At 40.3% G+C, this 111722-nt stretch overlaps 5 protein-coding genes and 3 long non-coding RNA genes across 10 annotated transcripts; 2 read left to right on the top strand and 6 right to left on the bottom strand.

Moving 5' to 3' along the window:
• Positions 1-3346: 3346 nt before the first annotated feature.
• Positions 3347-37097, bottom strand: LOC145441299 (uncharacterized). The gene is made up of 13 exons (XM_080319122.1): positions 36939-37097; positions 29952-30183; positions 29652-29794; positions 23399-23582; positions 19471-19646; positions 19113-19218; positions 17931-18120; positions 17673-17848; positions 16235-16403; positions 15414-15487; positions 15006-15183; positions 3653-3772; positions 3347-3585 (listed from the first exon to the last, which is right to left on the bottom strand). The coding sequence occupies exons 1-13, from the start codon at positions 37003-37005 to the stop codon at positions 3466-3468; spliced, it is 1935 nt and encodes a 644-aa protein (XP_080175248.1). The 5' UTR covers positions 37006-37097; the 3' UTR covers positions 3347-3465.
• Positions 37098-42730: 5633 nt separating this feature from the next.
• Positions 42731-45258, bottom strand: LOC145441297 (neuronal pentraxin-2-like). The gene is made up of 3 exons (XM_080319121.1): positions 45078-45258; positions 44945-44999; positions 42731-43493 (listed from the first exon to the last, which is right to left on the bottom strand). Exons 1-3 carry the CDS (start codon positions 45156-45158, stop codon positions 42883-42885), a joined length of 747 nt encoding a protein of 248 aa, XP_080175247.1. The 5' UTR covers positions 45159-45258; the 3' UTR covers positions 42731-42882.
• A 12153-nt stretch (positions 45259-57411) lies between these two features.
• Positions 57412-63084, bottom strand: LOC145441313 (uncharacterized). The gene is made up of 3 exons (XR_013915795.1): positions 62956-63084; positions 62814-62889; positions 57412-61576 (listed from the first exon to the last, which is right to left on the bottom strand). It is a non-coding gene; the product is annotated as an uncharacterized LOC145441313 (long non-coding RNA).
• Positions 63085-63094: 10 nt separating this feature from the next.
• LOC145441312 (tubulinyl-Tyr carboxypeptidase 1-like) lies at positions 63095-68649 on the bottom strand. Of its 3 annotated transcripts, none has more exons than XM_080319143.1 (9): positions 68343-68645; positions 67309-67411; positions 67132-67249; positions 66902-67073; positions 66479-66524; positions 66343-66422; positions 65455-65582; positions 65295-65396; positions 63095-64433 (listed from the first exon to the last, which is right to left on the bottom strand). In XM_080319143.1, exons 1-9 carry the CDS (start codon positions 68541-68543, stop codon positions 64385-64387), a joined length of 999 nt encoding a protein of 332 aa, XP_080175269.1. In that variant the 5' UTR covers positions 68544-68645; the 3' UTR covers positions 63095-64384. The 3 variants fall into 3 exon arrangements, with proteins under 3 accessions (XP_080175269.1, XP_080175268.1, XP_080175270.1); XM_080319142.1 differs by lacking the exon at positions 63095-64433 and adding an exon at positions 64440-65237 and having other exon boundaries at positions 68343-68649; XM_080319144.1 differs by lacking the exon at positions 63095-64433 and having other exon boundaries at positions 65452-65582; positions 68343-68647.
• A 1563-nt stretch (positions 68650-70212) lies between these two features.
• LOC145441311 (STAGA complex 65 subunit gamma-like) lies at positions 70213-90257 on the top strand. The gene is made up of 7 exons (XM_080319141.1): positions 70213-75315; positions 75372-75491; positions 77345-77535; positions 78320-78528; positions 84553-84729; positions 86941-87007; positions 89726-90257. Exons 1-7 carry the CDS (start codon positions 75193-75195, stop codon positions 89952-89954), a joined length of 1116 nt encoding a protein of 371 aa, XP_080175267.1. The 5' UTR covers positions 70213-75192; the 3' UTR covers positions 89955-90257.
• Positions 79877-81785, bottom strand: LOC145441315 (uncharacterized). The gene is made up of 2 exons (XR_013915797.1): positions 80600-81785; positions 79877-80541 (listed from the first exon to the last, which is right to left on the bottom strand). It is a non-coding gene; the product is annotated as an uncharacterized LOC145441315 (long non-coding RNA).
• Positions 90258-92224: 1967 nt separating the features above from the next.
• LOC145441314 (uncharacterized) lies at positions 92225-94229 on the bottom strand. Its single transcript, XR_013915796.1, has 4 exons — positions 93926-94229; positions 93455-93597; positions 93258-93390; positions 92225-92843 (listed from the first exon to the last, which is right to left on the bottom strand). It is a non-coding gene; the product is annotated as an uncharacterized LOC145441314 (long non-coding RNA).
• A 1742-nt stretch (positions 94230-95971) lies between these two features.
• On the top strand, positions 95972-108697 carry LOC145441309 (protein KRI1 homolog). The gene is made up of 15 exons (XM_080319138.1): positions 95972-96139; positions 96995-97179; positions 97697-97788; positions 97847-98018; positions 98735-98943; positions 99683-99824; positions 99881-100030; positions 100088-100204; positions 100264-100375; positions 102660-102697; positions 103623-103782; positions 103836-103966; positions 105691-105851; positions 106851-106970; positions 107039-108697. Exons 1-15 carry the CDS (start codon positions 96061-96063, stop codon positions 107271-107273), a joined length of 2103 nt encoding a protein of 700 aa, XP_080175264.1. The 5' UTR covers positions 95972-96060; the 3' UTR covers positions 107274-108697.
• Positions 108698-111722: the final 3025 nt, after the last annotated feature.

The raw sequence follows: 111722 nt of genomic DNA, 5'->3' as shown, positions 1-111722 counted from the left end.
GAGAGAGTTTATTCGGTCCATGAACTGAACATTGATAATACACAGATAGATAAATACAAAGCAAAGTATATATAATTCAGAACCAGGCTGTAGCGAAAGGATCGGGAGATCATCAAGTCAGCTACAGCCTGAAAGGATGGTTGTAATATGAAACTTATAACATAATATGACACGTTCGCAAAGCAAAAAATGTAACATAGTATATTCGCAATGTATCAGAAACAGATGAAAAACTAAGTGGGATCATTCACAGTAGGTAACCTAAAGAATAGACGAGATAACACAATGGCACTGGCTACAGGAACACAAACTAGGCAAAGAGATGTTGATTGACAAATTTATGAAGAATGTTTATAATTTCCTACAAGATATTCGTGAAACATTTGTTTAAAGATATGGAGTGGTTTATCTTTAATATGGGGCGGAATGGAGTTCCATATACGAGGACCTTGGAAACTTATAGTCTTAGGATGTTCTCGGGGTAAGAAGAGCCTCGGGTATTGTGTGAATGGTGACTGGTGAGATGAGTGAAATTCAGATTATGAATAAAATAGTATTTACGGTGACCAATTCTTTAATTATTTATTATACTGGTGCCCACCGTAAATACTATTTTTTTTATATCCAAATTTTTCGACGGCAATAATTCCGCTTCCACTGGTTGGAATTGAACCAAATATGGTGGACATCTTTTCTATAGACAACCCGCAACACTTTCATGTGGTGAACAGAAAGTTTACAAATTTTTGTTATTTATTATATATAATAAATCGAAACTTTCTTCTCCTGTAGCAATGTGGCTACTAGCTAGAATTGAGCCAAATTTGGTGTGTAGGCTTAAATTAGGTAACCTAACCATTTTATCAAGTAGCCAGTACGATTTGAGAAAAAAAGTCATTTTTGAATACCCCTATAATAGGCACGTTAGAGCTCGCTACCTTATGATACGTTATTGCTCCAATTGAGTTCTGATTTTTTTCTTTCGATTTCCCATTTTCTGTCTCTCGAGTATATGATAAAAGAAAATAAACTTACGATATTTTCTGTGTGTTCTGCTCTTTAGCTCAGTAAAGCTCGGTAAAGTAGCTTTATAGACTATCACCAAAATCTGAGTTTTTGTGGCAACTCGGACCCGAGCCTTTCCCATGAAAATGAATTCATTTTTAATATTACTGTAGTATGCTACGATTGTACGGACATGTATGACATACAGAACGCGCACACCACATTTCTACCGAACACAGCTCTATAAAACATGTCTGACGCACGCGATTTCAAATTAGGGTGAATTAAATTCCTCTTCGTGTTGCAATTGTACTATACTGTCAACTCAGATTGCAAAAACGGGACTATTCCGTACCGACAACGAAGCTTATCCATACCGAAAGGTTTGGCCATCCGCAGCATCGGTCATTTTTTGGTTCAAAGTTTATTTCGCCGGTTACGTTTTGGCACCGCATTTTATCAGCGGTTTATTGGCCAAAACTTTACGTCTTCATGCGCCTTGATGCAGAAGGGGTTGGCCTCGAAATGAATGAGTCTCATAGGCCAGAACTCGCTCGTTGCACAACCCTACACTAGTTCATCCTAAAGGTCTTCGACCATGTTTTCCAGAAAAACCAGTCGAACAAATCTTACCATGAATTCTCATGATAACGCCCTATTTTCTGCGTGCCTCGTCTATTGCATGGCTACAGTATCCAACACAGCGACCTTGGATCTGTAAAGCTACCGCAGAATTTTTTGCAATAAATTAAACAAATATTACATCCGTATTAACAGATAGCTTTGGCCCCGTGTCGACTCAAAATTATACCCTTTGCGATCCATACTTTATTAACCCTTGAAGGGGTAAAATTTGCGTTACAGTAACTTGCTAATGTGAGTCTGTAATGATGGTATTTAGTTACTAGTATCCTCGTGCCTCGCACTAATCGAACAGTTATTACGAAAATAGGATGATTGTTTAGCGAAAAAAGCAGAAAGTCAATTTGACGTCATTTTTTCAGCCCAACGCAGGCTCAGACGGGCTGATATATTGTATGTCTGTCATTACACCAGCTTCCAAACCAGGCTTTTGGTTACGTAATAATCAAGTGCGAAAATATTTATTCACTACGGCTTGTCTGATCTACGATTAGTGGTGCGTCGTAAGTTAAACAAGTTTTTACAATTGCATCGCAACTACAAAGTTACACTGCCCTTGAATTTCCTATAAACTTTATTTGAATTATGTCACGTCAGAAAAATTAACAATTAGTCACAATTTTCATTCGCACTCTTCCAGATTTTCATTCGCACCATTCGCACCACCTTCGTCATTCGCACTGCAATTTTTTTGAATTAGCACAAGTGCGAACCGTCACACATGTTGTAAAGCACTGCGCTACACCCTGAAATGCTTGACTTGACACCTTTTGTGCATGCGAATTAGCCTATAAACACCTTATCGAATCCAATTTTAGGAACACAACTTACTGTATGCATTTCAAATGTAAACTTGATATTCGTGTCTATGACGTCACAAAATACGTGACTTTGGAATGTAAGAATTCCTATTCCCTATGATGTCATAATATGCAGATGTTCAAATTGAAAATCTTTCTGTGTTGCTCTTTTTGCGTTACTTTCGGAGCGGCGTTCCGAAAGCTCGTGTAACTAATAAAATTATATTCATTCGCAAGTGGACATTAAATAGGGTGTCAAAGCTACCAAGGTCTATCGTTTAGACTTTTCATGTAATTCATACCGATATGACGTCATGATTAGTGTTGCTCGAATATTCTAATATACTATCGAATCACTCAGGGACTCGCTTTTGCCCAGCCACGACGTCGACAATTTCTAGCGCAGGTCGTCCGAACGTTAATACTACGTGTTTTTAGATAATAATTATCATATAATTATGGAACTTTTGAAAAACGTTATTGTTTTTAATGGAATTTGCTTAAAACAAACATTGTTTATATCATGTTTTAAACAAAGTGTTTTACAAATGATCTGTTTTAAATGCATCTCTAGTTTGGATACCCTAGGCGCCGTGGTGCAAAAAGCCTTCGTTGGGAAAAACATCTCAAAATGACTTCATATATAATAATACCAAGATTACTAATCAGAATCAGAATCTACAGATGTCCCTGTCGTGACCATGGCCACCGCAGAGTATTAGGCTATATTCCTTTACAATCTATTTTCTGGTAGCGCCTCTCCTCCTTTCTTAATGCAGTGCAATATAAATATGATAAAGTTGTCTATTTTGCCAATAATTTAACAAAGAAGATGTAAAAGTCCTCAACCTGTCAAAGTATACATATACACTCGTCAATTCAAGACAAAACACACTGAAGAGATGCCAATGTTAAATATATTTGTACGAAACTATTAATCATACGGTATAATTTCGTTGTCATTGATATAGACTGTCATGCACCCATGTACACTAAAACAAATCGGTATTGTGAGATATCATTGCATGCATTTACGTTTTTCTTCGTCATACGTGTATCCTTGGTGACAGAAGCAACCAGGCTCACCGTAACTATCGCAACCGCATATTTGATCACAATCACATCTCTGTTTGTTTATCTTTCAGAGAGAGAGAGATAAAATTGATTATGATTAATTCCAATGTGTTGGATAAGCATAATCCCACCTCATCACACTCTCGAATCACAGGTTCCAAACTCAAGGCAATTGTAGCAGGCATATTTCGCCTACGTCGTATTTCATCAGAATCGCTGTCACTTGTGCCCACACTGGTTTGACCGCAAGTCTACATATATAAAACGACGCAAAATAGCTTATATTTACTTTCAATTTTTGTAAGGCGTTTTACGTTGCAACTTGACTTGCCATTCGGCAAACATCAACATAGCCAAGATTAAATTTTGGGTAGGGCAACAAAATTCAACAATGACGTGACGTCATACGGATTCATTGCGAATGGATATGTCATTACTGCGGCCAGCTATGGGTCTGTCTTGGATATTGTGAAGTCATCTGAGTTCACAACGCCACAACGGATCTGTTACACGCCACAACTTTGTTGAAGCATTTGAATAAAATATTCATTTTATTCCCGAAGCTTTTCGGCTGACCCTCGTCAGGGGAATATCGTCAGCAATAATGCGAGGATTCGAATAACTATGTTCAGCAACAATATATATCGTTAATTATGACGTCACACAGAAAATATACAAAGTTAGGAAAACGAGAGAATTGAAGCGTTGGCATAGAGATATATATATATATATATATATATATTTACCTATTAGACTACTTCGGTGGACATTCCTGTTTTGAAGCAGTTGGGCGACAATTATCGCCAACAGAAGGAGACAAGCTAGGCGGCTTGAAATAACTCGATTGGTTTTGGAATATCGATTCCGCGCTTTGTCACTGGTGATTTGCGGTTTATATCGCAGCGTTTAGAATATACACGAAATGTCCTCCAACTGCGGTCGCCCTAATTTTTCCCAACTTTTGCAATATCTAATAGACCACTTTAGTGGACATTTGTTACTTAGGGAGACAATTCGCCATTTTGAATTACCAGACCATGACCATTGCTGTTACTGAACTTAGGTGGACATTGACGTCGTATTATATGACAAGGTTCGGGAACCGGTTTCGTCAAAAGAGTCATTTACCAATGACAATCACTTATGACGTCACTATTTGAAATCCACGACGTCATCCTTGTACGATATCGATGATCGCGATATATAATTCGCCGTTTGTTAGTTTTTTATTCATGGTGTTTTGACTAATTTGATAGTTTTAGAGTATGCCTATATTCATTTTTTGATTCCGTATTCACCGACTTCTAGCACAGCCCACTCCTAGGCTTTTATAAATCACCGCTTACGCGGATCACATGACGACGAGGAGTCTAGATAAACCTCCAACACTTGGGTAGGAATTCTCGTGTCGTCCTCAGCCGGACTCGAACCAACAACCCATTGGTGTTGCAGCTGTGGATTATACCAATGACCACGCCATTTCACCACGCACATATTTGCGTTTGAAAACTGCAGTGAAAATACGGAACATGTGTCTTTATAAGAAGCTACAGTTGGCCATGCTGCAGATTAGATCACCAGTTCTCTACGGCTAGTATGCAAATAACTACGACATTCAATAGCTACCTTGCTGCGATAGCAGATCTCAGTTACCATAAAATAATAAATATATTCATTTATTATAATCGACCCTAATATCCATCGGAAGCTTCTTGTTTCATGGACTTGGAGTGTATTAGCAGGTATAAGGCGATTTTCGGCTTAACGTAAGGCACACTTTTTGATCAATTATTACTAGTGCTGCAAGACAGAAACCTTCGAATAAAGACCACTTTAACATGTCTCTACCTCCTATCTCAGACTCTCGTCATGTTAAAGCCGCTTCAAATCGTTACGGATTAGCTGGAAATTAGTCCACTTCATTAAAATAACTCCATTAAAGGGTGGTGGGATAATTTTTTGAAATTAAGGACGACGAAAATGAAATGAGCTGACAAGCAGGTAAAATACGGGTAAATATATTTCTCCAGTGATAGTAACATGTATTTTTGTCGGACCAATTTAGATTTCATGAAATCAATCCCAGTTATGCAGGGCACACCGATGTCTCTCTGCCTTGATTCGAAGTTTTTACTGATTGCAAAGTCGCCATTCCTAAAATCTCATCCACAGAGACATCAATTGCATTCCTCAGCAACTCAGCGTTCGAATATTTCTCTGCCACTTGACATTGACTGATCCAGGGCGTAAATGATGCCGATTGCAATTGAGAATGGGCTATGCCAATGAATGGTATTTATGAGTTGAAAAAGCATTTATGGTACTTCACTTAGGCGTTGATACTAGAGCTGTGTATGTGCTGGAAACTTTGCGAGCTTCAGGGAAACGAAATGGTAACCCACTGAGCTTATAAAGCACATTAGATATTTTCTGGTCTTTCAATATCACCAGAACCCCCTTCTTGTCATAAAGTAATAAAAAACATTGGTGATTTAACACGATATATGGATACAATTAGTTATTAGATGGTATTCACCGAATGTGGAGGATGACATGAAAAAAGGACGATGACTTTTGATAGGAATAAGATCCGTCACGATGCCAATTAGTCTTATAATCCGCCTGTAAGAGTACTATAGGAGTGCTGCAGAGCAAATGATAGAATATCATAAATATCAAATTGTAGCGTGAAGGAATCCACCTTGGACCGATGAAGAATATAGATATTGACTATCACTTGAAAAATATATTTACCCGTATTTTGCGTGCTTATTGTGGTCGTGAATTTCAGTGTGTAAACTACTCTATTGGAAAATTATCTCACCATCGTTTTAACGTGTCTATTTCAATGAAGTGGACTAATTTACAGCTAATATGTGTCATCAATTTCTTTCATTTACTGGCGATGTAGGCCCTTGTCAAGATCAAAACAAGTCTAAGGGACATCCCTGCCTCTTCAGGCATAAATGGAACACGATTTTTGGTCATGTCGGTGTGACGAAATTGGTCACCGTAAATACTATTATTTCAAAAATGACCGAAATTTGCATTTCACTGGCCTCGGCTTCTACGCAGCGGGAAATCCAGCAAACCTAACCGAACATTCGCCGCATTCATAGACACGCCTAGATCTCCAATTCAATCATGCTCGCTAGTGAGAGCGTGGCGAGATAGCGTATAGTGGAATAATCCACAACCGCAAGACCAGCTGGTTGCGGTTTCGGGTCCGACCGAGGTCGACTCCAGAATTTGTACTAAGGTAATAAAGGTTTATCTCGGCTTCTACGTAGCATCTCATTCGCGTAATCGTTGTCTTATGAAGGTAAATATGGCATAAAAAACATCGGCATGGTGTAAAATGTGAACAATGTAGTCGAGCACCGTGAATATCAAACAATAACGACCAAAATTGTTGCGGTACGCTATATTGCGGCGTGAGAATTGCTTTCATGAATCGCATCGATCTGATATCGTCTATGTTCACTGTTCATACTTTCGCAGTTGAAACACATTAACCTAGATTTACCGGCTCGGAGTCGAATGCATCTTCACTAATCTATACTAAAACAGTCAGAGTGGGTTTGTTGATGCAGCCATCCACCAGTAAAACCAGATTCGAAATAATGAAGTCATGTAATATTGACCTTGATACCGATAGATTTCATTCATGTGTAATTTCGTAACTAAAGCTATATTTGTCGCCAATACTCCTTTGAATACGCGTTTTGTAAGGTATCATAAATGTTACGGGTAATGACCCTGCCCGATCAATTATAATTACAATTATCAACATGGCCAAAGCGTCAAACCCTGTATAAACCAATCCCAACCTATCTTCATTTCGAATTGCGAACCTCCTTGATTACCTTGGCGCTTGATGGGGTCATCATCATTGTAACCGAGGTATTGCACGCGACGTAATATGATTTAATAGGCTCCAGGCTCCGCCCATGTCTGCAGGCCTGTGCTTCAAATCCCGCACTGATCATAAATGTCATAAAAAATAATTCCGGATTCCAGCCATTCACTTATTAAATTGTCAGCTTACTCTAAAAAAACACTGCACACCAAATTTGGTTCAATTCTAACAAGCATAGGACTCCGCAGATCAAATTAGAATTTTTAATTTATTAGGTAAAATTTTTAAAAAAATCAAATTTTTCTGCCAACCCCATGAAATTGTTGAGCTGTTTTCAAAGACGATGCAAAACAAATTTGACTCAATTCCGACTAGTAAAAGCGGAGTTATGTGAGTTTTTCGATTATAATCCTCGGATTATCCTGGATCGGTGGATCATCCGAGAAGTTCACGTTTTTCATAGGCGGGCTATCCGAGGTTCCGTCTCGGTCGTTCACACCACTGGGCCATACGAGGTACCGCTGCGTTCGTCTTCGGGCCCCGCGTAGACCGATACCCGATACGATCGTATCGGACTTTCAGCCGACTTGGGATCGGCCTTCAAAAAACAGTGTATAGCGCTTTTTTCACAGTTTTTTTAATCACCGATTTCTCGCCAACCGAATATCGTAGCCGGATAAATTTGGTACCGGCAGACGCGTAATTCGATTACGATTCCAACGATGCCCGGGAAATGGGGCTGGGACGCGTAGAAAAAGTTTTCTTCCAAAAACCCGTGATGGTACGCCAATACGGGTTACGCAATTGGTTTTTCGATCGGTCGGTATCAGAACAGACATCGAAATACCGATCGACAACCGCTGGTCCTAGGGGTTCGACAAAGTTATCCCCGTTTTCCTCTCGTCGAACTGAACGCGATGATATCCGATTCAACGGCTTGGGACCCGGGGTTGGCCCGGTATTGGCGTTTGAAAAGTCGGTTTTTGTCTCCCAAAGGCTACCGAATTCGCAGAATATACAGATCGATCAGTAGCTTATGAATAGCCTACTTTTATCACAAAAAATTTAACATGCCACCTTACTTACAGAGATAGGCGCAATTCACAATGTTGAATTAGGTCGATGACTTTAGTGTTGTATACGTACGTGCGACCAATTGCGTGCCATCAACTGGTAAGGTCTCATGTCCGCTGTCACCGAGTGACTGAAGGATTAGTTTCAGCGTTTTAGCACTTTAGCAGGTTATAGTAAATGGACGTTACTTTGGAAGATGTAATAGCAGATGATGTAGAATGATGAAGATGATGTTATTAGCAGCTCATGACCCCCAAGTTTCATGACAAGTATATTAGCATGAATCCTGTAAACACGAATCTCATAAGAAAAGTTTAAGATGCAAACATGCCATGCGTGATGGAGTTACTTCCCAATCAGTGTTTTCATCGAACGATCCGTTGTGCGTATTGAAGAGTATTCTACATAGCTGCTGAATTCTGCGTACAAATAGCGTGTAAAAATGGATCGCCACGCCGACTCCATTTCCATGACAAAAAGTGAGTATTGAGTAAAGAATGCATTTCTCTTCTGTTGTGTTATATTTCACGCTAACTTTATATTTCGCGTTAACTTTATATTGTTTCCCGATTAATTTCAAATAGTTCAACTAGATAGTTTCTAAATATTGATAAATCGTATTTAAACGCTGTTTGAGAGAGTATATAGTTACGATAACATCTGCATTTTCGTTTCATTGATTCTTTTTAAAATCCAGTGTGTGGCCTATGCCTGATCGATACGATTGTCTCGGTCGTGAGACGGACGCAATTGTTCACTAACACGCCTCCTTTGATCTAAGATATCTGGCGTTGTACCGATCATAGACGGTTACAGTCTTTTTGTAATGATAATTTTTATCAATACGCGTACATCAAGCTATATATCATATACGCGAGCAGCGTATAACCTGTTCAAATGCTGGTTGAATACAGAAAAACGAATTTTGCGCGTGTCGGTAAGACCAGACATGCAAAGTCTTCCCTGAACACGCTTCACCTAATCGGAGATATAATGCGTTATGATGGTCTTATGATGTTGCAGTACTGTGCTGTGGATGGCTTCTATCGACACACATGTACCCAGCCATTTATAAGCTATTTTATGATGATAAAACCTGTTAAAAGTGTAGGTTCTATACGGCAAAACATTACGCGGCTAACGATGTCGGCAGGCATGATTGAATTTTTACAAATGCCCGTCCGCCATGGCAACATATTTGCTTTTATGAGACTTTTAGGCACTTGCAAATTGTACAAGATAGCTGCAATTCAAAAGAATTCATTACTATCAATCTATTGGACACTGGCGTAGCAAAAAATTGCCAACGTGACTGGTGAGGCCGTACAAATGAGCCCGCAGACTTTGCCGTAATTTAGCTGACTGGTGTATATAATAACGCGCCATAAACAGCGATATCATAAGTTCTGGATAGGAAAGGACGTATGCCGATCATGACGCCAATAAATCGCACGTGGTGATGTGTATTGCCTTTCATATTGATATGAAAGAAACATCACTTATACTGCGTAGAAACGACGCCCGCGTGTCACCTATGTGAGACAATATACCCTGTATTATGATTGTCTTTCGAATTGGCAGATTTGCTAGATGTCTAATGCCATGGATAACAATACTTTATTCGTTATCATTAGTTATCATTGATCACAAAAACAATAGCTTAGTGACTGTGAAGTGGCTGCCGCGTTGTGTAATCGACACGCGGTGTGAGTCATCTTACGCAAACCGCAACACGCACGCTCAAATCGCATGTACGTCTGAGTTCATTACTTGATAACTGCATAAGGTAAACACGTCACTCAGGACTCTTTCGATAGATGATACAGCTGAGAATTCGGTCAAGCGATCACTATAACATAATAAGGATTAGAAATGGCGTCACGGCCAAATGAATACCAGTTTTCTCTTTTCTCAGATGAGAAATCGAGAACACTCGGGATAATTAAACTATGATATCCCATCGCAGTCGCCGTCAAATTAGCTCAGTTGGTTGAGCATTGAAACGCAGAATCTGGCGGTACGTTAGGCGTTGGTACAAGTCCCGGGGTTCGGATTTCATGATCAATTTTGTGAATCCACCCAAATTTTTGCATATAGGCCCGCCGTTCAGTAGCTCAATCTTGATGAAGCAACTTATCATGCTGCATTTTTGTTTTGAAATTTACTGAAGTTGTGTATCATCTCCAAACGCGAGTGTACTGTGCATGTAGTTACCAATTTGGCACTACATCGCTGCATTATTTTTCAGCCACTACAAACAATCGAGACGTCAAGATAGCTGGGAACTCACTCCAATGAATTTGCCGTCGAGCTGTTCAATGCGGACTGCGGAGGCTTCATATAATCAGACGCAAATGTGAATATCACTCCCTAGTCTGCCATAATGAGCAACGATGATGACGTTATACGCTCTGATCTCTTCAACATCAGTCAGTCAATATATGTAGTGTTGCCTTGCCTTGGCTTGAACTGACGGGGTCGTAATTGATACCCGAATCTGACTGCTTCTTACCGTGTTTTATAATAGGGAAACTAAAATATCTGTACTCGTGGAAATTATTAGTTAGTGCAACGTATACAATGTAGAATTGTGGGCTGTAAGCCTATACTGAGCGTTGTAACCGACGCATTGTGCGAATTCGATCCTCTGGTATTTAAAGCTGATACTAGGGATGGTGTGAACCCCTGAAAGGTTCAGGTTCGTGTGAACGCGAACCTTTTTAAAAGGTTCTGTGTGAACACGAACGTGAACCTCATGACGTCACGTGACGTCATATTGCTAATTCCAACCCTATCTTTCAATGAAGTTATAGCCTATATTAATGTACACAATACCTAGCGACGACTTGGGCCACATAATGCAACAATTCTGAAGTACATATTGGCGTTTTAAACGTCGCTATATGTATCAACTGAGGCAATCAAAGGATATTATACTACCATAAAATCAATATCTTTCGTCGCTTTGCCAACAATTTTGAAGAGGACTTACCAGGGAATATACGCTTATCCCTTATCGGTCTAGGCCAGACCGGACAATGTATTCGGTGTCTGAGTATTGCTACATTGATATTGATCAGAGTGTAAAATGGGTTTCTATATTTGCTACCGATATTACCTCATTAAGAAGTTATACAACAGTAGCCAACTCCTCAATCGCACAGATTTGGTTTTAATGATGCAGTAAAGATATGAAGTCCAAAGTGACCCCATACGCCTTCTCGAATTTTTACATCAGAAAACGATATCAATCTTAACGATTGGTTGAATAAGTATCCTTCGCTGACTACGTATTTCGCTCGTGATATTTTGTGTGATTGCGGGTCAAGCTCACAGCAGAAAGTCACTAAATATTCACAAACGGAAAACTGGATAATTCGCGCAAACTTTTGTAACAAAGCAAGTAAAACATATGAGATTGTCAAGGTGCATGCTCGTTTAGTGTTGATTTTGAATGCTGCCAGCGCCATGCATGGAGTGGCCCGCAGTTGAAATGCAATAGATTTGAACCAATGATGTTATAATGAAGTGAAAATTGCAATATATGAAAAAGGTTCACAGTGCAGAACCTACCAAGGTTCTGTTGTGAACGCGAACCTCTAAATTTCCGAAGTTCACACACAGAACGCGAACGTGAACCTCACGTTCACACCATCCCTAGCTGATACCATAATATGTTTGATAAGTGTTTGATTTGACGCTCTCCTGCCTCAGCATTGTGACGTTATGAAATGACAAAAACAAGTCAACTAATTTACTACTTGCACTTGGCTGCTTTTCAATCCTATGTTGCCACATTTCAGCCTGATCATAATTATTTGTTTATGTTAGCTTTTGCAGAGTCATTTTATCCGTGTATGTGATGACGAATAAACCAGCTCGATTTTTCTATCAACACTCCTGCATGGTATGAGCGGATGACATGAGCTACGTAGTTGAATTTAATGTAAAACGTATACGCTTGATTGATGTCAGGCGTTTTCGACTCAGATATGTGTTTCTGGTGACGATGATAGGGTGATTACAATAATTTATGGAATAAAACAAACTTACGAAAGTATGGAAAGCTGTTTGGGGTCACATAGTCCGTTGGACCTTGCGTATAATTCGAAAATTACGAGATATATTGTTATTTATTATGCTAGTTGGTGCTGTTCTCCTCTCTCTAGCAACGAAATTGTTGTGGATGTGGAGAGGGGATGATTACACCCGCGGCCATATTAGGTCACATTTTATATTCATCTGCTTTGACTACTGCGTTCTGAGCAATATATCATTCTTGTATAGGTATAAAAGCCATAAATCCAGGGACTGTTACATAGCATCTCGCCTCACATTGATACAATTAAGAATCCTATATCTATTCGGTGATCGCCACTTTGACCGAATGTAGCACTTTTGACCTATGCAGTCTCCATTTAGATGCGACCACGTGGACCTGGTAAAATGTTTGTATAATTAATGATTGATTAGGTCTATAAAATATTGATAATTGCGTGTATATTGCTATAAATTTTGTATCCTCTCAGTCCGACTTCCTGTGCGGTATGTAATCAAACGATATTGAACTCGCCTATACGCAGGCTACTAAACTAAAAGAAGCGCACGATTCAAAATTGGTATTTTTTCACTGTTCAATAATAATTCGGGATGGGATGTCAGTTGCCCTGTGGGGTCCAGATTGCCACGACATGAATATAATGTGCCAGCACTTTAGGCACCCGTACAAATACATTTTTATATCGAAGTTTACGGTCAACATAAGGGCAATCCCTTTCGACTAATGTGTTCTCGCTGACGATCTTTTTGGCACACTTCTATGAGACCCATGCTCGCCCAAACTTCATATATCTTCTTACATCTTGGCGTGGTAATGGTCAACGCTTAGATGCCTACTTTCATAAATGATGCGTATTTTTTGTGGAGGAAGGGTGCCTAATAATCAAAACATTTATCTACATGAAATCGCGTATAGTGCGAGCAGAATTAAAAAGATGCAAAAATTTTCAAATAATAATTGTTCATTCACGAAATAATATTTGGCACCCTTAATAAATACCGCGCTTCGTAGTTTCATCATTCTCCTCTTTGTTCAATATGTCGCAATGCATCTTTTGTACCGCACTGTTCATTGTCTGGCTTGAGCGGAAACAATAATTTGAGCTAAATTAGAAATAAAAGTCGGGTGTCCGCGGAGGCTCGAGACGGTCCAAAGGGGGTCCGCAAGGACATAAAAGGTTGAGAATAACTGACGTAAGGTATATTCCTTATGCTCGCAACTGACAGAGCATCTTCAAGCGGCCTTGACACAAGCAAATCAACGACCTATCAGCTCAATATATTGGGTGCGAGAAATACTACAGAATATTTATCATGCTATAACCAATACATATATTTGATGGAGCTGTATTAAGGTAAAGCAGTAATTCTTTTTCACAATGTGTATCACGAGTGTTGAACAACATGTAACAATGATGTAGTGCCTTTTCGCCTATGCTAAGAGCTAATAAGGGCCCAAATATTAGGAGTCGACGTTAAAATCGTACTACCCGCGGTGTCTACCAAAATCGCAACTAGAACTTATGTTGAGTCATCACAATGATTGTCAGCATTTTTTGTGTCGTCATTTTTTAACACAGTGTATAAATGCTTAAAATCCCTATATATACCGGAATGGTTCGAACTGAGTGAATCCTAAACAAAAACTATCATGTATGCAAAGCGGTGTCATTTTATACACGCGAAAAGTGGAAGAAAATCCCTCCTATTGGTTGTCGACTTAATGCCACTTTTCAAAATACGGGGTTTATACAGGGGTCAAAATGTCGCCATTGTAACTCTAAATTCCTGCTACTTCATGGCTTGATTTCTTTTGTAAGGGGCAAATGAGGGACTAATGAGCGTGGTCCCAAACGGATTTGCTTAACAGACGATAACAACTGAGGGAAAAATGTCGCCAAGAATTAGGGGGACACAAAATTGTCTCCCTATTTTTTTCGTCCCCCAACTGCTACAAAAATAAGTACGATTGTCTCCCAAAGTAGCCTAATAGGTAAATATATATATATATATATAGAGATATAGAGATAGAGATAGAGATAGAGATAGAGAAGCCGAAAAGCTTCGGGAATAAAATGAATATTTTATTCAAATGTGTCATGAAGTTCTGTACTCCTAAGCGTAACTTTGTTGAAATATTTTGACCCTGGTGATCCAACACGTCAATCAATCATACATACGTCTTGGGCCTGCTTGAAAATTATTTCTTGAACAGCCCAAGTTACCATTGATTCATCGCGCGGGGTTCTCCCGGGAATTGGAAATTTGGAATTGGAATTGGGAATTTTAGCGAATTTCAGAATATAATTGATATACAACTATATGAAGAAGATGGCTGTATCTCGACCACGAACAACTGGACTATACAGTCCTTGAATATACACTCAAACTGTATAGGTGAGTATTGGGTATGGCCGTATGGGTCTGGAAATGTGCGTTGTCGGCCAAGTGCGTATAGAAAATGGTCTCAAATATGAACCTGGAGTACTTACCCTAGAGTGGCAATGTGGAGGGGTTTCCTCGAATATTTGGAAGTCGCAATTGACGCTTAATGTGTTATCATCGAGGTAGAATGAATAAAACATAAACGACGCCACATTTGAAGAGCAAGTGGAAACATTAAAGGCCCCTTCGCGACTTCCCGTACCGTTGTTCTCCTTCTCTGGACATCTGTGAATATGAAGATGTCTCTGTGTTATATTCGGTGCTTTATCATATAGATGACGTATAGATAATAACCCCTTGGTTGAGTGCCAGACCGCTAATTCCACATCCACAATCCAGTCAATAATTTTAATAGTAATACGAGCTGTTGGACCACCGTTTCGTCGCCCGGTGACGAAATTATCCAATTATTCAATAGTTGATAATGTATTGGAAAAAAAGACGTGAATTTTTACCCATTGAATATGAGGAAAAGAGAGTTCGTGGTGAGAATTCCGGAACCAGGTAAATCTATCCAGCATGTTGGGATCTGAATAGAAAGTGAATTCCGGTAAATTAATCTGATCATTATCATAATATAGTCGCGTTTGATTCAACTTACACACTCAAATAACTATAGAGTTTTCATAAATCCCAATACGAAACGACTTGCAGTTGCAATGATACGGAACTATATATGGATTGGATACAAAATAAAAATTTAGTCGAGTCATTATAAACTAGTTCGAAGTTAAATTTGGACATTGTGTTCATCCGCCGTATGTCCGTAGCCATTATCCGTAAAGGATTAATCCAGGTTGCATCTACTGAAGATTTCTTACTTAATATAAATTGAAACCCATGTTATAAAATCTGATAATTTGGCTACAATGCACCCGGTTCCGGTCTGAAACGACGATGTGGATGTAGCCTATTTCGATGAATCAACGTCATTTCTTCGACGAAGTCTATGCAATTTGCTGAATATCATCTGCATAACTATATTTAGCTGGTAGCATATACTATTACTATAGGCATGTCGGGTAAAAATGTAAGGCTTCCATTCCAGGCATTGAGGGAACGTGAATATCCCTGCTTAATTTTATACTGTCCTGTCATCATGTCGTGGCTAGTGATCTCAGTCAACCCAAATGTGTGTACTGTATATAATACGGTAGAGGTACCGTTACGGTACGATTACGATATATAATAACTGGGGTTGAGCGCAACGATTCGACTAACCCAACCAGAATTGAGTATTCATCGTAAGAACTGATTCGCGAGGCATAGTACTTACATCAATGATATAGCCAGATCCACCGTTGTGAGAAACCTTGATCCATATAGGATCCGGAACAGTCACGTTAGCGTCATTCTGCAAAAAGGCACTCATAGAGTCTGCGTCCCTGTACGCGCTCATAGTGACGTCCAACTGTTCATCGTTTTCCAACGAGTACGAAATTGTCCTGTGAAACGATAAGACACGATCGATATTGTGCAACAGTAATTCGAATCTTAACCGTTGGTCAGAGGTGGTCAAAGTAGTCATCGTGTGTACTCGAGTAGAAATAGAAGTAACGACAAAAATTTATGCAATTTTTTCAATAAATTTATTGACTAGTATATTCATATTGAAATGAACCCGAATATTTTCGGCTGACACTCATCAGAGGTAATCGTCAGAAACTGGTAGAGCATTCAAAAGAACATCGTGTATCAACAATCGAATCACAAAATATGACGTCACCAGCAAAAATTTATATATGGTAGAAGTAGCGATTTACAAGGAGAAAAGTAAGTATTTTAGGCCTAGTTTTGCCAAAGAAACTGCAAGCTGTCAAGTAGAATTAGTGTAAAATCATAACCACTTAAGGAAGTAGCGTGAGAAGACAAAATCTACTTGAAGTACTTCGAAAAGTCGAGATATGTCAGCTATGTCATAGGTATCATTTCGCACCAAATCAGCGGATTGATGGTTTTCAACCAGACATGTGAGAGAAAACATCTATACATATAGCTGTAACTTCGTCAACATTACCACTTATTTACACAACGAATATCTCTTTCAACATGCATATCATTATGAACCACCACATTGTGATCTAGTCCGAAAAATGTATATGAACCGCATGGTCCGGGTTTTGGACTCACTTTCGCCCAATCGATGTTTGATATATTTGATGCGTCCATAAATGCCTAAAATGATCATCACCTTCGCCCAATCACTATTCTGATCTATGTACTTCCTAAACGCTACCCGATTAGTAAAAAAGGTCATCACTTTCGCCCAACCCTGATCATGGCCACATTACTAGTTAGGGTGCAGTTAGTGGAAAAGGGTCTAATGTAAAGACAGATCTTACAAGAACATTCTATATCTTCATGGTTTTTCTATATATATTTCATTGCCCATTCACTGACTACTTTTAAAACTACTCCGCGGGTCCCTAAGTGGTTCGGGGAACCCAGTTTGAGAACATCTGAGTTGACCACATAGCTAATAACTTTATCAGGACTTCATGGTGCGTCCCTAACGTCTCCCATTCTTGTTCTCGCCGCTAAATTCTCCATGGTCCACCACGCGGTGTCGATTTCGGTAACACCAATGCGATAGAGCTGCAAAGCGTATATTTAGTGTCGAATGAGAAACACTTACTTAAACCAGCATTTATAAATTATAGGCAACATGAATATAACTTATGCATAGTAATACAGCGAAGGAAATCACACGTTACCTTCGAAGTGTGGAGATTCCGAAGGGCAGCTGTGCAACACCTTGAGTCGGGTATGTGCACGTAAAACGAAAGTCTATGTAAACCCGGCGATCAATATCGGTATCACGCAAGAATGGATCGTCCTGTGGACGTCTATTCCTCAGGGCGTACGTGTACAGTTCGTGGGTCCCATTATTCTATAAATGATTTCAATTCCCATTCGATTGCGAGACAAATTAAGTATTTGTTATTTCATGTTTTTACTATAAATCAACTCACTGAAATGGTCGGTCCGCAATCTCCTTTGTCATAACGTATTACAGTGACTTGATTGTTGGTGCCCTTTTTGATTTTAGACACGCAGCCCTCATCCACTGTGTAAATGTCGGATACGGGCGAGTTGGGATCAGCTACAAAAACTTCATCGTCCCTCCGATACCCAAGCTGTACTAATCCGCACGACAACATGCTTTACGTGAAATAAAATGCGCTTGTTTTTACGCAATGCGAAACCACGGTAATAGGCATTAGGTACAGCATATATCTGAAATAGTTTGCATATATGCCAGTGTTGGGAGTCTTGGGACCAATTCACTACGTTCGAGTCACGAGTCCTTTCGAGTCAATGCACATTTTGACTCGAGTCAAGTCAAGTCACTCATTTTTTGGAGGTGACTCGAGTCAAGTCGAGTCAAGTCGAGTCTAGTTAAGTCAAGTCAAGTCACGATTCAAGTCATACTGAATTTTCGAAGTATGAGTGATGATGCAAAGTCATTGCAGTTTGCTGGGTGAAAGACAGATTAATTGGCCATTTATGTTGAATCAAATGACAAATATAAAGTTCAATATACATGCAAAAAGGCGTTATATCGCTCACGTATACGTATAACGGCCAAGAAAATACGTGAGTAACTGTATAGCTACATGCTACAGCAGGGGTGGCCAACCTATTCGGCCGAAGGGCCACATGCAATTGAAGAACCATCGCGCAGGTCACTAGCCGCGCAATGCGCGAAAATTTATAGGTCAATAATATTGTTACTTGAGTATATTGCGGCTCTGCTGTATATCGCTGGGCTCTGCAAGGACTTGACTAATCGGCGCCTGGACATAACGGTATCGAAAGCTTCCGCCAATCATTTTGTGCCTAGGTTTCATCGTCGACGGTCTTTCTGCGAGCTTGTTGTTGGCGTTGGGCGACGCTTTCTCTCGTAATTGCGAATACAGTTAGACTCGATCTGGTACATCCGGCGTTCTTTCATTTTCAGGAGGGGGTAACAATATTAAAAGCAAGAAATCGACAAGAAAACACCATTTTGCGGGAAGCGGAATGAAATTTTTTACTTTAGATCAATCTACCGCAGAATCTCCTGCTTTAATGCGTGGGAACTGATATTTTAGTTTTTGATATTTTATTTATCAGAGCCTGCGTGCTTAGGGAATGCATTTATAGTCTCTTACTCAATCTCAATTTCTTCAACTTCGCAGCTTACGTTGAGGCGAAGAAGATCTTCAACTACATAGTTAGTCATGAAGTGCTGATTGTAATCGACGGGGCAGTCGCTTTCTGAAGTAGAATATATACCAATGCACTTTGGTATTGTAATTTAACAATTAATTTAAAATTGAAAAAATTGGAGAGGTCAGGTATGTCTGTGACTATAAGATGTCGAATGCATTTGGAAAAATAGACTGATGTCACCACATTATATTTATAGCATTTGTCACTCATTTCAGAAAATAACCGTTAGGCCAAAGATTCTATTTGAGCAGAAGTGTGGGATGGCACTCGCGTATGAGACTATAATATTATACGCACTTGACGTGAACTCCCCGGTCTTGATCGTTATTTCAGATATTTCGTCCCAAAAATCCGAATCCTCTGACAGTTCTGTGGCGAATGCTGTATACCAACACGAGCCGCATGACTGCCCTTCGAGCTCGAATGATTCAAAGTATGCGTCGGTTCCTGCTAAATCATCGCAGGAACAATCTCTAAAACACCAAAGCCAGTGTTACAGTAGGTAAGCCCAGTGGTCACCATAGTTTGACTATACAGTATATATACCAGTGTTGGGATCAAGTCACTACCTTCGAGTCACGAGTTATCTCGAGTTATTGCAGATTTTGACTCGAGTCAAGTCAAGTCAATAGATTTTTGACGGTGACTCGAGTCAAATCAAGTCACTCGATTTTTGAAAACGGTTCGAGTCAAGCCGAGTCAAGTCAAGTCAAGTCACGAGTCAAGCCACAATTCAAGTCAGGTTCATTTTTTAGCAGTACGAGGCATAATTACGTCATTGCATTTTTATACCTGCTTGAAAGTTGCCATTTATTTTGAATGGAGGGACGAATATAGAGTCAAATAAACATGCAAAAGGGCGTCGTATCGCTGCAGCTATATACCCTCAGTCTATAATTATCAGCCAAAATAGAGAATAGAATAATGCAAAACCTCAGAAAATTGAAACGAATTTATATGATGCAGTGCACCAGCCATCTACACATCCGTGAGATACAATTTATACCTGCGCCGATGGTCGACGAGTAATATAAATCACACAAGAGGTTTGTTTTAGGTGGGTACCGACCACAATGAGCAACTGAGCATTCTATAGAACAGAGATACTTTGCCATTAGATTACTTCACTACTAGTTTACCACAACGTAAGCAGTGAGCTCCGATCACTTCGTTTGCGGTCAATTTGTGATAGAACAATGTAGGCTCAGTAAAACGCACAGTAATTGAGTGCTGATTGCTCACTCTCACAGGTCACACTAGCGCAGTGGTTCTCAACCGGGGGTCCGCGAAACCTCTTAATTTGTAAAGTGATTGATAACCTACTTTTATTTTTTTAATTAGGAAAAGCACGAGATGCTTTCGCTTCATAATTGCTAAAACTATATAGGACTCACATCATTAAAATGGTCGTATGAGATGATATATCCGACTGTGCAAAACTCGTTTTAATTATCAAATTACCAATAGCCTGCCGATGCAAATATTGCTGTTTAGAGATGTTTTGTTGGGGTTTGTGGACAAATGAAATGTTGCAGATAGCATTTTGCATTTGGAGTTGTCAGTCTCAACATATTAGTAAACAGTCGTTCGAAATATAAATTCCCGAATTTATTTTCTAATCTGTTCCTACAGGGCTGGCCAACCTTTTCAACCAACGGGCCACATTCGATTGACGAAATATTGTGCGGGCCACTAGCCGCGCGAAGCGCGAAATTTTTTTGAAGTTCATAGGTCAATAATATTGTTACTTGACTATATTGCGGGCCTGTTGTATATCACTGGGCCAAGTTTGCGAGGACTGGGCTATTCGGCACACGGACATATCGATATCGAAAGATGCGACCAACATGCCTCAATCATTTCGTGCCTATAGGTGTCATAGTCGACGGTCTTACTGCGAGCGCAAACGCAATGTCGCATATGTTGGACGACACTTTGTCTCGTAATCGCGAATATAGTTAGACTCAATCTGATATATTAGGTGTTCTTCCATTTTCACAAAAGGGCAACAATATTAAAAACAAGAAATCGAGTGACAACATGTTGCGCCAAGCTTGTAGAAAATTTTTACCTTTGATAAATCTATCGCTAATTATTCTGCTTTATTGTAGTGTACGAAGATATACCAATATGTGAATGGCTGATGGATCTGTCAATGCGTCGGAACTGATATTTTAGTCATCACATCTCAAGTGTTGCGGCCAGACTAATCAAATTTTTGGTTGGCCTTGCATGTTCACAATCCATGCAATCCCTTTTTGATGATATTAGAAATTTCGGAAATTATCCCGCGGGCCACTCAAAACCTTCTCGCGGGCCACATGTGGCCCGCGGGCCACGGGTTGGCCGGCCTTGCAATAAAGGAATTGTAACCTCGCCACGAAATCCATTTTCTTCTGTGATTTAACTAGGGCTGGGCAAAATCGAGTACCTGAGTGATTTGATTCTGAATCACGTATTACGCTTCGAGTCGAGTTTTCGAGTATCACTCATCATGACGTCACAACAGAATGTACTATATGTCAAAGTTCAAATATGTACATTTTATGCCACCACAAAGAACATAATGCCTGCTATCCATCACATTAAAGATATACTTTGATACTTTTTCGGCAATACCGATTTCATTGCACTTCTTGACAATGTTGCGGAATTATCACAGTATCACTTTTTCATCACACAGTATCACTTTTTCTTGCAGCGCCCCATTTCAAAAACTGCCTGGGTATGGTGCCCATTCGTCAATTGCATGTGGCCCTTTGGCCGAAAAGGTTTGCCACTCCCGTACTATATAATCATATGCCCATACTGCGCCCTCTGCTGCCACGCTATTTTTCTTCAGCGCCCCCCATATACCGCCCCCTGAGGCCAACGCCCTCCTATCGCCCCCTGAGCGTTTCCGCCCCCTGAGCGTTTCCAATCCCTTCAAGATCTAAATCACCCCTTGTAGGTTAAGATACACTGGGTTATCATGACTTCGGAAATGTGTTGTTTCCATTAACGTTCGTAGCTTTGTACTATGTCTCCTATGCTGTGACACGGCCAAGCAAGGTTTCAAGGCTTCCTCGGTTGAAAATAGTATAAAAACTATAATTCTCGTTTGTAAATGAACTTTCAGTTGCGAGGAGCGTAAAATTTCAGTACTCGGACAAATCGTATTTTGCTACTCGCCTCGAATCATTAAAATTAATACTCGATTCAGATTCGGGTACTCAAATCATTGTGCCCAGCCCTAGATATAACCTCTAAATAACTTCAAGATGAGGTGCTAGTGACTAGGTTGGACGTGATATGTTCATTAAAACACACATTAAAAGCTGTCGTCCGATGCGTTACGCGTAAATATTACATTAGCCACCAATATATCTTTGTGGAAATGGATTTAAGGCACACGTTCATATATTCAATCGAAGTCGCGGATTTTTAAGACAATAAATACAGATGCAAAATTCGTTTCGAAATATTTAGAATCTACCCAATTTCTACATATAGTGTTGTTATTTTCAAGAAAAGTCATTTTTGGCTGTTTATCACTATAGCCTACAATCAATATTTGCACGAGACAGATGACGTTTGCACGATAATTGAACTAATTTTCCACGAAAACTTGAGGCGTCCGCGGCGGTGCAAAAGGGTTCCGCGAAGACAAAAAGGTTGAGAAACACTGCACTAGCGTATCGCGAAGAATCTTAATATACACAAGATCAGCCATTTTTATCGACACTTTTAGTTGATGACTTTAAATTGACTCGTAAATTTTGCTCCGAGTCACGAGTCAATCCACATTTCAGAAACGCCGAGTCAAGTCAAGTCGAGTCATTTTTGCAAAGTGACTCAAGTCAAGTGAAGTCATACGAAAAAAGCGACTCGAGTCATCCCAACGTATATACACATCACATATACGATCTGTGCGGGGTCGGTAAACATTGGCAGGTCCGCAGTTTGCATATTATAAACCCTACGAAAATACAGCGGTGCGGGCAGTGCGACAATGCCTTTACTACGGATAGTAGTTAACCAAACGAAACCACCGGAGTCTCCAACCAGGATTTAATTTCCCTGTGTCCCAGTGTCTTCGGTTTATTTGGTCCTTAATGAGTCCAAACGATAACCCCCATTCATTGCTACTGTCAACCATGCATTTTTCTATTGCTACCTCGCCTCCTCTGCATTCCACGGGCTCATACTTTTTAGTGAACAGGTTAGTTGAATATTAGATACCTACGGACAGTACAAATCGTTTTGTGCGAATTCCAATACGTCGTCCAGATATTCCTCGGTGAATGCAACGTCATCATCACCCTCGGGTGTAAATCCGCCCAAATATGCGGTGAACTGCTGCTCATACGTACTCACGTCGACTGTCGTACAATTTGAACTGTCCTCGAAATCGGTACCGTTCGGAAATTCTAAGAATATGGACTGTATCAAAATATCAGAAACAAATGATAAACCAATATCCTAGGCCTAGGCCTAGGCTTGTCAGTCTGTTAATTACCCTATACTGCATTTAGCATTTCAGATTACGCAATGAAATAATGAACGTATAATATTGCATATATCTAAGTCTAAACTTGAGATGTGTGCTGATACGAATTCATTATGTTATTATAACATAAGAGAGAAGCCATGTTTTTTTTAGTAATTCACCTGGTACAATATACTGATTGGCCTAATTGATTTTTCAGATCTATTGCGATTATCTTCCTATACTTAAAAGATTATAATAGGCTACTCGCTGGTCGCTACTCGTCAAAAAAACGCAAGCGGTCAATAGCGCCACTCAAGCACTATAATAGAACGCGATCGTCACAAATTGTCGGACACAGACGCGGTCTTGCACGATTTAGATAGTGTTGCTGGTTCTTGCATTAAGGTTTACGTTCATTTTATACCAGGCCCATGCATATTAGTAGTTGCCGAATCCAGGTCGGACGACTTACCCGACTAACACCACCCACTTTCGCTAAAGGCTTGGGTGACAATTAGGAACTTATATTTAATCTCAAATACTTATATACAGGGATTCCAGGGTCGACTGTGGACGAAAAAAATATCGGAACGAGGGACTTTAAGTTTACCACTGCCATTATCAACACTGGAAACATGTATCCGAATCTACACTGAGCTATTGTTCGCCGAAATTATCTATTGCGAAAATTGGCATACGACGCTGTCTGAGCGATCGCCTCTTCAGGGTAACAATACAAGTCTGGTAACAACATCGTCTGGAGAGCGTTGCAAAGTAACAACGAGCTGCTCGTGCAACAATTACCCGCAACTATCGCCAACTGCGCCAACAAAAGCTATTGGAATATTCCTACGCTGCAATAACATCGCAGTTGTAACGAGCCTTGTGACAAAACGCCAAAGAGAACGGAGATCGGGTGTTGATATAATTTATAGCAGCAGACCGTGTGGTTGGTAGATGGATAGACCACACAATCGCACATGATTAGGCTTGCATTCAAAACAAACGGTGTTTTATAACACTTTGTTTAGAACATGTTTTAAACAGTGTTTGAAACGAAGGCCTTTTGAATTTTTTTTAAGTTGTAAAATCATGCCGTAAATATGTAAATACTTCCAAAAACATGTTGCATGAGTCTACAGACAATTAACACCCGATATATAGCCGACGTATACGATATGGGATGGTTGGATACCTCGGAATATAGTCGGTTCAACAGCTACAGTACGTAGATATTTCGTCAAAGGAGCTATATACCCTATATCAGAGGTCTCAAACACGCGGCCCGCGAGAGCCTTTTGTGCGGCCCGCGACGGAATTTTGGATTTCGAAGTATTCGTCAATATTTAACTACCATTTTTTTTAATTTGAGAACTTAAAATTCGCTCTAAAACAGGGGCGGGCAACATACGGCCCGCGGGCCGGATCCGGCCCGCGAAGGGATTTTGTCCGGCCCGCCGAGAGTTTTTACTCTGAAAGAGAAATTTCATTGTGAATGTATTGACAAATTTTATGCGTCACAGAATGAATACAAGTTTGCGAACCTGAGAAAGATGGACATTAAACTACTTGCTCGGTTCGGGTCTACGTACATTTTCTACCATGAACCAGTGTTGGGATGATTCGAGTCACCTTTTTAGTATGACTTGACTTGACTTGACTCGAGTCACCTTGGAAAAATGACTTGACTTGACTCGACGCTTCAGAAATGCAGATTGACTCGTGAGTCGTGCCTCGAAGCAAAAGTTACGAGTCAATTTAAAGTCATCAAGTAATTGATGTTGACTAAATCGCTGTATCTCGTTATGTTCGCCGAGCCTCCATTGTTATATCACAATAAATTGATCGCAAACGCAGTGTTCGGAGCTTATACAACTAGCTTACGTTGTCGTAAACTTGCTCACCACAACCAACCCTGTTGTATATAATTTAAATCAAACGAATATCGCTCATACGTTTATAATTGTATATCGTGGATAAGTAGGTGGGTAGGGTATTGAATTATATCATTTTTAAACTTTTTGAGGTTTCGTATGTTATCCTGTATTTTGGCTGATATTTAAAGACTGACGGTACACCGCTATACTTGCGTAGTTGAGCAGTTCTATGTGTGAGCGATACACCGTCTTTTGCGAGTAAAATCAACTCTTCATTCCATTACTCCTCGCCACTTAATCCGCGTAAGCGGTGTCTTACACAAAGCCTAGAAGTGGGCCGTGCTATAAGTCGGCAGTTGAGGAATAAATATGAAGTATATTGGCCTGATGTAAATGACCGTAGTAGTCGACAAACACCATGAATGTCTCAAAACAAACAAACAAACTGTTTATTCGTTCGTCGATTCCAAAATAAATGGGTACTCCATCTGTATTTAAAACAGTTAGCAAAATGTAATGACTTTGCATCATGTCTAGTACTTTGAAATTTCAACTTGACTTGACTAGTGACCTGACTCGTGACTTGACTTGACTTGACTTGACTTGACTAGAGTCACCTTCAAAAATCGAGTGACTTGACTTATTGACCCGAGTCACCTTTAAAAATCAAGTGACGTGACTTGACTTGACTCGAGTCAAAATGTGCAATGACGCGAGATTACTTGTGACTCGAAGGTAGTGACTTGATCCCAACACTGCCACGAACACTAACGAGGAAGGCTGCGTTCCAATATAACTGATGTTCACGTGCAGTCTTTTCTAAGGGTTTCCGCCAATGACATGTAACCAGAGTTCAAAAAAATAGTTGACAACATTGAACGACCACAGATGTCTGATTGACTTCAATAGCTGTTGTAAATAAATTCAATAAATACTGTTTTAGACTCTATGCTTCAAAATTGAAGTTTACATTGAATACAACGGATTCCTTGTATAGGTGGATAATTACCCGATTGACGTATACTGTATAATGTATATATCCAGTAATCCGGCCCGCCAAGTGCTTCATTTTCCCATATCCGGCCCGCCGACCGGAGAAGTTGCCCGCCCCTGCTCTAAAACAACTCCAGAAGCCTGAAACTACTCTACAAACTCCACTAATACATCACTTTCAAAAGTTACCACGCAGTGGAAGATCAACTATTACGTGAAATTACTTGTTTATGATGGTAAAACAAGACCCGTTGATGATTCGTGACTGAAAATTGTGATTTGATCTTTGGCGCGACCTTCTGTAAAATTACTCGTACTCGCCTCGTCGCGTCAAACGCTACAATCAGAGAAGGACTTTTGTGACTCGGAATGCCGTGACTTGGTACAACCACGCACGCAACAAATCATGGTGTCCTATATGGTGTGGACACAAGCAAATCTCACGGCTCAGTGAAATTGGTGTTCGTCACACTTTCCATGTGGTCAAAGGCAATTTGACGGTAATTTTTGACCGGCTTGCCTAGCATGAAATTTGATAAAACGGGTATCGATCGAAAGCTACCGCGGTACTGCTTGCGAGAATAAATATATTCTGCTCGTGGTACTGGAACTCCCCCAAATAAGCATAGAATGTTGCATTGTAAGTGAGTTTGGTATTGTGTCGCAGCAATAACGTCTGGGAGCAGGTGAGGACTACCACGAGCTGCAAGCGTATTGGCCATTGTTGCGCAAGCGATTGAGCATTCACACTCTCACTCTCGTGCGCATTTGCTCCTGAGCTGCTCAGACTATAGATAACTAACCTCCGTAGGTTAGTTATCTATACTCAGACGGCATGGTTGCATCACAATACCAAACTTACTTACAATGCAACATCCGAGGCTTATTTTGGCGAGTTCCAGGGCCACGAACAGAATAAAATTTATATTTTCGCAATCAGTACCGTGGTAGCTTTCCATTGATACCCGTTTTATCAAATTTAATGCTGGGCAAGCCGGTCGAAATTACCATCAAATTGCCTTTGACCAAATGCAAAGTGTGACGTAGACCAATTTCACTGAGCCGTGAGATTTGCTTGTCTCCACACCATATAGGACACTGTGAACAAACTATCAAACTGGTAGGAGAAATAATAAAATATCAAAAGGTCGTAGCTTGCGTTGCGTAGCTTATTTAGATACATAAGCAGGTATAGGTATGACAACTGCCATTGGCATTATGTTGCCCCTTTGACGTATAGTTGGTTACATCCTGTGCCATCTTGGGTATCTTTATATATGCTATTATCGCCAATTTAATGTGGCGAGTATTAACTAGTCGTAGCCTACGCTTCACAGCTGTAACACCAATGGATTCTTCGGCGATTGCACATTTCTATTGTTATGGCACAAATCCATTATGTTCAAGTTGTTATTGATCTGTTCCAACATTCGAAGGTAAAATCAAACGATGAATCTATTTGACTTCGGTCAAATCGGTCGATCAATATAGCATAGATATCAGGAGTATAGGCCTATGCTCGAAATCAGGAAATAAGACCTACTTTGAAATACATTGAATTCTCCTATTATTTATTGGTGCTGCGGCCCGCGGCGCCATCAAAAAGTGGGAAATTGGCCCGCGAGCACATTTGAGTTTGAGACCTCTGCCCTATATTTTCAATTGTCAATGTCAATGCAATATGACGTCACAATTGAATATTCGTGACGCCATGGCTTTAAAAAAGTTTCAAATTAGAGCCTTGTTTTAAACATGTTTGTTTTTAACTGATTTTTGTTTTAAATGCAACCCTACACATGATACTTTCGACAACCTCGTATTTACCCAGGGCTGGTCAAATAAGTAATCGACCGTACTCCAGTTGAAGCAGAAGTAACTCCACAAATATATGCTCAAGTAGAAGTAGAAGTAGCGATTTACACGTAAGTTCAAAAGTAAGCATTCTAAGCCTAGTATTCCCTAGAAAACTGAAAACTGTCAAGTAGAAGAAGAAACAGTCTAAAATTATAACCACTTGACCAAGTAGTGCAAAAAGGCAAAATCGTTACTGACCACCCTGCATGATTACGTCACATTGTGTCTTGCGAATCGCATTGTAAACCGTGAATTCTGAGTGGATGAAAAATATAGCTGCTCATTATATTGAATTGATAGCGTAACCGAACTGCTAGTGTATCACCTTGATTCACGCCATAGGCGTAGCCAGGTTGGATAATTGTGGGGTGCAAAAACGTTCAATAAAGACATTGTGTGTCACGAAAATCCATTGTGACCAAATCAAGAAGAATGAGGCCAAAGTGTCGAAAACTTTGTAATTTGAAAGACGAAAATCTCGAGTTGACATTGTCGCCTTTCGCCCTCTCTGGATATACGAGTATGGATGGACAGGACACGTCATCTTGGCAACATATACGAATAACTCGCGTCGTACCAGTACTTCATCAAATAGTAGTCCAATTAACAGTGGATTGAGTATGTTTGCAAACAACAGTCACAAAAAGGTTAATACTGTGATAGTTATTTCAAGCAGAGTTGGACAATTAAAAAATGTCCAGCTTTTCCAAGAACGTAAATTTGAATTAGAATTACAGCGACACAGTATTTTCCATATTAGGATTGCAAGAGTTAATGTTTAGTTCATTCTCATCAGATTGAGAATGGACAATGTATGTACATTTTCATTATCATTTTCAGGAAAACCAAAATTTAGATTAGAATTAAAATTAGAGCATAGAAATTTTTCAGAAATTAGATCAAAATTAGATTACCGGCATTTTGCTTTAATAGTCTAATTAGTTATTATACAACTTGAATTATCTGGTTGCAAAGGGTGTGTTGTAGCTGGTTTGAACCTCGGTGTTATTGCGCAGTTGCACATTGAGCAGTAATATGTGCGTATTGTATGACATAGCATTTATAAGTTATATTATTGGAATTGAGATATTATTTTATCCGTACATGGCACACTCTGTAATTGTAGTATAATTAAAGCTCTTTCAGAGCAAAATATTGTTTCGATCGTATCTTCATACCTCACAGCCTGTTTCGTATGTCCTTTACCCCCGAGGCTCTTGTCCCGGAACCGGTGGTGTATGGTTCTATCGTGAGAGAATTGGGCTATTTCGCAAATTCCTTACCTGTAATGACGTATTCCTCCAGTTCGTGATAAGCCTTATAGTACTCCACCACACAATCTTGGGCAGCTCGTAACGTGTGTGATTGCCCGCGCACTACATTCACCAGATTGTGTATCCAGCATTCAGCCGTATCGTTGGCTCCACTGAAACAAATTAGATGCCGCCGAGGTCGCCTTCTTGTTGAACTATTTTCTCGCATATTTGAATTTTCAAAAGTAGTCTATTTTACAACAGTGGACCAGATTCTCACGAAACTTTCCCAGGGATTTCCAGAACTGAACTTTCCCAGCAGCATATTACCTGCAAGTTTGGTTGACTTTTCGGTACCAACGACTATGATACACGATGTAGCTAACTGGACCTTTCCATGTTGTGTTGCCAGAATTATTGCCGGAATTCAATTGGTAATCGATACAGGGCGGAAAGAATGTGGTAACCGTAATATTTGGATTCGTCGTATTAGTGCTCCGTTTCTTTCTCGTTCCGTCAACGGCTGACCCGCCAGAAGAGTCATGACCATCATAATGGCAGCCTGTAAATCATCGTGGTAATTATCTTTGGCACCCGCATCAAGACCACCAAAAAGTAAGAGTAAGGTAACGCAACAGACTATACAAGATCGTGTCAACTAGATTTATTGCAACCAATGCTATAATGATATTCTTTGTTGTTGTAAGTTCCACTATATCATTTTGTTATTGGTTTATAGACTAACTAAACAATATGTAGGCTATATGTCGGACCAACCAACGAATGAATAAATTGGTTCGGATTCAAGTAATCGAGTCCTTTTGCCATACCCAACTACAGCCAATCTCACTGGAGCAATCTGTATAGCCTCCTCGGAGATAGCAGCAGGATGAGAAAATGAACATAAATTTCAAGGTATCCAATTTCGTTACGAGGAGAATATTACCTATAGAGATTAAGGGGCAATTACGGAAAAATGGTTGGAAATACAGACACGGATATGGATTTGAAACAAGATCACTGCTGTCACTGCCACATAATTTGTTTGGAGAAGAATGAAGTTGAGACCAAATCACTAATCCGACGAGTGACAAGCCATGCCGAGTCGATGCGAATTTTGACTCGATTCAAGTCTAGTCCAGTCAATTCGAAAATCGAGCGCCGAGTTGAGTCGTCTCAATTTCACGATGTCTAGTCAATTCCAATCGCGAAATGGTCACATTTGCCCCTATATATCTCTATTGCAAGGTTCCCAAACTAGGGGTCGTTTGCCTATTCTCTGGGGTCGCGGAGACAGTAATTAAAAGCCAATGACTATTACAAGAACGTCATTTAAGTCAGTGGTTCGAAGCCGCCGGTCCACCAGACATAATAAAATTATACCTTAATTGGAAAATGCAAGATGATGAATGTTTGTCCATTGATAAAAATAATTAAACATCTAGTTTTAGGTTTGGTGGTACTGGAAAATGACCAACATCCAACTCTGAAACGCTTCTTCTCTCGATATTGTCGAAGAGAAGAATACTGTTTGAGCTGTCATAGTCGTTTTATCCACGGCCGTCGGCATGGAATAGTGTAATCGAATCTTGAAGGCAGCTCGTTTATCTGTGCCAGGCAGGGTTGTAACCAAGTCACATGGTTCCGAGTCACGAGTCAATCTTACTTTTGGGGTATTGACTCGAGTCAAGTGGAGTCATTTTCAATTCATCACCGAGTCGAGTCCGAGTCCAAGTCACCGTTTAAAGGGTCAAGTCCGAGTCATAGTGTTATGACTCGAGTCGAGTCCAAGTCACTGCATTGAAGTCATGTTTAACTCATGTTTTCAATCCTCAATTAGCTTATAGCTTATAAATAATCAACGAATTCACGTCTACATACTATCCGATATAGAACCAACAAATTCACGTCTACATACCAGCTGATATAGAATTAACAGATGCATGTTTATGTAGGGGTACAGTTTTTCTTTCACATTATCAGGTGTTTGACTAAAAAAAAGGTCATCTTTCCTGCTCAGCTCCCGAAATAGCTCCGGAGCGTTACTACTATGAGAGAAAATTTTGGATTAATTACAAATAGAGATTTTCGAATTTTACCGGCTACCTCGTGATATTGTTATATTGTGTAAAAATATGATTCATAGCAAAATTGGCTCAATTCCAACTAGAAAAAGCGAATTTATTGGAGTAGAATATTTTGGATATGAGAAAATAGTCGGCTTATTAAGTATATTATATGAAATAATTTCTCACTAAAAACACTCCATTTATTTTCAAAAATAAAATTTTCTCCTCTCATATCATTGATTCAACTTTTTAAAATTGAGCCAGATTTAGTGTTCTTTTTATGCAACATAACAATTTTATCAAGTAGCCACCCAGCAAAATAAAAAAGAAGTTATTTTTGAACAGCCCTATTGTACAAACATCACACAACATTAGCCATTCATTATTACTCACGTGCACAATGCACATAGCCTACCTAACAAAACGTCAAATTGACGGAGGGCATATTGTGTGTTTTCACAGACAGCAGATCAAATCATTGAGTTACACTTCAAAAATACTAAAGTGAAAATGAGATCCTCATATATATTATATCGGCATGGCTTTGGAATAAATCCACATCTCCTGAATTCACGATCCACTGGGTGCACTAGATACAGGAATTGACAAGCATTTTTGAACCACATTGAAGAGCATTGGATATACTCATTTTTTCTAGTCGCCCAAAATGCAAAGAATCATCGCCTTCAAATCTGCACATGAGCCTATCAGTCTCATCCAAGTACTTGACCATCTGAGTCATCTGAGTCAATTAAACTTTGCTTCGATTGTTTGTATAATTGAAAAGTCTTGAGTACTTTGATTGCGGAGGATCTATTACCTCTTCATCGCAGGATGATTTTGTACAATGCATTGCTACTATATGTACCATTGTCTGTTGTTTTTACGGCGGCATATCTGATATCAGACGAGTGCAACGAAAGCAGTGGCGACAAATAGCGATGTCGGCAGAATTCGTCAGATGCGTTGATCTAGCCATTACGATTCGCAAATTTCTTCATCTTCAAGTCATAGATAATAAGCCGAGTCAATGACTTGGGTCGAGTCATGCGTAATGACTCGAGTACAAGTCGAGTCAATCCAAATATTGACTCGAGTCGAGTCGAGTCATTTTCCCATTTCACGAAAATGACTCGAGTCAAGTCGAGTCACAAAAAAATCGTGACTCGAGTCTGACTCGAGTCGAGTCATGACTCGAGTCATTACAACCCTGGTGCCAGGCAATTTTACCTCGATTCTAGAGGTGGACAAAATAGTTAAGAAAGCTACTCAAGTAGAAGTAGCGACAAAAAATCTACTCAAGTACGAGTAGTAGAAGTACTTATTCCATAAGCCACATAAAACCACTTGAAGTAGAAGTGGAATCGACTAACTTTAAATCTACTCAAGTAAGTAAGTAGTTTTGAAAACAGTCTTAATTCGTTCGCTGGACTGTCAAAAGTTGCAAATTGAGCTGTGCGGACGGTGCAGAGAGCTTGATTCGTATTGATGCATCCCATGAGGAATCAATTTTCGACAGAATAAGCATTCTTTCGCATCATGGGATGCAAATTATAGTATTGATATGAAAATGCGATACTAAACCTTTGTTTACTAGAAGACCACCTTTTAGAGAACATCATGGCATGGCGCCCTACCCCATATAAGGCCCCACGTTTAGGCGAAGAGCAATACGGAGAAGTTGTGTCGGATACGGTTTCGACACTTTGCGGGATTAGTATACGTTAATAACAAATATTGTGGATCGTAAAATTTATATTTAGTGCATATAGCTTTATTTTCGGAAAATAAAGGCATTGCTACAGTTGCTTTTATTCTTCAACATGTATATGTTCTGCAGACAAAAGAACTGAAAGTAATTAGAACTCAAAGTATGATACTCGGAATTGAAAGTGAAATACAAATACCACTTCTAAAAAGCGGAAAATATATTTTATGTCTTTTGTCCATAAAGATTCAAAGGTGATCTGCTAAAACAGGTGTAACGTTAAAAAAAGCCGAATTATCCAGATTAGCAGGACACGCCATGGGCTGCTATATTACGATATGATAGGTAATTGCGAAACGGTAGTTTCAAACGTTATGGTGGGCCCATATTTACTGTGATCAAATATTTGATATGGGAGACAATGCGGTGTGAGCGGAACCAAGCAATCCGGTACCTAACTAATATTCACTGATACTTTCGTGAAAACATATTTGTCACTCCATAACTACTGTGGGCGAAGCGCAACAAATTTCTGGGCTTCACTTCACTTTTATTAATATTAAATATTGGTACTCCGTGAAAACAGCCGCGAAATTTCTCAGGCTATCTGTCGTATTTGGGGATTAAACTACTCCTACTTTACAAACTGAAAATAGCGAAAAGTAAGTAAGTATATAACAAAATATTACGAAGTAGAAGTAGTAGTAGAGAAAATTAGATCAACTCGAGTAAGTACCAGAAGTGGAGGAAAACTACTTGAGTACTTCCAAAAAGTAGAAGTAGTCAGTTACTGACCACCTCTACTCTACCGTAAAATTACCCTTGTGTTCCTTATGCTGCGCCCCGGACACTTTTTCGCATTTACTAATGAGATGTCGTAGATTTGAATTTCATCACCGCTTTCTGATTGATCATTGTGCCGATGAAAACGTTGTTTTCTCTTTACAAAATCTATTGAACCTCCATTGCCTCAGTAATAGAATTTATTCTCTCCTGCGAATTATTTTTCTTGATTTATCTATTGCTTTTTCCGATCGTTTCATTGAATATATACTGAGCGTGGCGCAAATAACCATCATCAGTTGAAAACGCCACTTTTTTCCGTAATAATAATAATAATAATAATAACATGAAAAACATCATGGAGATATTTGATTACGAAGAAAAACCCTCAAAATGTCACTCACTTGTACCATACTTGAAAACCGACAGTTGCATACTATACATTTTGACTTGATTTAAATTTTGAAGATCCCCCGTTCCCCCAGATATTTTTTGAAATTTTACCGGTCTGCGAACCAGAGGTGGTCAAAGTAGTCAAGAAAGCTACTCAAGTAGAAGTAGAAGTAGCGACGCAAAAATCTACTCAAGTACAAGTAGAAGTACCTCTTACACAAGCAACCTAAAACTACTTGAAGTAGAAGTAGAATTTGCTGGCTTTAAATCTACTCAAGTAAGTAAGTAGCTTTGAAAACGGTCATAATACGTTTGCATGGACTTTCAAAAGCTGCAAATTGAGCTATGAGGAGGGTGCAGAGAGCTTCATGTACAATGCATATTGATGCATCCCAGAAGGTATCAATTTCCGATAGCATGAGCATTCGACTGAATCATGAGATCTAAATGATTGTTTTGCTATGGAAATGAGATACTAGCCTTTTGTTTACTAAAACATCCCGTTTTAGAAAATGCCATGGCATGTTCCCTCGCGCATATTACGGCCTTTAATTTAGTCGAAGAGCAATACGGAGAAGTTGCATGGATACGATGTTAACACTTTGCGCGATTCGTATACGATGATAAAAATATGGCATAATGTTAAAATGCCATATAGTGTAATTGTATCGTAGGAAAAGGACGGCGATGCTACACTTGCTTTTAAACGTAAACAAAACATATATGTTCTCCAGACAAAAGAACTGAAACTAATTAGAACTCAAAGTAATGATACTGCGAATTGCGAACGACAACTTCCAATACTACATCAGAAAAGCGGAAAATGAATTTTATGCCTTTTGTCGTGACAGTTTTAACGGTGGTCTGTTAAAACAGATCTAACGTTCAAAATGTCAGAGCCCACTTGTCCAGATTAGGACACGCCATGGGCCGCTAGATTACGATATGATGGGTAAATGCTAGATTGCGAAACGGTAGTTTCAAACGTCATGATGGGCCATATTTACTGTGACGAAATATGTCATATGGGCGACAATGTGGTGCAATGCAGCCTGCAACCTAAATAAGTTCACTTTGGTGAAAACATATTTGTAACTCAATATCTACTAGATGTGAAGCGCGACAGAAATTCTGGGTGTGACTTAAATTTTCTTAAAATTGAAAGTTAAAACTCCGTGAAAACAGCCCGAGAATTCCCCAGTTTCTCTTTCTAATTGGAGGGTTACACTACTTCTACTTGACAAACTGAAAATAGCGAAAAGTAAGTAAGTAGATCACTAAATATTATAAAGTAGAAGTAGAAGTAGCTAAGATTCTATCTACTTGAGTAACTACCAGAAGTAGTGGAAAACTACTTGAGTACTTCGAAAAAGTAGAAGTACTTCGTTACTGACCACCTTTGCTGCGAACTAAAAAAACGTTGAGAACCACTGATTTAAGTGGATGCTATCGGCGGCTCATTTCTGTATATAGTAATTCATTTTCAAGATAGAAGAAAAAACTACCTCTGAGCAATGCGAAACCGGTAAACCAGGTATCAGTTCAGTCGAAACGTCATTTCGAAGCGCCACCTATACTATGACGTAAGGTTGGTGTCTGGCCATTACAGTATGAAGATTAAAGTGTCGCGAGCATACAGACCAATAGGACGGTAAATTTTCCTTCATGGAAAATTACATGTGACAGGTAGTGCTATGCGTGAACATTACATACACAGGACACACGTGCACGAATAAGTTATAGTTCGTTATCTGTATTTCGCATGACGCAGAAATCCACGTAGCAATACTTGCCTATAGACTTCGATTGGATATAGACAGAAATCCTTTCAAAAGACCCAAATACGTTGCTATAGTCTTGATTGAGTTTCTTACTCTGAGGACGAGGGTGGAAGAGTTCTTAATAGCATAATTGCTCTTACTGCGCACATAGCCGCCAGCCTTCCCACATAGGCCGTGACCCGTGAGTAAGTTTGCGTGATGGTGCGGACCAGTTTTTAGTAACCAGCACGACGAATTCAGAGGTGGGTCGCGGAACATTTTCGAATCGAAATTTGGGGTCGCGATCATAAAAAGTTTGAGAACCCCTATACTACGGGATATCTGTATATAGCCCTATGCTAATATTAGGCCTATATTATATATTTATATATATATATACTAAAACTAAATGTAGTCGGCCAATATCCATGCAACACATATGCGGACCCATTCATTTTTTCTGGAAGGCTACGTAACTCAGTGGTTAACTTCAACCAAATACGCCACGGAAGTAATAGGCTATACCGGCATCTGATGAAGACGATGCAATTAGTCAACATGCACATAATATTTCGGTAACTGAATTTTTCATCATGCTATTCACCTGCTATAACGGCAATGCAAATGATGAAACTGAACGTCCCAATAATTATGCTTGTACATTTTGGCATAACTTAACTTTACGCGATGATAACAGTAGCTGCAACAACGGTACTGCTGTTGGTATATAATACCGATTCCTTTGTATCAGAGGATGTTATGACAAAGATTGTCTATAAATCGGCACATGATATTTCCTGCTTCCTAGACAGTCATATTGCGAGTAGGAATGAGAGACATATCAAAACGATATTTATTTTATGTATAGTCACTACACTGTATAGTGTATCCGCAATACACATCCCAAAGGCCCAAACGCAACTCAGAGTACATTCTAGCTATCCCCAAATATGAATAGTCCGTCCTCGTATCCAATGTTCGCACATGCCTGCCCATGCACATGCCCAAACCACCATCATCTTCAGCGTTCAGCGTTGGTGAAATTTTACAGCACGACCAAAAGATTATTCCGTTAGCAGAACTTGTAGTGGGGCCATATCGGATCCGGATAAAATTTCGTCCTTGATTCATCCTCTGAAGCTTGAATCAAATCAGGTAACTCTCTCTCTCTCTCTCTCTCTCTCTCACTCTCTCTCTCTCTCTCTCACTCTCTCTCTCTCTCACTCTCTCTCTCTCTCTCTCTCTCTCTCTCTCTCTCCTCTCTCTCTCTCTCTCTCTCTCTCTCTCTCTCTCTCTCTCTCTCTCTCTCTCCTCTCTCTCTCTCTCTCTCTCTCTCCTCTCTCTCTCTCTCTCTCTCTCTCTCTCCTCACTCTCTCTCTCTCTCTCTCTCTCTCTCTCTCTGTTCCTCACATGTAAACTACCAGGGGGTGAGGGGAAGCAGTTATTTTCCCGGTGGCCAAACCAGAAGCCGAGAATATGCCTGGTGGGCCTAAACCAGGGCCGGCGAGAACATGTGGGCCGCGAGAAGGTTTTGAGTGGCCCGAAAGGTTATTTTTCGAAATTTGTAATATTTATCAAAAATGGATTGCCCAGATTGTGAGCTTGTAAGGCCCAACCAAAAATTGGATTAGTCTGGCCGCAACACTTGGGATGTGACGACTGGAATATCAGTTCCGACGCATAAGCAGATCCATGGGCCAGTCACATTTTTGGTAGATCTTCGTTCATTACAATAAAGCAGAATATTCTGCGGCGGGTTTATCCAAAGTAAATTTTTTCTTCACGCTTCCCGCAATATGTTGTCACTCTCGATTTCTTGCTTATAATATTATTATTTGTTATAAACCCCCTCCGGACTATGAAAGAAAAGAACGCCTAATTTATCAGATTGAGTACGTCTATATTCGCGATTACGAGAGAAAGCGTCGCCCAACACGCGACCTTGCGTTTGCGCTCGCAGAAAGATCGTCGACGATGAAACCTCGGCACAAAATGATTGACGCATGTTGGCCAAAGCTTTCGATATCGATATGTCCAGGCGCCGAGTAGAGCAGTCCTTGCGAAGTGAGTCCAGCGATATACAGCAGGCCCGCAATATACTCAAGTAACAATATTATTGACCTATAAACTTTGAAGAATTTTCGCGCTTCGCGCGGTTAGTGGCCCGCACAATGGTTCGTCGCTTGCTTGTGGCTCTTCAGCCGAAAAGGTTGGTCAACCCTGGCCTAAACTATACTGTCAGTCGAATTATTTTTATTTCTAAATTGAAGTGAACCACATTGATAAAACAGGCTCTTAAGTGCAGTTCTGAGGATTAATTTACAAAAAATAACATATTTATTTTAGTGTCATTGTTCCAAGCATTGATAAACATGAAACAATTTTAACTCTTTTTAAATCACATTTTAACCCCCAGATACTTTTTGAAAACGTATGACGGAACAATTTAAAGAAGAGGTCTCAAACACGCGGACCGCGAGATCGTTTTGTGCGACCCACGTCGTCATTTTGAATTTTGAAGTATTCGACAATATTTAACTGCTATACATATATATTTTTGTAGCTTTGAGAACTTAAAATTCGCTTTAAAACTATACTCCAAAACCCTGAAACTACTCATCAGATTTCACCTTCACGTCACTTTCAAAAGCTACCATGCGGCAGTGTTGGGATCAAGTCACTACCTTCGAGTCACGAGTCATTCCGAGTCATTGCACATTTTGACTCGAGTCAAGTCAAGTCAATCGATTTCCGAAGGTGACTCGAGTCAAGTCAAGTCACTCGATTTTTGGAGGTGACTCGAGTCAAGTCGAGTCAAGTCAAGTCAAGTCACGAGTCAAGTCACAATTCAAGTCAAATTGCCTTTTCGAGGTATGAGGCGTGATCACGTCATTGTATTTTGCTAGCTGTCTGAAATACAGATTGAGTGGTCATTAATTTTGAACTGATGAAGGAATATAGAGTTAAATATACACGCAAGTCAGGCGCTGTATCGCTCACATATAAGTAGAACTAATAAACTACGTAAGTAATTGCACAGCCTCAGTTTATAGTAACCAGCCAAAATAGAGAATAGAGAAACAAATTAGTAAGATGCAATGCATTACCCTTTTGCAAATTGATATGATACAATTCGAGCCTGCGCCAATGGTTGAGGACTATATAAACTATTTTCGAATTCAATTTCAATAAAACACGAGGTTTGGTTAACACAGAACAGAAATGGACATTTTGCCATTACTACTTTACTAAAGTCTAGTTTACGACAACGTAGGCTGTAAGCTTCGATCACTTCGTTTGCGATCAATATATTTGTGAGAGAGAAATGGAGGCTCAGTAAAACGCACGATCATTGAATGATTGGTCGCTCTCACGGGTTACACCAGCGTTGCGCGAACAATCCGAACATATGCCAGATACAGTGATTTTCATCGACACTGATTACTTGATGACTTGAAATTGACTCGTGAATTTTGCTCCGAGTCACGAGTCAATCCACATTTTTGATACGCCAAGTCAAGTCAAGTCAAGTCATTTTAGCAAAGTGACTCGATTCAAGTCAAGTCATTCGAAAAAGTGACTCGAGTCTGACTCGAGTCAAGTCATGACTCGAGTCATCCCAACACTGCCATGCGGGGGAAGATCAGTTACCTATTTATGATGGTAGGCTACAACATGATGATTCGTGACTGAAAATTGTGATTTGGACTTGGGCTCGACCTTTCGTAGAAATACTCGAACTCGGACTGAATGGTCGATAAAATAAAAATGACTCGACTTTAGTCGGGTCAAACTTACAGTCCGACTTACTGTGACTTAACGCCGTGACTTGGTACGACCACGAACGCAACAAAACATCAGACTGTTATGGGGAATAATAATATGTCAAAAGGTCGTAGCCTGCGTTGCGTGCAAGTCGAAATGACAATGGCAGCACCGTAACTGCCGCACCCCAAACCCCCCAATTGGGGGGGCGAGCTCGATGGGGGGCCCAAAATTATTTCGTGAATTAGCATAAATCATAGATTATTTTTTGAAAATTGATGCAATCTTTTCAAAAAATTTTCGCGCTGCGCACTAATTCAAGAAACCATTTATATTTATTATTGGGTATTGGGCCATTACCGCGCCACGACCCACCAAGACATATACAATCAAGTTTTAGGCCATATAACATGCAACTCCAAGAAATGTGCCAGAACGATGGCAGCGAGAAAAGCTTGGCCGAAAAGGTCTATGCCCTTATGCAGACCAAAGACTTCGCTATATATACAAAATACATATAGGTTCAATTGTCCATAGGCGCCTAAATGACTGGCGCCGAATGTTCCTGTCTTTGCAATCTGAACCTCACAAGACAAATACCATCCCGCTGGGAAAAGTTTTATGCCAGTGAAGAAATACCAATTTGAAATCGTGTGCGTCTCTTAGTTTAGAAGCCTACGTTTGGGCGGTTCTATATTTTTTGATATAGCAGACTGGAAGTCACATTATTATTTACGGGCTCTCCCGTTTTCAGGACACTTCACTCAGCTCTACCGGTAAATCTAATTACGTGAGTATAGAGAGGACAATAAATTGATAGCATATTATATATCCAATCGCCGATCTGATTGACCGATTTTATCATAAATTATCGAAATTTTCGCGCTTGGCGCTGGCTCACAATACAGTACAGGTAATTTCGTGACAAACGCGAACAACGTGATGGGGGGGTCGTTTTATCACCCTATGGGAGCCCAAGACCCACGTTTTTGAGGGCCTGACGATGTGCTGTTTCGTTCCTGCCAACGGGTATACGCCCGAAGATGTTTAATTATTATTGAGTGGCCCTACCTTTTCAAACACACCTCACTCAGCTCTGCCGGCAAATCTGATTACGTGAGCTGAGAGAAGATAAAAATTGATAACAATGTATGCAATTCCCGATCATACTGACCGATGAAATCATGAATTCTAGAAATTTTGCGCGCTCGGCGCGCTTAGGCAACAAAAGCTAATTCAGTAAAGAAACTCCCAATGAATATGATGGATAGTGGTAAACAGTGTATCGCCGGAGAGGGTCTGGGGGCGAAGCGTTCGGTCTATAACCCTATGGGGGGCCCAAGACCAAAGTTTGGGGGGGGGGCTGACGAAATGCTGTTACGGCCCTGGACAATGGTAATCGTTGGCATTCTGTTTCACCCTTGACGTATAGTTAGTCACATCCTGCGCCATCTTGGGCCTGTTTATCCATGTTATTATCACCAATTAAAGGTGGCGAGGGAGGTAGTGGTACGCTTCGCCGCTGTAACAATGATGGATTCCTCGGCGATTGGACTGTTTTATTAGTATGGCACATGGATCATTATATTCAAGTTGTTATTGATCGGTTCCGATATTCGAAGGTAAACCTATCTCCGATGTATGCACGTCATGATGCATTTGTACACTAGCAAGGTGTCTATAACTAATTATTTTGACAAACTATGCCAAGTACCACATAAAATATATTTAAATATTTAAAATTGTGATTTTTTTTTCGTGCCAGGCGTGAATTCACAATAGTAACTCACATTTTCACGATGTTTGTGGAATGCCGGTCTGCAAGGTCCCGTCCAATAAGGCCTATACTTGGAAATACATGCGACGGGCGATAAGCGCCGTGACCACGGCACATAAATTAACAGGTTTCAAAATAAACGCATGCGCGCCCGGGTCAGTTTATACAGCCTATGGTTTTATTCCACCTCAACGTATTACGTTCAAAAGTTAGTTTTATATCTTAAATCCCAAGCAACTTTTAGCGGTTCGTATATGGACCGCGGGTCGTAAAATGATCAGGGATGCATTAATGGATAATCCTACTTGTGCGGAAAATTACCGAGACGACAGACTTCGCGTAGTTGGGACAGGCCATTGTTCTAATTATGTACCTTGGAGTCGACTTGTATCAACACCCGCCAACCTAGTTTGCGTCAACAAAAGGAGTTCGTGTATGATCTAAAATAGTACATCGAGCGCAATCTATTCACCTCGATTACTCGTGCCAATGTCGTCATATTTCGTGTTGCGATTATTGATATAGAACAATGCTCTTTACAATTCTCTAGTCTAGATGACGAGTGTCTCTCGACGAGTATCAGTCGAAAATATTCGGGTTTATTTCATTATTATCATCATTTTATTAGATATTTATATCAAATCAAAACACCACAAGATTGTGATATAATGAAAAGATAGAAGGGTGCCGAACCAAGCCCCGAACTACTGCCATCTCCGGCTAAGGCTATTTTTTTTTTAATTTCACATGGAGTTGCCATGCTAACACTATCTTTGAATTACTGTATAGCTGTTTCGTTAACGTTAATTTTTACATTACTTCCTGCCGAGAGTCAATGGAGCTTTAAAAGGAAGTGTTATTGCAGGGAATATATATTACTGCATGTTATATTAAAGTTTTGTAACACAACATATCTTCATTTAATATTATACGAATAAAATTAATAAGAATATACGGTATACATAAAATTGCGGTATTCGTGAGCTGATTTGGAGATTATTGCTACTTAGCACTCTCTAGTCATTTGAGTTGACACTCCTCCATTAATATCGACGTTATTAATTTCCGAAGACAGGATGCTTGCAGGAGGACAGATACACCTGTTTTGATACATTTGCACTATTTCACTGAGGTCGAGAAGTCTATCCCATATTGCAAGATTGGAGACTCTTCCTTGCAGTGATTGTGTCGCAGAGAAACCACCTCCGATAGCATCCTGCTCCTGGCCGATGATAAATACTCCACCGCCTTTTACGATTCCAGGTGCGTGATTTATCAGTTGATGCAGTTCTCCATTAACAAATACGTAATGCTTTCCAGTAGTCGATGAAGCCGAGGCGATGCACACATGGTAGTCAGTGCTAGTAGGGAAAGGAAATGGGATACTGATGCGTTGGCTATTTATCAATAAATCCAATGCATCTCCTCTCGTTTCCACTATCATAGCATTATTGCTTCGACCATTACTATACGATATCCACGGGTCGTAATTATTCGAGTATCTTTTCATCCAGAGACACGAGGTAAATTGTTTGAGATCTGGCACTGGAGTTTTGATCCTCAGATAACTGCGAGTTTGGTCGCCATTTGGAAAATGATATGTCGATTGCTGGCAATCTAGGACAATATATATAGAAAACGTTAAAATGGTGAGCAATACAGAATATATATAAATGTATGTGTTCCATCGAGTGGCCAGAGTGCAAGCAACACCGACACGACACTAATGATTGCCGGTTCGAGCCTCGGATATGTCCAATTTCTACGTGTCGGAGGTTTATTTGGGATTCTCATCGCCGACCTGACCGCGATTGCATTGCCTCAGACTGATATATCGAACCGGGCTAAAAGTCGGCAGCAAAGATCAGATGAAGGACAGATGAAAGACTGATTCGTGGAAGAGAGAGTGAAAAAAGACGCCGTCAATAAAAATGCATTGAACTGTTGAAATATTGTCGTTGTCATGGCTATAAGCACCACTGTTGTGTCTTCGCGTTCTGTGTGAGAACCTCAGAAATTTAGAGGTTCACGCTCACAAACGAACCTTGATAGGTTCCGCACTGTGAACCAGTTTCATATACTACAATTTTCACTTCGTTATAACATCTATGGTTGGAATTTATTGCATTTTACCTGTGGGCCACTCTATGCATGGCGCTAGCAGCATAAAAAAATCAGCACTAAACGAGCACGCACCTGGACAATCTCAAGAATTTTACTTGCTTTGTTACAAAAGTTTGCTGGAAATATCCAGCTTTCCGTTTGTGAACATTTAGTGACTCTCTGCTGTGAGCTTGACCCACAATCACACAACATCAAGAGAGAAATACACTACATGTAGTCAGCGAATGACGTTTATTCAACCTATCAATCGTTTTCTGATGTATAAAATCTAGCAAGATTCACATGTTTATTGTATCATAAAACCAAATCCGTGCGATTGGGGTTTTGGCTACTGCTGTATAACTTGCTAATTAGGTAATATCGGTAGCAAGTATATAGAAACCCGTTTTAGACTCTGCTCAATATCAACGTAGTAATACTCGGATGCCCAATACATTGTCCGGCCAAGCCTAGACCGTTAAGGCGTATGCTTATATTCCCTTGCAAGTCCTCGTCGAAGTTGTCGGAAGCGAAGCAAAGCGACGGAAGATATTGATTTATGGGATTATTATATCATTTGAATGCCCAGTTGATACATTATTATTATATCATTTGATTGCCCCAGTTGATACATTTGGCGACGTTTAAAACGCCAACATGTACTTCAGCGGTTTGGCATTATGTGGCTGAGTCGTCGCTAGGTATGGTGTATAGATTAATATCACTTCACTGAAATGTAGGGTTGAAATTAGCAATATGACGTCACGTGACGTCATGAGGTTCCCGTTCGCGTTCACACAGAACCTTTCAAAAAGGTTCGTGTTCACACGAACCTGAACCTTTCAGAGCTTCACACCATCCTTAGTTTCCAGCCACCCTTCGCTTTTGAAAGGTGAAGTGTTGATTCACAAAATATGCTCTATGCTCGGACTTATATAGGCCTACTCCTATATTTTCTCACGCACTTGTCAACGGTTTGACCATCGTCGTTTGCTTGCTCCCAGGATATTCTTCTAGTGTCTGCAATAAGGATAACTGAGCATTGAGCAATATTCAATCAGTACCCTAATTAGCTAATCAATCTCAACCAATACTCACCACTGCCAGATCATCCGTTGCCACAGCGATTGCAATGTGGGTGATGCACATGCAAAATGCCAGGATAATGCTGGAACTCATGCTTTATGTGATCGCGAAGAGTTGATGGTTAATATAGATACGAATGCAGTGCGATAATAATGACTAATTGACTATGTCGAAATATAATATAATGCATTGCCGAATAAAATACAGTGTATTTATTTACATAGTCTTTCGATGAGTGCAGAGCAATACGATTTAACATAAATACGCATTTTAAACGCAGTTTCACAATGCAGCCGCGTGGACTCCTAAAATCGGACTGCGAACGGAATGTTCGACCAATAATAATTTGGCTGAGAATTTGGTAACCAGCTATTATCGGACATCGCTAACAATATATTTATTTCTTGAACACAAATCTATGTTCCTATCGCTTTTTGTTTCTATAGAATGCCGAAGGCGGGTCCACGCATTCTGGATTAACAGTGCAACCTCACATAATTAAATTTTCCGGTTCTCCAACTAGCCAAACGTGTAATAATATGGAATACGTGCCGTACTTTATACTGAAAGTACTCGCTTTGAAAAGAAAGCGTTATTTAACAAATGCTCTTAATTTCAATTAACAATGAATCAGGAGATCTTATTAACAGAGCCAGGAATCTTCTCGGATGTCATCGAGTTCATTCCGCTAACTAGCACATCCATATAAGGGTAAATAACTATAATAAACATGGCGAACTAAACCATTGAGATAAAATCGCCTATCAAATCATGTCCTATTAAAGAAAATCTGATTCACTGATCTTCTGACGACGTTGTGTCGTCAGCTCAGCGCGCTGCGCTTTTAAAGTTAGGAATCGTAAATACTGATACGTATGACTGTTCGCTGCGTTGAGATGGACGCACGCAAAAATATCATTAATTTTGCTGTCTTCGTCAACAATATGTCATATTTTAATTAGTTCCTTATAATCCGTCCTTTATATTCCTAAAAAAGCTAGATAATGACCACGAAAAGGTCACAAATACTCAAGTGGTACGCGTAGTCATTCTTGAACCGCGTGTGGTCCTTAAGCCAAAACAATTGTACGTCCCCGTACTAGCCTTTTCATACCGACGGTCAATATATACTGGTTGTAATTGAATCGGTCACGAGTCGATACTTGACAGTGCCAACGAAGCAAACTTACCAACACGTGCCAGGCATTACGAGAAGATTCAAGCCAATATAGTAAAATTAGCAACTTCCAGTTGGTCTTCACTTGAAGAGAAAACTAATATTGATTAGACGCTGATAATTAACCCTAACTTTGAAGTGGGGCACAGAGCTACCTGATACTATCAAGTTATATTGAAAGATTAATTCGGCTCAATGTCTTACATTTCCAACAAATACATACCACTCTACCCGGTCCATTATACTAGACTCTATAGGCCGACTTTGATCAACAAACGTGGTGAATCAAATTTCGAAAGATTAAATAAATGAAAGAAAAAGAAATAATAAAATCAAATCAAATCAATGAGGACAATTAAATAGAACAGGGAATACCATATATATATGTCGACATGAAAATCCACGCCAAGGGTCACCCGACGAGATTCAATTATACAATAACTTAGAACAGTAGTATAGTATGCATATTGCATATAGTAGCAAAGTATCATTCGAGAGTGTGTCCAGTAATCCAGTAAACCCCGACGGAGGTAACTTGGCACGGAGCAAAACTCGAACTGAAGTATATTTGACGTAACTGAACATTAGCTCAGCAAAACACGTTCAAAAATTGGTAGAGGCTGTTCAGTATAACCCATCATATTACTGTGAAACCTTGCGGGGGGATGTGAATGCGATGATATGTAGTGTTCGGTAGAAATGCACTTTGATATCAAGGAAATTACACAGTCAATGACACTGTGATGCCGACCGACGAGCAGATTATCAAAACAGATGATCTGCTATTAATAAGTTGATAATTCATGCAATAGCTATTTTAAAACATGTCTTGAATAATGTTTTAAATAAACTCCCTTTAAATATGAACAAGATTGTCAAAATAGTTGATGTTTTCAAAATTTGTAAAACGTTTTCAGAATTTTTTAAATAGTTTAGAAGAAACAGCGAGCCTTGGAACGATGTTGTAATGTACTAACTTAAGACTTTATTCATGAGAACATGAAAGGTCCTGACGTGCAGGTCAACAGGAAACGAACGACTCTCGTTGTTTACTCGACGCACTACAACACAATTCAGTAATTGTAATCAAGTTATGATAATGTCCAAAAATGATACACATCATCTCCCCTCTTTCATCCGAAGCGTACTGAACATTGTACATTCACCCCGGGATATAACGTTCAGGGCATCGCCGATTGCGCGAACATCGACGTGGTTGATTGTGGTTAGCAGTGGCGGCTCGTCCTATAGGGCAACTGGGGCATTGCCAGAGGTGGTCAAAGTAGTCAAGAAAGCTACTCAAGTAGAAGTAGAAGTAGCGAAGAAAAAATCTACTCAAGTACAAGTAGAAGTACTTCTTCCGTAAGCAACCTAAAACTACTTGAAGTAGAAGTACTTTTTACCGACTTTAAATCTACTCAAGTAAGTAAGTAGTTTCAGAAAAGTCAAATATACGCTCTCGTTGACTGTCTATAAAACTAACTCTAAAGATGACGATTCTGTCACTCAAATGAGGTGTCATATCATTGATACACAACCACGCCAATGTTCAATGAATGCAACTTCTTTGTTTCGATTTGAAGATGTACTTATTTGAACAGCTTCCTGGAGGTACAGAACTTCAATACACAATTGAATAGTATATTCATATTTAAATGAACGCGAGTATTGTGCCTAGGAGTCGACTTTTATCTAATTACACCAGCCAAGGCTGTGTTAACAAGAGGAGTTCGTGTACTATCTAAAAATAGTACATTTAACGCTCTCATGTTCGAAATTTCATGCTGGTGACGTCATATTTTGTGATACGATTGTTGATAAACTATGTTCTTTTGAATTTTCTACTACAGTGGTTCTCAACCTATATGTCTTTGCGGACCACTTCTGGACCGTCATGGATCCGTGTGGACGTCCTCAAATTTAAGTTCAAATTTAGCTTAATTATTGTGCAGCGGTCATCTATCTTGTGCCATAATTAACTGTAGGCTAGTGATAAATAGCAGTAAATGACCAGTGGTTCCCGACCTTTTTCGACCCATCGCCCCATTTTCAAGGTCAACACCGATCATCGCCCCCCAAATTTTGTGCACCGATAATTGGGCATACAGACTGTAATGACCGGCGGGTTGACTAAAAAAAGGTCATCTTTCCTCCTCTCAGAGCTGAAAATAACGTTTTTCGCTCCGCATTGCTAGGTGGATGACTAAAAAAAAAAAAAAAAAAAGGTCAGCCGTGACTGCCTAATCGCGTCGAGCAAGTGCGACGGTGAAGATATTGTGCCATGTAACGGGTTAAGCAGCCGCGGCAGCTGGTCTTGAAGAAATTTCAATAAATTGCAGCTCCATTACGGTGGCGTTCTGAAGAAAATGGCCGCGGCAAAAAATTGTTCTTTTTTACCTTCAATTTGAGACCACATCATTTTTAAAGCGCAGTGCCCCTTTAAACAGTATAGCATATTTTTCACAGGATACCGGTAGTCAACTGCCTTGCGTGATTTGAAACAATACCGTACCATGCTGAGCAGGCCTGACAGAATATAGCTCCATACATTGGATTATCATTTTTAGACTTAATACATTTCTAGTCAACTCTCACAAATATGGTTAGAACGATCAATGAATGTGAAAGCGGACAGCTACTTTTATCCATCGCATACAGTGTAAGAACAATAAATGGGATGGGAAACCCTACACAAGAGTGCCCATTAAACATGACAGCCCGCGAACCCATGCTCCTAAACCAATGCGTGCCAAGTTATGCTTATCACTAGGGCCATTTTTATATGACCTTAAAAAATCAATTATATGACTTTATTTTTGGGAAAATATGACTTTATATGACTTTATGCGAAAATCGTGTATTTTTAGATGTAACCAACGTCACTCAGGTAACTGACGAGTAAAACATGAACAACATAACAGTAATACACATCCATTTTTATTTTAAACCACTTTTGTAGCACAGTTCCATGAATAGTGTGGAATGTTGGAGTCTTTAAAGGTACTATTTGGACGTAAAAATGACTTTAGTAAGGAAAATGAGCGCTTCACAGACGCAGATGTTTGTTGATACTTCTGCAGTTTTGCATACAGCGCTGGTGAAATGTCTTGTCTTTGTAGCTCCATAATTTGTTTCACGTCGTTTTTGTCCAATCGCTTCTTAATGTAATTTTTGAGCTCAAGCGAATCTTTTCCGAAATCAAGGCCATTTAGATCAGCATGAGCCTCTTTGATAGTGTATGTACAACTCCATTTTCAGTATCAAGTTTGAAATATTGTTGTAGTGGAAGCATATTTCTGTTAACTGACTCGTCAACTTTGGATCGTTCACTTAATCTTTGACGCTCTTTACAATAACTCCTTCAGCTTCCCGTGCGTTGACTATTTCTTTCACTTGTGGAAGTCTCTGAACTTCAAATTACGTCCCACTTCAGTGCACAGAAGTAAAACAGATTGTTTAGCAACACAATGCAATGTGTGACCTCATAGGTCTGCGACTGTAATGTTATGTACGCTAACCTTACAGTTTGCCTTTGTTCAATCAGAAATTGCCTTACTTTTTTAGTGCGTAATTGCTTCAATTGACACATTTTATTTAAAGTATACAACAATATGACTTTATAACTCAAATATGACCTAACCAGGAAAATATGACTTTATATGACTTTATAACTTTCTTAATATACCCCATATGGATGCGGTTTTTGCGTTAAAATTGATTTCACGACCTACTGATGCATAGAAAAAAATATGACTTTAATGACTTTAAATGGCCCTACTTATCACACTTAACTGTAAGTCAGCAGCAACTTTTCAAACCACACCTAGAAAGACCAATACCCCGCCAAAAAAACGACATGTGCGAAGCACAACAGCAGCGGAGTGGAGATAAGCTGAGTGTCACGATGGTTTGATACGTGGGTCTTTATTTCGTCATAATCGATATCAGGATGCTTAGTCAGGTGTGATGTATATTACGCAGCGCGTGCGCTGTCGTGTTCTGTGATGACAGGACGACCTCGACGTAACGAAAATGACCTTACCGTAGCATAATACTTCTACTTGACAAACTATAAATAGCGAAAAGTAAGTAAGTAAGTCACTGCATTTTGTGAAGTAGAAGTAGAAGTAGCGAAAATCAGATCTACTTGAGTAAGTAGTACAAGTAGAGCAAAACTACTTGAGTACTTCGAAAAAGTAGAAGTACTTCGTTACTGACCACCTCTGGGCATTGCCCCACCTAAAATTCTGTTCAATAACACTTCTTTACCATTTATAGACGCACAGCAATCTATTTGTACCGAAATCACAGCGAAAATCGTATTCTTCTTGTCATTTCGCTTGTAAATGCCCATATATAGCGAAAGTCTCTGCGAAAATCGAATTCTCTTCGTGTTGTCGCTTTGCGAATGCCTAGCCGGGGCATGCCCCGGTAGCACTCATAACAAGCTTTCACTGTCTATTCTCTCAAAGCCGCGCACAATAAAGAAACACTGATTTAGTCTCTCCTATTCATGAAATTACCGAGCAGGTGGGGCAACATAGGCTGGTCGCCCTTAAGGTGTGATGTAACAAACGTATCTATATCTGAACTCGGTTACCGTCATATGCGTTTAGTCGACCTTTGCTGGTATAGGTCGATTTTGATGGTGTTTCACACCATGATAATTCTTGAAACTTGGTATGTCATGTCGTGATGGTGGTATTTAACACTGTCATAAGTTTCAGGGTTTCTACTTAAAGTTTGAGTGTGTGCTGATCCGTTCTACCGCGGTAACTAGGCCTACTTGTTTCGCAATAGGTAATGGAGACGGATAATTTTCCGGAAGAATTCCCAGCTCCTTGCAAACATACCACGCAAGCATCGCTCCTTCGCAATCATTACAGACGAGAACTTCGAGAGTCACCTTTCTACCGCCGTATTCCATCTTCAAAACAACATATCCTATGCATTTCATCGGTTGTAAATTTGAAGCGAGGACATCGTCGCAAGGCGGCTTAGAATAATCAGCACGTTTCAATCCGATCGACATGATCCACTCTTCGCACGCGATTGAAATTCCCGCTCCACTGTCAGGTAACACGGCATGCCGTCCCAAATTACGATCTCGAACACCATACACAGTAATGAATACCGATGGTGGTGCTCTTCCAACGACACGCCCCGATAGATTGTAGCATGTTATCACCATATTCTTCGGCAAGCTTGTTGCTTGGCACATTCGAGAAAAATGTCCACTCTGTCTACAAGAGAAGCATATTGCCTCGATCTTCTGCTGGGCATCTAGCGGCTTCTGCATGAGGTAGCCCACAATTCCGACACGTGTTCGCCTCTTTGCTCTCTGGTTTCCTGCTCCTTATGACTTTGCTCACAGTATGCCCAGAACATTCTGAACTTGCAGTCGCCAATGCTTGGTCACCTATTGTTGCCGATTCCATACTCCGGCATATGTCCACAGCTTCCTTCAAACTGGGAAAGGATTTCGTTTGCATCAGACGTTTCCTCACTTCTCCTGATATGACGCCTGAAATACTGCGTGTTGTCAAACGCGTTTCAAAACAATGCTTGCAAAGTTCGGAATTACTGGCAATCTTCCTCAGATCCATATAAAATGAGTTGAAGCTTTCCCCATCTCGTTGTTTGCGTTATTCAAACTCCACTCTATCAAGAGCAACATTCCGCTGATCTGACAAGTATTTATAGATTCGTTCTAGAATATCTTTGACCGTTAGATCATTTTGTTCGGAGTATTGTGGATAAATTACGTGGATAAGTTTGTCCAGTAATTTTGGGGAAACGAATCCTTCAAGGTGGGATAGTTGCTCGCCGTTCCGTAAACTCGTCATTCTCATAACTGTTGCATAATCCGCCCATAATTGCCCCCACCCTCGAAAGTCTTTTATGTCAATATCTTCCTCAAGTCTTGGTGGTTTATTCGGAGACACGTGACTGGGTGTTTTCTCCGAACGTTCCGAGTTAAGCTTAAGTTGCCCCAAAAGAGATGCAATGACATCTTTGTGATCAGTTTCCATGCGCTGCAACACTTCTTTGTGATGATCTTCCAATCTCTTCAACTCATCTTCCCTTTGTTTTTCGCGTTTCTCTGATTCTCCAATCAAGTGTTCGAGCAGTTCCTCATTTGTTTTCCTCTCGTAGCCATATATGATACTTTGTGTGTCCTTTCTTTTAGATAGGTCCTGCCGACAACGCCATGTAATGTACTAACTTAAGACTTTATTCATGCGAACATAACAAAAGGTCCTGACGTGCAGGGCAACAGAAAACGAATGACTATCGTCGTTTACTCGACGCACTACAACACAATTCAGCAATTGTAATCAAGTAATAATAATGTCCAATCACGATACACATCAGATGTGCGCTAAAAATATTGGACGTTTGCGAAATGAAATGAATGGAACCCGTAACCTCGTCGTCAGTCATCAATCATATCACTTTAATTAACCGAATGGATGGTTTGATGATAAAGACAGCATGCCGTAAAAATGCTGTCTGGTAATTTTATCATGGTCGATTATTATAATTATGCATGCAAATGGCGCTTATCGCGCATTAAGTTATTTTTTTGCCCCACGAACAGGGATATGCGTTGTTTTTCTGTTTTTATTTTAATTTGACCGATATTCTTCTATTTTTTTTTTCGCTTAACTGCCGACTTATAGCACGGCCCACTGCTAGGCTTTTTTTAAGACACCCGCTTACGCGGATGAGGTGGCGAGGAGGAGCCAAGGTAAACCTCCAACACTTAGGTATCGGAATTCTGAAGTCGATCTCGGTTGGATAAGCGACGCCATCTCGGTGGTAGAAACGTCATCTCCTCTCTCCATCGGACGAGCGAGTTCACGTTGAGTTTACGTTGTGTTGTTGTATTTGCACCCAAGGGCGCATCATTGCCGTGTTCAAAACAATTCGTGATTGCTTTTTGTGTTAGTCTTTTTAGTTGGAGTTCTAAATTGAACATGAGCAATGACTTATGGTGTGTGCCTGTGAATTGCTATTCATTGCTGCGCAGTGCGCATACTAGTTACTTAACAGGACTTTTCAAACGTTGATCGGAGCTGCTTCAACTGTGCAGGGTGCAAAGTCGGGCGATGAACAACTTCAGCTTCCCAGCAGCAAAATTCTGATTTTATTCGATTCGTTTGGATGGGAATCTTCAATATTTCAATTAACATGTTTGCCGCTGGACAGATTGGTAACATATGCACCAATAATAAATTTCAATTAATTGACATCCGGAAAATATAGGATTTCTATTGATAAGGCCATACATTTCTTGCTTTTCTTGCTTCTTGTTTTAACCCAGTAGGCCTACATCAGGGTTGGCCAACCTGCGGCCGTGCAAGGAAATTTGTGCGTCCGTCGACACGTAATTCAATTAGTAGGTATTGGCGATCGATGTACAAATTGAATTTACGAATTGACTCCCGATTTTAATTAATCTTGAAATTTCCTTCGCGCTGTCCACGGTTCAATGCAGCTTCATTTTTCGATTTTAAAATAGTAGCGCTTGTTACTGCAGAGCCCAACAGTAGGCCTATTCCTGTGAACGGTAGAGAGATGGCGCAGTGGTACGTTCCGCAGCTTTAAACACGAATGGGTTGCGGGTTCGAGTGTGACCGGAGTCGACTTCAGAATTTATACCTAAGTGTCTAGTTTCTAGGCTCCTCCTCGCCATCTGATCCGCGAAAGTAGTGTCTTAAAAAGCCTAGAAGTAGGCTGCAGGTCAGTATATACCAGTGGTTCCCAACCTTTTTCGACTCATCGCCCCCTTTTGAAGCTCTACACCGATCATCGCCCCCCAAATATTGGGAACCGAAAAACAGCACTTCGTGACGCCCCCCCCCCCCCGAAAAAACGTTGGTCTTTGGCCCCATATGGAGATAAACCAAACACCAGTCCCCCTCAGCCAGTGGGCTTTTTGTCGCTACATATCAGCTATACCCTATTTCATGTACTGTTTGATGAATCACCGTATTTCGCCTAAACGCGCGAAAAGGTAGGACCCCTAAATAATAATTAAACATCTTCGGGCGGAATCGTTGTTATATTGACTTCTTTACATGATGCTATTTCGTGACCTCCTATATCTGCTATGTCAGAAGATATGAAAATCGTCAAAACGTACTAAAAGACGCACATGATTTCATTTTGGTATTTCTTTACTGGCAAATAATGTTTTCCTTGCGGGATGGCATTTGTCCTGTAGGGTTAAGGTCACCAGGACAGTAACATTCGACGCCAGCCATTGAGGCGCCTATGGACAATTAAACATATCTGTATATATATCGAAGTTTTCGGTCAATTTCTTCTCGCTGCTGATCGTTCTGGCACACTTCTCGGAGTCGCATGTTACATGGCCTCTAACTTCATATGTCTTGGTGCGTCGTGGCGCAGTAATGGCCGACACCGAAGTCTCCCATTTCCATAAATCATGCCTATTTTTGTTGGGTGACGGGGACCCCAACAACAAGATAGATGAAAAGATTATATCGCGCTCGGCTCATGAATTTCTAACAAATGACTCTATCATTCATGTTAATTCACGAAATAATTTTGGGCTTCCTTCGATTTCGACCCCCACAACTGGGGGGTTTGGGGTGCGATAGTTACGGTCCCGACTCCAATATAGCCGCTTTAACGCGCCATCACCCCTATCGCCCCATTCGTTGTTTTCGCCCCCTATCGCCCCCCTCGTCCGTTTTCGCCCCCCTATCGCCCCCTTCGTTATTTTCGCCCCCCTAGACCGCCAAATCGTGTTTATATAGCTCATTGGTGCCGAAACGACTTGGGGTAGCATTATATTATTCAATTTTAGACTATTTATTGCGCAAGTTTTACCACGGACCAAAACATAATTTTGTACACCCAAGTAGTATTATATGTGTTTATTGCCTCACCATGCCTTAATTCAGGGGTCGCCAACTCAAAACGGGTCGCGGGCCACTTTTCAAAATTTGTAGAGGCCGCGGGCCGCATGACTTTAATATCGAGATAAAAATAGGCAACGCAGTTTAACAGCCACGTTTTGATAACTCTAAGTCAGTACAACCCTGTGCTCTCTTACATCGGTGACGGGTATAGTTACCATAAACGAAATAATATTCTATCAAAGAAATAAAAATACAACAAAAAATCATGATTATCATTTTCATTCTATTTTGAACTATGAGCTGCGCGCGATACCTGACAACACTCTTCAGCAACTAAAGCAGGGGTGACCAACCTCTTCGCTATTCAAGGCCGCATTTCAATAACTTATGTAGACTACGGCCGCATTCCAGTGCATAGTCGTAATGAACTAAGTGGAGGCCAAATATCCACGCTAAACTATCCTCGTCCATTGCCGGTGAATTCCCGAGTAAACTATTTACTCATATTGGCTTACTGTGCGCACCGAAATCGTGCCATGTATAGACATATGGATCCGTTGTGTAGTCGCGCGAAGCGCGAAAATTTTTCATGTTTATAAGTGAATTTCGTCAATAATATTAGCATAGTTTCATGTATTATTATCAAATATTTATCCCTTCTCAGCCCATGTGATCAGATTCACCGGTATAGTTGATGCAAGGGTCGGGTGTCTTCGAAAATTTAGGGATATACTATTGTTGTACTGCAGTACATCTTTGGCTGGGCCAATCGTTAGTTCCCTTTTCCTTAGTCCCAATTGTTATTAGTCCCCTCTCAATTCGTAACTTCAATTTGCATATTGACGGTCGCCAACACATATTAATCGACGTAAGTGTCGGCGGCCGCATAATTTTACTTCTACAATGCCACAGATTGGCTAACCCTGGACTGACGAACCGATATCGGGGTTAGCTAGACACGGTAGGCTACTTGCTGGAAAACTATCCCCTCTTAAAGCTTGGTATTTTGGAGAGCCCGAAAGTTGTTTTCTAAGCGTCTCGGTCTTGGCAGCGGTGGGCCATAGCACGTCCACGTCCATGCAATAAATATAGCCTACCCATTCATATCAGCATATTCTTTCTCCATGGATTGATATTACCAACGCCGAAGCCGTATCAGCTAGTGAGGAGTAGTGAAATTAGGCACAGAAGAATAGCTTACTTTGAACATCAACAACATTATGATTAAACTGAATCAATTTCAGCATTTCCAAATGCTTTACTAAGCGTTCTTACAAAATTTCAAATCAGGTCGCGGGCCGCAAAATATGACCTCGCGGGCCGCGTGTTGGTGACCCCTGCCTTAATTGATACGTACGAACGTTGTACGTCGCTACGCTGGTGGAATATAAGCAGGGTTCAAAATTATCAAAGCGTCTTTTGTCATAACAAGAACAAAAGGAAAGGTTTCCAGGAGCTGGCCTAAATCAACAAACACTTCTTCGACACTAATGAATGATTGTTCCCAGTATACTTCCCCAGTATGCTCCCGATTTAGTTTTCAAAGCAGTAGTGTACCAAAGCATTAGTGAATCCGGACAATTGAGATCGCATGTATTTTATTCTGTGAAGAGAGGACGCTATAGATATAAGGAGTATGATGTTTAATATTGTAATAATATTCACCGTGTTGTAGAGACCTACTGCACAGAGACAGTGTATTACTCAGTTATCACTTATCAGTAGATTATCTCACGTGAATCGGTACAGAAGATCAACTCGCTTCGACAGCCCTACATTTTTATGAGTAGAGCAATATGTACGGGCCAGACATTGTCTGGTATTGTTAATAATGAACAGATCCAGTGACGCATTCAATATTCTATATTCGTCAGAATATATTTTCATCTTTGCAAGACATACATACAATGTACAACGCGATGATATACAAGACGAACAATGCGAGGCGTTGAACAGATACATTGAACAGATTGCTGCCGAACGACCATTTGCGGTCTCTTAGACTGGCACCCACCTCGGCCTACTGCACGATGCCACAGTCTTTCGATAGTAATATTTCTTTGATGTTATTCTTTCTTCGTCTCTATTTCTTTCTTTCTTCCTCGAGTCTTTTTTACTGGACTTTTTGTCTCCGTAAGAACAGCGACACGGGGGACGAGGAGCCCAGAATAACCTCCGACCGCGGGACGCGGCGACGCTCACCACTACGCCATCTCTCCTGACGCATATCACAGCTAAGGACCTTTCGTGCGACGGCTGCACAGGAGCTGAACGAATGGGGATTGAATAAATTTACATTCAAAATTAATTATCGGTATCAATTTAGTGATAATTTCATCAGATAAAACACCGCAAGATTGCAATACCAAGAATAACACTGTTTCTATCATAAAATCGCACAGAGCAGGTAATCTGTCTTCGTTGCTTCATTATGTAGATATAATTGTAGTCCAGTTTGGGTTGGAGTAACGTTAGCTCGCCAAAATTAGGGGGAGTGTTTTTCATCGTGTCTTCCAGCTCCGCGCGAGATGCAGTTTCTTCTATCGGAGGGATCCTATTATATTCAGGTGTAGCCAACTTCATTTATCTGGGCCTGTCGACCAGTTAAGTTTCAGCCTTCGCTGAAGACAGGAGTTTACTCCACCCCTCCGAAAAAGTAGCAAGCATATGGTTAGTCGACCAGAGGTGGTCCCTGTCAGTAACGAAGTACTTCCATTTCTACTTGAAGTAGATTTTACCTAGTTACACTAAATTCTTAAGTGGTTATGGTTTGGATATAGACTACTTCTACGTAAAAAAATCACGTAGAAATTTACGTCAATTCTACTTCTACTTGAGTACATGCGATGACCACTTTGACCCCCTCTGTACTCAATAACGTCGATGTATTCATCGAATGGATATATTTCATTTCTCCTGTGCGTGTAATGTTCTTGTCCTCATGTCATATTGTATCTTGAGAGAAAACTAAGATGTGACGGTGACGCCACACAGTTCTGCGAGCACAGACACGGGCTTGCCTTGCATCTACAAGCGATAAGTACATTGATAAAATCATTCTCTTTCTTTCAGATTTCATATTCATTTAAGATTACTACAGACTTTCTACGTAAACATATTTGGATCATGGCATTGAAGAGAATAACAAAAGAGCTGCAAGATATCCAGCGCGACCCGCCTTCATCGTGCAGCGCCGGTCCTGTAGGAGATGATGCATACTGTTGGCAAGCTTCCATTACGGGTCCTGAAGATTCCCCATATGAAGGAGGCGTGTTTTTCTTGAACATCATATTTCCTACCGACTATCCGTTTAAACCTCCAAAAGTATCGTTTAAAACGCGAATATTTCATCCCAATATTAATAGCAACGGTATAATTTGCTTAGACATATTGAGGGACCAATGGTCACCTGCGTTAACTATATCTAAAGTGCTACTTTCAATTAGCTCTTTGTTGGATATGCCTAATCCTGACGATCCACTAGTTCCTGAGGCTGCGCACCTCTATAAGGTAAATAGAGCAGAATATAACAGGACGGCGCAGCTATGGACTTCTAAGTTTGCTTCATAACGTATGTACTATATATTAATGTATGTTTGGTACTTCTCATGCCAGTATTATATGTAAAACTTAGTGAAGTCTGAAGTGACCTGATTCGTCAGTTTTTACCTCAATATTTTCGCATTACATTCTTATTGTACTCGGAGTGTGATCTTTATAGTGCGTATGCTTTATAGTAGCCTACGTAAAAGAACTGCCAGTTTTTATTTTAAATGCCTGCACTGCACTGTATTTATTGCCAGCGCCATTCGCAACAATGTGGCCATTTACTGTTTTGAACAACTGTTTTGTAATTATATTTGAAACTCAAGAACTTTTCGTGTGTCTCGTCAAGACTCAAGAGTTAACAGCATAGCCTACTGCTAAAAAATGCTTAAACCAATCTATAGTCTAGTACTGAGGTCTCAAACTCAGATGTGCTCGCGGGCCAGTTTTCCCGTTTTGACGACGCCGCGGGCCGCAGCATTTATAGGGGTATTCTATATCTTTCCAAGTAGGCCTTATTTGGCGGGAATGAATTATTGTCCTATTGAAAGTGAGCCGATCCAGCAGACCGACAGTATAAACACAGATCGTCAAAATGTGATTTACTCTTGTATCAATTTAGGCCTGACACGAAAAGAATCATCACATTTATAGCTATTTGAATAGAATTGTTGTTGTACTTGATATACATTAATTATAAGATATATACACTATATGGGCGGACAAATGTATGATGCCATCATAAAAGCTATCGGGTTATAATTTCGCAGCTACTATGAATATTTCGAATTTAGCAGATTGATAGGCTAATAGAGACTGATCTGATATCAAAATATTTTTAGGTTGAGCATTGTAAGTCAAATCCAGGATTCGGGTGTACTTCTGATATGAAGGCTATTAATCTCATGGCCAAATATCTTCAAATACAGGAGCAGGAAAAAAACATAAATATAATATAAATATATTATTGAATGTGTCTTAGTGATTGAAATGTTGGAACGCCGAACGGCCTATATTGTTGTTACATCGTTGGAGCGTACCACTACGGTACTCGGTACCTTGAAGTGGCCTTTATAATATGGTTTAGCGACCAAAGACGTAGCGAACGGATTGCCAATGGTTGCCCTAACTACTTGCTTAGTTGGCGAAATACCAAGCTGCGACCTTTCGATCTATTACTATTCCCCTGATACGCGATTAGTTTGTTGCGTCCATGGTTCTAACAAATTCACGGCATTCCGAGTCACTCCAAGTCCACTCAAGTCATTTTCATTTTGATATCGAGTTATAGCCCGAGTCTGAGTAATTCTAAGAAAGGTCGCGTCCACGTCCAACTCACACATTGCAGTCACAAATCGTCTAAGGGTCAGGTTTTGTTATCATGAATTGGAAATGTGGCGAAATAGTGAATCTTCCCCTGCATGGTAGCGTTTGCAATAGATGTGATAGTTAAGTTTGATGAATAGTTTCAGGCTTTCGCAGCAATTTAAGAGGGGATTTTGACTTTATAACCTGAAAAGATATATGTGTCACGTATATAGTGTCAAATTATTAAATCATCATCATCATCACCATTGGTTTATTAGCAATTTTATCAGTTCAATACACCACAAAAAATGCGATACAATGAAAAGACAGGAAGATGTCGAAGCGACAAGAAGTAGTCTATGGAATCGGACACCCACCTTGGCCTATAAAAATCTAAAATATTGTCGCGGACCGCGTGTTTGAGACCTCTGGTCTAGTATCACGTTACCATGTAATTTGAAAATGCATTACCAGAGATTCTGAATTGCAACGCTCACAACAATCCAAGATTGATCTTCGGTACAAAGATACAGCAGGCCAGTTCATGTTCCGACAACAACAACAAGACCATCGGAGATCAATTCAAGTAAATATAACGACAGATATACAAGTTTACTCAGATCAGGATTACTCACTTGAATAAAGGTCAATTCCAAGGTTGAAACCAACCTGTTATTAGAAATGACAGAGAACATATCATCATTATAGTATTAGGGGTTGGGCACAAACGCATTTGGCGCACAAATCTTGACATACAAAAGAAGTGTAAGCCACAATCATATAAATGCGTTTTTGTTACTCTGGCGAGTAAAGTCAGATCGGTCGGGGACACACAGACAAGACGCTGATCGAGATGTGCGTCCTTCGACTCATAGTGAAAATACATTCCTAAAGTATGCGTCTGCCACTTAATTTTCATCGTTTGTTCTTCATATAGTGTGCAATCGGTGTTAGCGTCTTATCTAGATGTTCTCCGGGTAAACCTGTGACTTTGGTTGAAAGACTACTCGAATTCGTTAAGACACGTTCCCTTCTTTTCATCGAATCGCAATCTTGAGGTGTATTGAAATGACAAAAATACTAATACAGTGGTTCCTAGCGAGGGGGAATTTTACAATTTTAGCGGGGAATTTTGCTTTAGAATTGTAACGGATTTATCGAATTTTTCATGTCCGAACTGTCTAGTTATAACTATAGTTATTTCCGAACGTATGTACCTTTTGGCTGTTTTTCTTTTGCTGGAAGTAGCTGGAATTAATGTTCAAATGCTATTTGAAAGCTGTCCTTCACATACAAATTCCCACTTATTCTTTAAACTAGTTCAGATGTGTCAAAAGTGCAGTTCGCGAGACAGTTTTGCTGGGGCCACGGCAGCCTCTCAACCAAATTTCTCCTAAGAGGGCAAGCGTCGTGTCGAATGTATCGCAACGAGGCGAGGGAGATAGTGTAGTGGCTACGATAAGCGCCTACCAATCTGACGGATCTAGCTCGATTCCCGTCGGCGGTTTATCTGCACGGGCTCCTCTTCCCCCGCCGTCGCCGTTCTTATGGCGATAAATAAGCCCAGATGTAGTGTCACTAGGAAACTAAAAATGAGAAAATAACGCATTAAATACGTTTTATTTACAGAATTGAGTCAAACTGTATTCGCAATAGGACTGTATTTTCTTAGTGTCCCTTGAGGCCGCAGAGATGTATCAGTCTACGAGTTGTGCAGTAGGGTCGTGCGGGGCCCTTATGCACATCCTTATATACATATCCGGACTAGGACATGTAACGACATATAAAAGTTTCACGAAACCTACGATTCCGCAAAGTGCGCTAATAAAAAGATCGACGGTGATAACACCCATAATCCAAAATGACCCACACATGTTTCCCGAAACCGTTGATATTGACATGACTGCGCGGCTCCGAAATGACGGCAACGAATAGTCCTGCCCTGGAAATCTGAGCACTGCGGTACAAATGTGGCACATCGCCCAGCCAAGAAACAAGAATTTGGAGCAGCTAAATTACGATTGATGCATGGTAAGCCGACAAACACAAACATAAATTAGGGTTACCATATTTTGGAAATCTAAAACGAAGACACTTTTTCAGAATTTTCAGACTTGAAAAACCGGATTTTTACCCACTTTGTGGTCGGTTGACTAAAAAAAGACCATTGTTGTCTCCAAGTATAGAGACTTATGAAGAATGTGATTGGAGTAGGCTGACTCTGGATGTCCTCTCTCAACTGGTACGAAACAAGGACTCCAAATGGACGAATATCTTATTAAAATACCGTTGAAAAATTGCTGGTAATATCCTGGTAAGACCAAATACTCCAGTAAATAAACAATAAATGAACAGACCAACAACAACAAAACAAACCTGGCTACTTTGACCACGTCGCTCACGAAATGAGTGCACGTGCGATCCAAAGCAGTCCAAGCGGCGAGTGAGCCATAAAGAAAATAATATCCACCGTGACAACTATCTTTCTCGCCTGGTGCCCAAAATACAGTTTTTACTTCACATTGTCGGGTGGATGACAAAAAAAGGTCAACTTCCCGCCCAGCTCCCGAAATACCCGCCGGAGCGTCACTTCGGTACTGCTTTACGGCATCTCAGTCGGATTTTGCTATAAATATGACCAAAATTCTAAAAAAAGAGGACAAAATCTCAAAAAAGAGAACAAAAGGGCGTCCCCCAAGGACACTTTCTAAAAAGAGGACAAATCCTCTTAAAAGAGGACGTATATGGTAACCCTACATAAATGAATAAGTTTCGCGTTCGCCGTTACCTAACACGGCCACATCTACGAATCCGGTAGCCTACCTATCAGGAATGCAATAATGAATCCAAAGCAGATCTTTAGGGCTAGCGAGGGTGTAGCTGATGGGTCGTCGATGGTCTAGAAATGAAATAACAGACATATTGAAAGTCAGCTTCAGTTTGTCACCTACTCAAAGCCGCTAACAGGAATGATATGAGTTCCAACAAGCGAAGAGAACAGCGATCTACAAGCGGATGAAGGATCGTAGCGCACAGAAACCATCGGCATTCGGGTAGGCTTTCGATTCATGTCTAATGGCTATCTCCACACAATACGCGCTGCATAATTCAGATTCAAGGTTTATTATCGCAATTGAATGATACATTGCATTTTTGAAGCAATCGCACAGTATAACATGGTCGATAAACGTACACCAACACGCCGGCAAACGTATACCGAGTTAATTTGATTGGATACGGAGACATTCCACGTCATACAAAATGGGCCGTGGACATAGCCTAATTATGAGCAATGAGCATGAGCATGCGGGACATGACCATGTGGGTAAAAGCTATATTTAGGGATGGGTTAGTTTAGGGCAGGGGTGGGCAAACTTTTGAGCTCGCGGGCCGCATTCCACATCTGAATCCATTCGCGGGCCGCACTATATAAAATTGGGATCATAAACCAAAACGCAATATTGCTGGTATTTGATTAGGTATATAGTGAGGACATGCAGATAATATATATGCTTATTTGAAACAAACCAAACATTGCTATGATGATATCGTACACGCGCCAGAAACAATGGCGGGATTGCATAGGCGGGTCGACCTCAATAACCAAGTTGTCAAAACTAAGAGATGAAAGTCTGTTGTCCCGATTCTCAGAACAGAATTGAAATTTAAATCTGTGAGCACACTGAGCAGTGATCTGTTCATAGATTTATCAATTCCGCTTTTGGTTCAGTTTTAGGACACACAATGCTGACAGAATCATAACCATGTTAGCTTCAAACACGCTTCTACTATATGTGTAGATTTCGCGTTCCCTTATCGTCACATCACAAAACGCAACCAGCATGTTATAGTAAACCTAGCGGATAGTTTGGTGGCATGGGAGCTTACGACTATTGATGAGAGATTTTTAAATATGAAATTCCTACGAAATACAGAGCAATAATTATTATTTGGAAGTAAATCGCGCGAAGCGCGCAAAAAATTTCAGTTGAGCTCAGCTTCGCGATCCCCATTCAGATGCTTTCATGACCCCAAGGGGCACGCGTCCCTCAGGTTGAGACCCACTGCCTTAGAATTATCATGGTGAAATATACTAAGAAAAGGTTTAATCAAGTCCCTGCATTAATTCGATTTTTAGTACGCATTTTATCAATATTTTTAAGGAGTTTCTTTAGACTCTCGCGGGCCGTAGTTTGCCCACCCCTGGTTTAGGGGTTATAAAGTCACATGCACCTGTCGAGCAACCACGCAAAATAAATAGCACTGAGTATCAGCACACATAAAATAAATATAAACAACTTAGCGATGATTGCCTTGCAAACATTTTTGATAAAAAACTACTGAACTACCCAAGAAACGTCAGCATGGTTACACAAATACTAAGTAATCAGTAATCAAACTGCTGCTCTGAACTTCGTTCCTGCTACCGCGCCGGTCGTTTTTCTGTGCACAGAGAATATAGTAGGTTAGTTAGCCATGTCGTCGCCAATGGGGAGGGTTGTAATGATTCGAGTCATGACTCGAGTCACGATTTTCTGATGACTCGACTTGACTCGGGTCATTTTCTCAAAATGCGGAAATGACTCGATTCAACTCGAGTCAATCTGTGTATTGACTCGACTTGGACTCGAGTCATTGCGCATGACTCGAACCAAGTCATACGACTCGAGACTCAGACGGCCAAGACCGACATTTCATTGTAATTTCGAAGAACACTAAAGTAACCACCCTATTGGGATTACGTCTATAGGTACTGGCACCCGAAAATGCGCCCAGATACTGTTAAACGTGAGGAAAATTAGTATATTATAAACGCGAACTATTTGATATCACCAAACAGAGTTACCGGTATAAAAGTGGGTTTAACAAGACTTTAACTGGAAACTGAGCAGTCCACACAATGACTTGGACTCAGACTCGAGTCATAATACCATGACTCGGACTCGATCCTCTGCTAGATGACTTGGACTTGACTCGGTGGTGAATTGAAAATGACTCGACTTGACTCGAGTCAAAAATATAAACGTGAGATTGACTTGTGACTCGGAGTCTTGTGACTTGGTTACAACCCTGCCAATGGGACACTACGTTACGCAGCTTAAAAGTCAGTAATGTTGACGAAGGCGATAATCCGGCCTCTAAAAGAATACTGGCTTTACGCCGATCGAAGATTGTGACTTGAGATAACCGGTACATTGTAGCACGTGTCGCACAAATAACGCGAAGATTAGTGTGTCGCAGTCGCTGCTATAAGTTAGTTATAGATGGTCTCATCTTGCGTTATCAAGAAAATCGTATTATTACCTATCATCAATATCGGAGTCGGCTGACGATGCTCTCGCCGCTTGTCGACAGTCTGTCTTCAAACCTTCTTTGAGCGTGCGCCGTGGCGTAAGACTTGGCGGTCTGAAAATTGGATTTGACAATGAAACAAGTCCATCACCGAGCACTTTGTAATTACTACGTTTTTTCGTAGTGCGACGAAGCAGCCATCACGGGATATGACAAATGCGCGCGGAGATCTTTTGTGAAGCGATCAATTTTTTTCAGGCATTCCGATGTACGCAGCTTCTTGATGGGTAAATTCAATACCTGCATAACAAGCGTGGTCGGTCAAAGCAGTCAATGCCACGAAAGTAGGCATGGGTGTAACGTTGTGACGTTCTAAGTTGGTACTCGTAAAAACTGCAATTTCCAGAACAAGTCACGGGGACTTCCAGTAAGTGGAAATGTTTGCAAAATATCCAAGCTGTTACTAGTGCTACGGAATCAAACGACAACAAAACTATTCTGTCGAACAAATTTTAAGTAATTTGCCCGGAAAAATGTCGAAGTAGAAACAGCATAAAACAACGCTACCAGTGCGAGTACATGAGCCCTACTGAGTACACAGATAAAGTAAAAGCACCACGTTACTGACTATCAAAACGTAAGTATTAAAGAATCTTTATTTACAATGAAAACTTGTTGAGTTTGTTTGGCAGGCTATTCATGGTGTTTGTCGATTACTATGGTCATTTACACCAGGCCTCATCTTCTATTCCGTAACCGTCGACTTACAACACGGCCCACTTCTCGGCTTTTTGTAAGAGACTGCTTACGCGGATGATGTGGGGAGGAGAAGTCTATATAAACCTCCAACACTTAACTATAGGAATTCTGAAGTCGACCTCGGTCGGACTCGAACCCGCAAGCCATTGGTGCTGCACTGCTGCAGCCGTGGATTATACCACTGCGCTACTCCGCCACACACTTGTTGAGTTGATTTTAGATTATGCCGATAATGGTGGTGATGATTGGATAACACTGATGGAGCACACGACAATATTCTACCTTCATCCCTATGCCTTACCGTCCATGCAATTCGTTCCTGACTGCAAGAATCGTGAGATACGGATCCGCCGAGACGAACTTTTTTCAACGTGTGTCCGTCTGAAAACCTGAGCTCGTTATTTCTAGCATAGACTAATCGTGCTCACAGTCATTACAGTTTGAATACGCCGTCACATAGTCTTGGATCAAGTCGACCAAGTTCTGAAAACAATAAGGAATTACATATGATTCACATATATTATCCTTTCAGCGTACCGTATAGTATTTGCATTTCAAAGAATGACAATGTGATCAGTAAACATAATTTATGTAGCTTCCTTGCTGGTATTGATAGTGTTTTAAATTTAAATGAGAAAGACCATAGTTTGGAGGATTAACTAAAATAGAGAATTTTACCCAATGATCACTGTATATAATTCCCATTGTGATAGCTAGATGTGGGTATCAGTTGGTACTGACCAACAAACTGACCATTTTAATAAATAATATTCTGCAAATGAGAATAGTGTAATGACTCGATAAAAGTCACATGTATGTAACGACGATATAATAAATTATTGACTTATGTTATTGCTTACCCTGAACACGACTGATTTATCCATTAAATCTTTTCTTCTGCTAATTCCCATAGCGCCAAACTTTCCATTATAGAACAGTCCCAAAACAATGTGATAGTATTTCCTTCCATCACATACGGATTTGAATCCGATAGGAAAGCGTTCTACGTTTGTTAAAGTGTTAGTTAGATAGCTGCAAAAGCAGTATAGGCAATGATATTTTGAATTGCAAAAAAAATCATTGAACTTACATTCCTAAAATAACTGCTTCAAGGCATTTGATCGGCAATGATTCTTTAACAATTTCCCTTGCGGTATCAACCAACCCCGCCACTGGGCGATACTTCCTTATCTCAAAAAACTGAGTACCTACAGGCATATAATGAGGAATTCTTATTTTAAGAAAATGAAGCATTTTATGTACATACCAGTATGATTGTACTGCAATGCATTGATGAATCCTTGGAGTTGCTTCAATCTATATTGAATCGTAGACTGATTATTCAAAATTGGCAAGGTTGGAAGGGGTACCTGTCAATCGTAATGCAATTTAAACAAAAAATCTAAAACAAGAAACAAGAAACTTTATGTTAATAATTTCGACAATATTTGTCAAATAACTTTACAGCAAAAACGTACATTAACTGGTACTGATCAGGTTCAAATGACATGTCCAATAGACCGTTAAGGTCAACAAAGAAGCCAACAGTTAGTCTGAATTTGACACCTGAAATATGTAATTGTCAAATGTGAGCTTGTAAGCTGTGACGTTTACAACTTTATCAACATTAATATAACAAACAGATATATTGAGCACTTAATATAGGCCTTTATGATTTTAACGACCAAAATTACACATCAGAGTTTCTGTAGGCTAAATAGGAACTTATATCCAACTACTTATTAGTATATATAAAGGTACAGTGTACAATATCTTCTAAGTCTATGTTAAAAGGAGCAGTTTCATCTAATCTGCAACACAAATGATTACAGACACAATAATATTATATTTGTGGCCCTGAAACTGAAGCAAATTTTCAGTATTGTAGCGTAATAATACTGTCAAAATCCACATGAAGCAAGGGTCAAGGTCTCTTTTAAATCAGATGCAAACCGACTTGATTATAGTTATGATGTGTGAACTGTATTGTATGTAGGTAGGCCCTAACACAGCCTTTATAAAATGTTGTTCTAATCGTCTATATTTTCTGCTCATCCGTTCATCCATTAATTTGTTTATTATACACCGTATTACATCAATTCAAAATAGCCACAAGATTGGAATATAGTGGAAAATGGAATGAGTCGAAATGACTTGCTAACAAACAAATACACAGTAAAGTTAGAGATGTAAAGTATAAGAACGGAAAATAGCAGAATAACGCATAATATGGGCAAGCAATAAAAATGAAATGTCGGTAGGTGATCGATCGATATGCCAAGCTAACATAGGCCTACTCACTTGCTCGAGATCTTTAGCATTGTTAATGTGCTCTATTTCATTTCTTGCTTCTGGGTACAATTTGCAGGCAAATTTCCACATTCTATCCCATGTTTTCTGTTCTACTGGTAATCCGGATTTGTTGATGAAGAATGCGAGGTTGTCTAAATCCCCCTCAAAATTGTCCGAACTCCATTCAGTCATTTCACTGTTCTGCATCATGAATTATTTTCCCATAGCGTAGTAGTTAGTAAACATATCATCCCTGATCGCGGAATTAAGCCTTGCGCCACAGATCAACAAACAAAAGGCATAGCTTGCTGGCATGGCAACGTCTGATGCAGGGGTAAAAATAAGCTGAAAATGGATTCCGCACAGAGAACTTCTAAATTAGATAGAACGCTATCAGCGCATTGGGCCAGATTAGGGTTTCATCCAGTAGTCACGTGACACGAATAATCGATGTTGCATAACGCCAGGCCTCCTTTTTCGGTTGAAGGCCAGCTCGTGGCTGAAGACCGACAAAGAGGAAGTAGATATGTCGCTCTATTGTAGCTTATCGTGAGGTATTGTTGAATCTATTGGGCTTGTGCCATCACCCAATCATCGTTTATGATATTTACCGCGTAATCCATAGCCGCATATTCAGCAATGCAACGATACAGGTCCATAACCTCGGATACGCCCATTGTCGTTATTTGTTGGCTGGTGGTCTTCGTCATTGCTTGTCTACATCGGAGGCGGGTATGCGGATGATGTAGCTGTGCAACCTGCTTCTTACCCGGTTTTCGTATACGTTGTGTGTGTTATTTTGCTCCATACACCCTCACAATTAATAATGTTGTTTAATACCTATTAAACATACACATTAAGTGCATGTGCATTCAACTTCATGGTGGTGGCACAATACTAGTACAGCTACTATAATATAGCAAGATAGAATGTTTTAAAAATCTGAATACCACGGGACCAGGTACCTAAGATACTACATTCAGATTGGTGTGATGTCATTGCGTCTTGCATGTCGTACATTGATGTCGATTTGATCTCCATTTCAAAAATCCCACATTTGACGCTTCGTGAAACAAATACTCTGTTAACGGTATGGATGGAATCTTGGAATAGCTCGGAAAATTCTGTGATCTGAAATTGAAAATATGAAGATTATTAGAGAACTTCTTGTAGTCTCTTATTCTTGCCATGATCTATGTCTGTGTGGTTCACTTGTGCGTTTGTGATTTTCTCTGTGTCACAAGTTATCCTCCCTGCCTGCCTTGCTATTTAATCTGTTAACGGCCAGCATTCGTAACCACAATATTACAAAAATTTTAAAATGAGCGAAAAATTGACTTCCAAATACGAGCCTGAACAAATAAAATAACGGCATGTAATTGAATATAGGTGAGTAGAGACGAAGTTGTGTGACAGAACTTTCTATTTGATAATGTACTCAAATGTGTTGCCAGGCATCAAAGAGTTTTCGAGTGATTCCTGAATGAGCCAGACGTCGACTTTATCTCGAAAAAATTAATTGAACGTAGGTTATTTTTGTCCTTGATGTTTTTGCGGCATTAGACAGACTCCTGATATACATACACACGATCTGTGTATATTAGGGCTGTTCAAAAATAGCTTTTTTTCCTGAATCTTGCTGGTTACGTGATTAAATCGTTAGGTTGCCTTAAAAAACGATGCACACCAAATTTTAATTAATTCCAACCAATAATCACTGATTTCGTACAGTTTGTAATTTTTGAATTTACCCGAAAATGCCAAAAAAAATTTTTGTCAGATTTTTCTGTTAACCCCATGAAATCGTTGCGCTGTCTTCAAAGACGATGCAAATCAAATTTGACTCAATTCCAACCAGTAGAAGCGGAGTTATTTGAGTTTTTCGATGATAATTCTTGGATTATACAACCGATCTAGGATAATCCCCGAATTATCGAAGAAAAACTCAAATAGCTCCGCTTCTACTGGTGGGAATTGAGTCAAATTTGTTTTGCATCGTCTTTGAAGACAGCGCAACGATTTCGAAGACAGCGCAGCGCAACGATTTCATGGGGTTAACAGTGAAATCTGACAAAAAAAATTTTTGTATCTTTGAGTAAATTCAAAATTTTCAAACTGAGCGAAATCAGCGATTATTGGTTAGAATTAATTAAAATTTGGTGTGCGTCGTTTTTTAAGGCAACCTAACGATTTATTCACGTAGCCAGCAAGATTCCGGAAAAAAAGCTATTTTTGAATAGCCCGAGTGTATATATGCATACCATGAGTCCAGTATGGAATCGGTGTCCAAGGCACGCAGGATCACGCCGACTTGGTCGCCAGTTGCACGCGGTCACGCCGTCACGGGTCGTTGATTTCATTTAAAAAAAAAAAAAATTGAAAAAAAGTCAATGTTCTCAGCCACCCCAAATGCTATATTCCAGTTAGTATGTGGTATATAATGTTTTGACCTAGTTCTCAAGCCAGGTTCTGTTGATTACTGTCTGTTGGCAAAGTACTTGCACCTTACCAGTTGCTAACCATTAGCATCTGATCTCTTGTCACTGGCTTAGCACAGTCATTTGAAGTCAGTAACCTTGCTTGTCACGCCGCAAAGTTGACTCTGTCACGCGAAAAAAGCTTCTATCACGCAGGATTTATTTCAAAAAAAGGACGGAGATTCCAATCAGGCCATGAGTGCAGGATGTGCATATGCCGCTGGGTGCTGGACAATAAAGGTGCAGATATAGCCTTGTAAGGCTCTTTAAGTCTTGCACCACTCCTCCATGCATGCTATCCCATGAATTCATGAATGCCAAGCAGGGCAGTCATGGATACCAGTTTTATTAATCAGATCTCTAGTCTGACCTGGTCAGGGATCGAACCCACAACCTACCAATCAAGAAGCCGGACGCTTCACCATTGCACCATCTTAATTGAAATATTGTACGAATAAATACGTGCGATAGAGACATGGCGACAGTGTCCAAGTTGTTGAAGACAGTTACCGCAGTATTTCCACTTCCTGCAACCCCCAGACACGGTACATGTAAACTGCGGGTCTGAAATCACGCAGAATACGTCCTGCATCGGTAATCACTTCAGCGGTTTTTCGTTAATTAAGCTCATCGAGCGGTTGGTGTTGATTTTTCAATTAAGTCTCCATATTTTAGTTTTACTTGTCAGCTGACATGAAACGTGATTTGGCTGGCAAAATGATTGAAAAAGATTTCTCATCAATTGTATCATGGCTCAGGATGATATTATCATTCTATTTCTCATTTGTTTGCTCTGCCACACTGAATGTAAATATGTTGACAATCAAGCTGGGCTAGGCCTATTCAACAATGACAAGCAGAAAGTGAGATGATTCATATTTGATTGTGTTGTAACATTCAGTCATCGCTTCAATTATAATCTGTATTCAATTCAATATTCCTAGAATGCAAGGACCGTGTGTTGTAAAACATGCCTATTGCGTCAGTTCGAATACTGTTAGCAATTTAGAGGGTCAGTCTAAGGGCAGAGTCTGAATACAACATCAAGAAGCAATAAAACTGGATATTCCTGTAGCCTGAATTTAATCGGTGTCCTGTGCTTGCGCAATTCCCTGTGAGCGCCATACTTTAACTTAGAGTCATCGCTGCTCACTTGGTATATTAGGCAAAACGTACCGAGATTCCTGTCTGATCCTTTAGCAATGACGCAGTGAGTGGTACTATGACTTGCTTGCCTACAGTTATAACTTCTTGAATGAAAATGCATGTTATCAAATAGCAAATGTTCAATATCTATGTTTGTGGTCGGGCTAAAAATAGCATATATGTATATATCGTCGTAGTGGTATCACAATAGCTTATGTCCATTTTATGAATTTTTAAAAAATTAGCTTCATGTAAAGTCTTCATCTTCTTTCAGCCATCTATCAGGGTTGCCAGACAGCTTCAGGGGAAAAGGGCCAGGCAGTGTCGAAAAAAGGGCCAAACTGGGTGGAAACATCCAAAATGTTCAATGATGAAACGTTGAACGATACATAATAGCGCTAAAAACGACATTAACTTTGCAATATTATTACCCATAGACCTTTTGTCAATCACCGGGAATTCCATATTGATATTGTTAATACTGTAGTAGGACATCAAATCCACTACATCTGTCGATAATTGTAGGACACTTAATCTTAACTACAATAACTGCTATTATTTCAAACCTTTTGCTACTGAATATGATATTGTCAAAAAAAGTTCTTGTGTTTTAATATGAGTTTGTATTTACCATTTCAACACAGTCCACATTCTATAAAAACAATTCCAATAAAAGCATTCATGCGTCATCATGAGGAAGCATTGGCCTATAGCGAATGTGAAATTCTGCGACAACACTGCCTACAGCTATAGATAGAAACCATACTACAATCTCCTAATAACACTTTAACACTTTTAAGTCTCGATTCCTGAAAGACATTTATTTCAATAGCTAGTTTGATAGTATGTGCCAACTGCTTTCAAAAAGAGCCAAATATCGAGGACAAAGGGCCAAATAATTTTTTCGGGGGCCAATCTGGCAACCCTGCCCCCAATTTACGTTGAAACAACGAGACACACACACAACCATGGCCAAGATAGGGCCGAAAAAATTGCAAATTGCAAGTTTTAAAAATGGACCTTCAAAATTTGAAAACTGGACATAAGCTACTTTGATAGGCTACCAATGCGACGATATACCTCTATATGTATTATGACTGAACGTTTACATATTTTGGTAGCATTTTTAAATATTTGAATTAGTAATTCAGCTCAATCTATCACCGATGGATGACAAATTTTTAGCTCACATAAAAGATCTGTAACCGTCTTATGCTGTGGCAGTTGTGCTGCTATAACAGTTGAAGAATAACCTTTCAAATTGTAAAGTAGCCTAGTTAACATTGCTTCACTTTTCTCGTCATGAAATACAGTGATGGCTAGAGTGGAATTGGCCGCAACGTCACGCTGAACTTTCTGTTTAATTACTTAATTATTCTATGCAGAAAAGCTCTCATCACGCAGGATTTATTTGAAAAAATTAACCGAGATTCCATAGGGGAGTGATGGCAAATTCATTGTTGGTATGTTTCGTATTACCACCCGTCATTGACCAACTGACATTCTCGAATTGTTGCGAGTTCTTTTAAATAACTGGAAAGGGTATCATTTTTTTCCATATATTTTACTCGCTTTCTCGCGACTTCGTGCGCAATGTACTTCCGGTATGATGAGCAATAGCTACACTGTCGGCATTAAAGAATCCGATTATTTCTAGTTGATACAGAAACATATTGATCACCAACTAAATTGCTAGTTCTGCAATGGCGCTGAAGAGAATTTCAAAAGAACTTGGAGATATTCAGAAGGACCCTCCAGCCCAATGCAGTGCCGGACCTGTCGGGGATGATATGTTTCAATGGCAGGCTACAATAATGGGACCGGGCGATTCACCTTATGCCGGAGGCGTATTTTTCCTGAATATTAATTTCCCTACCGACTACCCATTTAAGCCACCTAAGATAGCGTTTACTACTCGTATATATCACCCTAACATCAATAGCAACGGCAGTATATGCTTAGATATATTAAGAGCGCAATGGTCGCCAGCTTTAACAATATCGAAAGTTTTACTGTCGATATGCTCTCTCTTGAATGACCCCAATCCTGATGACCCATTGGTTCCTGATGCTGCGAGGATATACAAGACGAACCGCGCGAAATATAATAAAACAGCAAAGGATTGGACTTCGAAGTACGCTATGTAGCAAAGGGACTATGAACTTTTACGACGTGTATCATTCATTATTCGGCTGAAGGACGCTTTCTTTCACTAGGCAAATTTTGAGAAGACTGTTGATTTGTGTACATTGTAGTGCTTGTAGAAAAACAATTCGGATCACTTTGTTGCTTATCACATTGATATGTGATATGTCTGTGTAGGATTTTCGCATGGAACGCCTATTTCCTTGTTCGATCTACTTGACTTGCAGTGTCCTGCTTATGTTTCGTGATTGTTGGTGGGATTAATTTCAAAAAATGATCGAGACAAACCCTTCTTGTGTAATAAATTGCTCTTATGTTTATTTTGGCACAGCACTTAGCTCAATAGTCACCAGAGCCACCAATATATCGCGGATATGGCACTGAAAAGGATCGCCAAGGAGCTGAAAGACATTCAAAAAGATCCGCCAACATCATGTAGCGCAGGACCGGTTGGTGACGACATGTTTCACTGGCAAGCGACAATCATGGGACCCCAAGACTCGCCGTATCAAGGGGGCGTCTTCTTTCTTAGCATTCACTTCCCCACAGACTACCCGTTTAAGCCGCCTAAAATAGCGTTTACTACTCGTATTTATCACCCTAACATCAATAGTAATGGTAGCATCTGTTTAGATATATTGCGGGGACAGTGGTCGCCCGCCTTGACTATATCTAAAGTATTACTATCTATCTGTTCACTTTTAAATGATCCGAACCCTGATGATCCGCTAGTCCCGGAGGCAGCTAGAATGTACAAGAGCGACCGACCGAAGTACGTCGCAACTGCCAAGGCGTGGACACAAAAGCATGCGATGTGATAATTTATTTCGATACAGTGATAATCATAGACGGGGACTCGCATGGTTTGAGAAATCGACCGAGATTTTTCGAGAGCATATTTTGCCGTCACTACCCTTATCTATTCTGTTCCGAGCACCACAAAATTGATGATATTTCAGTGCTGTATCGCTGCATAATTTTCTGCTTGACGGTGACAGTATGTTGATCTGAAGCGTAACATTCATGAACAAATTTACAAGTTGCTTGTTTTTTCGCAAACATAGCGTAGTCAGTGGTGATTGTTAGAGAGCATGAATGTAGAGTCGAAGACGAAGTCCACGCAAGAACACAAATGGGGTGTTATGCCTCCTCAAGATATGCCGGGGCAGCTAACCAGGTCCATGGTTGAAATGAGGAAGCCGAAAGCGTACGAGGTCTGGTCGTGTGATAACTGTCAGTGACGTTGTCGAAATGGTGATATATTTTCCAGCTTAAGGAGTTGCCTTCATTGCCGGCGCATGCTATGAAGTGTGAAGATGTTGAGGAATTGTGTTTCACTTCTTGTCCACTTGTTCTCCACTCTATTCAGCTCATGACGTATATCAAACAGGTTAATGACTTGTATTTTCCAGTCCTATTTATATATCTGGACTCTATAAACATTTGATGTGCGATGAATATCGATCCGTTGTTTGGCAAGCAGAGCTTGTTTCAACACTACCAGAGTGATAATTTGAATGTTATTTAAGCATTTACCTGTTACCGTATGTCCCCCACAGTAATTGCCAACACTGAGGATTTCCGTTTACAATCTGCCCGGTTCTTTGTGTGCTTTAGGAAGCAAGTCACACTAAAATCGCTGTCATTTAAAAGCACAATGGCTATGGGTGTGATCAGGGTTGTAATGACTCGAGTCACGATTTTCTGATGACTCGACTTGACTCGAGTCAATCGGTGTATTGACTCGAGTCATTGCGCATGACTAGAGACTCAGATGGCCAAGACCGATATTTCATTGTAATTTCGAACAACAGTAAAGTGACCACCCTATTGGGATTCCGTCTATTGGTAATGGTACTTGAAAATGCGACCAGAAACTGTTAAAAGTGTGGAAAATTAGTATATTATAAATGCGAGCCATTCGATATCACCAAACAGAGTTGTAAAAGTGGGTTTAACAAGACTTTAACTTGAAACTGAGCAGTCAACACTGACTTGGACTCGGACTCGAGTCATAATACCATGACTCGGACTTGAACCTCTGCTCGATGACTTGGACTCGGTGGTGAATTGAAAATGGCTCGACTTGACTCGAGTCAAAACTATAAAAGTGAGATTGACTTGTGACTCGGAGCTTTGGGACTTGGTTACAACCCTGGGTGTGATCATGAAAAAGATATGATGATATGTGGGCGATTCATTGATAGTAATGTAATGATGTTGCAGCCTCATTATTGCATAGACATTCTGGCATGACAGCGTTCCAAGTCATGAATTGGGCTATATATCGCGATTTCTGCAGTCATCACTGATGGTACTGTAGATTTTACTCAAGCTCATGTGGCACCTGTCAAGAAGAAACTTTGACTACTTCAAGTAGAAGTAGAAAATTGGTGGCGAAAAGTACTCTAGGGACTTGAATAATAACTGGTTTTTCTCAATCTTTGTCGTATATATTTATTTCTTCGAGGGCACAGGACAGGCATATATAATTATATATGGCTGCTGTTGAATGATAGGCTTAAGGGTACAAAATGATGAGTTTTATTACTTGTCTCTGGTGATGCTGAAAGAAGGGGCTGTACTAACTGGGGTTCGCTACAACCTCACCGACGATGGAAATACTCCATGAATTGCGGTACTTTGACTACGAAACATCAATTATTTTGGTGTTGATAAACAATATTATTACCTTGTGAGAGAAAGTTGGCTGAAAGTATTAATATGGGCTGTACAACCGTACATGTATTGAAGTGGAAATCAACTTCATGTGTGTAACCACAAATCAACGTTAGTCAACGAGCAATGATCTGCTGGAGTCGTGAATAGCAGGTGCTACTGGTGGTGACCACCTATTGAACCGACTGTGCTGTTGATCTGTTGCATAAGTAAAATCTTAGAAGTCGGTCATTCCTTGTTTTTACTCGGCTGTAATGTTGTAGTGTTGTAGGACTAATCTGTTTATGTTATCCCATGCATTGGGGTAAACATAGCACAAGGGGATATCAAATCTGTGCCTTGAGGCAACTGGTGCTTCTGTAGTGTTGTGAATTTTGCTCACCTTCCTCATTAGAGTTGAATTTATTGACTATTACAGCACCCAATGCTCTTCTAAAGTAACATCTAATTCCCATCAGTTTCTGGACAAGTGACTTCGTCTAATTAGTGTGGTTAGATACGCTGATTCAAAAACTATGATTGAAGAGTCACATACATTGCTTACATCGTTTGTTGCGTTTCCAGGCAAAGTCACTCGTTTCCAAACTTGAGAATAAGACAATATATGGTCATACAAATCGCATTGATGAGCTATCACAACCACCAGTATTTGAATCACACAAATTCGAATCAACTCTCCCCGATAGAAGTTCGTCACATGGAGACAGCAGTAGCAGTTCACTGTTTTCTGCTCCGGATCTTGAACATGAATTCAGGTTAGGAGAAATTGTGCCTATTAGTCTACTTGAAGCTAGAATGGCCAAGTTTGAAACTTGTCATAAGTGGATAATGTCTGTCAGCAGTATCCCATGCTTATCTCTGTTGATGCCCTCATTGCAAATCATTGACTTCACCAGAGGTGGTCACTGGTCAGTAACGAATTACTGCGTGAGTACTCAAGTAGGGTTTGCCTTCCTGTACTACCTGGAGTCTTTTGTTTTAGACTACTTCCACTGGAGAATTCTTTTGGCAAAACTACTTGATTTTTACTATTTGTGTTTGGTAAAGTAGAAAGTGGTTCTGGGATGTTTGCATCACTGTTGTGAGTTGAATTGTAATAAAAGCTGGAGCAAATGACCCCTGTGAGGTATTCAATCAAAAATTGCACTTATTAGTGTGTTTGTGTCATTAGTCATTTTGCGTCAGTGGCGAAGTTCCACCCCTGCAATTTCAAGAGCCACCTCCAATCAACTTTTCAGTCAGTCAGTATGCTTTTATTCATCTCACCAACAAACACAACATGTAAATTGGTATAGATTGGGGGACCGGTAGGTCTTAGATTCAACTGCTAAAAGTAGCGACCCTTCGATCAAATCTACTTTAGAAACTACTTACCCGAATACTTTTCATACCTTCATTTCCACTTCCTAATGAAATAGATTTGGCATGTCTTGGAAATAGCTATCTACTTGAGTACCAGTGCTGACCACTTCGACCACCTCTGGACTTCACTGGCGGTAGTTTATTGTCTGCTAGCCTAGCATATGTTTCTTATCAAAGGGATGGCAAGGCGCGAATCTCAAGTCCTGAAATAAGCGAAGGAACGGCGAATCGCATCTTGAAGTCGTCGGTTCTTAATATTGTCGCGCACAGTGGGTTCGAAGAGGTTCAATCTTCCTGTCTAAATGTGCTGGGTGGAATAACCAGAATGTTTATGGTGAAATTTTCAAAGCTCTTGAGAGATGCACTGGACCATGAAGCAGAATCAGGTATTATGTTACAAATAGTTTGCTTTGTAAACATCCAACCCAGCGTTGCCAACCCCCCACAGTAGGCTAGTTGCATGTGTGTATCTGTACACATTGTGTACAATGTACTAATTTTTATAGGCAATGCTTTGTTTACAAAGATTGCTTATTATATGCACATCTAACATTCTTGATCACCACTGCAATCTAGTACGAGAACGCGACGATCTCAAAAGCCTACTTCGTAAGCTGTACATTGTACAAGTGTAAGGCTGTATGTTAAATATTGTTCATCTGCCATGAGTCTTACAAACTTGTCGATATAAGTTTGGTTGCAAGACAGAACGTCACCCAAACTTGATGCTCTGATACAAAAATTGCTTGTTAAAATGTTTTACGATCAGAACGTGTGATCATAGGCCTGTCATCCTCGTAAAGTATAGTACGCCCTCATGTATAATACGCACCCTTAAAATGGCATGCAAATTCTGGGAAAAAGCCTGTACCGTAAACCGGGGTAACTTTGGACTTAAGGGTAACTTTGGACACTAAGGGTGGGTTTCAAAAAGTTGTCTTAATTTAGACCTGGCTTAAGGCCAGTGATTGACTTGCTCAAGACGCCAGACGTCGGCGGTCTTAATTCGGTTTCAAATGTCAATTTGGCGCCGCGCTCGGCCAAGTCCGTTAGTTGCGAGTAATTACTGTCTACTTCGTCGCTGTAGCGAGTTCAACACGGAACCGAGGCCAGTTGTTATTGTTTTGAGTTGCTTGCTGATGTCGTATAGTATGGTAGCGATGCAGTGAAGGAATACGGAATTGCTTGAGTTGTTGAAATTTACGGACGGATGATCAGAACGGAACCCCGAGGAAGTATCTGGCAAATGATCAGCACGTTATCGCAAAGTATTCGAAGAAATAGTGCGGCTGTGATACCGATTTTTGAAGACACAACTGCCCAGCATTTTGGCATATTAATTGATGAAGATTATGCTCTTGGAGATGCTGAATATCCACTGAGGACTTATTACTCACGCCACTATTATGCCCAAGAACTTTGACCGAAAAAAGTCACTATTGTTTTCATGCATATCGTTACCCTCTGGCAGGCATATCGTTACCCTCTGGCAGAGCGCAGTGCTTTGTGTTGAAGAAAATATCTAGCGCATTGGCTATATTCAAGGAAGAACCTCAGAATATCGATATGACAATAGCCTGCTTCTGCCTTTACAATCATAGCAATGCTGACAAGGCAGATGGAGCTGAATTTGATGACATACTGCAACTGGAAGCGTTGACCGCACTCCCACAGTATCGACTCCTACAGAGAAATCTGCACGACAACGCATGATCTAGAGATTTTTGCAATACATTTGATTACATTCCAAAACATACTCGTGCTTTATTTCTTGTGACACGTTAAAATGAGGTAAAATGTGCATTATGGCTTTAAGTAAGTTCAAGTTCATAAATTTGGACACAAGATAGCGAAGTTATTGCAAGGGGCTTGGAAAACTGGAGCAGGCGAACATGAACGGCTGAACAAAATTGAATCAAATGTACAAAAGACATGTTTTGACTCTAGATTCGGCTAGCGTCAAATTAATGTTGTTCAGCATCTTCTATAATTATTAACGTTGAGACCATGCTCAACTTGTTTCATTCTCTTCTGCTTTATCACTGATTTGCAAATCTTCGCTGCTTCATAGTTGACTTCGGGCCTGGACTTCGGTGAGCTGTTGGTAGAGATATAACTGATAAATTTCGAACGAATTTTTTAAATTTTATACTGTTGCTATCCATACAAAACTCAATAGTCTATTGTAATACATAGCATCAGCAAACTATACGAATGTTAATAGCAATAATAATGAGATAATAATTAATAGCAATAATAATGAGATAACAAACAGACAATTGATGGCCTAGTAATGAATGCAAACTTGCCTTGATCTGGTTGGAAATGTTGCCCAAACAACTAGCAGATGCAGCTCCCAACTGCTACTCCATAAGTTGGCACATCAGATGGGTCAGCATCTATCACAAAACAACTTATCAAGCATGGTATAAATATGAATGGAAATGACATACTTACAGCCCAGTGTTGGTATCATGGTGCGAGGAACTGGATAAAGCTCGAGCAAAGTGCTTTCAGAAAAACCTTAATATAAAAGGAACTGGATATTGGTATGCGCATTCACACTCACATATACGGATAGATAGATAAATACCTATTTGATGGCTTGGCACATCACTGCTCGTTTGATTTTCTCTGTGTTCCAAAAGAATGGTGCTATCATTTGTTTCACAGCCTGCAGCTCACTCTGGTGGCATATTGCACAGCTATATAATAATTTTTACATGGACTGATTATGCTGCTATGTCGATACTATGACTGGGTAGCAAATCTGTGAAAATCAATGTTGAATTGACATATATCTCAAAACATTTGGATTACTGAAGCGTTAGCATGTACTGCACTTTGAATATTATTGGCATATATCACTTCACATCAATGGCCCCTTTAAGCTGCATACATGCGCAAATGCGCAGTGCTGACACGGTTTATGCACACAGAAAATCTGAAGTCATGACCCTTTTTTAGTCGTTACGCACTGTTTTCCGAGGGTCTGCGTAGTGAGTTCTTGAGTGTACGCACAGACTCGTCAAAAATTAGAGGGAACATTGCTTCACATCTATAGCAATTCACTAACAACTTCATGCAAAGTCATGTCATTTTTCTTTCCGAAACTTCTGGATCTTTATCCAGTATGCTGAAATTCGGTGCGCGTGCAGTGAACGGAATATCAATACAATGCTGGTTGAATAGACACATATTGATCAAAGTTCCATGTAGTCGGCACTATTCTAGAAAGTAGCAGTTAAACATATTTATGACAATGCTCATAGGGGTGGAGCGAAAATGGATATTGAGGGGAACCCTGCAATCAATCACAGTTGCGTGCAAGTGGTGCAACATTGATTAGGCTCAACAAAATGAGCATGATACATATTTTCCATTTTCTGGTGATGCGTCATGTGTTCACTTTTTAGCTATAACCACAGCAAAGCCAAACTGTCAAAACGTCAACGTGCCTAAGTTAAAAGACGTAACCAGTCGAGAAAACTATAATGATGAGTTGACGTAGCATGTAGGCTATCAATAAAGGATCTGTTGATCTGCCGCAACCTAAAATCTCATCTTGGGGCTTCTTCGATACATGCACTATATTAACTGATGTTCCCCATGACCACTGATCAGCATCATTACCCGTAGCGGATTCTTATTGCTGACCTTTCTTTGCCAAAATGGGCAGGATTCGCAAGTCCAACGCTAGGCACCTTTATGCCTTACCCCAAATATCACTTCCCGTGTCTCGTAACCATAGTCATATCATATTCGTAACCGAATCGATTGGAGCCAGCGAACGCGGGTTATGGTGGTCATGGGGAACATTGCTTGATACTATATGGTGCGGTTATGGAAGAAGTGCTGATGTGTCCTGTGTGCCTCAGGGCTCTGGCTATGCATTTGAATTGAAATCCGTTCAGTATACGAAGACCCCTGCAGCATTCCACTGTAAATCCCACTATATAACGGTATGACATCAACTTGTCACGTTTGTGATAAAAACATTGTTCCAAACTGCCTGAAAGCAATATACAATGATCTAATCTGATTTGCCAAGCTATACATCAGAAAAACGGCCAGTATCCTTCAACAACCAGCACAACAGTTACCAGCACTGGTGACTTCAGCCTACCCCCTAGCTGGCTTGGATATCTGTCTTAACTAAGCGCACGCTGGAGGGGAAATCCCCTCAAGTCACACTTTTGAAACCGACTTCAGCCTGAGGGGTGTAGCTTAAGCCCGACGACGGGCCTAAGTCGACTATTTGAAACCCACCCTAAGCAGTAAAAGATTTAAATGGTTATTGATGGAAAAGGGTTACCGCTGGATGTCCAATTCTTTTTCATGAGGCAAGAGTACCACAAGTAGTCTTAATAAAAGATGGATTCATTTCACTACCAGTTAAACTTGACTCAACATTGATAAATTAATGGCGGGGGTCAATTTCATCAAAATTGATGGCCATTAAACTTCTTACAACCAAACATAGATAGCATGTGATTCATAGATTCAAAACTTGGCAGCAGATACCTCTAAGTAGTCTTAATCCATGGCAAAAATCTCAGTGGGCTCACCCTTAGATCAATACAAGAAGATGTGATGTCCAAAGTTGCCCCGTCAAATTTTATCAGAACGGGGTAACTTTGGACAGTGGAAAATGTGATATTTAGAGCTCTGGAAAGTGGCTGCTTCATCTGTGTCAAAGTGTATCGTCAACTATATTCCTTATGACCGGCCTGATGGCTTTTTAAAATGGAATGAGAAGGTCAACAAATTAAGAGTTTGCCAAAATATGAAAAATGGGTAGGCAATGAGCTGAGAGATTGTAATCGGGTGTAAGCTACTTCAAAAACTTATCAAATATTCCTAAAGATGTGCCTGCTGAATGTGGGATACCGTAAATTATGACAATACATCCATCAGAGGACATAAGAAAGGGAAAGTGTATCTTTTAAAGAACAGTAACATATTTGAAATCGGCAATAAATCACGGTAACATGCTTAATGTTTGCTGTCGATTGCTGACATGGCCAGTGGGATACCCCTCATCACCATATGTTATTTATAAGTCTTAATTGGTGAAGGCATGAGGGAAAATCGAGATAAGGGATGAATTAGGGAGCATTGCCCTTCATAAACTACCTAATTTTTTTTTTTTGGGGGGGGGGGGTGGATTTGGTAAAAATCATGCAATAGGCCAGACATAAACTATTTTGTTTCAGTTTTAGCCACTGCTCTCATCAACTGTTACCAAATAAGCCTCATTTACGAGGTTTCATAAACAATAGAGTGTAAAGGCATACAAAAAACTACATTGTCCAAAGTTACCCCACATGCAGGGGTAACTTTGGACACGGAAGATTTACGAAAATAAGGCGCTTATTTATGACCATGAAGATTTTGGATTAGGTAATTCTAATCTTTGCTCCATGACCCATGAAAAACACAAAACTTGCCTCCCCTACAACCTAGCATATCCAAGATACAAAGCGGAATTGTTGAAAATTGTCCAAAGTTACCCCGGTTTACGGTACCCATGTATAGTACTCATCCTGCTTTCGCATTACACAAAGAGCTGTGTTTTAGTCAACGATGTCGTTATGTTTTGCGATGTCACTGCTCAACAATCATGACATAACCATCGCTCATCATTACTAGATAGCAGCAAAAGCCTTCGAGGCTGGCGGCGAGATAGGTTAGGCCAATGAACCGACATCTTACGCGCAACGCCTGTTACAGATGCGATTGCTCAGGCTAACGGTAATGTCGTGCACACCAGGTCTGTTGAAGATGCGACTGACTACGCTAGCGGGTATATATACACGCGATTGTGTGGGCCTGTTGTTGACGCGATGAATCAGCGAGAATTGCCGCGCGCGAGAACCTATTAGTGAATTAATTTTGCTTGCGCACAAACGCCAAACCAACTCAGCAGGAGATCGTGTGCTGTGCACACGGCTCTCGCTGATTGGCAACACGCTTCACGCTAATTGGCAGCGCGTTACACTGATACTACGAATTACTGTGTGCGATGACTGAAAGTGATGCGCGATTGGAAACAAACATGAAGAAAGGTGTGATTTCAAGTTTTTTATCGAGAGATTTTTTTCAACGCTTGTTCTACCCATGTATAATATGCACCCCCTATTTTAGGGCAAAAAATCGTGAACATTTTGCGCATTATGCAAAGAAAATTACGGTATATTAGCTGTTGGCAAATTTATTAAGGGACAGGCTTTGTGTACGGACTGTATTGATTGCTTTCGCCATAATGTTTTGGGCTTAAGAAAAGGAATAAAGTCATTGTGTGATCCCACATTGTGGACACGTTGTTTGATGCAAGAATCCCAGTGATACGGCATGGTGGTGTTACGTTGGATGGAACCGATCCACACAACTCCTCACTGTATCTACAGGTCACCCACCATTTTATGATGTTCTCGGCAGCGTTTTGATCGATAGCGGGATTAAAAGCCTGGAAGAACTGCGTCTGTTCTGGAATTCAAAGGTGATGAAGCGCCACCAAATGTTGCAGCAGCAGGCACTGAAAGTGTCGCAGGAAGTGCAGTCGTTGAAATTTCGCATGCGAGAAGGTAGGTGGTCTATCCATTCATTTTAGGACAGGGCTTCTCAAATTGTGTAACTGGAAAGCATTACGTGTAGTCGGTGATCAATCAATTGTACTGGAACTTTGTGAGTCGGTTTCTGAAGCGTTATGTTATCACTAGGTATGTTTTTCACCTAAGAAACGGAAGATTTGGCTAAAAAATGTGGATTGACTCGTGACACGAAGCAAAATTCACGAGTTAATTTCAAGTCATCAAGCAATCGATGCCGATAAAAATCACTGTATCTTGCAATCGGATTGTTCGCGAAACGCTGGTGTAACCCGTGAGAGCGACCAATCATTCAATGATCGTGCGTTTTACTGAGCCTTCATTGTTCTCTCGCAAATAAATTGACCGCTTACGAAGTGATCGAAGCTTGCAGCTTACGCTGTAAACTAGTATAGTAAAGTATTTTAATAGAAAAATGTCTATTACTGTTATCGTTACCTAAATCAAACCTCTTTATTGAAATTAAATTCGAAGATAGTTATCGTCCTCGACCATTGGCGCAGGCTCGAATTGTATCATATCCATTTGTAAATGGGTAATGTATTGCATCTTATCAATTCGTTTCTCTATTCTCCATATTGGCTGGTAACTATAAACTGAGACTATGCCATTATACTTGCGTAGTTTAGCATTTCTACGTATATGTAAGCGATGCAGCGCCTACAGCCTAAATCTGTACCCTAAATCTCGCACTTGATTTGTTCTTCAGAAGCAATTTCTGTTTAAATCAACCAAAGAGAGAAGTACAACAGATGTTTATTTGAAAACTATTGAGTTACTTCCGTTTGCTGGAGGTTCTTGAAACGTTTTATGCAACAAACACAAAATATTATGGTAATACATATTTTATATTATATATTTTATTTGGATTACAAGACAATGTGGTGGGTGCCTAACCCAAAAACTTGACGTGATACAGAAAAACAGAAGTCATTTTTGAATTCAGCACCCAAATCTTGGTCTAAAACAACTGTCAGATCGAAGTCAACAAAAATTGTGTTGACCAGTGATGTTAATAATTATCCATATTGCTCAACGTATATCCGACCGGCCCATCTTTTTGTATTTGACGAGCATGCCAATGACTTTGCTGACCCCTGCTGTAGGGTCTCATATATGCGAGCAATATTGTACGGCGTCGTTTGCTTAGCTCGATATTGCAGTGCGGTTGGTCAAGGAAACTTTGGCTTGAGATATCGGTGTTAGATCCGGGGCCCTTATGCCAACATTTCAATAAATGTTTTCCTATTAGATTGACTTCAGTTCGTGTGTCATCAGTTGGTGAGCTAGCATACTTCCTAGTCACTGCATCTGACACGTTTCTAGATTGAAGCTTGTGATAGCTTATTTATTTCACTGAATACATTTCTTGTTCATGAAAGAGGCAAGTGACATTTGCGGTGGGATGACTGAAGGAGTCAGTCTCTAATCTCATTACGGTATATGTGATAATAACTTGAACTGTTGTTGTCCAATATCAACACACTGTTATCTGTACTGTATAGGCCTATGTAGATATTATAAATATATGTAGATATTATAAATAGGGTGTGGAAGCGATTATGGTCTTACGATATTATAAATGTAATTTAGTTTCAACTTCCGTAGTTACCAGCAAGTTGTCGTTACGAAATGTTGTAATTCAAAATTACATCGTCACGTCATACTCGGCCAAATTAGTATTGTTATATTTATATACACGTTATTGTGACGTTACCATTACGATGTTCACGGTCGACAGGTTTTGGAATGACCATGCTATTATGAATAACAAATTCACACACACCTTGAATTCAACTGTTACCATCGATGTTGATGCTGCGGACTATTTCCAATGGTGTTTCAGTGGTTATTTCAAAATCATGCAAACGTAGTGTTGATGGTTTCAATTGTCATATTCCTGACTGATAGTTCTGAACTGACGCAGCCAGTTGGTATTGTAAACCGTCCATGACACATAGAGTACTATGTTACTTCACGTCATCAATTTCTTGATAACGTGATATATGATTTACAGCAGCAACTAGAGGTCGGTAGACTTTTGGAACACTATACTGCATGCGTATGAAACACTATTTTAAGAACATTGTATCTTTTAGAGGAAATGATCCGGCTACTTCCTCCAAATCTATGTTATACACTGCTTAGCCCATTGCTCAACTAAAACAAAATGCAATTTAATTGCAGTGAAAATGGAAACAGTGCACATACCGCGAAGCCGATATGGGAAATGGACTCCTGTCGCGGGAATGAGGTCAGTCTCTCATGTTAGAAGATTGTTTGTCACAAAGCATGTGGTCACTAAGACTGCAAAAGATTTGTCTTCACACCATTTCATTGATTTAGGACAAGCCGTTACGAGCGCACTTATGTAGTGGATATTGAAGCATATGTGCCGTCAGATTGCTATAAGCCAAAGGGTTCTTAACCTGACTAGAGTTGAGCAAGTGTAAAATGCTCACAATTTATGGATCCAATTTTGTGTAACGTAAACGCGTTGTTTTCGAGACAATTTTGGCTATAAGCTGTTTTACCAAATCGGTCATTAAATTTCACCAGCATCACACTCACATTCCCCCGTCACTAGTTTATATCAACTCATCGAATCCAATAGTGGCGGTTTAACCGAAACTGTTTGAACTTTGAAATAGTAGTGTCACAATCAGTGCTAAACAGATGAGGTCTCTGAACCTGCTGAAGACAGCACAGCAGTATTCCGAATTTATTAGTATTCAAAGTCACATTCCGGAAATTTGACCTATATTTAATTAGGTTTTTGTGTGCGTTGCTAGGCATGAGGTTACTTTTCGCATCTGGTCACCGTACCTTTATACCTCAGTCAACTACATTTCCCATAAAGGGAATGATACATGCCGCTCTACCAGACATTTATCACAACTATTTCCGTGGTTTAATCACCTCGAATGGATATAACATCTACGATACACTCCCTTTTAGGAGGATTTGTCCTCTTTTTTCAATAAATTGAAAGTGTCCTTGGAGGACGCCTAAATGTCCTCTTTTTGGGGCTTCTTTGATATACGCCCCAGATCGAAACAGTGTTCCCATGACACCAACTATTAACTAATGTTTCCCATGAATATGATAAAATTTATATACGTCAAAATCAAAATGATTGTTTTTTGTCTTTGGAGAATTGGATGTTGGTTAGGGTCAAAGTTGGGGTTAGGGTATCTTGAGATTAGGGTTGGGGGAGCGGCATATTAGGGTTGAAGGAGAGGGGGAAAGGTTGGAGGAGAGGAGGCAGTAGGGTTTGAGGTGGGTTAGGGTCAAAGTTGGGGTTAGGGTATCCCAAGATTAGGGTTGGTGGATATTATATGGTTGGGAGAGGGTGGGATATTAGGGTTGAAGGAGCGGGGGATATTAAGGTTGGAGGTGGGTTAGGGTATCCCAAGATTAGGATTGGATATCGTGTCCCTCACCCCAACCCTAAACCTTGGAGAGCCTATCCCCAACTTTGACCCTAATCCACCTTCAACCCTAATATTCCCATACCCTAATATCTCCCTCCGCTAACCCTAACCTTAGGACAGCCTAACCCAACCCTACTGTCTCCTCTCCCCCAACCCCAATTTTGACCCTAACCCACATCCAACTCTCCAAAGGCAATAAAAAATTTATTTTGAAATTCTAAAATTTTATCATGTTCATGGGAAACATTTGTTGGTGTCATTGGGAACACTGTTTCGATCTGGGCGTATTTCGAAGAAGTGCCCTCATTTTTGGGAATTTGACCTCTTTTTCTAGAAAAAGTATTAAATTGCCATTAAAAACTATACATCGACGCAGCGATTTTCAGAGTTCCGTAAAAAATCGGGCAAAACAGAGGTTGAAGTGCAGACATTTTTTTTTAGTCAACTATTTTAGTCACTATTGGTCGGCCTTTCAGAGCTTTTAAAAAGTGTCCTCCTCAAAATATGGTAACCCTTAGGGATGGTGTGAACCTTTGAAAGGTTCAGGTTCGTGTGAACGCGAACCTTTTAAGAAGGTTCTGTGTGAACGCGAACGTGAACCTCATGACGTCACGTGACGTCATGTTGCTAATTGCAACCCTACATTTTAGTGGAGTGATAGCCTATTTGTACAAGTAGGCCTACACGATACCTAGCAACGACTCGGGACACAATGCTGAAGTACATATTGACGTTTTAAATGCAGCCAAATGTATCAATTGGGTCAATCAAATGACATAATAATCCCATAAAATCAATATCTTCTGTCGCTTTGCCAACAATTTCGACGAGGACTTGCAAAGAAATCTAAGCTTATGCCTTAACGGTCTAGGCCAGACTGGACAATGTATTCCACGTCCGAGTATGGCTACGTTGATATTGAGCTGGGTGTAAAACGGGTTTCTATACTTCCTACCGATACCCCATTAAGTTAAACAGCAGTAGCCAATACCTCGATCACACGGATTTTGTTTTTATGATACAATAAACATGGAATCAAGATTGACCGCGTACGCCTGCCAGCGCCAAATCCGCCTGCCAGATTACCTACATGCAGTGTATTTCGCTCTTGATGTTGTGTGATAGCGGGTCAATCTCACAGTAGAGAATGACTAAATATCCGAACAAAGCTTAGTAACAAAGCAAGAAAATTTCGTGAGATTGTCAAGGTGCATGCTCGTTTAGTGTTGAATTTTTTTATGCTGCCAACGCAATGCATATAGTGGCCGCAGTTGAAATGCAATAAATTTCGACCAAATCTGTTATAATGAAGTGAAAATTGTAATACCGGTTTATGAAAAAGGTTCATAGTGCAGAACCTACCAAGGTTCGTTTGTGAACCTCTAAATTTCTGAGGTTCACACACAGAACGCGAACGTGAACCTCGCGTTCACACCATCCCTAGTTACCCTAACCCCTAATCTACCTGGCGTCTTCTGTAGTTCATAGCTTATCCCTCAAGATGTGATGCCAATCCTATATCTCTGAAAACTTTCTAGATCTGGGCCAGATTATGGACATGCAGCCACCTCCAGTCATTTGGCATCGGTGAAGACCGAGTACCCAGACAGCTACGGAACCCAAGTTCTGTCTGAATTCTCGTCGGGGGATAGAAGATATTCGCAAGAAAATCCGTTTGACTTCGATGAAAATCCTGACTCACTGGACCCGATCGAATTCGATCATCGCCAAACGACACCAAGGAAGAAATCAAGAAATGCGTTATGACACTTCGCATACCTTTGACTGCGTAGTTGACTACGTCTTGGAATAGCCGTAGCAACAAGCAGTGAGAGTGGGTTCAATGCTTGGATATATTGAGGGAAATGAAGCAGTCACAAGCGGATGTGTGTGTCCAGCACCCCGGTGGTGTGAGGAAGGTGAATCATGCAGTAACTATGACGTGTCAACTGTCTACCATACATTCGACCACGATTATTCACAAAAATTATGATGCAGTTTTTAACTCGCTATGTGATATATTTGTTTCAGTCTCGGCTGCAAATAAATTCGTCAAGACGCGTGCACTGATCACTTTGTGGTGATTCAAACCGAATATTTCAGTTCAAGACAGGTAAAAAAAAGTGAGAATTAAAAACAGAGTTGATACTTTTGTTGATGAGAAACAGCGAGTAATTGTAATATTGTGTAGAAATGCACATACTTTTCAGCCATTCTAGTGACAGAGCGGTATACGCAATGGTGAAAACAAAGAAAAAAGGACGGGTGCCGAGCAACAACAAACCAAGTAGTACCAGTTTAGGGAGTAGAGTAAACACGTCTTTTCTACTTCAAATCCGATCCAATCGCCGTATTAGAATCGTACTTTAATTTACTGAGATATTTCTTGGACTGTGGTTTGTGCAGTGTGCAACTTCCCCGCCTTTTTATTGTTAGTCATGGCGACTCTTTGGTGTCCCCGCAGCGCCAAATCCGTCGGTCGGACTACTCGTCGTTTTGTACTTGTTGCATTCTATTCAAAAGACATCAAGTCAATTCCGTTAATTGCACCAGGAATGGACATAAATTAATAATTCTTCCAAGCGTTTTCGCTTCCTGAAGCTTTCGCGTGCCAAACCCGCTTTTCTATCGTTTGTGTGCTTTTACGGGCATTCTCGCTTGTGGGTTGACTGAATAATACGAGAATTTGGTGTTACGACCGAAGACTAACCATAAGATTATAACTGGGGCAAGTTTTTGCATTCGACCGAAATACCGTGCAGCAGCACTGAAGCAACGCTCTTACGGGTATTTCGGGAGCTGAGCAGGAAAGTTGACTTTTTTTTAAGTCAACCGAGCAAAATGGCACTGGTCTTCTAGTGCAACTTTTGTGAAAAAATAAATGCAACTTTTGTCAAAAATAAATGCAACTTTCCACGGATTTAACTGCAACAAAAACTTGCCCTTATTACAACTAATTTCGACTACGCAACCCACAACCTTATGATTTTTCAAACAGTAGGCACTCTACTATCTTCTCGCAACGAATATCAACGATTTGTTTTCATGAGCACATTTGTGACAGGGACCGGTGCAATGAATGCCGCGTGTGTATGATTAAAGCAAAACTGATATGTTATATTGACCACTGGAGACTCTTGACGGAATAGTGGCGACATGATAGTTCATCATGATGATCTTTCACGAGGTGAAAATGACAGGTGGATATTCACATATTGGCAATATGGGAAAGCATAGTATGGGTGTGACTTGGTTGGAAGATGGACGCGCCAACAAGGTAGCAGGGTATAGATAACCAAAGTCACTCAACTATGACAAGTCGTCCGACTAATAAGCGCAATGTTATGAGAGTGCTGGAGCGCAAAATGTTGCACAAAAGTCCGTCGGCGCTAACCTGCGGTAATGGAAATCCGTGCTTGCCGACCTTATATTTCGACGTTTAACGGTTATTTCTCGAGAATTATTTGGCTGTGTGGGATTTCAAGGATTGCAGTATGTATTTCAACGATATTAAAACGAAATATTTCCATATGGTTGACCTTCAAACGAAATATACCTTATATATGCTGCAATATCAATCTTAGCGTAGACCGAAAATATTACTAGTCGGGATGCAGGATTATTGCTGGTCATGACCGTCCAATTTTACAGTCCACCATAGCCGCACGAATTCCATGACCTGGTATCACTGCCCAATGGAACTGGAGTACTCGCTGACTAGACAACCAGCCTGCAAGCAGACAACTACCACCCTTCACACCGGGATTTCTGACTAGGCTCCGCTTCTAAACACATGCCTGCAGCAACTTTTATGCAATAGATGTGAACTAACATGTAGAAACCTTATCCTCAAAGTCCTCAGGTGTAAAAATAAGTTTTTTATTATTTTTCGTCTTATACCTGACCTTGCAGCACATTTCCAAGCATACTGGTTTCTTCCTCGTACGATTCTTCGTTTTCTCTTCAACAATTCTAAATCTGACAACAAATTTACGGGTGCTTTCTGTGATAGATCCATGTATTTGGATGACACGAAATATAGGTAGTCCCAGCCATTTATTGAAATTTCCATCAGATCAAAACACCTCAAGATGGCAATATAAGGAAAACAATTGAACAGAACAGTGTCTAAATGATTTGGATCGGTCATTTTAATCAGTCCCGCACCTTGACCAAGAGCATGTAAATAAGAGGCATATACACTCCAGGAAAAGAAACCATAAAAAGGACTAGCAATAAAAATGTCGACATATCATATCACAGTCCTGCAGGCCGAATTGTATTCATTCAGTAGAAACAGCTTGCATGTAGACTTAGACATGCTTGACGACTGCCGGTAATGTCCATTCTTGGTAACGTCCATTCTCGGTAATAGCATTCTCGGCAATGGTTTTCTCGGTATTGGTATAGGACTGGTTCATAGTGGGCTGGCTGCACGAACATCGTCCAGTGCACCACGAAAAAATGAACGATTGGTGAATGTCCAACCCACCAGGACCAGATAGTATAAGATACGTCTGAGAGCGATTCCATGCATTCATATTCCGAGTCATCAATTTGGGGTTCGCATGGAATATGGAATTGAGGTACCGTCATCATTTTCACAAGAAGCAATGAATTCCGTTGATGTTGCATGATAATTTCCCGTAGGCAGACCTGATTAAAAATATAACATACTAAATGAATGAATACACTAAAATTGATCTCGTACCAAACTAAATAAATTTGCGAGTGCACCCTTTGTGGACTGCCCAAACAAGAGAAAATCAAGGATGCATTTTGCAGACAACAGCAACTGCGTATGGCTATGTACAAAGTATGCTCGATAGTCAAATGCCGGCTTCAACTGGTTTCCATGTAGGCTATTATTGGAAATTTCAGTTATTGACAGATGTAATCATTTGAAAAATGCTCAAGGTCACTGATAATGACAAAGCACAACAATACGATGAAAATGATATTGCCACTTTAAGAAATTCTGGGTTTGTGAGAACCCCCGACACTGTTCCATAACCGAGGGATAAGGTTTCCAATGAGTAAAAGGTTGTGCAGCATCAAACAATGTCTTACCTGTGCAGTGTGCACTGTGCAGCTGTTCTGGCAACATCATATGGTATCGTGATTAGTGACGGATGGTTGAATATGCTTGACGGGTAACTCAAGGCTGATCTTAGATGATCAGCAGATGGTATTTCATTCCTATCTGCAAACGGTATTATACAATGCTAAGCAATGGTACTCTTCAGCAGTATACAATTGAATCTTACCAGCCAGCCGCTTTCCACATCCGCACGAAGACTCATCCGAAACAACATGTACCACCTTGACCGGATTGTTAGCAAGCGAAAAATAATTTCAAGACTCCAAAGTCTTCTCTCCATTGGTGGAATTCTTCCAGTGAAATCATATGCTGCATAAAATATAACCCATGATTAGGATAATATAAAGTCACTGAGGATGAACCATGAACGTGTCATATCACTAGGCAATGATCAATGCTGATGGTCACCTGAGACACTTCAAATTTGTATTTCAGTATTTTTATTACTCAATTGGTATATACTCATAATAACAACAATGGACTGTATCAAGTTAACTTCACACCATATTAGTTTTGAGAAATTAACAGTCCACATTTCATTGTGTACCGTATGTGAAAGCTAAAGGTCTCTATATTTGACTTTTACGAACGCTACATGTACTACAGTAGACTTACTACTAATACTACGGTACTGTACCTTTGATCCCACTTCTTCTGAAGTGACGACGTTGAGGATTGGATTTCTTGGGAAGCGAAATAGAACAGGACAGTCTCTGTCAGACACTATTTTGCTTCCTTCTTGAGCTATCCTTCCTTCATGCGTCATATTCTTGACCTTTCACAGCACATCCAGCCATATTTGCGCCGCGAACTCCAAATAATCCAACCTACAACGACGTTCGCCGTAAGGCGCCATACTACATAACATCAAGTTGTGCAACATTTCTCGCTCCATGAAAATACGTTCGGACGACTTGTCATAGTTGAGTGACTTTGTAGATAACTAACCTACGGATAGATGGGCAACACGTGACTCACGGTCGAGTGACGGCAGATTTGTTGTCGCTTCATAGCATGAAACGGGAGCGTAATTGCTAATCCCATAGATGACGACCCGAGCGCTCAAATTAAATAAAGTTGATCTTATTTGAAAGCTACAGTCGCACTGATTCTGATAATATACATTAAATTTTCATCAAGGCGATGGAACCACCCCGAAATAGCCTTCAAAATATGAAATTCGGCATTGTCCTAAACAATCGCAACCACGCACGGACCGTTGTTATGGTCATTGTGCTGCGCCGTTGCAATTGTTTAGAACAATGCCGATTTTCAGGCTTTGAAGGCTATTTCGGGGTGGTTCCATTGCCTTGATGAAAATTTAATGTATATTATCAGAATCAGTGCGACTGTAGCTTTCAAATAATATCAACTTTATTTAATTTGAGCGCTCGCGTCGTCATCTATGGGCTTAGCAATTACGCTCCCGTTTCATGCTATGAAGCGACAACAAATCTGCCGTAGTCGCATCACTCGACCGTGACTCACGTGTTGCCCATCTATCCGTAGGTTAGTTATCTTATAGATTACTAACCTACGGATAGATACGCAGGTCCCGTCGTTACGCTCCGGCAAGCAGTTACACTTGTTGCTGAGCAATCTAAAAGCAGCATATTTGGTGGTGTTATAACTTGCGATCCGAGGGGTGAAATTTTATGAAACTGGTCTTAATTGAGAGCTACTGTCGCACTGATTCTGAGAATACAAATTAAAATCTTGTCGGAGAAAGGGAACCACGTCAAAACATCCCTTGAAATATGAAAATCGGCATTGTTCTGAACAATCGCTCGATGAAATTGCAATTGTTACGTTCATCGTGTTGCGGTGGTGCCATTGTTGGAACAATGCCGATTTTCAGATTTTGAGGGCTGTTTTGAGGTGGTTCCATATCCCCGTCAAGATTTTAATTTGTATTTTTGGAATCAGTGCGGCAGTAGCTCTTGATTAAGACCAGTTTCATTAAATTTCAGCCCTCGGGTCGCGAACTATAACACCACAAATTATGCTGCTTTTAGATTGCTCAGCAACAAGTGTAACTGCTTGCCGGAGCGTAACGACGGGACCTGCGTATCTATCCGTAGGTCATCATTGGTTTATTAGCAATTTTATCAGTTCAATACACCACAAAAAATGCGATACAATGAAAAGACAGGAAGATGTCGAAGCGACAAGGAGTAGTCTATGGAATCTGACACCCACCTTGGCCTAGGCGATGTAAAGAGGAGGCATGCACACTGAATGAAAGTAAAGAAGATAGTATAGAAAAAGGATGCGACAAGAAATAGGGCGGCATGTCAAGGGAAGCGAGATCGATAGGTCAGTCGTGGTCCGGTAATCTTGAGGATGGACTGTATTTATTTAGTAGTAATTGTTTGTATTTCGACTTGAAGGTTAGTAATCAATAGTTATCTATAAGCAGGGTTTGTGTTGGTGTCCCACAGGGTCCGTGGAAACCCCAGATGACAGACAGATGAATGGATAGAAACGTATTTGGCTGTTTTTACGGACCCTCCGTCGGTATAGCCCAGGGGCCGGCAACCTTTTGTGTGCAGCGTGCCAAACATTCAATTTATTAATATTATACGTTTCAAGCAAGGAACACCACCAACCGAGATAGCAGTAGTTCGGGGATAGTTCGGAACTCTTTCTCTCCCTCTAATTCGAATTTGGATTTAAAGCTAAAATCCAGAAAGTGTTTTGGATTCACCTCTGATCGCACGTTGTTTACTATTTGTAAGGAATCGGTCTTGTTTCAAGCAGTGCTGTTTCGTGATGGGAGATAAGTTGAAAGTCAACGAAGACTTCGCTAAGAAATATAACAAATACAGGCAGAAGGAAGAGCTTCAACGATGTAAGTTCCAAAAATATATATTGCTTACCGCGTACCAATTGTGAATGCCATGATTCCTCCACGAAGGAGCATTGCTTGGGCTTGGGCAATTAGCAACCTCCAACCTGTATCGCAAATAATTGTCCATAATAGAGCCTCTCTCGCCATAACGTCAGCATTAGATCATTGCAATATAATGGAAAGATAGGAAACGATTTGGAGAAGTCTAGCAATATATATTACAAATTTTTTTCAACGTTTTTCCTTTGCAATTTGCTGCTGTCAATAAAGTAAATCGATACAGCAAGGTGATGAACATGTTATATAGTATAGTTGAATGACGTAGTTTCGCGTGTGTTGTACTGATGCACTTCAGACTCCTCAAAGTGGAATCGGTGGCTCCTTCATTCGCAATTTTCCATAATTTCTTGATTATAGTGTGCAAGGAACCTTCTGTCACGAAGTCGTTTAATTTTGCGGGCTAGTGCCCGCAATTGAACTGAAACATGAACTTAGCAATTTCTAACTCCCTCATATTGTTATGTTTTGTTCTTTGCTTCTCGTTCTTGTTATTAAATTGATGCTGATTCTAACACGATAACACTGATTTTCTCAATTATAATAGGTGGCACTGGCTCTGATGCATTGATGCAATATCACTTTATTGGGCCTACCTTTTCCGTGATGGTTGATGAATAAATATATTTTCTCTCGCAATCAGTAAGGATCTGACCACGTTGTATGATTACCATATATCCATAGAAGAGATCAAGGAATACCTATGCTACCATGATATTGTAGTTATCAGCTATAATAACTGGGCAGCCTAACAGTTTTATCACATATGACGAACCTAATAATGTATTACTATTGCAGTAAAAAGCAAATATGGGGACGTGGATTCCGACGAGAGCTCAGATTCTGAATCGGAAGATGAAAATGCGGAAGGTGTCACTCCTGCACTTGAGCGTGGATTTTTCAAAGCACTCGCATACATCAAGAAGAAAGACCCAGCCATATACGACAGTTCAAAGACTTTTTATGAGGAAGAGAGCGAAGAAGTATGCTCCATCTTGTTACAAATTTCGTATTTTGTGATTCCGTTACAAAACTTATGTATTTGGTCGAGTTCTGATGCATAGGAGGCATTTCATTATCATCTGGTATATCACTATTCAAGCATATTCCTGTGCAGGATTATTAGAAATATTCCTATTTGATCTCTGTATTATTGTACAGCACAACAAGCATTCTTCGAAAACTGCTAATCACTGATCAATGTGACAATCTGCTCACACTCTGGCAAAGTTCAGTCTCCTGCCTATGCCCTATGTATGATTTTGTTAGCTTTTCAGCAGTTACTGAATCTTTTATGTTGGATTCAGTATGATCAACTTTTTTCTCGACTGTAGGCCCACATAGCTCATTCCGTTTGCATTTTTGCAAACATAATGTTTCTAGCACCCTTAAAACATTGAACATGTAAGTATAAAATATTGTTATGAGAATGGACTCATGAGACGGTGTATGTGTCATTTCTATTTATGCGTTGAAATAGCGACGATGTGCATTTTTCAGTCCGATACGTCTTCAAATTCTGAGTCCATAAAAAAGCACAAACCAATGTTCCTAAAAGACTATGAACGAAAAGTTGTGCTGGAAAATGAAGGGTATGGATATTTTCCTCCGGTTTGGTGAAAATTTTAAAGACTGTATTTGAATTTGAAGAAAATTTCTGGAGGATTTATCTGATGTCGAAAATGAGACGCAAGACACGTCGCCAAGTTACATGGAAGAACAGGAGCAGCTCAAGGCAGAGTTTAAGAAAGCTATCACGTCGGCAGACACAGAAAATGATGACGATCTGCTGGTCAAGCGGAAAAAATCTTCTTTAGAAGAAGTAAGTGATAGTGTAATGCTCCATTGCAAGACGATAATCAAATGAATTTATTATTTCTCAGAAAAGGTGGCTGGGAGGTTATATATTATAGCTTTTGCCTACATTACTCTCAGTCTCAATTATACAATAAATATGGGGGTTGCTTGTTCACTCGAGTCGGGATTTCTTCAAGTAGGATCACATCTGAAGTTTTAGTCATATTTATGTTTACTGACGGGCTTGCTCTTAATGTTATATGTCATCGCCAGTATAATGAATCGAATGCATTGCCTCTTTCAAAAATCAAGTGTGCCGGAACCCAATTGTGGAACAGCATCTAGCCGGCTATCCGACAGTCGTCGAGCATGTCCGCAATCAAGTCGAAATACGAGCAATTTCTTCTAAATTAATACTAGCCAGTCTTCAGGATTACCGGGCCACGACCAAACATCCACCCCGCCACATGCCACCTCATTTTGTCGCTTTCGTCTTGTATTCTCTGCAATACTTTTCATTCAGTCTGCATGCCTCTTATTTCGACTAGGCTAAGGTGAGTGTCTGATCTTAAAGGCTACTCTTAGTTGTTTCGACACCTTCCTATCTTTTCATTGTATCGCAGTATTGTGATGTTTTGAATGATGAAAATATTAATAAACCTGATTGATTGAAACCCAGCACTATTCTGCTGCTTGTCCTGCAACAGAAATCAAAACTAACCATGTTACACTGGCATTCAGAAAAAAGAAGAGGAGGAATTTCGGCATTGGCTCAAGACTCCCGAGGCCACGTTAAATCTGCCGGATTCTAAGGAAGTCGAAGAAGTGAAAAAGACGGCGGAAGCTGTGTCGTCACTGAAACAATACTGGTGCGACCCGAGTTTGGACGACGGCGAGAAATTCCTGAGAGACTACATCCTCGACAAAAAATATCTGGAGAAAGACGACGAGTGCGCTTCGCTTAAAGGCGCACTGAATATGATGTGGTCTCAAATTCAAGTTGAAAATGTGAACAAAGATTGATCGGCAGCCATTAGCCACCGTATTGAAACTGCAGCTAATAGATTTTCACAAGTGGTCCTATGACACTTCTTGTCTTGCGTCATCGCTTCTTGACCGTTCCGAAATTCCTGGATAATATCAGCTTGCCGCTATGTATCTAACCGTCCTTCATAACATCGGCCAACACCTGTCTGAAATTCGTTCTCTGGATGATTGCTGAATCACGTAGAGAATGCGCAAGAGTGGCTTGTAGTAAAGTACTTCTACTTTTTGATACACTCCGAGAGGCTTTTGTCTACTTGCACTATTGGTGGTTATGATCTTAGACTACTCTCACCAGCCTTCAGTATTTGAGGTAAAACTAAGCAAAGAATACTTGCTTTCATACTTGGAAATTGCCGCTTCTACTTGCACCCGAGTGAAATTATATGACGTTAAGTTCTACTTTTACTTGACTGCCAACGATGACTACTTTCACCACCTGGCGATGATGTGTGACCTTGACACCACAGAGATCGGTGAAGTGCAATAGGACCGTTCAGCTGCAATTCGAATACGGCGACTTTCTGGGGAAATGCCTGCCGCCAAATTTTTTTCACACTTTCAACTTGAATTTGATACGTCATATACAGAGCGCAGTGCTTCTTTCAATGCCGATATTTGTTGTTATCGTTTGAAAACTTTCAGAAATCCTACCTACGATGAGATAGTCGGATTCAACGACTCGGACGAGGCGGTCGACGATTCAGAAGACGAGCTCTTCCAAAAGAAATCGGAAATTTTTGAGCACAAATACAACTTCCGATTCCAAGAGCCGGACCAAGAATTTGTTCGTTGTCCCGTTTCTTCATTTTTTGCTTTGTACTGATATTGTTACTTTTGAAGATCAAGTCGTATCCTCGGACGATTGGCGACTCGGTCAGGCGCAAAGACGAGTCTCGTAAGAAAAAGAGGGAGGAGAGAAAGAAAAAGGTCGAGGTTCGAAAAAAAAAGAAGCAGGAGGAACTGAAGCAGTTAAAACTGCTGAAAAAGAAGGTTTGAAAATTTTACGGGTTTGCGGCGAATTCGTTTATCACCGAGTGTCGTTATCAGGAAATTATGGGCAAAATCATGCAGCTGCAAGAAGCCACCGGAAATAAAGATATCACTTTCAGCGAGGCCGATTTGCAAGCGGAATTCGATCCGGAGAAGCACGACCAAAGAATGCAAGTGTGTACACACGAGCTGACGGGTTGGAAGATGTCTAACCCGCGAAATCCTTCTTGTAGGAAGTGTTCGATAGTTATGACAATGACTTTGACGAGGAAAAACCCGTTTTTTCCGACCTTGAAGATATGGAGGGATGTGACAACTATTGGGAAGAGGGCGAAGAATATTACGGTATTGTATAATGACTAGGGCGATTTTTTTTTACCTAAAAAAAAGACAGATGTTGACCTAAAAAATCTTAATTTTGACTTTTTGACCTAAAAAAACTGAATTTTGACCAAATTTTGACCTCGTGTTAGTCCTGAAAAAACGTTTGTTGGCTCAAAAACAGACAAATTTTTACATGAAAAAACTAAGGTTTTACCGAAATCTGGCCCTATGAAGAATTCCAGTGGTTACATTACGCATTATGGTGGAATAACTAAATCAACTTGTAGTACAACGAAAGATACTTGTCTACATTCTAGGGTAGAAAGTGTCTGTCCTTACTCAGTAGCTTTCCAAGCATGGAGAAAGAACGTTCAATAGCAGAAGTTGTTGGCTGACAACACTGAAGTTAAGCGTACACTGCTGGTGACCAACCGTGTTGCTTCATTCTGACATCGTTGTCTAGATCAGTGGTTCTCAACCGCCGGTCCGCGACGACATTCCTGTCGGTCCGCTAGGTATATTACAATTCTGTAACTTAAATTCTTTTCCATTGATAAAATAAATAAAAAAAATCAAATTTTAAACTGATGCAGAACTTCGTAAGGTAACATTAAGGCTGGTAACATGTTCGTCTTCATTTAAAGTTTAAGACAGGTCATTTGACAACATGAGAACGACAAATACAGAACAGGTACGAACTGACTCATCACTGAACGACGCAGTTTGCGCGATCATTCGTTTTCGATTCATTCATGTTGTGCAGGACTGTAACTGGGGCACCCCAAACCGCCCAATTGAAGAGAGACTGAACTTGAAAAGAGCCCAAAATCATTTTGCAAATTAACATAATTCGTAGCGTATTCTTTTGAAACTTTTTCCAACATTTTTCAATTTCTTTTCGCGCTTTGCGCTATTTAGTGACACTAAATGTCTTGTTTATTAGGTGCCCTACTCCGAGAAATACGCATGATTTATAGAAATAGGCATTTCGGCGTCATCCATTACCGCGCCACGACGTACCAGCACATAATGAAGACCAGGCAAACATGGGACTCTGAAAAATGTGCTAAAAATTCGGCAGCGAGAAAACCGATTCAGTCGTGAATGATCGAAAATTTTCGCTATTGGCGCGATGACGCTACATAAACTCTCTGCTTACACTGAGCAGAATGAATGTGCTGACAAGCACAGGTGAAACATCCACCCCGCTGTAGGGTCTGGGGTCGAAGCCCCCTGAAGTTTTTCTCGTCGCCCTGTTGGGGCCCAAGACCAACGTTTTTGGGGGTGGGCTGACGAAGTGCTTTTTTAGCACGTATTGGCGGATGGCCGGTATAGTTGCTCTATGGTGTTTTCTTGCGGCGCGCATTGTATTCGTAGTTGCTTGTTAACGACTCTCGGCGATAGCATGTTTATCTGGACAAGGCAATCTCACCTCGACTCAGCAGACTGACTACCATAACATCATATTACTGCCATCATGAAAATAATTATTTAAAATCGAAACCAGCTAAATGTCACTCGCTAGCACCATATAATAGCAAAAAACGGTTGCATACTCTAAATTTCAGCTTCATTTCAATCTTGAAAGTTAACCGGTCCGCCAGGACATTTTTTGAGATTTTACCGGTCCGCGAGGTGAAAAAGGTTGAGAACCACTGGTCTAGATAACAATTTTTCATCGTGCGCTTCTTGATATAAGAACCACGCAGTCTTGCTTCAGTTGAGATATTTCGGTATGTTGAGCAGAACACCATTTGTTTCATTTGAATGTTTAATATGATTCACACTGAGCAGACAAGGGGCCATCTACAACGGTAGGCCTATATAGTAGGCTACAAGCTGTAAAATGCCAAATGAAAAGTTCACCGTGCAAAATCTACGATACAAACGAAATGCAGTTGCAAAAAAGTTTCAACTTCGTAAACAATTTTAACATTTTTTGACCCAACTCTACAAATTTTGACCTAATTTTGACTTTTTTGACATGTCAAAAAATATCGCCCTAGTAATGACTCATCAACACTGGCAGTAATTTTTGCTGCCAGTCAGAATTGCAAATGAGCGCCGCAGTGTTTATTGAAATTCACCCTTGCATGGTCTTCAGTGGCCAGTCCACGTTGCGTATTACACGCAAGCTGGTTTCGAGAGTTCCAGCAATAAAATAGCACATCCGAGAGTGGCTCTATCTTGTATTTTCCCATATTCTGTAATCCACGTGTGCTGATTATTTAATGTTAGAAGTGCATGGGCAGCATTTTGATGAAATGATTTCATCCTGCTAGTTATTTTTTCTGTTGAATTTTAGGTGAAGGAAACGCAGACTGTGAAGATCCCGATTTTGTTGTAAGTCTGTTCTTGTGTTCGTTAGTATTCACATCTCGTGAATCTAGTCCCTATGCCAATCTTTGAAGTACCGACTGATGAACTGCGATTAAATGATCGAAAATCTGTTTCAAACGTGTGTAGATCAATACCAAGCGTTTATTTGATTTAGTACACGATTTTGAGGTCCATCATTCCTGACAAGTGAATCAAAGTTCAACTTTCTGGAATGTTCGTCTTTATATATCGTCTGATCCGTGGATATACATTATACAAGCATGCGACATTTGGGTATGGGATTACCAGTCGTTTTGGGGGCCGCATGCTCAACTGTAGTTTTTCATCGTGATACATGCTCAAGTGTTGGGCAACCATCTGGTCTGAGTTACGATGGACTATAGGACCAGGGTTGTAACCAAGTCACAAGTCAATCTCACTTTGATAGTTTTGACTCGAGTTCAAGTCGAGTCGTTTTCAAGTCACCACTGTGTCAAGTCCAAGTCACAGTGTTTCGACTCGAGTCCGAGTCATTGTGTTGACTGTTCAGTTCCGACTTAACTTAACCTCTGCTTGGTGATATCGAATGCTTCGCATTCATAAATATACTAATTTTCCTCTCTTTCAACAGTTTCTGGTAACATTTTCAAGTACCAGTACTGATGGACGAAATAATAATATTGTTATAGCTTTAATATTCTTCGAAATTACAATGAAATATCTGTGTTTGTTATCCGAGTCATGCGCAATGACTCGAGTACAAGTCGAATCAATACGCGAATTGACTCGAGTCGAGTAATTTTTCATTTTTGAGAAAATATCTCGAGTCATTACAATTCTGCGTTTGATATGGCTGTCCAAATTGTATAAAGGTAAACTATTGAGAGATACATGTCTTACGGTCCTTCAATACTAGTCAACGCTACTAATAAGACGTGATCGGTTCCAGATGGATTGCGATTACGACCCTGCTGAGCACCAACGACAAAAGGAACAAAGGCGCAAACGGAAAGGGAAGCAACCTTCCTCCATCGTCGAAAAAAAAGTAAAAAGTAAAAAGTCGGCGTTTTACGAATCGGTTGCCAAAGAGAAACCAGTCTTTGACCCAAGTATGTTGCTGCGCGACTCGATAGCGCTGTTGTTTTACACGGTTTCGCCGCAGGTGAGAAGTCGTTCGACAACTTTCTGGACGAATACTACGCGCTGGATTACGAGGATCTGATCGGGGACTTACCGTGCCGGTTCAAGTATCGGCAAGTGGTACCGAACGATTTCGGCCTCTCCACTGATGAGGTAGGTTCGTTCATTTTATCCGCCGTTTGCCGCGCTCTTTAGCAGGAATGTAATAAGTCGACTTGACTTTCAAAATTGACTCGGCTCGACTGGAGTCACTTCGTGTATACTCGACCAAGCGACTTGGTTCAAGTGATATTTTGATAGCCTTTGTCTGGCAATCTGATCAAAGTATCCAGGTTCGGGCTCGACTTTATAAAAAATATTCTATAGAAATGTTGTTCCTTCCTATTTGAAAGGGCTGAAAAATAGGGGGCCATTGATTTTTTTTAATTTTCAAAGGGGGCCACGTTGTAAAAAATGCTTGGGAACCCTTATGATTAGGTCAATTTTTTTTACCTAAAGAACGGAAGATTTTTACCTAAAAATACTAATTTTGACCTCGTGTATGCAAATTAGGTGGTTTTCACACATAATGTTAAAATTGTACTGCTTATCTTCATTTCTGGTTGGAACTGTCTGTTCTTACAAAGTAGTTTGGCCTGAAAAAACGTTTTTGACTTGAAAACTGACAAGTTTTTACATGAAAAACTTGTATTTTAACAAAATCTGACCCTATGAAGAACTCCAGTAGTTGCATCGCGAATTATGGTAGAAATGATTAAAATTCGTTGTAGTACAACGAACGATACTTTCCTACACTCTCGGGTAGAAAGTGTCTGTCCTCACTAAGTAGCTTGCCAAAAATGGAGAAAGACCGTTCAACAGCAGCAGTTGTTGGCTGGCAACAGTGAAGTTGTGCGCACACTGCTGATGACACACTGTGTTGCTTCATTCTAACAATGTTGTCTACATCACAATTTTTCAACATGCGCATCTTGATATAAGAACCATGCAATGCCCAAGCAGTTTTGCTTCAGTTAGGATATTGCGGTACGTTGACCATAACACCATGTAAACCTAGTGGGTGTCTGATTTCGAAGACTACTCCAAGTCATTTCGACACCTTCCTATCTTTCATTGTATCACAGTCTTGTGGTGTATTGTAATGATGAAAATTGTAGCAATAAATTGAATTGACCGTTTATGATTCACAATGAACAGACAATGGGCCGTCCACAACGGGGTAGGCATATGAAGTAGGCTACAAGCTGTAAAATATCAAATGATAAGTTCACCGAAAGTGCAAAATCTACGATACAAAAGAAATGCAGGGTTAAAAAAAATTTTTACTTTGTGAACAATTTTGACAATTTTTTACTTATTTTGACACGTCAAAAAAAATCGCCCTACTTATTATAGAAATTGGAAATTACTAATAATTGTATCTTGTATGTTTCTTGTATATATTGATGGCCACTAAGACAGACTTGGATGGATAGTAAAGTTGCCACATTATTGGTATCTTGTCTATCAGTACCAGAACTTGAAAAATCTGGCCAGAAATTGTCATTTATCTGTTTGAATACATTCTGAATGCGAGGCATTTGATATTACCCAAGGATAATTGTGCAAAATTAAACGAACATGACTTGACTCGAGTCAAAACTATAGAAGTAAGATTGAGTTGTTACTCGGAACCTTCAGATTGGGTTATGAGTTATGACCCTGCTATTTAGTGCTGGTATGCGGTATTCATCACAGATTGGACGCCCACGACCGCCCACGATGGAGGCGCTTAATAAGGGCCGAAAACTCATTATCTTGATGTTCGTTTGTTTCCTGTTTTCTTTTGCCCTTTTATTTAATTGAAAGACGATATATATTATATATATATATCACAGATTCTTGGCGCAACGGACCGGGAGTTGAACACGTGGTGTTCGTTGAGAAGGACAGTGCAACACCGGGAAGAGAAAGACGAAATCGAAGACATAAAGAAGTATCGACGGAAAGGGAGGAATTTGTGGAAGAAGGCGCGCGTGTTAAAGAGCGTGTATGAGACGTAAGCAGGTTTTTTTCGTTCAGTCCGCCTTCGTTTGGTTGCATTGTTCAACGTTTTTGTGCCGCTTCCTTTTCGTTGCCGGGCAGCCAGGCTAATTCATACGGTGAATTAGTGTTTTGGGCTAAGTTACTTGGATAGTTTAACATCCATTTTTTCAGAGACATAAATCAGTGCTGACTAAAGTATTTCCATGGTACTGTGGGATGCTGTGATGGTAAACTGAATTCTGTAAAATGGCAATACGCTTGAACACTGTAATTTAGGAATACATATGTGTAACACGTACAAATTCGTCGGTGAGGGTCATGGTCTCTAACTTTGCTTCGACCTTTCCACATTTATCATCAAACTAGTGCATATTGTTCTGTTCTGGCTCTTTTTAGGCTTCGATGACCCGTCCACACAGAATACTTTCTTATCTCGGACCAGCTAAATTATTTTTTTCTGCATTCCCACAGACTTAGTCACAAGGCCTCGTTACCCCTTGTAGGGACCGTGTCCTAGTGTAACAAAGTAATATATAAATCGATCTGTCATCTGTGATGCCACACAAACCCATGATTGATAAAAATGCTACCTAGTTGCTGCGTACCTTTTACAATCAAGTCACAGCCCTAATGTTCTTTGTCATTTGTATATTGTCGGTATCCACCTGTGTGGCCATTTCTTTTCGTGAAGAGTTGTGATAAATTATCATTTTGACACTATTCAGTCAAGAGACTGTAATATTCAATTAGATATGCCAGTTTTGCCTTAATTATATAAACACGGCATTCATAGTACCTGTTTTCCTTACAGTTGTGACAAGCATTTGAAATAAAATGCGCACATAAAAAATCGTCGATATCGATCGCGAGTAGATGTAAACACTACAAGCGTGGATTTATGTTGATGTATAATACGCTAGTTATGACTGTAGCTGGAATAATCGATGAGTCAGAGCTAGTGACAGTTTCATGGCTAGTTATTGTTTTAACACCAAACCGCCATATTATTCAGACCATCTACAAGCGAAGAAGTGCATAAAAGCGCAGACGATAATAAAGCAGACGTTGCCCATCAGTCTTCGAGTAATGTAAGCGCCAGGAAGCGAAAACGCTTGAAAGAGCTGGAGGAAAAGTACGGTTTGGAGTCCGTTCATCGTGCAATGAACAGTAGTGACCTCATTGCTTAATATCTTTTACCAGATTGAAACTTCTACAAGACGACGACCCGTCCGTATCCGATACTGGGACGCAAAATGGTCGCCCGACCGATTCTGACGACGGTAACACAAGAAAGTCACGCAAGACTATAAACCAAAACAGTGATTATGAGAAGGTGGCGAAAGTGTCGCATGACAGATTGAAAGCGTACGGACTGCAGCCTAAGAAATATCTCAATAAATTGAAATACGGGTCTAATAAAGCGAAGGGATTGTGACCGCCAATCTAGGCTGAGAGTTAAGGCGCGTGTTTGCTGTACTCCCTACTGATACGAGTAAAGTGGTGTTTTTTGGTTCATTGTATCTCTGCACTGTTGACGCCTTGACCTTGTTCGCACTGCTGTGTATCTGTACAGTGTATACCGTTTCGGAAATGACTGAAAATTATGTTCATTGCTATGCTCGTGCTACAGTACTACGATGAAGTTGAAAAAATATTGGGGAAATTGGATATAAGCTCATTTTTCGCACTGTTTGTGTTCGCTGTGACCTGTGACTCAATAACAAAAAGCATCATTCACGTTTTTTTAAGATGGTCATGGTCAAAACGGTTGACATCACGCGTGGGCCAGTGTTGGGATGACTCGAGTCATGACTTGACTCGAGTCACCATTTTCGAATGACTTGACTTGACTCGAGTCACTTTGCTGACTTGACTTGACTCGGCGCATCAAAAATGTGGATTGACTCGTGACTCGGAGCAAAATTCACGAGTCAATTTCAAGTCATCAAGTAATCCGTGTCGATAAAAATCACTGTATGTTGCATATGTTCGGATTGTTCGTGAAACGCTGGTGTAACCCGTGTGAGCGACCAGTCATTCAATGACCGTGCGTTTCACTGAGCCTCTATTGCTCTCTCACAAATAAATTGACGGTAAACGAAGCTTACATCTTGAGTTGTCGTAAACTAGCGGTAATGTAATATATAATAGCAAAATGTATATTTCTGTCCTTACCTTAACCAAACCTCTCGTTTTATTGAAATTGAATTCGAATATAGTTTGTATAGTACTCAACCATTGGCACAGGCTCGAATTGTATCATATCAATTTGTAAATGGGTAATGTATTGCACCTTATCAATTCGTTTCTCTATTCTCTATTTTGCCTGGTAACTATAAACTAAGGCTGTAACTATAAACCAGTGCCTCTCGCAGGTCACGGTGCTCATACAACGCATGCAAACCACAGCAATTACTTACATTATTCAACAGTTATACGTATATGTGAGCGATACAGCGCCTTCTTGCGTATATATTTAGCTCTATATTCGCTCATTGATTTTAAATCGTTGACCACTCAATCTGTCTTTTAAACAGCTAGCAAAATGCAATGACGTAATCATGCCTCATGCTTCGAAAAGGCAACTTGACTTGACTTGAGTCACCTCCAAAAATCGAGTGACTTGACTTGACTCGAGTCAAACTGCACCTTCGAGTGCAATGACTCGTGACTCGAAGGTAGTGACTTGATCCCAACACTGGCGTGGGCAGTAATGTACTAACGTTCTATACGTTGAATAGGCCTACAGAGTCGTACTAGGATGGCTAACACAGACATTTCATTGTGGTTTCGAATAATAGTAATGTTACCTTGCATTGTCTGGTACTTGAAGAATAGAACCAGAAACTGTGTACAAAATTTGTACGTTGTGAATGCAAGGGATTCGATATCACCCAAGCAGAGATGTAAAAAAGTGGCTTGAACATGACTCGACTCAAAACTATGATTTACTTGTGACATGGAGCGTTGCAACTTGATTACAACTCCGGTTAAACAACATCGTAACCACAAGTGACTAGAGCATGTTAGTCGCGAATCTATTTCAAGCGTGACTGGGATAAACTAACAACAGTGCAATACTGCATAATTATCGGAAATATACATAATATTTAAATTGCAGTTGAAAACTTCCGTAAATACAGTCTGAGTTGCTTGAACGATTCGGCATTCTCGCTTACCCAAATTAGGGTGTTAGCTTTACTGGTTGAGATCCAGGTCAAGCATGTCTGGATTCTCATCGAAATCAAATCAAATATCTTCTTTTCGCTGCTAACCATTCAGACTGGGACTCCATGGCTGTCCTGGTACTCTGTTTTCAGATGCCAAATGGCTGGAGGTGGTCGAGCGTCCATAATGCTATCCAGACCTAGAAGTTTCCAAATGGTAGGATCGACACTGCAGCTTGGGAACAGCTAGTTGATATAGGTCTACGTTGAGGGGTTACGTGGATATAGAAACTTTTCCGCTGAACAGGTATGAAGCCAAGAATGTTGTCGCCATAGTGAAATACTTTGACATTGAATATCCATAAATTACTATCGGTGACTAAGCTATGAATCACTTTACATCCCCTGATTAAGGCACAGACATAGGTTAGAGCAGTCTGCCAAATAATGCATGATAAACGCTGTAAATATTGACCCTTTGCTACATAGCGTACTTTGAAGTCCAACTTTTTGCCGTATCATCATATTTCACCCGGTCTGTTTTGAATAACCTCCCAGCATCAGGGACGTATGGCTCTTCCAGATTGGGGTCGTTTAACAGGGCGCATATTGACTGTAAAACTTTCGATATAGTTAAAGCTGGTAACCAATTTTCTTTTAAAATATCTAAGCATATATTGCCCTTACTATTGATATTGGGGTGATAAATACGAGTAGTGAAGTCTATCGTGGGTGGCTTAAATGGGTAGTCTTTTGGGAAAACGATCTTCAGGAAAAATCGGCCTCCTGCATAAGGTGATTCGGTTGGTCCCATTATTGTAGCTTTCCATTGATACACATTATCGCCGACAGGCTCGACACTGCATTGGGCTGGAGGGTCTTTCAGAATATCTCCAAGTTCTTTCGAAATTCTCTTCAGTGTCATTGTGGAAGTCAAAATTTAGTTGATGATTAATACATGTTTCTTTTCAACTTACAAAATTTGATTCTATGACTCCGACACAATAGGAGTACAAAGTGGTCAGACATGGAATCTAATGAAAAAAAAACGTTTAGAACTCGCAAATCGAGAATATCAATGATTCTTATTGATCAGTGGCTATATGCAACACAATACATTGGATGCGGTACCACTCTGTTAAACAAGAAAGGATGAACAGGAAATATAAAAAATATAATAGAAACTGCCGTATCAATTTATAAAATTCTTTTCTTGTTTTAGCAGCATGTATAATTGTGTAGTGTATACTTGATTGATTGTAATCTACTTGAGCTGTAAAGCGTACGCGCAACCATCATGTGCATGTGCAATGCATCATGTACATGTGCATTGATCACGCATACGGCAATTGAAGATTACCAAGATATTCTTCAGCCACAAAAGGTCATCAAATCAATATGAGAGTTCTATATATTTGATTCATGCAGACGTCAACACGAAAAGGCATGTAGGCTACTCTGACATTGTTACAAGTCCTATATGAGATTATGAGCTGCATATTCGTTGGTGATTGATTTTAAAACTACAATTGTAATTTGAATCTGTGGAAAGGAAGACATGTAAAAGTCACATTTAGATTTAGTCCCAACAGCATCAGATCAACGGAGACTGGGGTAATGAACTTCTTTTCATTCAAAAAGGATTCCGTTTCACCAAATTTGATACAGTATCACCATCATTGGTTTATTAAGAATTTTTATCAGTTCAATACAACACAAAAATGTGATGAAAAGACAGGAAGGTCTCGAAGCGACTTGGAGTAGTCTATGGAATCCAGGGTTGTAACCATTAATAACCTAACCGTTAATATCGCTGGTCAGCCCGTTTCCAACACAGATAATGCCAAATATCTCGGAGTTTTACTGGACTCGAACATGTCCTGGAAGAGTCATATTCAGTCCCTAGAAACTAAATTATCACCGAAGTGCGGCCTGTTCTACAGCCTTAGGCGCTTCATGCCAGCATGGGTTCTTCTGATACTCTTTAAATCCTTAATCCAATCGAAGTTACACTATGGCATCCTCTGTTGGGGGGCTGCCAGAAAAACTGCACTCAAGCCACTGCAAAAACTACAACATAAAGTACTCCGAATCATAGCTAGGGCCCCAAAGGGGCCTGGCTGCCCATCCAACAAGTCGCTGCTGAAGAGATTCGGCGTCCTAAACATAGAAGATATGCGGAAACTAGAAATCGCCAAGTTTATGTATCAGTTCCACTGCGGTCGTTGCCCCGAATATTTCAATGACTTCTTTACCTCGGAATCAAAAGCGCACAAGTACAACACACGCGCGTCCACGTCGTCCAAATATCATATGATCGACCGAAAAGATCATCGCTCTATCAAATATGCCGGACCTGATGTGTGGAACAGTATCCCGCCGGCCATCCGACAGTCGACGAGCATGTCCACATTCAAGTCGAAATATAAGCAATTACTACTAAATAAATACAGTCCATCCTCAAGATTACCGGACCACGACTGACCTATCGATCTCGCTTCCCATGACATGCCGCCCTAATTATTGTCGCTTTCTTTTTTCTATACTATCTTCTTTACTTTCATTCAGTGTGCATGCCTCCTCTTTACATCGCCTAGGCCAAGGTGGGTGTCAGATTCCATAGACTGCTCCTTGTCGCTTCGACATCTTCCTGTCTTTTCATTGTATCGCATTTTTTGTGGTGTATTGAACTGATAAAATTGCTAATAAACCAATGA

Source organism: Botryllus schlosseri, chromosome 6 (genome assembly GCF_051294905.1).
Source record: "Botryllus schlosseri isolate E-star chromosome 6, Bs_hap1, whole genome shotgun sequence".
Classification (NCBI taxonomy): domain Eukaryota; kingdom Metazoa; phylum Chordata; class Ascidiacea; order Stolidobranchia; family Styelidae; genus Botryllus; species Botryllus schlosseri.
The sequence above is the reverse complement of the archived record's forward strand: the minus strand, read 5'-3'. Positions and strand labels throughout refer to the sequence as shown.

What these genes read in the sequence shown, in the direction of transcription:
- LOC145441299 (XM_080319122.1), bottom strand. Translation starts at nt 37,005, where the DNA reads ATGCCAAAATGTACAAGCATAATTATTGGGACGTTCAGTTTCATCATT. An exon ending in AAAGTCAACCAAACTTGCAG is followed by an intron (nt 29,795 to 29,951) that starts GTAATATGCTGC and finishes AATTTGTTTCAG; the next exon opens with TGGAGCCAACGATACGGCTG. An exon ending in GACCGGGGAGTTCACGTCAA is followed by an intron (nt 19,219 to 19,470) that starts GTGCGTATAATA and finishes ATTCTACTTCAG; the next exon opens with AAAGCGACTGCCCCGTCGAT.
- LOC145441297 (XM_080319121.1), bottom strand. Translation starts at nt 45,158, where the DNA reads ATGAGTTCCAGCATTATCCTGGCATTTTGCATGTGCATCACCCACATT. An exon ending in CAACGGATGATCTGGCAGTG is followed by an intron (nt 45,000 to 45,077) that starts GTGAGTATTGGT and finishes TCCTTATTGCAG; the next exon opens with ACACTAGAAGAATATCCTGG. An exon ending in GATGGTCAAACCGTTGACAA is followed by an intron (nt 43,494 to 44,944) that starts GTGCGTGAGAAA and finishes ATATTGTCCTAG; the next exon opens with ATTGCCAGCAATCGACATAT.
- LOC145441312 (XM_080319142.1), bottom strand. Translation starts at nt 68,543, where the DNA reads ATGATGCAGAACAGTGAAATGACTGAATGGAGTTCGGACAATTTTGAG. An exon ending in ATTGCAGTACAATCATACTG is followed by an intron (nt 67,250 to 67,308) that starts GTATGTACATAA and finishes ATATGCCTGTAG; the next exon opens with GTACTCAGTTTTTTGAGATA. An exon ending in ATAAATCAGTCGTGTTCAGG is followed by an intron (nt 66,525 to 66,901) that starts GTAAGCAATAAC and finishes TATTGTTTTCAG; the next exon opens with AACTTGGTCGACTTGATCCA.
- LOC145441311 (XM_080319141.1), top strand. Translation starts at nt 75,193, where the DNA reads ATGAATGTAGAGTCGAAGACGAAGTCCACGCAAGAACACAAATGGGGT. An exon ending in GGAAGCCGAAAGCGTACGAG is followed by an intron (nt 75,316 to 75,371) that starts GTCTGGTCGTGT and finishes TATATTTTCCAG; the next exon opens with CTTAAGGAGTTGCCTTCATT. An exon ending in ACTCCTGTCGCGGGAATGAG is followed by an intron (nt 87,008 to 89,725) that starts GTCAGTCTCTCA and finishes AAAACTTTCTAG; the next exon opens with ATCTGGGCCAGATTATGGAC.
- LOC145441309 (XM_080319138.1), top strand. Translation starts at nt 96,061, where the DNA reads ATGGGAGATAAGTTGAAAGTCAACGAAGACTTCGCTAAGAAATATAAC. An exon ending in TATCTGGAGAAAGACGACGA is followed by an intron (nt 98,944 to 99,682) that starts GTGCGCTTCGCT and finishes GAAAACTTTCAG; the next exon opens with AAATCCTACCTACGATGAGA. An exon ending in GAAACCAGTCTTTGACCCAA is followed by an intron (nt 103,783 to 103,835) that starts GTATGTTGCTGC and finishes GTTTCGCCGCAG; the next exon opens with GTGAGAAGTCGTTCGACAAC.